The sequence below is a fragment of the Lithobates pipiens genome, unplaced genomic scaffold, assembly GCF_037356315.1.
Source record: "Lithobates pipiens isolate NorthernLeopardFrog02 unplaced genomic scaffold, aLitPip1_a1.2 Scaffold_8, whole genome shotgun sequence".
NCBI lineage: Eukaryota > Metazoa > Chordata > Amphibia > Anura > Ranidae > Lithobates > Lithobates pipiens.
In genome coordinates this window covers 27,281,607-27,425,785 of record NW_027507903.1, presented here as the reverse complement: position 1 = coordinate 27,425,785, position 144,179 = coordinate 27,281,607, and positions in this window count along the sequence as shown.

Sequence of the window (144,179 nt, the reverse complement as noted above, 5' to 3'; positions counted from 1 at the left end):
CCTCCATGCTGGCCTTAACAAAAAAAAAGTGCCAAAATTCTCCACCAACTGTGAGGGGTTAGCTCGGCAGCAGGTGTGTGTGACGCCCTGGATGGGTTCACAACACAAAGTCAGGCACAGCAGACAGCGGTGTAGGTTAAAAAAACAAAAGATCCGGTTTATTTATGCTACATGCAGTGATACATATAACAGCCAAACAAAATAAAACAAGAAAATAAATCCTGGTCAGCTTGACCTCTAACTACACACGTAGACTCCCTGTCTAACAACTGGGTGCAGCCTTGTGCTGTACCAGTCCCTGCCTTTGTTGTAAAGGTTTTGCCACACAGGCGTTAACTCACCGCACAGTACAGGTGACACACTCCCCAGTCTATACAACACAAAACTGGTTCCAGGATGGAGCATCTCCCTATGCATGCTGGGGTTTTTTGTAGAGGTCTTAATGAGCCCACTTACTACAGCTGGGCTCATTAACTCTTCCCCTCTAATTGTAAAAGTCTGCATAAAGCCTGAATCTAGGACACACATATTTCCCATCCTGGATACAACCAGGTGATTTTACCTGCGTGCTGCCACAATATATATATATATATATATATATATATATATATATATATATACACAGTGCAGCCAGTGTACAGTATGCAATACTGTGTATTAAAGTGGTTAAGGGGAACCCTATGGCAGAATTAAAAATAAAAACAGCATGTTTTTTTTTTTTAATTGGCGTGGTGTCCCCCCAAAATCCATACCAGACCCTTATCCGAGCAAGCAGTCTGGCAGGCCAGGAAAGGGGGGGGAGTGTGAGCAAGCAGCCCCCCCTCTCCTAAACAGTTCTGGACCAAAACATGATCAGCTTCAGGCAAGACCACCAAATATGTAGTACATTCTTTCATTGACTGCAACCTCTGAAGCACCTGTCCCTCTAACTGAGGAAAGCATTAATTATTTGAGCTGGGTTATAAGTCATCTTTTTTCTTACTAAATTATATGCATTACCACATTTTGTAACCTGTCATTGCTCTTTGTACTAAATTAAAAAAAGTATATTTTTGAATATTTGTTTTTTTTTAAAAATCCAATAAACTCAATTTTAGTCATACATTTAGGCCAAAATTTATTCAGCCACATATTTTTGTTAAAAAAAAGTCAATAAGCGTATATTTATTGGTTTGCGCAAAAGTTATACCATTTACAAACTAGGGTACATTTTAATTTACTCATCTTATAGTGTATGACTGTATAAAGTGAATGAACTTCGAACCTAGTAAAAAACATATAATGCTAACATTGAGTGTAAAAAAGCTGCTATCCCCACGAAAGTGACTAAGTGCTTTAGATCAAGTGAATTATAAACAAAAGGGAGCGCTCAGTGTAGATATAATAACAATTGGAAAGTATATCTCATAAATATAAATGTTGTATAACAATAACTGAGGTGAATATTAGTGAGATACAATATTCATTCTATAAAGTAAATCCAAACAACTACAGTGATATAGTAAATCAATACTTTGACAAGTGCGATAAGCAAAAGGTGCACAAAACCATGTGCAAATTAATGTTCTTTGTAAAAAACAACAACAACTGGTGGCCATGCAGTGGTTAAATCTGCTCAGCGTTCCTTAATACATAAGCCTCCACAAAATGGATCATCCAAAAGTGCTTGAGTAGATTTACTGCTTACCAAAAGGAATTGACCACTTTAACTAAAAAGTAGGTCAAAATATATATATATATATATATATATATATATATATATATATACTGTATATGTGTGTGAGGAAGGCTGAACTATAGGAATTGTCATATACCAACCTTTATGATAAAGGATTAACAATTAGTATTGTGTCAAACTAGCTACATGCTACTTTCCTTTAGCAGCCCCCATTTTCATCTCTTATCACCAACAAGCGCACTTGGATGATAAACAGTCTAAGCAGCTAATATTGTTGCAAGCTACAGGAGATAAGCTTCTCACAATTTTTTCCAATTCTACCATTCATCATCTACAATTTCTGGAATAACTTTTTCAATGATCATTGATAACATCTGATGTAAGCTACTATTTGGCTACCTACAAGCATCACTATATTCAATTATCAGTGATAACAGGGACTGTTGTCCTATGCTCATTTTGACAATTAAATCACCTGCTGTTTATTATACGATACTGGAATTCTATTACTTTACAGCAGCTGCATTTGATTACACTGTGTCACTTTACGGTTTCATTAGCGATTAGCAGTCATTACATACAGATACCAGTTTTTGAGCCATAATTTATTATTTGTTTTTAGTTGATGATCTTTTGGGAACCCCCTTTGCACTGTATAACCACTGGGACAATTATTATTTAATTGTATGTATGTGTGGTTTTTGTGTCACCAATTCTTTTAGAAGGTATTGATATATATCCACATGGATGTTTTTCCGTACTATTTTTAACCAAATTTTTCCTTTAATTTTGTTTCAACTATGCTGCTTGTTTATATTTTTGCCCAAGATGACTATACCCCTGACGAAGACTGAGGAGGTAATACCTTCCCTACCCCTTTCCCTCCCACCAACCCTCTCTTTCCATCTACCCCCCCCCCCCCCTTAAAGCCTTTCCTTTTTTATACAACCCCTGGCTTTCCTTATTCCCCTACACCCCTGCTTTTCTCTTTATCCTGTCATCTTACATCAATAACTAGGGGGAGAACCTCTAGGATGGAAAAGGACCTGGGGATTCTAGTAGTTGATAGGCTCAGCAATGGCATGCAATGCCAAGCTGCTGCTAACAAAGCAAACAGAATATTGGCATGCATTAAAAAAGGGATTAACTCCAGAGATAAAATGATAATTCTCCCACTCTACAAGACACTGGTCCGGCCGCACCTGGAGTATGCTGTCCAGTTCTGGCCACCAGTCCGCAGGAAGGATGTGCTGGAAATGGAGTGAGTACAAAGAAGGGCAACAAAGCTAATAAAGGGGCTAGAGGACATTAGTTATGAAGAAAGGTTACGAGCATTGAACTTATTCTCTCTGGAGAAGAGACGCTTGATAGGGGATATGATTTCAATTTACAAATACCATACTGGTGACTCCACAACAGTGATAAACCTTTTTTGCAGAAGGGAGTTTAACAAGACAAGTGGCCATTCATTAAAATTAGAAGAAAAGAGGTTTAACCTTAAACTACGTAGCGGGTTATTTACTGTAAGAGTGGCAAGGATGTGGAATTCCCTTCCATGGGCAGTAGTCTCAGCAGGGGGGCATCAATAGTTTCAAAAAATGATTATTATTAGCACCTGAATGTCCGCAACATACAGGGATATACAAATGTAAAACTGACATATAATCACACACATAGGATTGACTTGATTGACTTATGTATTTTTTCAGCCTCACCTACTATGTAACTATGTAACTATATAAATAAGTAGCTCAGAGTGAGCAACCTGTAGAATAGACAAAAATTCCCTCTGGGACCCAGCCCACAAAAAAAAACTGAGCAGTAAACCATATCAACTACCCCACTATGAGGTAGCTTAACAAGAGTAATAGGCTCCATATTCTCACATTCTCTTATGGGTAATACTTTGCTGATGTTGCAAAACCCATACACACTATACCTCTTTTGTGGTCATATTTCTGGATGAATTCACCAAAGCATGTAGTGCAAGGGCCTGCCTGATTACCTTCAAATTGTAAAGTAGGAAGTTTCTGTCACCTATTATCTTGATAGGTAACTTATGAATGGCAAAATGTACTTCAATTTGGACAGTGTTTATCCATATTTTTAGATTGTGACACCTCTTACCTGTCCACTGGGCTGCCAATAGTGTAAGTAAGGAGAAGCTGGTCCAAAGTATCACACATTATTTATGCATTCAACTCTCATGGAAGTGGAGAGAGTTACCTGTACAAAACATCTACCTATTACCTCCCCCCCACCATAACATTTTTCTAATGGGCCACCAGAGGAATCTGATAAGTTGACCTTACACTTTTGTCTTTAAACAGTCATTTCAATTTCATCGTTAGGTTGGCCAAGAATGTTTTTGTCAAATCTGCTTGCAATGTTATGTCCAGAAGTAGCAATTTCTTCTTTCTTTTTTGACTCCACAGTTTCCTTCAAACCCACAGTAAAGGCAGAATGTTGCAGGCCAGTTTCAGCATCAGTGGGATTTTCCCAACTGTGGTGGTGCTATTGATGGCAAACATGTGAGGATTGTCCCACCACCCAACTCGGGCTCATATTATTTTAATTACAAGGGCTTTTGGAGCATAGTGTTGCTAGCTGTTGTTTCTGCAACGTATGAGTTCCATTTTTGGTTGTTGGAAAGAACGGCCGCAACTCGGATGGAGGTGTCATAATGCAGGCAGAGTTCTACCATCGACTCCAGAATGGCACCTTAAATTTTCCACCTGCTCAAGACAATATTGAAGGCATCAATTTTGTATTTTATGGCAGATGAGGCCTTTGTTCTGGGAGAACACGTTATAATGCCCTTTCCTATGAGGAACCTCATCCTAGAGCAGAGAATCTTTAACTACAGGCTCTCTTGTGCTAGAAGGGTGGTTGAAAACACCTATGGCATCCTCTCTAGTCGTTTCAGGCTGTTTTTAACCCTCATCAACCTGGCCCAATATAAAATAAACAATGTTGTTTTGTGCTGTTGCATCCTCCACAATTTTTTACAGAGGAATGCTAACAGCTACCTTTCCTCACTGCCAGCTGATGTGAATCCCGCAGTGTCAGGCCCAGCTGAAGAGGCTGCAGCTCTTCCGTCGATGGACAACATGATGGCTCTCGAACCTGCCCGTGCTGGGCTGCACTCCAAAAATGCCTGAGATATCCATTAAAAATATATGGAATATTTTGTGGTTAGAAGGGCAGTGGCTTGGCATCAAAATGTAGCTGATCCAGAACCATAATTTTATTTTATCATAAACTACTATTTCACGTACCTTATTTTCTACGTGAGGTGACAATCTCTTCTTCAGCTAACTATTATGTTGTGCTGTGGGTCTGCTACACACACACAATGTTTTTGTTCTTAATGTATCTAATACATTAAGTTCCAAAACATAATGCTTTTTAAGCTACTTTAATTTCTTTGAGGACATAAAATTGCCTGAGTTGGGCACATTTTAGAGCACATTGTCACTGTAACTACACCAACTTAACAAATACACTGATATTGAGCATTGAAATAATAAGCCACACATTGTTTAGGAAAAAACATTTTACTCCAAGCACATTCACGTGTGCGTTTTAAGGTTTCATAACAAACATCTTGGTGTATAAACATGTATGTTTGCCATTATTTTGCCTTTTTTGGGGCTAAACAGGCATGTTTGAAAACATAAGATACACATCCCCAACTCAGAAACTTACAAAGTTCAGGTTTGTTAAAGTGAAAGCCATATGAGACATTCATATCCCAAGACTGTGTTGATGTTGCCTTCCTCATATGGGGTTATCTCACCCCTCTAAAGGCCAAAATTTGAAGCCACGTCTACGTAGAGGCATAAATGTTAAATGTCCCTTAGGATCCCCTGCCTAAAATGTGTGTAGGTACTAGGGATGAGCCGAACACACCCCTGTTCGGTTCACACCAGAAAATGCGAACAGGCAAAAAATTTGTTTGAACACGTGAACACCGTTAAAGTCTATGGGACATGAACATGAATAATCAAAAGTGATAATTTTAAAGGCTTATATGCATGGTATTGTCATAAAAAGTGTTTGGGGACCTGGGTCCTGCCCCAAGGGACATGTATCAATGCAAAAAATGGTTTAAAAACTGGCATTTTTTCGGGAGCAGTGATTTTAATAATGCTTAAAGTGAAACAATAAAAGTGTAATATTCCTTTAAATTTCGTACCTGGGGGTTGTCTATAGTATGCCTGTAAATGGGTGCATGTTTCCCGTGTTTAGAACAGTCTGACAGCAAAATTAAATTTCTAAAGGAAAAAAAGTAATTTAAAATTACTTGCGGCTACAATGAATTGTCGGTCCGCAATACACATAAAAGTTCATTGATAAAAACGGCATGGAGATTTCCCCACAGGGGAACCCTGAACCAAAATAAAAAAATGGCGTGGGGTCCCCCCAAAAATCCATACCAGACCTTATCCAAGCACGCAACCTGGCAGGCCGCAGGAAAAGACGGGGGACAAGAGAGCACCCCCCTCCTGAACCGTACCAGGCCTCATGCCCTCAACATTGGGAGGGTGCTCTATTGCAAACCAAGAGCTCACTGATAAGTATTTGTGCACTTGCACTGCTGAAGTGAGTTTGGTCTTCCACAGCATCCACATCACCTAAAAATATAAAGCATGCCATGTATTAGAAATATACCGGCATCGATCTATTACTTGAAGCTGTGGTCTCAGACACTGACCTGTAGTTGACACAGTTTCAAGAATTTCACACAGTACTTCCTGCACATCAGCATCAACATCTTCTTCAAGGTGTCTGGCGAGTTGACTTTCTGGATCTTCAGGAGGTGCTGGGTTACTGGTGTCCACACACAGCTCAGATGTTCCTCTTCTTTTCTCCCCTATGTGAATCCAAAAACAGTATACAGACAGATATGTTAGGCTAGAAATAGTAATATGAAACATTGTTTCAGTGTATTTCAATTGTCTGATTTGGCAGAGATCCAAGCGGAATATATGATTTTCTCCCTTTTCAAAGCAGGAATCTGTTTTGTGAAAGTTTCACAGATGGAGATACCGTTAGTATCCACTGGAGCACCTGCGTGGGACACCATAATAAGGGTGTTATGGTGTCACATACTTGTGCTCCTGCATCCAGCTGTGTAACAGCTGCTGAGTGTCCTCTGAATAAAGTTGATATTTCATTAGTTACAAACACATCTAGACAATCTAATGTTACTTATGTTACATCAAAATAGGCCATAACAAATGCATTTAACGTGCATCTCCCAATAGCAAAGTATTGGTGGTCGATCAAAACAATCTTTCATGTCCCATGAAAGATTCCTTTGTCCACAAAAATAAAACTTGGCATATTAAACTGTAGAACAGTAAAGAAAAGAACATGGACCAGCACGAAATAATAGGAACACAGCACAAATACTTACTTTTTCGCAGCACTTTCCGGATCTTCCTATAGTCATCTTCCTTTCAAGTTAAGGTCTGACCAGCGTTTTCTCAACTGATCCTTGTTTCATTGTACCCCATATTCCCGTGCAGACTTCTCACAGCTTTAGCCTTGATCTTGGCCTTTCTGGCATTTGGGGTTCTGTAAGGTCCATGCTTTCCATCATAGTCTGTCCTCACTAAGATGTCCACCATCTCCACCATTTCTTCAAACAACATATTTGTGGCCTTATAGCTCCTCCTGGATCTGGTAGTGGCTTTCTCCAGGTTTTCATCATTTTTGCTCTCATCACACATCTGCTGTCTTGCCGCCATTTGCTCTCCTACTGCCTCGAAAGAGAAGAGGCAGGGAATACACTAGAAAGAAGGACAGGGGCGGAGTTTCATGCATGTGCAGTGTATATAAAGCCATAACACGTGATTGATGTAACAGCTGTAGGAATGATCTGGGAGGGGAGGATGAATGATCACCATCGTCCAACACACAAAAGGAGCCATAAATTGAAGGTACAATTGTAAATTGGGGCATCGGTGGTTAGTGGCCTATAGTGCTTAGATTGTGGCCTATATTTGGAACAGATTATGAGTTAAGCTTGACATTATGGTTTGTCTTGTGTTCTGTCTTGCAGGCATCAGATAAATAATTGAAATTGGTGGATAAATTCACTGCGCCCGACTTTTTGCCTCAATTTATCGACCAATACCGGGAGCTGCCCTGTTTGTGGAAGGTGAGAAGTAGGGATTACTCTAATAAAATCAAGAGTAAGGCATCGATGGAGAAACTTCTGGAACTGGTGAAGACTCTGTACCCCAGGGCAGACATCAATTTTGTAAAGAGCAAAATTGGGAACCTGACGAGTACGTTTAATAGGGAGCACAAGAAGGTCCAGGAATCACAGAGATCGGCCTGTGTATTTTGTCCGACCAAACCCAACCCAGGCTATAACTCTAAACACTCCCTTCCACATCGGATGAGGCCACAGCTCCTGAGGTTCACCCTGGTCCTTTGACAAAGGATGAAGATGTTGACGAGCCCAACTTGACTCAGGTATAGCATTGTTGAACATATTTGCATCCAAAAATAGAATGATGATAACTAGACGTTATTGTTGAAAAATGTCTGCCTTAACAAAGTGGTTTCCCTATCAATAGACAGTAGTGGACAAAAATTATTGGGACAAGAAGGAAAAATGCTGGGGTCAGAATTATAGTGTTTTCTATTTCTCCACATTCAATTTGCAACAGTCATGAGCTCAAAATTGTGTGTGATTGATGACCAAAAAAAATAGTTAAATACTAATTATGTCCCATTTCCATACACAGGAAAGTGGCAGTTTGGAGGAGCCAGTGACCAGCAGCCAAACGGAGTCCCTGATCCCTCCCCTACACCATCCTGCTAAAAGGGCCAGGAAGAGCAGGAACCTAGACGAGGCCGCAACTGCCTTCCTCAGCCACGCAACAACAGCCATCAGTATGGCCCCAGATGCAGCTGAGGCTTTTGGCTGTCTGACAGCGAATAAGTTAAGAGACATGGATGGGGAGCAAAGGAGGATGTACGAGAAATGAATTCTGCAGCTCCTTAACAGGCAGGCTACAAATTTCCTCAAAAACACATATTTCAGATTTGGATGCCCCACCTCCACCACCTCCACAGCCACCATAGCATGTTTATTTTTGTATGCAGAGAATGCACTTTTTGTTTTAGTTATTTAATTTTGATGTTTAATTTATTTGAGATTATTTTTGGAATAATGCACAAGAAAAAAAATGGCCTCAGGCAATGTGGAAGGCAGTGTTGACAGCGATGGCCTGGGTTTGGTCTGGTCTGTCAAAAACCTCAGGCTGTGGTAATACCACAGCCTGGGGACATACCAGTCATCTGCTGCTGCTCCCGATCTCATGGAGTCCAGGACATTCTTGTGCTCCCTTTAAATGTACTCCTCAGGTTCTAAATTTTGCTCTTCACAGAATTGAGGTCTGTCCTGGGGTACAAAGGCTTCACCAATTCCAACAGTTTCTCCATTTTTGCCTTCCTCTTGATTTTTATAGGACCTTCTTGTGATCCCTATTAAATAAAAAAATAAATAATTAAAAATACTTGGCTATGTGTTTTACTTAAAATGACAGTTTGGGAGTAGGCAGGTACATTTAAAATATACAATGTAAAATCAACAAGGGACACTGACATAGTATATCTATGTCAGTTATATCTTTGATCTGAAAAACTACAGGATAATGGTGTTGTGGTAACTTGACCCCCCCCCCCCCAAAAAAAAAAAATTATTCTTGATATCACTATAAAAAATAGCCTGTTTAAATATGTTTGGCAGAACTCCATCAGTATCACCAGCAAAGCAGCTTCATTATTATCCCATTATAAAGAAGAAGAGAATGTGCACTGCATTTCTAGATTTCATAATTTATGTTAATTCTCCATTACAAACGCTAGTTTTACAAGACCGACCGCTTCTGGCTCGTCCTTGCTTCCGAGCATGCGTGTTTGTACTTTGGAATTTTGTCTGACGGACTGTTCACATGCGCGGAAAATCTAACAACAGACATTTGCCCACGGAAAATTGCAAAGTCTGTCATCCAACATTTGTCTGCGGAAAATCCAACAACAATTGTCTGATGGAGCATACAAACGGTTGGATTTTCCGCCAACAGCCTGTCATCACACAATTCCCATCAGAAAATATGATCGTGTGTACGCAGGTTTAGACTCTGATCCTGTGTACCGTAATGAACTCCAAGAAAAGGATTTTTGTTGGTAAGTCAAAAAAATATATTTTTTTAAGTGCTCCAAGACTTTAGCAATGTCTCTGGCCAAGAATATGTACAATGTGGTTCATTAACTGTAAGCAAACCAGTATTTAAACCTTTTTTTTTTTTAAAAGAGACCCTTTTTAGGGAGGTAAGGATGGAAAATAAGTTGTTTTAAAGAAATACAGTTTACATGATGTACTCCTAGTTGTTCTGGAAAAAGACTCTTGGCAATGCACACTGAGACCTACAAACTTTTTAAAAAAAATTCTGGGCAGGAAAGACAATGTTCTGAAAATGTAACTCTTGTACAGTGTGATCTATGGAATATTGATAGAAAATATACAAATAGGATTAAGAACCTCTTACTGCTTACGAGTGACATGCCCAATGAGACAATTGATTTACTAAAACTGGAGAGTGCAAAATTTGGTGCTCTGCACAGAAACCAATCAGCTTCCATGTTTTTTGTCAAAACTCAATTGAAGAAGCTGAAGTTAGAAGCTGATTGGCTACCTTGCACAGCAGTACCAGATTTTTCAAATCAAACAACAAAATTTGTGTTGCGCTTTGGAGGGGTTTTGCTTTATTCAGGTGACCGAACACAATATATTTTATTCATTTGTACCAGATTTTTGCTCTCTGCAGTTTTAGTAAATCAACAGTCAGTTCCTCTAACTCAGTTTATCATCTACTCTTGACACTTTACCATAATAAAACTTTAAGAAACACATGTATGGCCTTGTTGTAAATGCTTTTAGCCTACGTTCACATTGGGCCTATTTGACCTGCGATTTGACATGTCAAATCGCATGACAAACCAGAGACTATTGCCGGCAACAGCACTGTCCAAATCGGTGTGACGCCGGATTTGCAGAGCCGCACCAATTCCCAAAAGTAGCTCCTGCACTACTTTTCAGGGGAGATTTCAATAGACATCGTGCATGGACCTGCACAGATGGCTCTCAAATTTCCTCGGAAGTCATACTGAAATGTCGAATTTCAAACCCGCATTCAGCATGAACCCAGGCTTAATGATCATGGATCCAGTGTGACTGGCTGTCTGATTTATTTTATAAAGAAAAGTTAAAGCGGGGTTCCACCCTAAAGTGGAACCTCCTCTGATCGGATCCCTCCACCCCTCCGGTGTCACAATTGGCACCTTTCAGGGGGGAGGGGGGTGGAGATACCTGTCAAAGACAGGTATTTACACCCACTTCCGGGCATAGACTCCCATGGGAGTCTACGCCATTTCCTGTCCTGCCGCGCTGTCTGCTGGGACACACACAGGTCTCAGAAACAGCGCAGAGAATTCCTATTGCGCTGCGCGACTCGCGCATGCGCAGTAGGGAACCGGGAAGTGAAGCCGATTTGCTTCACTTCCTGATTCCCTCACCTAGAATGGTGGCGGCAGCAGCCGAGGGCCGAGCGATCGATCGGCCTCGGCTGCCGGCATCAAAAGTCAGCAGCTGTAGTATTTATAGCTGCTGGCTTTTAATATTTTTTTTTTTTGGTGGAATCCCTCTTTAAGAAAAACCACTAGCAAAAAAGAATTGTATCATACTATCCTACTGTGCATGAGTGACTGAATGAAAAATAAATTATTTTAGAGGAAAATATGTGGAATCTACACAAATTGGTTGATTTAAAGCTGAACTCACATTTTGTAACATGTTACACCCTTATTTATTTTCATAACATGTTACTTTGGAGCAGTCCCCCTCCCACCTGTGACAGCAGGCAGGGGGTCCTCTCCCCGCACCTGCTGTCACATTTTAAAAATGGAGCGGCTGTGCAGGGCTCACAGAGTTCTGTGAATGAATGAACGGCAAGTCGCATCTTCCATCGCATGCAGATGGCTTGTAGTTAAAGGAACTAAGGAAACAAAGGAACTAAGAGGGGGCTAATGAGTGTGCTCGTAGTTCATTGATTCTTCCTGCTCTTCAGAAACTGTCTGTCCCTATGGAGGTATGGACAGACAGTTATACTGAGTGTCTGTAGGAACCTGGCATTGCATCTGCAATCCACCGATCACCAGTGCAATCCCTTTTAGGCTGCAGTGTAAAAAAAAAAATAATGTGCATTTATTATGTTTTTTTGTTTTTTTTTTTACAAAAGGTGAAGTTAGAAATTATTATATAGCCCTACAGAACAAATAGACAATGTACAGTTCACATGTGCTTTGCTGCTTAACTGCAGACAGGAAGCAGGAACTTTAATATACAGACATAGAGTTTAACCGTAGATGCAGCTACAAACTTATAAATGCTGCCATCTACTAGCTGATGTAGTTATTGTACAAAATACATGAACAATGTATTCCAACGGGTGAACTTAAACTTTAACCACTTACCGACCAGCCACCTTCATTATATTGTGGCAGGTTGTCTCGTTCCCGCGAATCGCCATCATTGTACGTCAGCTCGGGAACTCTGGCCAGTGGGGGAGCCAATCAGTGGGTGGGGAGGACTCAGGGGATGTCTGCCAGGAAGGAAGATCTCCGTTCTGACAGGGGATATCACAGAGATCATGGCTTTCTCCTTCCTTGATGCAGGAAGCCATATCTGTGTGTTTTCTAGTCACACAGTCCCCCATACAGTTAGTAAACACTCCCAAGGAACACATTTAACCCCTTGATCACCCCTGATGTTAACCCCTTCCCTGCCAGTGTAATTAGTACAATAAGTGCATATTTTAATCACAGATTATTGTAATAATGTCACTGGTTCAAAAAAAGGGTCAAAAATGCCAGTTTGGTTCGGTCTGCTGCAATGTCGCAGTCCCGCAAAAAATCGCAGATCCCTGCCATTACTAATAATAATAAAAAAATAATAAAAATGCCATAAATCTATTTCCTATCTGTAAACGCTATAATGTTTGTGCAAACCAATCAATATATGCCTATTGCAATTTTATTTAATCAAAGTATGTAGAAGAATACACATTATTTAATATCGCAAAAAGTAAAAAATATTGCTTTTTTTTCAAAATTTTCGCTCTTTTTTTGTTTATAGCGCAAAATACCACCAAAAGAAAGCTTTATTTGTGGGGAAAAAAAGGACAGAAATTTTGTTTGGGTACAGTGTAATTGTCAGTTAAATCGACGCAGTGCCGTATCCCAAAAAATGGCCTGGCCATTAGGGGGGTAAATCCTTATGGTCCTTAAAGTGGTTGTATAGTCATTTTTGTAACTTTTACCTACAGGTAAGCCTATAATAAGGCTTACCTGTAGCTAAAAAGAATATCTCCTAAACCTGTACGGTTTAGGAGATATTCCCCTCGCAATGAGTTGTTGACGTCATCAGCACATGCGCACCAGGGATTCTTGGCTGAAAGTCCAGCAGACACCAGACCCTGCCGGGAAGAGAACTCCTGCGTGCTTGCGCGGGAGTGACGGCATCGCGGCTCTGGCCGGAAGACACGCCGAGGGAACATGTGGACCGAGTGAGATGCCGATCCTTTATAGGTGTAAAAAAAAAAGACAGCGAGTTTACTCCCGCTTTAAGTGGTTAAATGCTCCCTTTAATCTAGGTGAGACTAAATCCCCTTTTCTAACCTGGTTTTCCGCTCCCACATGCTCCAGTGTTGGACTGTCCTTGGTAGTCATCATGTCCAATGTAAGTATAAACAGTTAGCTTCCACCCTCCATGGCAGACGCGTACATTATTCTAATCCTTAAGCCCAATAAATATCCCACACAGTGCGCCTTATACAGGTCCATAGCACTTCTCAACACTGATTTCAAAATGTTATCTAAATTAATTACTGTAATGCCGCGTACACACAATCAGATTGTCCGGCGTACTTAGCCTGCCGAAACGCATTTCAGCGGACAATCCGATCGTGTGTGGGCTTCAGCGGACTTTTCCAGCGTGAAGTCCGGCAGACTAAGAAAGTATTTTTGCACTCCAATCTTCCCGTCGTACTTGGGTTTCAGCGGACAATACGTTCATCAGTATGCTAGCACGGCGGACTAAGAATGACGCATGCTCAGAAGCAAGTACGAAAAAGGAATCTATTGGCTACTGGCTATTGAACTTCCTTTTTCTAGTCCCGTCGTACATGCTGCACGTCATCGCACTAGTAAACGCCGGACTTTCTGTGTGTCCGTGTGTGGCCAAGTCCGTTCGGTAGAAAGTCCGCCAGACTATCCGCCGGATTGTTTACCGGACTAAGTACGCCGGACAATTCGCTCATGTGTACGCGGCATTAGACTCAACCCACTTCTGCCCTACATTATGGACACAGACCTGACTGGATTCATGGCCCATGAATCAATGGATATTAACCTTTGCAGACTATTCACCAACTTGCATGCCATACATGACAATGTGGGCACTAGAACGGTTGCCTCCTTCGATATCGAAAAGTCATTTGATTAGATCAAATTACCATTTCTCTGGGAAACTGTGGAGGATGGTATTTCCGTTGGTTTTTATTGCTTGGCTGCAAACTATATACAAATCCCAGAAGGCGGCCATCAGACTGGGGGGTGACATCTCTCATCCACTTTCCCGCTATCCAGGGCTACCAGGCAGGGCTACCCTCTCTCTCCAGCACTGTTTGCAATAGCTATGGAACCAGTGGCGGAGGCACTGCGGGTCTCACCCCACATAAAAGGACTAAAAATAGCGTGGCTGGAAGAGAGGGTAGCTCTGGACGTGGATGAACTCCTACTCTTTCTGAACGACGCAGACTCCTCCCTTAAAGGAGTGCTGCAAGTATTGACTGAATTCTCCAAAATAACAGGATTACAGGTGAATTGGACACATCCCAGTTGCTAGCTATTGGCCGTGAGACAAAAAGACTAGGCCCGTCAGATCTCTAACTGCAATGGGTAGACAAAATGGTGTACTTGGGCGTGCGTGCATCGAGAGATGCATCCAGCTTTATGCCCCTTGACCTATACCTGGTGGTCCAAGGAGTCAAGACCAAACTAAAAGCCTGGGGGAACCTTCCTCTATCCTTATTAGGCCTGCATTAACTTAATTAAAATGAAAATCATACCTAAATTTACCTACCTATTCCATAAATTCCCCACAATGAATACCTTGCTCATTTTTACGAAATTGAACCACATTTTCTCCTCCTTCCTCTGGGCTCCAACCCCCCTAAATTTAAACTGTTCACACTGACGTGTCCGGTGTCACAGGGGGGTTTGGAGGCTGCGGTGGTCCGGTCTGTGGAGGCCCTAACACATTTACCCCTTTGAGTTCCCAAAGCTCCATATGAGTTGACCACCTCCATGCACACAACTCTGAAGGCTTGGAGGGCAGGACTGGGACTTGAGAAGTTCCAACGGAGTGCAGTCTTCCCACACACCCCCTATGGAACAACCCTACCTTACCCCATCTTTAACCACTTGCCGACCAGCGCACGACGATGTACGTCGACAGAATGGCACGGGCAGGCAAATGGGCGTACATGTACGTCCCTTTAAATTTGCCGCCCTGCCATTGGGAGCGTGCAGCCGGCGGCGCGCTCCCGTGCTGGTCGGGACCCGCGTGAGTCCGGTTGCGGGACCCGCGGACTCAATCGCCACGGGCATACCCGCGATCGTCTCACGGAGCGGCCAAATGAAGAAATGCCGTTGTAAACAGCATTTCTCCATTCTGCCTAGCAACTAGTGACGCTGATCTCTGCTCCATGTGATTGGAGCAGAGATCAGTGTTCACTAAATGAAAGCCCAACCCCCCCACAGTTAGTAACACACCCCTAGGAACACTTAACCCCTACACTGCCACCCACTGGTTAACCCCTTCACTGCCAGTGTCATTTACACAGGAATCACTGCATTTATATAGCAGTGATTACTGTATAAATGACAATGGTCCCAAAAATGTGTCAAAAATGTCCGATGGGTCCCCCACAATGTCACAGTCACAATAAAAAATCGCTGATCGCCGCCATTACTAGTAAAAAAAAAATAATAAAAAATTATTAATAAAAATGCTATAAAACTATCCCTATTTTTTAAACGCTATAACTTTTGCGCAAACCAATCAATAATCGCTTATTGTGATTTTTTTTACCAAAAATATGTAGAAGAATACGTATCGGCCTAAACTAAGGGGAAAAAAAAGTTTTTTTATATATTTTTAGGGGATATTTATTATAACAAAAAGTAAAAAATAATGCGTTTTTTTCAAAATTGTCGCTCTATTTTTGTTTATAGCGCAAAAAATAAAAACCGCAGGGGTGATCAAATACCACCAAAAGAAATCTCTATTTGTAGGAAAAAAAGGACGTCAATTTTGTTTGGGAGCCACGTCGCACGACCGCGCAATTGTCAGTTAAAGCGACGCAGTGCCGAATCGCAAAAAGTGGTCTGGTCTTTGACCAGCAAATTGGTCCGGTCTGAAAGTGGTTAATCACTACCAGACCACCTTTTTTGTATTGAAATCTCTTATATGGGTTTATTTGATATCTATTATTGTCCCTTGGGTCTCGACTGAAAGATTTGATTCTTAGATATTTCAATAGAGCAAGAGCCAATACAGCACTAGGTTGTTTGTTTGTTATTTTCTCGTGGACATGCTACAGCTGTATGTCACTAATGAAGGAAGCAGCCCAATTGCCGGCTGCCACTGACTCCTGCATGGGTCTAGTCCTGCTGTGGCAGGTTTACTGTTGATTGTCTGTTTGTATGTCTTATACTCAATAAAAAGATTTTCAAAAAAAGTATAAACAGGTTGAGATCCCATTAAGGGTTGCTCCTCCTACTGATGGAGTGTCTTGTGGGTCTCCCTATATAAGGTAGGTAGAGCTTGGTCTGAAGGTCTTCCTACTGGCCAGGAGTTAGAGAGAGAGAAGCTCTCTAACTCTCCCGTTTGTGCTCTCCCCTTTGGTGGAGGGACTGAGGTCGGTTCCAGTTCTTTGGAATTAAGAGAAAAAATTGACACATTGATGAATGGAGGGAGAAGGACTTAAGAACAAAAGGGAGGAGCAGGAACCTAGAAAAACAGTATTTGTCCGAGGGCCACTACATGATCATAAACACAGCGACATCCCATCCTCTTTAATCTTTAGAGCAAGGGTCATCAACCACTGGGCTGCAGCCCACTACTGGGCCGTAGCTTTTCTATAGCCGGGCTGTGGATGTGGGTGGCCGGCATGAGACACCTGGGAGGGCGGGTGGCATGAAAGAGCCCGGTGGCCGGCATAAGCAAGCCGGGTGAGAGGCTTGAAACAGCTGAGCCGCTGGCATATGAGAGCTGGGTGGATAGAAGAAGCGAGCTGGCAGACAAGCAGAGATGACATCATCTCTCTCTGCCCCCCACATCACCGCTCTTCTGCCCTCACAGCTAGGGTTCTGTCAACCTCAATGTTGGAGGTGTGGAGGGGAGCAGAGAGATGACATCACACCACATCACCGTTTTCCTGGCTTCATTCGAAACCCACCACTGCACAGACGCCTGCCTCTGTGCTAAATGGACCAGTGCTGCCACCAATGCAGTGGTGGCAGACAGTGTGGAAAGTGACATTCTGCATCTAGTGACAGGCAACGTGGCAATTGATGTGGAAAATGACAATCCACATCCTGTGGAAGGCAGAGTGGCAAGTGGCATTCTGCATCTGGTGACAGGCAGCGTGGCAGGTGACGTGGCAAGTGACATTCCACGTATGGTGACAGGCAACGTGGCAAGTGACGTGGCAAGTGACATTCCAGCAACGTGCCAGGTGATATGGAAAGTGACAATCCACAGCTGGTGATAGACAGCATGGCAAGTGACATTCTACATCTGGTGACAGGGAACATGGCAGGTAACATGGCAAGTGACAATCCACAGCTGGTGGCAGGCAAGGTGGCAGGTGACATGGCAAGTGACAATCCACAGCTGGTGGCAGGCAGCGTGGCAAGAGACACGCTCAGAACTCCCGCTGATTCTATATTATAGTGAGTTGAACTATTTAATTTATTACTACAATGTAATAATAGAAATAATGCGCTTCAGTCACCCTGACACCATATCAAGCATGGTGCAGTGATGATTGAAGCGCCAACGCCAGCCATCGCCCATGAAAAATAATTTATCCCCTGTGTGTTACACCCAATGTTACTGTTTCTGAGGCTGCACTCTTCAAGTCAAACCCCTCCCCACATACTCTGTCCCTAAAACAACAATTCAGACATAATGTGGTGTTGATCTGGGCTCCACACATGTATCTTTTGATCATCCATATAGAGCTGGTGCAAGAATTTTACTTTATGGATTCAAATACAGTGTCTTGAAAAAGTATTCATACACCTTGAAATTTTCCACATTTTGTCATCTTACAACCAAAAAAGTAAATGTATTTTATTGGGATTTTATGTAATAGACCAACACAAAGTGGGACATAATTGTGAAGTGGAAGAAAAATGATAAATGGTTTTCCAAATTGTTTACAAATAAATATGTGAAAAAATGTGGCGTGCATTTGTATTCAGCCCCCTTTACTCTGATACCCCAAACTATAATCTAGTGGAACCAATTGCCTTCAGAAGTCACCTAATTAGTAAATAGAATCCACCCATGTGTAATTTAATCTGAGTATAAATACAGCGGTTCTGTAAAGCCCTCAGAGGTTTGTTAGAGAACCTTAGTGTACAAACTGTATCATGAAGGCTAAGGAACACACCAGACAGGAGAGGGATAACATTGTTGAGAAGTTCAAAGCAGGGTTAGGTTATAAAATAAATTCCCAAGCTTTGAACATCTCACGGAGCACTGTTCAATCCATCATCCGAAAATGGAAAGAGTATGGCACAACTGCAAACCTACAAGACATGGCTGTCCACCTAAACTGGCAGGCTGGGCAAGGAGAGCAATAATCAGAGAAGCAGCCAAGAGCCCCATGGTAACTCTGGAGGAGTTGCAGAGATCCACAGCTCAGGAGGGAGAATCTGTCCACAGGACAACTATTAGTCGTGTCCTCCACAAATCTGACCTTTATGGAAGAGTAACAAGAAGAAAACCATTGTTGAAATAAGGTCATAAGAAGTCCTGTTTACAGCTTGTGAAAAGCCATGTGACACAGAAAACATGTGGAATAAGGTGACAGAATTGAACTTTTTGGCCTAAAAGCAAGATGCTACGTGTGGCGGAAAACTAATTGCACCTCATCCTGAACACACCATCCCCACCGTGAAACATGGTGGTGGCAGCATCATGTTGTGGGGATGCTTTTCTTCAGCAGGGACAGGGAAGTTGGTGAGAGGTGATGGGAAAATGGATGGAGCCAAATACAGGGCAATCTTAGAAGAAAACCTGTTAGCCCTTGTACACACGGTCGGACATTCCAACAACCAAATCCGTTGGATTTTGTCAGACGGATTTTGTCCGAAACTGTTGCATACACACAGTCGGACAAAGTTGTCAGAATATCCAATCGTACTTAACGTGATGACGTTATTTCGTTAGGACGGGACTACGTTCAGGCTAGTAGCCAATAGCTTTGGTCTAGGAATTTGATCTGAGCATGCGTGGCACTTTGTCAGATCGGAATTCTCTACACATGATCGGACAAAGTCCGCTCGGATCATGTTGTCGGAAAATGTTATAGCCCAGCTGGAAAACTTGGTCCGTCGGATACTCAAACGGAAACAGTCTGATGGAGCCCACACAGTGTCGGATTATCCGACAACACGGTCCTATTGGACATTATCCATCGGAATGTCCGATCGTGTGTACAAGGGCTTAGAGTCTGCAAAAGACTTGAGACTGGAGCGGAGGTTCACCTTCCAGCAGGACAATAACCCTAAATATACAGCCAGAGCTACAATGGAATGGTTTAGATTAAAGCATATTCATGTTTTAAAATGGCCCAGTCAAAGTCCAGACCTAAATCAAATTGAGAATCTGTGGCAAGACTTGAAAATTTCTGTTCACAGACGCACTCCATCCAATCTGACAGAACTTGAACTATTTTGCAAAGAAGAGTGGGCAAAAATGTCAATGCAAAGCTGGTAGAGACATCCCCAAAAAGGGTGTGAATACTTTTTCAAGGATTTAGGACATGCCAAAACAATAGGACTGGGGCTATTGCACTTGAAGATTCAACATTTATCTTGAGCCCTTCATTCTTGACTTGTACAAGGTAAAGAGAGATCCTTCAAAAAAAAATTTTTTTTACCTCCTTAAGACATCAGCGATGGATTTCTTTGTTTTATATGATTTTAACACATACAATCCAATGAAAGCGCCACGCAAATGTCCAAGAGTACAAGGTCATTTAGAGATAAAATTGATTCATAGCAGAAAAAATCCAACGCATTTCAGGGGACAAATACACTCATCTTCATTAAGGCTTAAAAAATCTGACTGTGCTTAAAGTGATTCTAAAGGTTCTGTTCTTTTAAATCAAACTAACAAATATGTCATACTTAACCTGCTCTGTGTAATGGTTTTGCACAGAGCAGCCCTGATCCTCCTCTTCTCAGGTCCTCCGCCAGAGCTCTTTGCCCATCCCCGCCCACTGAGTGATGACCATAGCAAACTGTTTGCTATTTGCTATGGGAGGACTCATGCAGGCTCTCTCCCGAGCAAACTCTGCCTGTTGTGCATAAGACAAACAGAGTGCAGCTTGGCTCTGCCCCTGCTCCCTCCTCACTGGCTGTAACTGACAGCAGTGGGAGCCAATGGCTCCCACTGCTCTCTAAGCCAATGAGAATTAAAGGAGCCAAGAGAGCCCGGGCTCTCGTGCAGATTGCTGGGTGCAGCCAAAGTGCCCCCTTGGCTCCGCCTCCCCTCGTCATCCAGCCCACCTCTGGTCCTCCTCCAGACCCTGCACCTTCTGCTTCCCAGCTCTGCCCCAGCTTCTTCCCAGCAGCAGCAAAAGGTAAGGGGAGTGCACTGTGATTTAAGGGAAGGTGGGAGACTCTTGAATTCTGATGGTGGGGGGGCTCTTAACATCTGATGTAAGGGGAGGGTGCTTTGGACATCTAGTCTGACATATACAACCAGCAATCATAATGCTGATGCGGCCCACAATGAAACTGAGTTTGACACCCCTGTTCTAGACCAACAGCACCGCTCCAGACCCACTCCTTTACCTTTTCTATAGACTGACAGGGTGCCGGCCCAAGAAAGCCTGTCTTCAATCCTCATTAGAGAAAGAGCGGCAATGAAAGTCGCATTCCAGTCTCTGCTTTTCCTGGTCATCACCCAAAAACCACCACCTCCTTAATCTGTTGGAGTGCGGTTCTCATTCACACATTTTCCCTAATAGACTTGTTGTCTATTGTAGTTAAATACTTCTCTTAAGGCCCATACACACGATTGGACTTTTTGACAACAAACATGCAAATGAACTGTTTTAAGGCAACATCCGACCGTGTGTACGCTCCATCGGACAAACTTTTTCGGTTTTCATCTGACTTTTGTTGGCTGTGCGAACGGACAAACTTTCCGGGAACAAAAGTCCGATGGAACAAAGCCCGATCATGTGTACAGAAAACCATAGGACTTTTGTACAAAGTAAAAACACGCATGCTCAGAACCAGTGCAAAAGATCAGACAACAATGCAGAGGTTGACCAAAGGTGGCGGTAAAGAGCACAAAAACCACATGATTTGGTGAAAGTTGGCTGAAAAAGTCCTGCCATGTGTATGCAATACAAGTTCATGGCCGACGCCCTTTGTACAAAAATCCACGGGAAAGTTTGTACAAAGTCTGATCGTGTGTATGAGGCTTTAGATGTTTTGGATCCTATTAAAATATTTTCCATCGATTTATTTTCCTGACAATCTTGGCAAGATCAGGCATTGCAATAGAGGAGAACAACATATCTTGGGTGTCTTTACATAATTCTAAACTTTCTGAACTTTTTTTTAGGATTTTGCCTTAAATTCACTGGACAAGATCACCACCAGATTTCCCAGGTCCACTCAACTGCGGCAGCTATTACAGAAGCAAATGATGGTGTTGCATAATCCCTATGGATTCAGAGGTTATATCCACAGAGAGTGGTACAAGAATCCAACACTCCTGGAAGTGTTGAATGCTGCATGTTTCAATAATAGTGAAGAAAGGAGACACATGCTCCTCAGTCCTCACACAACCTTTTCTTTTCTGGGAACTTTTTTTGGCAGTGATAGTCTTGCTTTAAAAAATCCAGTATATTGTCCAAGCCACCTTTGCTCTTCCAAAGCAGAAACAGCATAGCAAGTCTTCTGCGTGTGTTTTCATTGCACTTACTTGTACTGTGAAAGTAAAGAAAAAAAAAAGCTGAAGCTGTTGACTAACTCAACATCTTATAATGCAAGCATTCAAAATGATTTACGTATCATGGCCAATGAAAAAAAAACATGTTTGTTCAATCTTTTGAGTAAGCCAGGAACTTAAGCTCCAAACATTTGTTGTCTTGAAATCTACAAACATTTGTTTTCTTTTACTGATATACATTTTTTATTTTTTTTGCTATTTTTAAAAGCCCCAGAGTGGAATCCTCTGTAAGATTTTTTTTTTTACGATTTGGAGTCGAGAAACATGTAAAATGATATGCATGTGTTTTGCTGAAGGGTTTTCCAAAAGGAATGTATTCGGTACTGTATTATGACCTGTATGTTCTGTGCATTGAAGCACTTTCTCTTTGTCAGTAGGGCCTCTGAGACTAATTTAAATGGCTTAATTTCTGAATATTTATGAAGTTGCAAAACATGAACACATACCACTAGAAGGTTTCCAAAGTAATAACGTGCACTGCCTTTCTTTTCAGAAAACACACAGTATGAGCTAACAAGATGTTACTGTATTTAAATATTTTGGATCTTGCATACCCAGGTAAAGCACATTAATATGTGACATTTACAGATGTCATTTCTGGATCAATTCCTACTAAATAATTTCCTCTGACATTAAATGTTTATTGTGCTAAACAATGGTGTCCCTTATCCCAGGTCCTATTGTCAGAATATTTTATGAAGGACTGTGTGACAATACTGTCCGTATGTGGATTTAGATGAGGGGGTCAGATCTTTACACTGGCTTCTGATGAACTCTTCCTTTTCGTTTTCAATTTACAAAGTCTCATTCAAGCCTTTCATTCCGAGGACCTTAATTTATGTGACTACTATTTTCCCATTTTCTACTTTGCCTTTGTACATCTTAAACACAGAAATATATTGACTAAGGAGATGCCATATGAACAAAACTGAGCCAAATGGATGATAGAAAAATCTGTCAGGAATTGGATTGCCTGCTGGTAGTACTGTGGTTCTCAGACCTGTAGGTTGTAGTTCCAGTGTCCAAGAATGGATGCCTCTCAGCAGCCAGCAGTTCTTAGCAATTAGTCATCACCTGATGCTGGCTGCTGGGAAGGTATTTAGTCCCTCCTCTGCTACTCCACCTTGCCTCAGTGCTTTCTCTGTGTGCCACTTGTTCTGTGCTCCTTGTGCCATCTGTTGCTGATTTTTATCCTGATCTTGATCCTTCTCCTGTCTACTTAAACCTGCTACCGTGTATCTTCTCCCTATCCTGACTTGTTCACTGCTTCTTTTATCTGACCCTATGTTCATAACTCTCCCTGGCTCTATTACTGACGACACCTCTTCAGTCTTACCCTGCCTTCTGTATATATTGTATTATAGTCAGGGATTTTTTTCATCAGGAACTAGGCGGAACTCGGTTTCACCACCTCTGGTTCAGGTCTTCTACGCAGAATACGCAGAATACGCAGCACTTATAATAAATGAAGTCCATGAATTAGTGAATCAATAATAACAAAAAATTGTGTCAAACAAAAATCCAACAAAAAAAATCCAGGAAATAGTTCATAAAGTTGTGCAAAATCAAATGTTCAGGAATGTGAGCAAAATCCACCACGTGATCCAACAGCCAGTGTCAGATGGACTCTTACCAGAGTTGCAGGACTCTATTACGGAGTCAAATGCGCTCAGTGCAATATGTCAGCATGGATCCAGGATCACAAATCCTTTCCAGAACATAAAGTGTCAAGTGCTTCAAGTAATTCTCCGTGGATGTAGGGAGATAAACGCTTCACCCTACATGTTTCGTCACAACTGATGTAATCTCGGGCATTCAGTTGTCAAAAAAACATGTAAGGTGGAGCTCTTCTCGGCTCTTCATTGTATAGATTGATAGCAGTGCAGCAATTGGCTCACGCTGCTGTCAATCAAATCCGAATGACGTGGTCGCCGGGGAGGTAAGACCAAGACATACACTGGGCGGCACAGTGGTGTAGTGGGTAGCACTTTCGCCTAGCAGTAAGAAGGGTCACTGGTTCAAATCCCAACCACGACACTACCTGCCTGGAGTTTGCATGTTCTCCCTGTGCCTGCGTGGCTTTCCTCCGGGTACTCCAGTTTCCTCCCACACTCCAAAGACATTCTGGTAGGTTAATTGGATCCTGTCTAAATTGTCCCTAGTATGTATGAATGTGAGTTAGGGACCTTAGATTGTAAGCTCCTTGAGGGTAGGGACTGATGACAATGTATATGTAAAGCGCTGTGTAAATTGATGGCGCTATATAAGTAACTGAAATAAATAAAATTGTCTATGGACACAGAGTGTATGAGACAGGAGTGAGCCTGCAAGGTAACCACCTCAGGAGAGAGCTCCCCGAGGGGGTTAGCTATTGCTGGGAGGAGCCGAGAGAGCCGCCATGGGACCACAGAACAGCAGGATCAGGGCGACTCTATGCAAAATGAGCTGAATGAATCTTTACAACCCTTTTAAGGGGGAAAATCTCTAGGTCCATAAGTGGTTAAATCATATACAATGTGGTTTCAGTTTCCTAAGTGTAGCTGCACAAATTCAGCATCCTTGAGAGTATGCCTTCTCATTCATAGAGCTCTTTTCGTTGATCGAGGCTATAGTGCAGCTTCTATGAATGGATAGCATGTATATTAACCCCTGCAGCACCGAAGGATTACTGCTGTGAGGGTATGGGGTGGGGGGGCAGAGGACAGAAGACTTCAACTAAGACAGCAGCCACCAGCACAAGGGACATTTCTTGAATTAAACAACTGCCTTTTGGACTAAATAAAAAAAAAGAATGAACTAAACTTAGGCTTTAAGAGGTCCATGTGCATTGACCCCATTGTCTTGATTTTTGAGATTATGTTCTGAAGGGTCATATCAGCATTTTTTTTTATGGGAAATAAACAGTCCTCTCGCCAAAGTGCTTTCTAAACAGTTGGTGTATACAACTTTTCAATTAATGTGTTATGTCCGTTAGTGAAAGCCGAGTAAACAAGGCCGCAGTGCTCTTTGACTTAGACATCTGTAAGTAATAGCCACTGAAGAACAATACACGGAAGTCTTGCAAAGTGGTTTTAGCTTCCTTCACACAATGTATCATTTTATTCCCAGAGCTGTTACAAAAGCCAATTGCAATTCACTTATTTGGAGCAGCTATGATATCCACCAAGAAACATATTACATTATGATAGGAAAAAGCACTTTAGAGCAGCCAGAAGAGATCAGGGCTTCAGGAAATGGCTTTTCTCCTTCCCATTATCAAGAAAATGTTATGTAACTGGGAAGAGACAGAGAGAAAGATAGATAGATAGATAGATAGATAGATAGATAGATAGATAGATAGATAGATAGATAGATAGATAGATAGATAGAAGACATTAAATCAAGTATGTTCTATGTCAGACTTGTGCATCTGATAGGAGAACATTTATTGCATAGATAGATAGATAGAAGATAGATAGATAGATAGATAGATAGATAGATAGATAGATAGATAGATAGAAGACATTTAAGCCAAGTATGTTCTATGTCAGACTTGTGCATCTGATAGGAGAACATTTATTGCATAGATAGATAGATAGAACATAGATAGATAGATAGATAGATAGATAGATAGATAGATAGATAGATAGATAGATAGATAGATAGAAGATAGAAGATAGATAGATAGATAGATAGATAGATAGATAGATAGATAGATAGATAGATAGATAGATAGATTTTTTTTTAGCCATAATAATTAATAAACAAACAAAACAGACAACATTCTATACTTTGTTGGTGTGCATATTCAAGACAGTTGATAGAAAACATTTAAGCCAAGTATGTCCTATGTCAGACTTGTGCATCTGATAGGACAGTGATGGCGAACCTTGGCACTCCAGATGTTTTGGAACTACATTTCCCATGATGCTCAACTACAATGCAGAGTGCATGAGCATCATGGGAAATGTAGTTCTAAAACATCTGGGGTGCCAAGGTTCACCATCACTGTGATAGGAGAACGTTTATTGCATATTCAAGACTGTCCAATTTCATAGATATTCTTTAAGTTGTTTTGCTTGAGATGATATTTAACCACTTGACCACTGGGCACTTAAACCCCCTTAATAACCAGACCAATTTTCAGCTTTCGGTGCTCTCACATTTTGAATGACAATTACTCATTCAAGAAACACTGGACCTATATGAAATTTTTATCCTTTTTTTCACACAAATAGAGCTTTCTTTTGGTGCTATTTAATCACCGCTGGGTTTTTTATTTTTTGTGCTATAAAAGAAAAAAGACAGAAAATTCTGTAAAAAAAAGGAATTTTTCTTTGTTTCTGTTATAAAATGTAGCAAATTAGTAATTTTTCTTCAAAATTTATACTACTACATATCTTTGGTAAAAATAAGTAAAATAAGTACAAATTGGTGGATATTTTTTGGTCTTTGTGAAAGTTATAGAGTCCACAAGCTATGGTGCCAATATCTGAAAATTGATCACACCCGAAGGACTGACGGCCTATCTAATTTCTTGAGACCCTAACATGCCAGAAAAGTACAAATACCCCCCAAATGACCCCTTTTTGGAAATAAGACATTCCAATGTATTTAGTAAGAGGCATGGGGAGTTTTTTGAAGTTGTAATTTTTTCCCACAACTCTTTTCAAAATCAAGATTTTTTTTCCTTTTTTTTCACAAAATTGTCATATTATCAGGTTATTTCTCACACACAGCATATGCATACCACAAATTACACCCCGAAACATCATCTGCTATTACTCCCGAGTACAGTGATACCACATGTGTAAGACTTTTACACAGCGTGGCCACATACAGAGGCCCAACATGCAGGGAGCGCCATCAGGCGTTCTGGAGCACCCAGGACAATTCTGACATTTCTCTACTACATGTAAAAATCATCATTTATTTGCTAGAAAATTACATAGAATCCCAAAACATTATATATGTTTTTTTAGCAAAGACCCTAGAGAATACAATGGCGGTTGTTGCAACTTTTTATCTCGCACGGTATTTGCGCAGAAATTTTTTGAACGCATTTTGTTTGGAAAAAAAAATGTTGTGCTTTAAAATAAACAAAACAGTAAATTTAGCTCAATGTTTTTCCATAATGTGAAAGATGAAGTTACGCTGAGTAAATAGATACCTAACATGTCACCCTTTAAAATTGCACACGCTCGTGGAATGTAAACATCCCTTGTAATAGGAATATGGCATGACAGGTCCTCTTTACAGTAAGATATAGGGTCAATAAGACCCCTCATCTCACCTCTAGACTGGGAAGCCTGAAATAAAAAAAATAAAAAAACGTTTCTGGCTCCGATCGTAGCAGTGAGTCAGTAGAAGCACCGGAGGGCAGCAGGAGGGGGGGGATGTCCACTCTCACCTCCCATAAGAAGGATCAAGCAGTAGAACAGCTGATGTGATCATTCTTATGGTGTAGGGAATCGCTGGCTGAAAAAGCTGATATCTGAATGATGCCTGTAGCTGCAGGCATCATTCAGATATCCCCCCACAAACTCAAGGATGTCATATGATGGCCAGCGGGCGGGAAGTGGTTAAAATGCTTTTTTTTTTTCACACAAAGCTATCCATTTATACAATATTTCTAACACATAGCATGTACATACCAAAAATTACACCACAAAATAGATTCTCCTACTCCTCCTGAGTACGGCAATGACATGTGTGTGAGACTTCCACAGCCTGGCCATATACAGAGGCCGAGCATGGTCAAATATGGCTGGGTATGGCCGAGCATGGCCAAATATGGCTGGGTATGGCCGAGCATGGCCAAATATGGCTGGGTATGGCTGAGCATGGCCGAGCATGGCCGGGTATTGCAGGGTATCACCGAGTATGGCTGAGCATGGTCGAGTATGTCTGAGCATGGCCGAGTATGGCTGAGCATGGCCGAGTATGGCTGGGTATTGCAGAGTATGGCTGGGTATTGCAGGGTATGGCTGGGTATTGCAGGGTATCACTGAGTATGGCTGGGTATTGCAGGGTATGGCTGGGTATTGCAGAGTATGGCTGGGTATGGCAGTTTATGGCAGAGTATTGCTGGGTATTGTAGAGTATTGGAAGGGTATTGCAGAGTATTGGCAGTGCATTGCTGGGTATTGCAGAGTATTGGCAGGGTATTGCAGGGTATTGCAGAGTATTGGTAGGGCATTGCAGAGTATTGGCAGTGCATTGCTGGGTATTGCAGAGTATTGGCAGGGTATTGCAGGGTATTGGCAGTGCATTGCTGGGTATTGTAGAGTATTGGCAGGGCATTGCAGAGTATTGGCATGGTATTGCTGGGTATTGCAGAGTATTGCTGGGTATTGCAGAGTATTGGCAGGGCATTGCAGAGTATTGGCAGGGCATTGCTGGGCATTGCAGAGTATTGGCAGGGATTTGCAGGATTAATTGTCGGTGAGCAGCGCTGTGGGCACTACAGATCCTGCCCACAATGTTGCTGACACCGATTTCTCCCCTCCACTGTACTGATCGATACAGAGAGGGGAGGGAGGAACCAGCTTCATAACATGACGCTGGTTTGTTTACAAGTGATTGCTCCATCATTTGACGGAACGATCACGTGGTAAACGGCTGCAATAAGCGGCCGTTTACTGTGATCGGTGATGCAGGACCCAGAAGTCACTCAGGGGGGGCGCTCGAGAGCAGAATTCTGGGAGGACGTCATAGTACGTACTCCCAGAGTTAAGCAACCGCCCTGTAACCGTCATTTGGCTATGGGCCAGTTTTTAAGTGGTTAAAGCGTAGTTATATATTGAAAAGGGAATACCTGGGGCTGCCCCAAACATGCCCCTGGCAAAAAATGGAGAACATGAGAAAAAGAAAAAAGGCGGGACTTTATATGAAGCAAACAGTCAGGGGTCAAGAAATTATATATTTATTATAAAACATGATGAAAAATTCCATACAAATAGGTACATGGGTCACAAAAATTCATCTATATTACATGTATTTATATTATATCAGTCTTACACATTGCATATACAAAGGCTCATAGTTCATCTATATTACATATATCAATATTGTATCATTATTACACATTGCATGTACAGAGGCTCTACGCGTTTCGTGGAGTATTTATATCCACTCTTCAGGAGCAACAATGTGTGTTATCTTAAATTTTCAGATAACATACAATATTGATATATGTATTATAGATGAACTATGAGCCTTTGTATATGCAATGTGTAATACCGATATAATATAAATGCAAAGTGCACAGTCTATTTGCTTTTAGTAACTAAGCCCCAGGGTGTCAACAGCTAAAATAGGTGATTGAACAAATAGCTGTACACTTAACCACTTCCGAACCACCACACGCCGATGTACGTCCTAACTTTGAAGAGAGATAGCTCTGTTAGGGCAGCAGCTAGCTGCCATAACCCCAGTATCCTCTTCTTCGGCCGGCAGTCTGGTTTCCGATAATGGTGGTCTCTGCTGTGGATTCACCGCAAGATCACTTTTATCAGCGGTGGGAAAGGACCCCCCCTCCCGCCGCTCTCCGGTGTCTGCTGTCGCTTCCCAGAGCTATCTGCAGTGGTGGAGGCCAACGGATCCTCTTCTTTGCTGGGTATGGAGACGAGTGAGGGGAAGATGCCCCCCCCCCCCCATCTGTCTCCATACCATTGCAGGGCAGAAACAATGTCAAAATGTCACTTTCGCCATTTTTTTTTGTTAAACAATTTTTTTTTAAATCGCATTTTAGTGTAAATAAAAGATCTGAGGTCTTTTTGACCCCAGATCTCATATTTAAGAGGTCCTGTCATGCTTTTTTTCTATCACGAAGGATGTTTACATTCCTTGTAATAGGAATAAAAGTGACACAATTTTGTTTTTTAAAGAACAGTGTAAAAATAAAAAATAAAAGGTAAAATAAATATGCCGAGCTCACTTGCAGAAGCGAACGCATACATGTGGTTCAAACCACACATATGAGGTATCGTTGCCATCGGTAGAGCGAGAGCAATAATTCTAGTCCTCTGTAACTCAAAACATGCAACATAGAATTTTTTAAACATCGCCTATGGAGATTTTTAAGGGTAAAAGTTTGTCGCCAAGCAGGCGCAATTTTGAAGCGTGACATGTTGGGTATCAATTTACTCGGTGTAATATTATCTTTCACAAAAAAAAAAAAAAATGGGCTACCTTTACTGTTGTCTTATTTTTTAACTCAAAAAAGTGTATTTTTTTCCAAAAAAGTGCATTTGTAGGACCGCTGCGCAAATACAGTATGACAGAAAGTATTGCAACGACCACCATTTTATTCTCTAGGGTGTTAGAAAAAAAATGTTATAATGTTTGGGGGCTTTAAGTAATTTTCTAGCAAATAAAAATGTTTTTAACTTGTAAACAACAAATCTCAATAAGAGGCTTAGTCCTTAAAGTGGTTGTAAACCCTTACAAACCACTTTGACCTACAGGTAAGCCTCGATTAAGGCTTACCTGTAGATCCAAGAAATATCTCCTACACCTACACAGTTTAGGAGATATTTACAAAAAGACAGGCACCGCTGTCTACGGTGCATGCCCCGTAGACAGCAGCGCGCAGGTGTACTGAGCACGCTGCAGATCACGGTGATATGCCGCTCGTGTCAGCTCCCGTGCGCATGCGTGGGAGTGACGTCATCCGGCGAATCACAGCGCCAGAGCAGCGAGACCCGGAAGTCACTCCGGGATACATGGCAGCGGTGAAGATAAAGGAGAAGGACCTCTTCAGGGGCTTCGTTCTCAGGTAAGTTGTTCATAATGAGCTAGTATGCTATGCATACTAGCTCATTATGCCTTTGCCTTGCAGGTTGCATTTAAAGAAAAAAAAAGTGCCTTTACTTCCTCTTTAAATGGTTAAAAAAACAACAGACCAGAACCTGCTAAGCTGTCAGTGTAGATCTCCCCTCTTTCCTGGTCACTGAAAGGACCAAAGTTACAACCAAAGTTACAATATCTTTTAGTATTCTTATATAAATACCTTATAGGCACAGGAAATTAAAACACAGCGGGATTCCTTCTCAGATTTTAAATTAAAAGGAAATTAATTACATTAGTAGCTGATCTTTAGTACTGGGTTCCAGAAAAGACTGCCTGTTCTTCCCCAAATAAGGGTTTCTATTTTGTAGAGATATCGTTTATTTTATTTACTGTGTTATTTATTTTTTTCGGGACTTTGGCAGTGTACACATGCTGCTCAATTCCGGCAAAGCTGCTATTTGTTTGCGGCTTGTGAATGCATGCTTGTGTGATAAAGTTGAGTTCACCAAAGTACCAGGTAATTTTTTTTTTTTATAACAGTAAATACAGATAATTTAGATATACATTTTTTATAACTTTTTTTTCTTTGCAAATCTTTCCCTGCCCTGTTGAAGCAAACACGAGCAGGGACGTTATCGCAATTCCTGTACTTTCGTATTAAAAATTAGAAATCCTAATCAGTAGCAAATGGAGAGAGGAAATTCTATGGCCAGATAGCAGCAAAAAGTTAAACATTGAGTTCTATATTTCTATAGATATTAAAGACACAATGTGGAGAAGATTTTGGCATTTTTGAATAGAGAAGGTAGTAAAGTTTCTCTTTTTTATCCTCCTAGGAGCAGAGCGGCCACTTGCCTGAAAGTGATGCTACTAGATCCTTTCCCTTCTCCTCAATGGTGCATTACAGTCATTTTTTTACTTCTGAGGCATCCTTTTTCTCCCTCTCATCCTCCTAATAACTGCATATCAACCTATCTACAGTATATATCATTTCTATCTGTGTTTACCATTCCCAAAATAGAACTGAAAAGTTATTTAACCACTTACAGACTGGACCATTTTGCTGGTCCACTTTTTGCGATTCAGCACTGCGTCGCTTTAACTGACAATTGCGCGGTCGTGCGACGTGGCTCCCAAACAAAATTGACATCCTTTTTTTCCCACAAATAGAACTTTCTTTTGGTGGTATTTGATCACCCCTGCGGTTTTAATTTTTTGAGCTATAAACAACAATAGAGCGACAATTTTGAAAAAAACACATTATTTTTTTACTTTTTTTTATAATAAATATCCCCCAAAAATATATAAAAAAAACATTTTTTCCCCTCAGTTTAGGCTGATACGTATTCTTCTACATATTTTTGGTAAAAAAAAATCGCAATAAGCGACTATTGATTGGTTTGCGCAAAAGTTATAGCGTTTACAAAATAGGGATATTTTCATGGCATTTTTATTAATCATTTTTTATTATTTTTTTTTTTACTAGTAATGGCAGCGATCAGCGATTTTTATTGTGACTGCGACATTATGGCGGATGCATCAGACATTTTTTACATATTTTTGGGACCATTGTCAGTTATACAGCAATCACTGCTATATAAATGCAGTGATTCCTGTGTAAATGACACTGGCAGTGAAGGGGTTAACCAGTGGGTGGCAGTGTAGGGATTCCTAGGGGTGTGTTACTAACTGGGGGGGGTTAGGCTTTCATTTAGTGAACACTGATCTCTGCTCCAATCACATGGAGCAGAGATCAGCGTCACTAGTTGCTAGGCAGAATGAAGAAATGCTGTTTACAACGGCATTTTTCCATTCGGCCGTCCCGTGAGACGATCGCGGGTATCCCCGTGGCGATCGAGTCCGTGAGACCCACGACCGGACTCACGGGGTCCCGACCGGCACACGAGTGCACCGCCGCCGGCGCGCTCACGATGGCAGGGCGGCATTGAAGATTGGACGTACCTGTACGCCAATATGCCTGCCCGTGCCATTCTGCCGACGTACATCGGCGTGCACTGGGCGGGAACCGGTTAAAGGCTTCAGCAAAGATGCTTAAAGTAGATATGTGCAGAATGATTTTTTTTTTTTTCGTTTCATTATTTCAAATTTTCTCAACTCAGCTGAATTGAACTCAATGCGACCGGATATGGAAAATTTGAATCGATTCAAATTTTAATTAGAATTAGAATTCAGATTTCCTATATTGGAAAAAAAAATCAAATTTTGGAAGATGGTTATAGTCTTTTTATTCTATTTTATTGTTTTTTTTCTATTCTATCCTATTTTATTATTTTATTTTCTATTCTAATCTATTTTTTTCTATTTGAATCAAAATGTATTCTATTCATATTTTGGGAAAGGATTTAATACTATTTCTATTCTATTCTATTGTATTTTTTTTTATTATTCTATTCCATTGTTTTATTTTCTATTCTATTCTTTTCTATTCGAATTTGAATTTTGATCTATTCAAAATTAGATTTTCAGAAGAAAGTTATATTTTTTCTATTTTATTCTCTTCTGTTCTATTGTTTTTTCCTATTCTATTGTATTTTCTGTTTTAGAAAAAAGGGGGGAAACACTGCGCTAGACCAAAGAATACCAAACAACTGTGAGGTATATACACCCAATCTGTGAGTTAACACAGCAAAGCTGCTGACACACAAACAAACAGTAGGAGACTATGCGGTCGAAACATGTAGGGCCAGCATTTTTCTGATCCCTATATTGCATTTCTTTTATGTATCACGTGATTTTTATGCCTTTTCACCATTTGTTTAGTGTTTTAACAATATTTTTCCAATAAACCCTTGCGGTTGATCTACACTACGTGGAGAGCCTCCGTTTTTTTTTTTTTTTTTCTATGTTTGGGCTTTTTTGAGCTGTCCTAAGACCAAGCTTTGAAAGATTGAATCCAGGCTACCTATCCACCTTGAGCTATGAATTTGGAATCAGGACCTCTGATGATAGTGGATGAGGACCTAATACATTTTAGAGGAGGACATCACCCAGCAGGACCCCTATCATCTGTGGCTATTGTACATTACCGTAGGGTAGATGTTTCCAACATTCATGGTAAGAGTACCCATCCTTGTGCCTGTAAGCTATAGCAGCCTGATACAAGATCTACTGTGTTTGTGGATGCTGGAAGATTTGATCCTCTAAAAGTGGACAGATACTAGTGGACATTTACTTTTGGACTTCTAGTCACTGTTGCCATTTTTTCATTTTCAATTTTTCTACACTTTTGTGTACACACACACCTTATTTTCCGTTTTATTCTGTTCTTTTTTTTCTTTTCAATTCTATTCAAATCCCAATGTATTCTATTTGAAAATCAAATTTCAAAAGATGGTTATATTCTATTTTAATTTATTATTTTTTAAATGATATTCTATTCCTTTATTTGTTTTTTGTTTTTTTAACATTAAATTTTTATTGAAGAGGTAAGAAAGAATTTGCACAATACACAAGTCGCAGATACATCTGTACATTTTTTTCCATACAGCTTATCTTCATTCCTTTATTTGTTAATACATTTTATTCTGTTCTTTTACTCTCTATTCTATTTTGTTCCATTTAACTCTATTCTTTTCTAGTCTATTCTTTTATTTTCTATTCTATTCCTTTATTTTCTAGTCTATCCTTTTATTTTCCATTCTTTTATTATGTATTTTGTTCTGTTTTACTCTATTATATATATTTTTTTCTATAGTATTCTTTTCTATTCTATTTTTTTTTTTTCTATTATATTCCTTCATTTTCATTTCTATCTTATTCTCTTCAAAAACTATTCAATTTCTATTAGAAAACTATTCGAATTTGAATTTCAGCTAAAATTTTGTATCATTATTTTGTATTCATTTAAATTAGTTGCTGTTGTAATTCAGAATTTCGGATACATCCAAATAACTAAAGATTTGTCCAAATTTTGATTTGAAACAAAACAAATGGCACATGTCTAGCATAAAGCTTGCAGAAAGCTTGCCAAAAGCTTTTAAAAAAATCTTGCGGAAGGTTTAGTAAAAGCTTACAAAAGTGAACACACTGTTCTGATACAAACTAAAGCTCTTGTGAACAAGATGTTTATGTGGTCAAATGTTAGATTTAACTGTGATGAATCGTACTGTATATACGCATTGCTGCTAAATGTTTAATAATAAAAATTACTTAAAAAATAGCTGCCATAAGAAGTTACCACATTTAATTTAAGGCAGCCGCTACCCCAGCCTCTTGATTCTAATTTATTATCAATATTTTCTAGCTGGTCTAAAACCGCTTTTGATGTAAAGGGACGGTTTTGGTTGCTATGGACAATCTCCAGTTTCCAGGCAGAAAGAACAGTATTTATAATATAAAACTATTTGCAGGGCACTGGGTAAAGCATTAGGGACAAAAGGGATGTGAAATAAATTGATACAGTAATGTAATCTTCTGTAAGATTACAGTGTACTGTATATGTATTGTGTGTTTTACTTTTTGAATTTGGCGCCGTTCTCCGTCCCCGTGCGTCACAACTCTCGCAGGGAACGGAGCTCGGCTCCGTGATAGATCGAGCAGAGGACGAGCCGCACACAGTGCAGGGAGACATCACAGCATCCTGGGGACGAGGTAAGTAACCTCTTCCTGGATCCTGCAATGCAATCCCGAGTGTGGCTCAGGGTTACCGCTTTTGGTACTGAAAATCCACCTCGAGCCACACTTGAGAATACCAGCAGTGTATTTTTTCCCCCAAAAAATTGTGTTTGAAAAACTGCTGTGCAAAAACCTAGTGACATGAAAAACTGCAACAACTGGCATTTTATTCTATAGGGTCTCTGCTAAAAAAAAAAAAAAAAAAAATATGTATAATCTTTGGGGGTTCTAAGTAATTTTCTAGCAAAAAATACTTATTTTTTTCTTGTAAACAACAAATGTCAGAAAAAGTCTGGGTCCTTAAGTGAGCATAATAATACACCCCCACCACAATGTAATATTGCAAGGTGTATATTGTCACCAGCAGAATAGCATGCCGTCGCACCAGCGACTGTGTGTATTACTTTGCTGAGCTGTTTTGCTTCCTTTTCCTTGCATGCAGAAGAGGAGTTCTGGAGGCATACTGAAATAGCATCAGTGACACCACATACACTATATTATCAAAAGTATTGGGACACCTGCCCTTACATGCACATGAACTTTAAGTGCACAAAGCAATGTCAATAAAGACATGGATGAGGGTTTGGGGTGGAAGAACTTGACTGGCCTGCACAGAGTCCTGACCTCAACTCGATAGAACACCTTTGGGATGAATTAGAGCGGAGACTGCTAGCCAGGCCTTTTTGTCTAACATCAGTGCCTGACCTCACAAATGCATTTCTGGAAGAATGGTCAAACATTCCCATAGACACACTCCTAAACCTTGTGGACGGCCTTCCCAGAAGAGTTGAAGCTGTTATAGTTGCAAAGGGTGGGCCAACTCAATATTGAACCCTACGGACTAAGAATGGGATGCCATTAAATTTAATTTGTGTGTAAAGGCATGCGTCCCAATACTTTTGGCAATATAGTGTATTATATATATATATATATATATATATATATATGCATTATATATACATTATATACATGTATATATATTATATAATGTACATACAGTGTTAATCCATCATGAAAAATTCATCATTTACAGGCATATCCCACTTTTAAGTACACAATGGGGTTTATTTACTAAAGCCAAAACTCAGCTTCCAGGTTTTATTACCAAAGCTTAAAGAGGAAGTAAACCCTGATGAGTTTACTTCCTCTTTCATTCCCTGCCAAGGCAAAGCATAATGGACTACTATGCATCGCATAGTAGTCCATTATGTGTCACTTACCTGACACAGGAGCCAGCGAAGTCACCGCTGTCCCCTGTAGTCCGGCGCATCCATCTTCTTGGTGGGTCTCGCAGTTCCGCCGCTGTCATTCGGCGAAGCCGCGATGACTTCACTCTCGCGCATGCGCACGGGAGCCGACACGCGTGGCATCTTCGTCGTTAACGATGCCGCACGTGTCGGCTCCCATGCGCCGTAGACCGCAGTGCCTGTCTTCGGGCAAATGTCTCCTAAACTGTGTAGGTTTAGGAGATATTTCTTGGACCTACAGGTAAGCCTTAATCTAGCCTTACCTGTAGGTCAAAGTGTGTTGTGAGGGTTTACAACTACTTTAATTGAACAAGCTGGGGTTAGAAACTCATTGGTTTCTATGAGAAGTGAGCCTGATTTTGCACTTTCCAGCTTTAGTAAATAAACCCCATTGTGTACTTAAAAGTGGGGTATGCCTGTATGCAGTTGTCATACTAGAACATAGGCAAAAAAAATTTAATGGAATAATAGATTCTATAAAATATTAATATTAGACGTTTTATTGAAAAATATGGCACAATGGCAGAAAAAAAAAGGCTTCAGTTACATAAACAAAATATGACCAACATTATACAAAAATGGCGATGGGCATTCTTATCTTATCTGATCAGCATTGGCATACTGTAGATCGAAAATCAACAATTGTACACTGAGGGAGGACTCATTGCCGTGAGTCAAAACAAATTAAGTTGTGAAAGCGAATAATCAAGTAAAAATTGGCGAAACAGCAATACATTACAGAGAATGTTTACTGTCAAGTCCACCTTTTCAAAAAATGAACAGAAGAAAAAAAAAAAGGAATGGAAAAAAAAAAAAACAGCAAGGAAGAAAAACCAAGGAAATAAGGATCGACCAGCATGATATTTAAAAAGAAAAAAGCAATATCTAGTTGCTCAAAAGAGGCAGTAACCTGAGGGAGATAGAGAATTCCACCCACGGAGTCCAGATGTTCCCAAATTTAGAATGTTTTTCATTAGCTACCGCTATGAGCTTCTCCATTGGCATAATATAGTTCAATTCCGCAACCCAATCCTGTATTGTAGAACATAGACAGCATTAACAGTACGTCAATATTGTGCAGATGGTAGTGGCCACGGCATCCAGACTGTACCCAACCACCCCAAGAGGGGGCCACAAATGAAGGGGGGGGGGGCAAACAACACAATGGAGAACCTGAAATAAATGGGTATGGTGGTTTTTCCACAATTTAATAGTCATATAAAGAAGTATTATAATAATAATTACCATTGAGGAAATTACTGAATATTACAGAGGGAGTGACACAACCTAATCTTTTCATGTTTTCTTTTTTTTTCTTTTGTTAGGTTTATTAATTGTTATAGTTTCTTCTTCAGGATGATTCTGCCTGTAACATCATCACTTCCAGTTTTGCTGCCAATGTAATTTTAGGCTTGTGGAATGCTCCTCCGGTGAAGTATCCTTGCCAAATGCTGCGATAGAGGCAGAAGTGAAGTGATAATTGGTTGTACAATAAGCTGTGTGGTCATTGGGAACACAATCCTTCTCTTTTGGGGGAGGGGAGGGGGAGGGGCATATAGTCTAGTCAGCAAGGGTGCCAGTGATAGTCACAATCACAGTAAATTGAAGAAGAACCAATCCTGCACCTTCACCTTTCAGGCTTTAAAGAGACATGTACAGCCAACAGAGAGTGGGAATCCAGCATAGCATATATGGCTAGTACATAAGAGGTCACAAATCTCAAATCTTTAATGCAATCTTAGTTGTAACATCAACATAGCTTGTGAAACATAGAATTGAGAGAACTGAGAGTGTTTTGCTTTTAGGCCAAAAAGTTAAATTTTGGTCTCATCTGACCAGAGCACCTTCTTCCACATGTTTGCTGCGTCCCCCACATGGCTTCTCGCAAACTGCAAATATAAATTCTTATGGCTTTCTTTCAACAATGACTTTCTTCTTGCCACTCTTCCATAAAGGCCAGATTTGTGGAGAGCACGACTAAGCCCTTGTACACACGGTCGGAGATTCCGTCGGAATGCGTCCTATCGGACCGTTTGGTCGGATATTCCGACTGTGTGTGGTATGCATCGGACTGTTTCCGTCGGAATATCCATGGGACCAAATTTTCCAATTTGCTGGAAATATTTTCCGACAAACTGCTCCGATCGGATATACTCTGATCATGTGTAGAGAATTCTGATCGGACAAAGTGCCACGCATGCTCAGATCACATTCCTACATCAAAGCTATTGGCTACTAGCCTGAACGTAGTCCCATCGTAACGAAATTACGTCATCACTTTCTGAAAGATCGGATTTTCCGACAACTTTGTCCGACCGTGTGTATGCAACAGTTTCGGACAAGATCCGACGGACAAAATCCGACGGATTTGGTTGGCAGAATGTCCGACCGTGTGTATGGGGGCTTAGTTGTAATATCAACATAGCTTGTGAAACTTAAATGTTGGTCTCATCTGACCAGAGCACCTTCTTCCACATGTTTGCTGTGTCCCCCACATGGCTTCTCGCAAACTGCAAATAGAAATTCTTATGGCTTTCTTTCAACAATGACTTTCTTCTTGCCACTCTTCTATAAAGGGCAGATTTGTGGAGAGCACGACTAATAGTTGACCGGTGAACAGATTCTCCCACCTGAGCTGCGGATCCCTGCAGCTCCTCCAGAGTTACCATGGGCCTCTTGACTTCTCTGATTAATGTTCTCCTTGCCCGGCCTGTCAGTTTAGGTGGACGGCCATGTCTTGGTAGGTTTGCAGTTGTTCCATACTCTTTCCCTTTTCGGGTGATAGATTGAACAGTGCTCTGTGAGATGTTCAGAGCTTTGGAATTTTTTTTATAGCCTAACCCTGCTTTAATCTTCTCCACAACTTTATCCCTGACCTGTCTGGTGTGTTATTTGGCCTTCATGATTTGTTAACTAAGGTTCTCTAACAAACCTCTGAGGGCTTCACAGTATAGCTGTATTTATATTGAGATTAGATTTCACACATGTGGACTCTATTTAATAGTAAGATGATTTCTGAAGGCAATTGGCTCCACTAGATTTTAGTTAGGGGTATCAGAGTAGAGGGGGCTGAATAAAAATGCACGCCACACTTTTCACATTTTTATTTGTAAAAAATTGTGAAAAAAATAGCATTTTCCTTTCACTTCACAATTATGTGCCACTTTGCGTTGGTCTATCAAATGAAATCCCAATAAAATATATTTATGTTTTTGGTTGTAACATAGTAAAACAATTCCAAGGGGTGTGAAAACTTTTTCAAGGCACTTATGGAATCCCCCTGAAGGCTGGAAATCACTGCATAGTAGGCACCACAACTATAGTAAATGCCACTAGTTTCTGGGTCCCATGCTGAGTAGCTGCTGCTAACTGAACACAGTCATTTGCCTGCTTAGCACAGGTTCCATTCGTAGAACACTTTTCATTTGCTCAGTGAATGCAAAATGTTCTCTGGTTGGATGAGGTAGAGATTGTGAAGTCACCTCTCCACCTCCATCAATCAAAAAACACTTTGCATTCTTTGAGAAAATGCAAAGAGTTCCCTGTATGGCGCCCCTGCCACGCAAGTGACCCCCTGTGCTCACAATGCAGCAGAGTGGCTGCTCTGAATGGGACTCTGAAGATAGTGGAGACCACTGGGGTAGTCGTGCCAACTACAGTAATTTCCAGTTTCTGCAAGGAACCCACAGGTATGGCACATACACATTTACATTGGTCCAAGGTGGTAAAAATTTAAAAATTGCCATACCTGAAATTCATTTTTGAACTCCCCCTGCTCTCTGATCAAAATCCCCTGTAGATTTAAAGATGTGCCCATATTCTAATAGCAAAGTCCAGACATGTCTGCATTCAGAGTTTGTCTTTCTATGGATGATCATATTGGGGGAGGACAGGCTTGGGGGGGGGGGGTAGATTTATTTATTTATTTTGAGGGACAGCTAGCCCTTTAGGTTACATTTATCACCTACTCTTTGCCTTTTCCCAGCTTGCGTCTTCTGATTGATTTTTCATCTGCTGCAATCCAATGTAAACCTGATGCATTGCCCAAAGGTAACAAATGGTTATAATCACAGATGACATGTCCGAATTGAACGAACTAACAGATGTATGCCATTCAGGTATAGCTAGGAAATGGACTACAGTGTGTAGTAGGGAAGGGACACAACAGGAATGTGCAATCATCATGAGATATGCTCACAGTACTTTGTAAGCACCAAATCCCCATTGTCTTTGGGAGCATCATTTGTAGAGCAGTTCTGAAACAAAAGGGTTCATTTAGGGATTACATTTTCCAAGCAACAATTATTTGCCTCAGTTATTATTTTTTTCCAGATCAACTGTTTAACCACTTCAGCCCCGGACCAATTTGCAGCCAAAGGACTAGGCCCCTTTTTGCGATTCGGTACAGCGTCGCTTTAACTGACAATTGCGCAGTCGTGCGACGTGGTTCCCAAATGAAACTGACTTTCTTTTTTTCCCACAAATAGAGCTTTCTTTTGGTGGTATTTGATCACCTCTGCAGTTTTTATTTTTTGCGCTATAAACAAAAATAGAGCGACAATTTTGAAAAAAATTCAGAGAAAATTGAGTACTGTCCGTGATACTTTTTTTATTTGCACTAACATACAATTTTTCAGGACAAGCTTTCGGGTCTGTCCCCTTCTTCAAGGTCCAAGCAGTACTTTCAATATTTTTTACTTTTTGCTATAATAAATATCCCCCAAAAATTTATAAAAAAACGTTTTTTTTTCCTCAGTTTAGGCCGATACGTATTCTTGTGCATATTTGTGGTAAAAAAAAATCACAATTAGTAATTATTGATTGGTTTGCGCAAAAGTTATAGCGTTTACAAAATAAGGGATAGTTTTATAGCATTTTTATTAATATTTTTTTTTTACTAGTAATGGCGGCGATCAGTGATTTTTATTGTGACTGCAACATTATGGCGGACACATTGGACATTTTTGACACATTTTTGGAACCACTGTAATTTATACAGCAATCACTGCTACTTAAATGCACTGATTCCTGTGTAAAGGACACTGGCAGTGAAGGAGTTAACCACTAGGGGGCAGTGTAGGTGTTATGTATGACGTTATGTGTTTGTAGGGGGGCGTGGCTTGGCTTGTGACGTCACTGATCGTCCTTCCCTATAAAAGGGAACAGACGATCGGTGACAGCCACACAGGGAAGCACGGGGAGAAGTTTGTTTACACAGACCTCTCCTCGTTCTTCAGCTCTGTGACCCAATCGTGGGACACCAGCGGCGATCGGGTCTGCTGGTCCCGCGGCCACGGAGCACAGGACCGGGTCGGGAGAGCTCCGCCAGCGGCTCGCTCCCGACCCACAGCTGTCCACTTAAAAAGCAACGTACAGGTATGTGCTTGTTCCCAGCTGTGCCATCCTCCTGACATACATCGGCGTGAGGCGGTCCTTAAGTGGTTAAGAGAAATCATTATCATACTGTGAGCATTAGGGCTTGTTTACACTTTTGGTGGGGGGGGGGGTAAACCCCACAGTCAAACCGCATTTTTACCACACCTCAACCACTCCTCCCTTTTGTTGCAGAGGCAGTAGATGGGGGGGGGTATACATGTACTAACCACACAATGCTTTGCTTCGTGGCTGCAGTAGTTACAGTGGTGTGAAAAAGTGTTTGCCCCCTTCCTCATTTCCTGTTTCTTTGCATGTTTGTCACACTTAAGTGTTTCGAAACATCAAACCAATTTAAACAATAGTCAAGGACAACACAAGTAAACACAAAATGCAATTTGTAAATGAAGGTGTTTATTATTAAAGGTGAAAAAAAATCCAAACCATCATGGCCCTGTGTGAAAAAGTGATTGCCCCCCTTGTTAAAACATACTATAACTATGGTTGTCCACACCTGAGTTCAATTTCTCTAGCCACACCCAGGCCTGATTATTGCCACACCTGTTCACATCACTTAAATAGGAGCTGCTTGACACAGTAAGGTCCACCAGAAGATCCTTAAAAGCTACACATCATGCCGAGACCCAAAGAAATTCAGGAACAATTGAGAAAGAAAGTAATTGAGATCTATCAGTCTGGAAAGGGTTATAAAGCCATTTCCAAAGCTTTGGGAATCCAGCGAACCACAGTGAGAGCCATTATCCACAAATGGCGAAGACATGGAACAGTGGTGAACCTTCCCAGGAGTGGCCGGCCGCCCAAAATTACCCCAAGAGCGCAGCGACGAATCATCCAAGAGGTCACAAAAGACCCCACAACAACGTCCAAGGAACTGCAGGCCTCACTTGCCTCAGTTAAGGTCAGCGTTCATGCCTCCACCATCAGGAAAAGACTGGGCAAAAATGGCCTGCATGGCAGAGTTCCAAGGAGAAAACCACTGCTGAGCAAAAAGAACATCAAAGCTCGTCTCAATTTCTCCACAACACATCTTGATGATCCCCAAGACTTTTGGGACAACATTTGTGGACCGATGAGACAAAAGTGGAACACTTTGGAAGGTGTGTGTCCAAGTATATCTGGCGTAGAAGGAACACTGCATTTCATAAAAAGAACATTATACCAACAGTAAAATATGGTGGTGGTAGTGTGATGGTCTGGGGCTGTTTTGCTGCTTCAGGACCTGGAAGACTTGCCGTGATAAAAGGAACTATGAATTCTGCTGTCTACCAAGAGATCCTGAAGGAGAATGTCCGACCATCTGTTCGTGTACTCAAGCTGAAACCAACTTGGGTTCTGCAGCAGGACAATGATCCTAAACACACCAGCAAGTCCACAACCGAATGGCTGAAGAAAAACAAAATGAAGACTTTGGAGTGGCCTAGCCAAAGTCCTGACCTGAATCCTATTGAGATGTTGTGGTATGACCTTAAAAAGGCCGTTCATGCTCGAAAACCCTCTAATGTAACTGAATTAGGACAATTCTGCAAAGATGAGTGGGCCAAAATTCCTCCAGGACGCTGTAAAAGCCTCATTGCACGTTATCGCAAACGCTTGGTTGCAGTTGTTGCTGCTAAGGGTGGCCCAACCAGTTATTAGGTTTAGGGGGCAATCACTTTTTCACACAGGGCCATGATGGTTTGGATTTTTTTTCACCTTTATTAATAAACACCTTCATTTACAAATTGCATTTTGTGCTTACTTGTGTTGTCCTTTACTATTGTTTAAATTGGTTTGATGTTCCGAAACACTTAAGTGTGACAAACATGCAAAGGTACAGGAAATGAGGAAGGGGGCAAACACTTTTTCACACCACTGTAACTGTACCCCTGTCATAGGTTAGTGGAGAGGGGATACATTCCTCAGGATACATTATTCTCTTGATATTCTGGCCTTAGTAGTCTGGGGGTTTTCCTTGAGTTCTATGAGTAGCAAGGCTGGGGTTTTTCTTTTTTGTTTTAGGTTTATCTGCTATTGTGTTTAGTTTATGTGTATTATTGTACTACCTTGAGAGTATGTCCAGAGGCTCTGTTTTGTACCTTTACTTTATTTTTCGAAAACAACAAAAAGAGATTTAAAAAAAAAAACACTGAAGAAATTACACTTTGCTACAATATACAGTGCCTTGCAAAAGTATTCACCCCCCTTGGCTTTTTACCTATTTTGTTACATTACAGCCTTTAGTTCAATGTTTTTTTTTTTTTTAATTATATGTGATGGATCAGAACACAATACAACACAACAAGTCTTAGTTGGTGAAGTAAAATTAGAAAAATATATATATAAAACAATTTTTCAGAAATAAAAAACTGATAATTGGCATGTGCGTATGTATTCACCCCCTTTGTTATGAAGCCCATAAAATGCTCTGGTGCAACCAATTACCTTCAGAAGTTACGTTTTGAGTTTGCGAAAAGGTATGTGGGAGACTCTCAAAATGTATGGAGGAAGGTGCTCTGGTCTGATGAAACTAAAATTGAACTTTTTGGCCATCAAAGAAAACGCTATGCCTGGTGCAAACCCAACACATCACATCAACCAAAGAACACCATCCCCACTGTGAAACATGGTGGTGGCAGCATCATGTTGTGGGGATGTTTCTCAGCAGTCGGGACTGGGAAACTGGTCAGAGTTGAGGGAAAGATGGATGATGCTAAATACAGGGGTATTCTTGAGAAAAACCTGTACTACTCTGTGTGTGATTTGAGGCTAGGACGGAGGTTCACCTTCCAGTAGACATGTGCGATTCGTTTCGTACGAATCTCAAATTCGTACGAATTTCCCAAAATTCATACGTTCGGGAGGATTCGAAATACGAATTGCCGTGTGTCCGAATTCTGTACGGAATACGAACTTTTGTTTACAAATTCCGGATTTATTATGACTTGCAAAAGACTTCTGTAATAGAAGTCAATGTAAGACGTTGCCTGAAGACATCAGTGAAGGACTTTCCTCCTCTCTGGGCAGGCTGCCAAGAAAAGACCAAAATGATACAATGTTTCTTTTTCAATGGGCTGAATTCCATGTGTAGAAGTTCTCAGTTTAACCATTTAAAGACTAAATCTTTTCTGACATATGTTGCTTACAAGTAAAAATCAGGGCCGTCTTTAATATAGATTGGACCCTGGGCAAAATTTTTCTTGGGCCCCCCCATGCAATTTCCCTCTCCACCTACTCTGAGACATAAAATAAATAGCAGCTAACCTCACTCCTCTCAGTTAAAGCCTCCTGGGCAGGAAGAATTGCATTGGCTAAAATGTTTTTGTTACCGCACATTCTTTACATGTTCAGAACTCTGCCTTTAACTATTTTGAAACCTGATATAGCTGGATTACAAAGGATTGTTAACAAGTTTATATGGGCGGCCCACAAATCACGTATCAGATCCCCGCTGTTGTGCATCCTGACTAGATATGCTGGGATGGGAGTCCCGGATCTCAAGGCATACTACAAAGCCACTGTTTTAGACCAAACCAGGAAACTATGGGATCCAACCTCTTCTCTGCCATGGACTTCAATTGAAACCGCTGATATGTTGTCTCCTCCATCACACTTACTCGCAGCCACCTGGATGGGTTTACACCCCACACACTCTCTACTACCAACGGTCAAAGCCCTCACAAACAACTGGAAAGCAATCGTACAATCCGCGGGCGGCCTACATATACAAGCTCTATATCGGCTACCACTCGCCTCCATTTCACTCCTGTCCCAGGATTTACCGCTTCATAGCTGGGCCTCAAAAGGCATTAAAACCCTCGGAGACTTATTTCAAAATGGTCATCTTAAGTCCTTCGCTCAACTCTCTAAAGCCTTTAACATTCCTAGTAAAGACTTCTACATCTACCTACGGGTCCGTCATGCTCTTTCCTCTGTACATACGTTGAGCTGCTCTTTGACTAAAGACATAATACAAGCATTTACCTCAACGATCAACAAACTTAGGGGTATTTCATACTTCTATGGTCTTTTGACAAAGCCTAGCCCGGAACGAGCCACTCCGGCGATTGTCTCATGGGAGCGAACTCTACACATACAAGTCTCTCCAGCGACCTGGTACCGGGCAATCCGTTTTCCAGCTGTAGTATCCAGAAATGTGTCACACTGGGAGACTGTGATGAAAATTCTTTACAAGTGCTATTACACTCCGTCTAAATTAGTAAGGATTTTTCCGTCCCAGTCCGGAAAGTGTTGGCGAGAGTGTAATCAAGACGGACATATTTACCATATTTGGTGGGAATGCCCGCCCATAACTACCTTCTGGGCCGGAATTTCCTCCTTCATCCAGAGCATAACAAATGTTACTGGCAAACTGGCACCGCAGACGGCTCTCTTTGGTCTTGATCTTGCATCCTGGCCTTCTAAATTTCACACCATAATCACTCACATACTAATAGCGGCTAGACTCGCTATTTCCCATCGTTGGAAGCAATCTTGCTCGCCCTCTGTCCCAGATGTAATCATAATATTAAACAACCATATGTTGATGGAATTCATGTTTGCGAAAGCACATATGAAATTGGGTACATTCTTTTACAAAGGTTTTTATTGCAAATGAAGTATAACAAAAGTGTACAAAAAAAAAATTACTGGTTACAGTAGACATCAGACAGCATCATTGATATAAAAAATAACAAAACAACAAAAAAAAAGACCCGACATCAAAACGTTGGCTATAGTAAGCTGTGTACATAACGCTCATGAAGAGGAAATGAAAATCCTAAATGATTCTGAAGGACTTAATCATCGACAAAAAATAGTCACTGTGGACAAAGCGTATGAAAACAAAAAGAAACAAAAAAAAAGGAAAAAAGAAGTACACATCGTAAAATAAGATAATTAAGAAGTGCAATATAGCCCGTCGGGTTCGGATATTTCAGTCTACCATAACCATCAGAATTAACTTGGCTCCGTCTCGGCCAAAGTCTTCTAGAGGAAAAAAAAAAAGACTAAGGCAGAAAAGAAGAGGTAAATGAAAGTAGGAAACAGAAAGAGAACAGAAAGAGTAAAAAGAAAAGAACAGAGGAGGGGAGGAGGAGTCCATTCCACTAAAGGGAGCGGGGGGTGCACACGGAGACCCTAGATAGACAAAAGTTGGTTGTTGAATCTGGAAGGTTGGACAGAGGATATCCAGGGCCCCCAGGTTCTGAGAAACTGGTCATGGGTATCGAAAGCCAAGGAGGTAAGTTTTTCATTTATCATGATGTCGCTCATACGGTTTTTAACTGCCTCGAAGCTGAGTGTAGGCGTTTTCCAAGACTTAGCAATGATCAATTTTGTTGCATTAAAAAGGTGTTGGGCTAGTTGACGCTCTGGGCGGAGAAGTTCCGGGATAGGTTTACATAACAGAGCTGCATAAGGGTCTCTTCTCAGGTTGGTATGGAACATATTTCGTAACAGGGCGTATACCCGAACCCACAATCTGCAGGCTCTAGGGCAGGTCCACCAAATGTGGGCCATGGACCCTGGTACCGGGCAGCCCCTAAAACAATTAGGGGAATGTGAAGGAATTAATCTTGCCACCCTCTCAGGTGTGTAGTACCACCTATAAAAGACCTTATATGCATTTTCTAATATGAGAACATTCCTGGAACTTCTCATGAGATTTGTGGTCATAATCTGCCAATCTGCCGGGTCCAACCGCGTCCCTAATTCTTTTTCCCATTGGAGATGATATTTGGTTGTTGGGGGTTTGTTGGTAGAAATAATAGAGGAATATATCAATGATATTGTCCCCGGGGAATGAGGAGTAGCCCTACAGACCTTTTCGAAGGGAGTTAGAGAATACGGGGTTGGCTGAGCCCGAAGGAGCTGTTGTATGAAATGTTTGAATTGTAGGTAACTGTAATGTTCCCGTAGGGGAATGTCGTGAGAAGAGCGAAGCATAGCAATCGTAACTACTCTCATGGGAGTGAGCAAAGAATGGACATCCGTGAATCCATTAGTAGCCCACCAAGAAAACTGACCAGGATTGTCTCTACTAGGGGGGAATAATGGGCAATAGGAGAGGCGTAGCAAAGGCAGGTGAGGGGATATGAGACCAGCCGAATATTTTATCGAGTCCCAGATGCGAAGCAAGTGGGCCATACACGGCCCTGCGCCTTTCGGCCGCTGCGAGGGAGGGAGCCATGGCACTGAGGAAATGGGAATAGGGTGCGCATCCACCAAATCAATAGTGGCCCAGAGGAAATTGGGTACATTCTATGCAACTTGGCAATACTGGATACAAGATTCCAGAGCTCAATTACACTTTTGATCTTAACAGTCTTACTTGAGCCCCTATGCCAATGTTCTCTTACGGGCGGGAGGGGGGGAAACCCATCTGACCCCCATAGGACATGGGACCGAGCCCTCTGCGGTGTGCCTGCTTATAGCATTTAAGTATTTTTCTTCTTCTACCCTCTTTAATGACATACTCACCCGTTTCTCCGCTTATCCTCCACCTTTCCCTACCCTTTTTTAGATGCTCTGAGGGGGAGAGATTTGAGGTAGTCTCTCCCCGCCAGTTATTCCCTTCTCGCTAAGGTATCATGATCTTACGCCTGTCACCTCTTTACCCCACTCTTCTCTCTCCACAATTTTCTGTGTAGAATTACCCTTTTGTCATGTTAAGTTTGTTGGCATTGACATTGTATTATTTACCTTGACTTTTATGTGATCTGAGCTGTACTTGCAGTTTTGTGTTCAATAAAATTTTTGAAACCAAAAATAAATAAATAAATAGCAGCTAGACTTAAAATCAGTTTTCCGTATCAGATCAGGCAGCAATTGAGATTGGTTGCCACAGCTATCATTATTGCTTACTGACTAGTTGCTAGAGGTTACAGCACATCACCTCCTCACAGCAGGGGAGCATGATATACATAGGAATGCTGCCTTTATTTACATATCAATGCTGCCAGCCGCAGCTATTTACTTAGTTTTGTTGCCGCTATTTACATATGAATACTGGTTATTTACATGTAAACACAGGGTCTGCAGGTGAGTCACCTGCGCACAACAATAGGGCAGAGCTGGGCAGCATTAGTACCAGCACTTCACACTGAGATATTAGGACACAGCACAGGAATAAAACTTCAAGGGACAAGGAAATTTAAACTGGGATAGTTGGCAAGTATGAGGCAGCTGTTTTGGGCCCCACAACAATGACAGGGCCCAGGGCAGCTGCCCCTTTTGCCCTGCCTTAAAGACGGCCCTGGTAAAAATCCAGTATTTTCTGCTAGAAAATTACTCAGAAGCCCCAAAAATTATATATATATTTTTTAGCAGAGACCCTAGGGAATAAAATAGCGGTTGTTGCTGATATTTTGCAACATTTAAGAAAAAAAAAATTACACTGTCATTTTACATTTTCTTTGTTTTTTATCACTGTTATTGCTGTCACAAGGAATGTAAACATCCCTTGTGACAGTAATAGGCATGTGAGTGGTACTCTTTATGGAGAGATTGGGGGTCTATAAGACTTCAAAGTATTCAAAACATCAAGATCAGTGTTTTTGAATACTTTATTTTTTTAAAACAGGCACCTTTAGGATGCCAGTAATTCGGGAAGTGATGTCATGATTACTAGATCCGAGACCCGAATGAAGCATCGGCTTTGTTTGGGTCTTCGGCCAGCCGGCGGACGCGTCGGCTGGTTGCTCGGGCCCCCCAGTGGGACGGGAGAGCAGCAGAAATCGGGGGGAACGTCCCCTCCCACTGCTTGTAATAACAGCCGAATGGTTGCTGAGCCGCATCGGTTGTTATTACAATAAAGCCAACTGTTCGCTATAAAGAACATTACCTGGGTGATGCCTGCAGCTGCATGCATCATCCCGGTAAAACCCCTTGAAGCAATATTGGTAATATCGGTCAGTTTTTTGAACGATACTTCTAAAAAAGTGGATATCGGCCGCACCCATAATCGGTCGATCCCTACTCTCTACTGCTATAGATAGTAGATACTGGTCTCCAAGCCTAACCCCTGTCTATGACAGGTAGTTACCCCAAGAAAGGAATTGCCATTTGTTTATTAGGATATTGGAATATTTTACAAACATAGAAAATATATAACTTTTTAAGATTTCAAAGATGTGTTCGCATTTTACCTAATTTTTTATGTTATTTTTTTTTGGGGGGGGGGGGGGTCATTCTTTTTCTCAATGTTTATAGGAAATGAAAACTAAAATGTGTGGTTGGGCCTTATAAGCAATCTGTTTGATTTTCAGCTACTCCATATTTCATGTGCGAACCCCCAGGGACACAAAGTCTTCCAATATGATCCTTTTACAGCCCCTGATTAACAATCTGTAGCCTACACCATCTCTCTTTTCAGATTCCAGAGACTGTAACTGAGACAGAAACAGAATTGGAGATAATTGCAGACACTTCCAGTAAGTTGTTTACTCGTTAGTGTGAAGTAAAGCAGTCTGATGATTAGAAAGTGGGAAATGTAGGGAAAAATTAAGTTTTCTACAAGCTGTATTGCTTCGTGAACATATAGCTGTACTTGAGTATTACATTTTTTATTCATTTTGGATGTAGTCCTAAATCATCACCATCTTAACGTATGACTACTACACAGTAACCTAAATTATTTTAATCCACACAGGATGGAAGTGCCATGGGCTTCTAGACATTTGAAGGTCAAGCCAATCCTTAAAAATTGCACAAGTAATTCAATTTGGGGACTAAGGACTTCTTTCTTACTTCTCATTTTCTTGCATGCACCAAATATGAATTGTAAACATTTTTTTTTTTTCCAAAAAAGGTTCATTGAAAAAGTTATGAGTAGTTTACAGAATGTTGAACAGAAGTAAAGTACAACAGGTACACAATAAGTCATTCAATCGTGACAATTCTATGAGGTGTAAAAACCCCCTATGACGGTACAATACTCTGAAATAACTTGACTAACTTTAGAGCACTAAATGACCCTACAGACTTATAAACACAAAGGTGAAAAATAGTAGGTTAACCCAATATCAAGGATAGTAAATGTTCACATTCTTGTGTATTCTTCCAATGAAAAGACATCAATAGACATGTTACTTGACAGGGGTGCATGCTTTAGGTACATGCCCTAAGAAAGTGGAAAAAAAAGTAATATGCAAATGCCAGGACTTAGGAAAGTAATGATGCGTATTCTGATGAGTTTCGGAAATGATGCCAACAAGCCCAAATTTTCCAGTAGCCTAGTGGGGAATCTTTCGTTTGGTGTATAAGTTCTTCCATCTCAGCCACCTTAGAAATGCGATGGAACCAATCGGAGATGGAGGGGGGGCGCTGGATTTCCATAGGACCGGGATGCACATTCTCGCTGCATTAATGAGGTGTTGTGCCAGGGATCTTTGATATTTCGATCTCGAAATCGAGGTATGGTGGAGAAGTAGTTGTGCTGGCGAAAAATCAATGGGGAGAGTGGTGATCTTACAAATGAGACGGTGGACCTCTGTCCAGAAGGGTTGGATACGGGGACATGACCACCAAATGTGGAGGAGAGTTCCCTCTTCCTGAGAACATCTCCAGCATGTAGAGGGTACTTGGGGGAAAAATGTATGTAACTGAGACGGAGTTTTATACCATTTTGCAGCTAATTTGAATCCATTTTCTTGTACTGACACATTGACAGATCCCTTGTGAATATGAGAGAATATGGTTTCCCACTCCTCTTCTGACCAATGCAAGTCCAGATCTGATTCCCAACTGCCGGAGGATTTAAGAGATCTGGGATTACATTCCGCGAAGAAGATGTGTAGATTTTAGATATGAGGTGTCTTTGTGGTTCCATCGTGTCGCAGAGAGATTCAAAAGGAGTGAGTGATCTAGCAAAGTCTTGTTGATGCTGGTGAGAGGTTAAAAAATGTCTAATTTGGAAGTATACTCATTGAGGGATCGGTCGTCTGGGGTCTGTACACGGTACGTTTGAGCGCGTTAAAAGATTTCCATTGGTGAAAAAGTGTCGGGCGAGTATCTCTGGGTGTGGCCATATGGAACGAAGAAATGAATCAGATTGACCAATTGGGAAGTCTGGATTATGTCTAATGGGTGTTAGTGGGCTGCGGTGAGACGAGATTTGTTGTGTTTGGCATACTGATCGAAACACGTGTAAGGTAGGTGCTACTAACGGGTGCTGTTTACAGATCATGGGAATGTGCTTCTGATCTAACCAGGGTAGATGTCTCGTCGGAATTGATGAAAGTGTGTTCTCCAGATGTACCCAAGCTTTCGTAGAGGTATGTACTTTCCAATCTACAATTCTGGATAAATGGCAAGCCCAATAATATTTCCTTATATCTGGGAAGCCTATTCCGCCTTTTGCCTTAGGTATTGTTAGTCTATCGTGGCTTAGTCTGGGCCTTTTTCCGTTCCATAGGAATTGTGTGCAGATAGATTTGTATGAATTAAAAAAGGCCACTGGAAGCTTAATGGGGATCGTTTGTAATAAGTAAAGCATTCTGGGTAAGATATTCATTTTGACAATCGAGGCTCTGCCAAACCATGAAAAGATTCCCGTGGACCAGTTTTTAAGATCATTTTGAATGTTCTGGAGTAAAGGAAGGTAGTTGTGTGAGTATAGGTTCTTATGAATTGTAAACATTTTATAAATGATTACATTGTGTCTGTGGTTGCTCAATACCCTTATACACTTATCTAATATTACTAGATGTGTGATTTGTATTGTTACGAATCGAAATTTGAACAAACATTTTGTTGTTGGGAGATTCAGATGTATCAGAATCTCTGAATTACATTAGTAGCAAATTTAAATGAATCTTAAATAAATTAAACAAAACAACTAAATGTAATTGTATTCATTTGTTTCATTTGGATCTTTTGTTAATATTTGAAGCATGTGAAATAATGTAATGACATAATGAATGATCTGAATTGATTTGGATCCATTTCATTTTTATGTTGCATTAATATTTTTCATAATTATAAAAAAAAGGCACTACATATGAAATGGAAAAATGTGGTAATAAATACAGTAAGGTATAAAAGTGAAAAAAGATGATGATTCCTACTTATTGTGTTCGGGTTGGATGGGGGTGGATCCATCAGAATCGCCGAATCATAACATTATAATGAATTTTAAATACATTTTTTTCCATTCGTTATGTTTTGTTTTATTATTATTATGTTTTGTTCCATTCATAGAAATATAGAAAAGTGATGGCAGAAAAAGACTGAGTAGTCAGTTGAGTCTGCCCATTATTTTATTTATTTATTTTTTTATTTTTATTTTTTTTCACTAACCTAATTGTCTGACTATAGATTAATGTTTATCCCAAGCATGTTTGAAGCTGTTTACTGTTTACGGTCTCACTACCTCTGTTTGTAGTTTATTCTAATCATCAACTACCCTTTCAGTAAAATAATACTTTTTAAGATTCATTTTGAACTTTCTTGATTTTGGTTTCATATTGAAGACTGCCTTCCTGAACCTTATTCACCCCCTTGATGTATTTAAAGGTTTAATCATGTCTCCCCTTTCCCTTCTTTCCTCCAGACTGTACATGTTCCATTCAGAGATTTAGATGGATCCACCTCCATCCAACCCAGAGTGCATAAATAATTTCCTGATCCCTTTCCTCGAATTATGGCAAGGGTAGATGAGATTAGAATTATGGAAAATATATTCCACATCAGTGGTGGTTGGTGGTCAGTGTCACCCAGCGGCTGTAATGCCGCGTACACACGGGCGGACTGTATGGCCTACTTAGTCCGCCGAAACACATTTCAGCGGACAGTCCGCTCGTGTGTGGGCTTCAGCTGACTTTTTCAGCGTGCAGTCTGGCGTACTAAGTATTTCGGATTTTTGGAAATTCTGTCAGTCGTACTTTGGTTTCAGCGGACAATCCGCTCGTCAGTAGGCTAGTTCGACGGACTAAGAATGGCGCATGCTCAGAAAGGATTTACACGGCGGAAAGGTGCTTTGCTGTGTATTGGACTTCCTATTTCTAGTCCCGTCGTACGTGCTGTACACGTCATCGCGCAAGCTTTCGTCGGACTGTTTGGCTATCCGTGTGTGGTCAAGTCCGTTCAGTGGAAAGTATGACGGACTGTCCGTCGGATTGTATGATGGACTAAGTATGCCATACAATCCGCTCGTGTGTACGCGGCATAACACTTACCAGAGGCTTCCCTCCGGGCAACTGGCATGTCTCCTCCAGTGGCGTTTCTCCTCCCTCATCCTCCCAGTGGCCAGCCTAGCTTCCCTCTGGGTGACAGATGGATGGCCTGCTAGCTTCCCCTGCATCTCCTCTCCTCTCTCCTCCGCTCCTCCTAGGCGTCCAATAGGATCACTTGTACCTTCAGCCAATCGGGAGCCTCTGGCTCTAATCATGTACTTCAAAAAAATACCCCCTCCATTGGAATTCATGCATCCAGCATCCTGCAAGGGGCCAGATGCATGGATAAAAGGGGGTGGCGCTGGGCGGCGCTGGATAGAGGGGACAGCGCCCATGAGCCCTTAATGGATGGGCTGTCCCTGTTCCACATATTTAATAATACCAAGAAAATTTTTGATCTCAAATGGCACCCCTGGTTTCTTTATAAATGAATAAAAAAAAAACGATAAGGCAAAGGCATAATAAGCTAGTATGCAACGCATACTAGCTCATTATGAAATACTTACCTTAGAACGAAGCCCCTGCACCATCTCCCGGTAACTGCCAAGAAGCTGACATTTTGCCTCGGCAATTCTTCCGGTGCTATGAATGGCCGCAATGACATCACTCCCGTGTATGTGCGCAGGAGCCCTCCATCCCGGCAGGTTCTGGCACAATACGTAGAGAACTTCACTGCCCATGTGCCTCGGACATCAGCGGTTGCATGCAAGGTGAATATCTCCTAAACCGCATAGGTTCATTTTACCTACAGGCAACCCTTATTATAGGCTTACTTATAAGTAAAAATGTAAAAAAGAAAAAGGGGTATACAACCGCTTTAATGTTTAAATTACAAATATAAATATTGTTCCATTGCATTTTTGCATTATTTCCCCTTTTCTTCCTCCTTTTCCCCATACAGAATTGTGAGGGGAAAGAAAATAATTAAAGAGAAGAATGCTATGTGAAGCATTTATTTTTGTATTCGGTTTTATATTTTTATTTTTTCATGATTGAGAAGTAGCAAATTTATGTGTACATGTAATTTAGATACCTTGCACAATTGTAAATTGTTATATACAGTATAAATATATACATAGCTATATGTACTATAAATGTTACCTCTCAAGTTGTTATAAAAACCTTTTTTCCAATAAAAAGTTTGTAAACATTAAATAAGCTCCTGAAATAACGAATTAACACAATAAAAGGATTTAAGTCAATCTTCCAAAATATCTTCCAAAATATGAATTGATTGTCAACAAGGAATATACAAAACAAATCCGAATAAACAAAAAAAAAAAATCAGAATATACAAAACAAATTGTGGAAACGAATCAGTCTAACATAACGAATGATGAAACAAAATGATTCATTTAACAAATGATTTTAAAATTAAACAAAACAAATTTTTATCATCGTGTACAGCTCTGATTATTACTTTAAAATACTCATCTTTCCTTGTTTTACCTCTTCTTATATTATTTTGAGAATTGTAAATGTACAAGTGTAATGGTTTTACAGCACCTTATAAAATTATTTTATTTTTTTACATTTTTGTTCTCCTTCTGCTCACATATCCCCCTCATAACACCCAGTTTTCTTATCAGTAAATTTGATGATAATATATTCCTATAATACCATTTGGCTCCAATGCCAATCACATTGTACAAAGAATGGGAATGGAAAAGCAATGTAAAAATACATATTCATTAGCCACTCTAGGAAACGATGCCTGGAATATCAGAGAGATGCTTATCAAGAACATGCTAGATAGGAATGGATCAGCCACTCTTAAATTTTACATTAGAATTTTGTACATTTACTAGAAGGGGTAAAGTGGAGATTTTTTTTTTGATATTGCGATAACTGGTTTCAATCATGAATACACCTGTACACAACTTATATTGATTCATATATCTATGAAAACAGTGGAATTTTTAAAATGGTATTAAACGCAAAACCAAAAATTTATTAAATTGCAACTCACCAATTCTTAGATGTTGTGGCTATATTCGATTTCTTTTTTATTCTTTTTAGTCTTTTTTCCTTTATTTTCACCTGGTGATCCAGCAAGTAAAAAGTAAAGCCTCAGACTTTTGTCTGAAGGGTATTGGCCCAAAACTTGTCTTGCACACAAACGGCACTTAATTGTCGGCCAACAAACACGAACGTAGTGATGTACTACAAGGATTTTCAGCTCTTTAGCGCCACCCTTTGGGCTCCTTCTAGCTAATTTCGTGTTAGTAAAAGTTTGGTGAGTGTTGATTCGCGCTTTTCATTTTGTGCTTTTTCATTTCATTTCTGAACGGCCGTTCATCAACCAGACATGTTGCGGAATTGGAGGAGATAATGTGTTATTTATTATTGGCCTTGGAGTTATTGCTTTGACCCAAGTCCAGTCCAGGACAGGAGAAGGAGGATTTCTTGTACCAAAAATTGGTTGCTTTATTAACCCCCTAGCGGTAATCCCGAGTCTGGCTCGGGTTAGGAATTTACTGATAGAAGCGGTAACCCTAAGCCAGACTCGGGATCGCTTCGCTGGATGCAGGGGAGGACACAGGGAGACTTACTTACCTTGTCCCCTGGATCCAGCGGTGTCCCCCGCGCTGTGTGATCGAGCTGTCCTCCGCTCGATTCACAGTGCCGAATGCCGCCGAGCTCCGTTCCCTGCAACGTTACGGTGCACGGGAGCAGAGAACGGTGGCAAATTCAAAAAAGTAAAAATACACAAAACACACACAGCACTGTAATTTTACAGATTACAGTGCTGTATTAAAAAATACATACCCCCTTTGTCCCTAGTGGTCTGTGCAATGCCCTGCATGCACTTTTATATTATAAATACAGTTTTTTCTGCCTGGAATTTGGAGATTGCCCATAGCAACCAAAAAGTGTGCCTTTTTCAGTGTTTTTGGATTTGATTACATTATTGAATAATTTTTAGTATTCTTTATTATATTATAAACTTTATCATACCCGGGATGTCTGCTAGACTCTGGTTTGAACAGATTTAAGAGAGTTATTCCTAAGAATTACAGGACTACAAAATACAACGCCAAATTCCCATGCAAAATAATTGTACCGCTTTCAGCACCTAAAACCAGACTGAATCATACCACCAGGGAGGTTAATCGTGACCAATTATGTCCCATGCCATTGCTGCGGGAGCTCCAGGAGAATAATCTGGATGATATTCGGAATTATCTCCGGATGACGGACCCCTGCTTTCACCAACTCTTGGCATTGTTGACCCTCTATAAGAAGCAGGACACATGCATGAGGCTTTTATTTTATTTTTTAGTTGAATAATGATTTGCTTTGTTTTATTTTCTATATTTTAGATGCATAGAATGCACTTTTTGGTTAAGTTCTACTGGCAGATAGCATGTCTAATTTTATTTGTTTTCTTTTTTTAATGCACAATAAAAAAATGGTGTAGAATAATACTTGGCTATGTGCTTTACTTCAAATGACAGTATGGAAGTAGGCAGGTACATTTAAAAAATACAATGAAAAATTGGCAAGGGACACCAACATAGTTGTATCTTTGATGTAAAAAACTACAGGATAATGCTGTTGTGGTAACGTGACCAAAAAAAAATAAAAAAATAATAATATTATTCTTGATATAAAGCCTTTTTAAATACGTTTGGCAGAACTCCATCAGTATCACCAGCAAAGCAACTTGATTATTATCCTATTAAAGAAGAAGAGAATGTGTGCTGCATTTCGACATTTAATAATTTGCCGCGTCACGAATGTTAATTCTCCATTAGTTTACAAGACTGGCTGCTTCTGGCTCGTCCTTGCTTCCGAGCATGCGTGTTTGTACTTTGGACTTTTGTCCAACGGACTTGTGTACACACGATTGGAAATTCTGACAACACACTTTTTTCCGCGGAAAAATGTAAAGCCTGCCATGCAACATTTGTCCGTGGAAAATCCGTGAACAATTGTCTGATGGAGCGTAAAAATGGTCAGATCAACAGCCTGTCATCACACAATTCGGAAAATCCAATCGTGTGTACGAGGCTTAAATATGTTATTTTTCAACTTCCTTCCTAGGAAGAATTCTGTTATAAAATGTAACTTTCTAAGTGAACAGTCTTTTTGTTTTTAAATCAACTCCATGAAGTGGGTTCAGACACAGTGGTGGCCAGTACTTAATATATTGGTTGGGTGGCAAATTAACACCAAACCCCCCCACCCCACAGGAGACGGCTGGGAATGAGTTGATCACACCACCTCGGAGATGGACGTGAATGCAGCGATCAACCCCCCGCCACCCCCGGGAGACAAATGGGAATGCAGCGATCGACCCTACCCTGTAGGAGATGGACGGCGACGATCAGGACATTACCTTTGGAGTCAGGGGGAATGAAGAGCCATTGATTTTCCTCCTTTAGTAAAGCAACCCCCGTGACTCACTAAACTGAATTTTGTGCCCCCCCTGTTTCTCATAATCCAAAACTTGCAAGTTAATAAATCAGGCCCTAACATGTTGTACAAGATAAAGACATGTAATAATGTAGAAACCTCACCTGCTCTTTCTTATCAGAAAAATCATAAATATAATCTTTTCTACTTTCTTGCCTTTGAAAAGGAGTTAAGCGATTAGATGTCTTGAAAGGTAAAATCAGAAACAGACATTTACATTTTGGGCCTCAGATGTCACTCACTGTCTCAGTAGTTATGATATTGATATCTATATTGCACTGATTCACAGAAGACAGAATATTTGCATAAGTATTCAGTGAGAAGGAAATTCCAGAAGATGTTGTGTCAGTTTAACAGAAACCTGAAATTAAATGCAGAAGTCCTTCTACAAAATAGCAAAAAATGATTGGAAACATGTCTATGTTAGAAATTCTACAGGTTATGTTTAATTCTATAGTTTATGGTCTTCAGGTTGATAAAATTTATTTATTATTATGGATTACAAACATGTAGTTCGTACTACTACAAGTACCTATCTAAGGCAATTGTGGTATATCCAAGCCCTTACATTCCCTTTTTGTATATTATTATTATAATACAGGATTCATATAGTGCCAACAGTTTGCGTAGCAATTTACAATGAAGAGAGAGGGGGGGGGGGGGGCAGTACAATTACAATACAGTTCAATACAGAAGGGATGGGATGGCCCTGCTCATGGAGCTTACAATCTAAAGGGAGGGGGAGGTGGTACAAAAGGTAATAGCTGCAGGGGATGATCTGATGGAGGTGCAGGTACAGTTCTTAGGTGGAGGTGTGGTTGGCTTCCCTGAATAAGTGAGTTTTCAGGGATTGCATAAAGGTGGACAGGGTAGGAGCTAACCAGACATACTGTGGAAATGGGTTCCAGAGGATAGGAGAGGCTGTGGAGAAGTCCTGGAGGTGAGCATGAGAGGAGGTAACAAAGGAGCTAGAGAGCAGGAGGTCTTGGGAGGAGCGGAGGGGACGATTTGGGTGATATCTGCAGAGGAGGTTGGTGATGTAGCGGGGGGCGATGTTCTAGATGGCCTTGTATTTTATGGTTAGTATTTAGAATATTATACGATGGTGTAGTGGAAACCAGTGAAGGTATTGGCAGAGAGACGCAGCAGTCACGGATTGGGTAGTAAGATTTATAAGTTTATAAGCATAAGTAAGGGGTCCGGGGTACAGGGTCACTCTGCAGTCTGTGAAGCAGTCCGTGTGATGGAGAACTGGCTAGGTTTTTGGGCAACCAATTGGTTTCCCAAAAACGTCACTTCCGGTCCTCAAAGCTTGTGTTCCACACTGACATGCATTTCTGGTTCCAGGTCACGGTTGCCGGATGTCACAGAGAGCTACAGTGTGCTGGTTATCCAAGCCCTCCGGAAATACATAGAGGCTTTACTTCTACTCCATCCCCTTTCGGCTTACCATCTACAACATTGGGGCCTAGCCAGTTCTCCATCACATGGACTGCTTCACGGACCGCAGAGTGACCCCTGTCCCGTGGACCCCTTACTTATGTGCCTGATATCATTTTCCTTTTGTGAGTAGCCATTTGGCTTGTTTTTCTTATTAAATGAATACCTAAATACTACACTGAGTCTGGCGCACCTTGTCCTTGTCTTGTTTTGTCTTCCAGAGTTGTGCTTCTACTCTCAAGGTTGCTGCCGCCATTGTATATTGGAACTGAATATATCTGAACTGATTTTTTTTTTAATAAATATCCCCTTTTCGCCTTTTCCTCTTCCGTCTATATTTATTTTATATCATCGGGGACCTTTCAGACATTTATACAGCTATTACCCAGTTGGTTCTTGCGCCATCTTTCTCTTTTCTCCTAGCAGCATAATAGACTGAAGGGGGGATAGCCTGTGTAAGAGTAGGCCAGTGAGGAGAGAGTTGAAATAGGCGGTAAATAACCAAGAAGTGAACAAGTTGTTTTGTGGTGTTGAAGGGGCCAATTCTGGAAATGTTGCGGAGGTTAAGGCAGCAAGATGTAGCCAGCGATTGGATGTGGGGGCTGAAGGAGAGGTCAGAGTCTAGGATTACACCCAGCACCCTGGCATGTGTGGAGGGACCAATGGTTGTGCCATTGATCTTGAAGGTAAAGTCACGGGGAGGGGATTGGGGAGGAGAAATTATTACAAGTTCTCCCAGCCCGGAGTCCACCCATTTTGAAGCCAGAGTCTTAGGCTCTAATTATGTGCTTCTACAAAAAAAATCAAACCCCATAGAAATCCGTGCATCCAGCACCCTGAGATTAAGGGCTGGGCACATGGAGATTAGGGGGGCGGCACCCCTGCACCCTGTATGAGCAGCCACCACTGGCTATGTGGTCTCCTTGGACTAATTATGAATATCACTGGACTGGGCAATGTAACTGACAGAGCTGTGCAATGATGCTGAGACAAGCAGGTGGCTGCTGGGAGTTGGATCCCATAAACTCACATATTGTAGGATCGGAATGAAGGTGGAGGCACAGTTTGCCATCTTTACCTTGGGTGTTGGATGACCATGTCCTGGCACTGCTGTGAGTGCCAGGACATGGTACTCACAGCAAAGGGGGGCTTTGATCATAGTTTGTTGACTACAAAAATCTGTATTCATTCATTTAAATTGTTCATTTATAAAGCTGATTTGTAAAATATGCAATGTGGCCTTCCTGCTAAAAAGTTTGACGACCCTAACTCTACACTATGCTGTAGATCATAGACGTTACAGCACCCTGTAAACTCTCCTGGATGTTTTGTCTACACATGGTTCCAGTCTAAATCATGTACTGTAGTATATTTTTTACTGTACAGTACATCACTGCAAATTCTGCACTGTGCTGAACAGTACATTCTCCCCATCACTCTCCTATGCACTCTGGGTTGTACATTATATACTCCACACTTCACAACTCTGTATACTATATTTTTCATCCATTACTGTTCTGGCACTTATCAACTCACAGAGCATTGGAAGGGCCACCAGAGAGCAGAAAATAACATGAAACCTGCAAAGTGTGAAAGATAGGATCAAGGATGTGGTGGTCCAAGGCTGATGTTAAAAATCATGGAGCCTCGTACAGCATACCTGAAAGGGAGCCCCCCTCGGAAAATATCAAATGATGTTTTTGCTAAAATGCCATGCTTCATATCCATGGCAGAAATGATACCCTCTTCGATCAAGATTTATTCAACTGAATAGCGCTGCACCGCAAGCACCCCACATGTGGCTGAAATCTTCTAGTGCAGGATTAAAGCAACGGTGAGGAGGCAATATTCTCTGAAGAGCTATTTAATTGCTGACTGCTCTTCAGAGAGAAATGCACGTTTAAACAAGTACTTATTTTTTCATTATTTTTATAAATAAAGACATTTTATACATTTTTTTAAAAAAAATGTATTTAATTTTATGTATTTATTTAGGTTTAACTGCCCTGTTTGAGGGGCTTTGGTGAAATATCAGAGGTCTAAACAGACCCCTGATGTCTCACACAAAGGGACTGAGGATATAAATTCATCAGTCCCTATTTCCTGTTAATTCACAAACGGAAGCATACTATGCTTCAGTGATGAATGGACACAGGAGAGATTGGCTCTGATCATTCACTGTGCTTATTTAGGAAAGGAAGGGGTCAGTAAATATGAGATATTTACCTCCCCCCCACCCACATTCTCCATCCTGATACATTTCCCTTGCATGCTTGCAGCAACCGAAAGGAGAGGAAGGATGCCGGAAGCACTGCGAGGGGGGGGCACACAGGGGGCCTGACAGCAGGTGGAAGGTGGTGCATATCCTAGAACCATTCCCCTTGCAGCACAGCCGGGGGGGGGGAAGAAGTAGAAGTCAGCAGTGCTGCAGGGGGATCCACAAGAGTCACAAGTGTCAGTGCCCCTGAAGGGCCTGGTATGAAACGTGGGGGGACCCACACACAATTTTTTTTTTAAATTGGTTCGGGGGTTCCCCTTAATATTCATACCAGACCCAAAGGGCCTAATGGACTGGGGGGGGATCCTATACCATTTTTTTCAATGACTTTTATCTGTATTGCCGGGATCAGAAAATTCATTATAGCCGCTAGTAGTTTTAAATGACTTTTTTTCCTTTAGAAATTTCATTTTGTGCAGGGACTGTTATAAACACGGGAAACATGCACCACTTTACAGGCATACTAAAGACACCCCCAGGTACGAAATTTAAAGAAATATTTCACTTTTATTGTTTCACTTTAAGCATTATTAAAATCACTGCTCCCGAAAAAGGGCCATTTTTAAAACTTTTTTTGCATTGATACATGTCCCCTGGGGCAGGGCCCGGGTCCCCAAACACTTTTTATGACAATACCATGCATATAAGCCTTTAAAATTAGCGCTTTTGATTTCTCCCATAGACTTTTAAAGGGTGTTCAACTGCTTTTGAATTTGCTGCAAACACCTCAAATTGTTTGCTATTCGGCGAACAGGCGAACACCTGATGTTCGAGTCGAACTTACATTCGACTCCAACATGGGGCTCATCCCTAATTGTAGTAAGTTCTTTCACTGCACAAAGAAAACTCTTACAAAGTTACCTGCTGCATCTGGTGGCTGGGGTGGCAGGTTACAGTGACACGCTACATCTGGTGGCAGGTGTCATTTTGTGCAGGGACTGTTCTAAACACGGGAAAAATGCGCCACTTTACAGGCATACTATAGACACCCCCCTGGTACGAAATTTATCCACTTGCTTACTGGGTACTTAATCCCCCCTCCTGTCCAGACCAATTTTCATCTTTCAGCTCTGATGCACTTTGAATGACAATTGTGCGGTCATACAGCACTGTACCCAAATGAAATTTTTATAATTTTTTACCACAAATAGAGCTTTCTTTTAGTGGTATTTGATCACCTACAGAGGTGATCAAATACCACTAAAAGAAAGCTCTATTTTTTTATATTTTGTTATAAAATTTTGCAAACAGGTAATTTTTCTCCTTAATTAATGTACACTGATGAGACTGCACTGATGGGCACCGATGGGCTGCACTGATGGGCACCAATAGGGCTGCACTGGTGGGCACTGATAAGCGGCCCTGGTGGGCACTGATAGGTGGCACTAAGAGGTGGCACTGATAGGTGGCACTGAAGGGTATTGATAGGTGGCATTGGTGGGCACTGAGAAGTGGCACTAATAGGTGGAACTGATAGCTGGCAGTGATGGGCAATGATGGGTGGCAGTGATGGGCACTGATAGGTTAAACTGAAAGGCAGCACTGCTAGGTGGCACTGATGAGGCACTGATTGGCACCACTGGTGGGCATTGATAGGTGGCACTTGTGGGTATTGAGAGGTGGAACTCATGGGCATTGATAGGTGGCAGTGGTGGGCACTGTAGTCAATGGCAGGTGGCACTTGCAGGCACAGAGGAGGAGGTAGATGTGCCTCCCTCCTCTTCGGGACCGATGTGCCTTGAGCATTGAGCAAAAGCCAGTGCTCGGCTTTTTTTTCTCCTCCCGGAAATTCAGGTCTTTGCTGTGGCCGTCTTTCGACTCTAGCGTGGACCTCAAGTGGTTAAAGGAATATTTCACTTTCATTGACATGATTCACAACAGACACAGTCAATAAAGGTTGAACAAATAACTTTTATTCTTCTTGTTGCAGTCCAGGTGTAATGGTGATAGTGGGAAATATGAGATGCCTCCTCCTTCTGGTTCCTTTTTGAGTAGCTAAGTCCCTTTCCCTTAATGAACCTACAGATGGCCCTCTGAAAAGCACCTTGGTAAATGGATACTAGAAGTCCCAGGCCTCACCTGCCTTTCCTGCCTCCTGTGATCCTCCCAAGGTCAGTTCAGGAAAGTCCAGATAACATCCCGGTCTACTCCATCCTCTTTGCAGCTACTACCCGCTTCTTGTAGATAGAACCATGCTTGGTTCACTTCTCCCAGGGTTTTCTTGTAGGTGAAATTTAGATGTTGAACCATCCAGCACTAAGGTCTCTGAATGCTAAGGCCTTCAGGTTTTGGTTCCTGCTCTCCAGCGCTGGGGCCTCTGAAACTCCAGGCCTTTAAGCTTGCTCCTTAGGGTCATATTTTGGCTGCTTCTCTGGACTCAGTTTCCATTAAAGTTTTATTGAGAAAAAAAGGAGGAAGAAAACAAATTCAAGGGTACAAAACAAGAGAGTGGAGGGGGAACACAGAAGGGAAAAAAGAACAATCTCCATTCTTACATAGAATAAGTATTGAATACAAAGGAAATGCGAGATACAGCTTGTACAGGTTTATACTTCCATGTTCAGTAGCAAGGTTCTAAACAAACATGTTTAGAGAACGAAACAAACAAAACAAAAAAGAAAATTAACTTGTAGTAGCCTTGAGTGTAACAATAATGATATAAACAAACCCTTTTAGCTAGCCCCGCCCTCGACTTGTTGTGCGTAGCTCGTAAACTAAGGGGACACAGGGGGCGGTCAACCGAGCCCAAAAAAATAAAAATAAATTGTGAACTGGGTATCAGTGATAGTTAAAGGAAACAATAGGCCATCCCCCTGGTGGACAGAACGTTACAAAATATCATGGATCGGGGATTTCAGTAAGACCCTTCGGCTCTCTCCCTTATAGGCACAGACTGCTGTGCTGAGGGAGGGCGCAGAAAAAAAAAAAAGGGAGAGGGAGGTGGGATGGGGGAGGGTAAAGGAAAAGGATAGGAAGGCTTGTACTGAGGTGGTGGAGGGTGTTTCCCTGGCTGGAACAAAGGCCCAGCCCTAAATAGCGATCTACTTTCTGGATTCTGGGACTTTCAGGAAGGGGTAGGGGGTGAGAGCTTCACCAACAACCCTAACCCCAACCTGGAGGCCCCGCCCCACCTGCTTGATAAGGTTGGTCTGTAGGTAGGTTTTTAGGGGTTCAGAAAGCTATCAAGTTCTGCTTGGACGGCTTCCCTGTATTGTGCTCTGGACTCAGTTTCATGCCATCCACCCCAGGAAGCATGTGACCTCAGTTTATATATCAGTCCCGCCCCTGCCCATACAAATTAATGATTGGGCCAGGGCCATATAGACTGCCTGCACTCCAGTCCCCAGCCTGCCTTCTTTCCAGAACATTTCTTAGGGAAAGCAAAGGGGGTTTTTCCAGGGCAGAGTACAGGTGGTCACACCCTCCTCTATTCTACTACTCCTCCCAAACCAAATTAAACAACCAGGCCTAAAACAAAAGAATGGTAAGGCACTGGCAGTTTTACCTAACTCATGGGTCTTCAAACTATGGCCCTCCAGTTGTTCAGGAACTACAATTCCCATCATGCCTAGTCATGTCTGTGAATGTCAGAGTTTTACAATGCCTCATGGGATGTGTAGTTTTGCAACAGCTGGAGGGCCGTAGTTTGAGGATCCCTGACCTAACTCTTTCCTATTAGCACCCACCTAAAGGTGGTGGGCGCAACAGATACATGTCCCCTGGGGCAGAACCCAGGTCCCCAAACACTTTTTATGACAATAACTTGATTTTTCATGTTCGTGTCCCATAGACTTTAGTCTGGCTTGGGGTGAAACTTCAGTACCATTAGCGGTAACCCCGAGCCAAACTCAGGATTGCAGGATCCAAGATGAGTATGGTTACCTTATCCCCTGGATCTAGCGATGTCCCCCGCAGTGTGAGCAGCTTGTCCTCTGCTCGATCTATCATGAAGCCGAGCTCTGTTCCCTGCGAGCGTTGCGATGCATGGGGACGGAGAACGGCGCCAAATTCAAAAAGTGAAACATACACATTAGATACAGTATAATGTAATCTTACAGATTACATTACTGTATGTAATTATTTCACATCCCTTTTGTCCTTAGTGGTCTGCCCAGTGTCCTGCATGTAGTTTTATATTATATATATATATATATGTTCTTTCTGCCTGGAAACTGGAGATTGTCCATAGAAACCAAAACTGTCCCTTTACATCAAAAGTGGTTTTAGACCAGCTAGAAAACAGCAATAATAAATTACAATCACTCGTAGAATTGAGCGATAGCGATTTGTGGGGAGATCTGTCATCAAATACTGAAAAGTAATGACAGTAAAGTCCCATACACACTGTCAGATTGTCTGCTGATTTTTCCCATCAGATTTACCAAAACCATATAATATGAGGTCAAACCTTAGGGGTTTCAATGTGTATGCAAACAGGTAGGCCCTTGTACTACATGGTTTTGGTAAACCTGAAGGAAAAAATCAGCAGACAATCTGATAGTGTGTATGGGGCTTTACAATTCTGCAACTGAGCAAATTTCAGTGTTTTTGATTTGATTACATTATTGAATAATTTGTATTATTATTATATTATTATTTGGTATAATTCTTTATAGTTATTTATTATATTTTAATTTATGAGTTTGTTTTTCAAATTTTATCATACCCGGGATGTCTACTACATAATATAACTGGGTACTAACATTTATAGGTAAAGTTGATCCGGGGAAAATCCAATTGCCTCTCGGGGGATCAGGAAGGAATTTTTGGATCATGTTCTGCTGGGGTTTTTTGCCTTCCTCTGGATCAACTGTGGGTATAGAATTGGGTATATGGGCTGGTATGATATTATTATATATATATATATATATATATATATTTTTTTTTTTGTGGTTGAACTGGATGGACTTGTATCTTTTTTCAACCTGACTAACTATGTAACTATGTAACTATGTACTAGACTCTGGTTTGGGCAGATTTAAGTGAGTTATTCCTAAGAATTACAGGCCTACAATATAAAATGCCAAATTTCCATGCAAAATAATTGTAGCGCTTTCAGCACCAAAAATCTGAAATAATCATACCGCCAGGGAGGTTAATGGTGTTCATGCGTTCAAACAAATTTTTTGCCTGTTCGCATGTTCTGCTGCAAACCGAGCTGGGGGGTGTTCAGCTCATCCCTAACTACAATTAAAGCCTCTTACAGCCTCTCCCCAGTGCTATGGCCTCAGCAAGCAATCTGGCATTACAAGTCAGGAGCCAGGAAAACTGGAAAATGCACAGTCGATTACACAGGGTTCTGATGCTATGAGATTGAGGATCTCATGGAGGCTGACCAAATTGCGGAGATGGGGGTAGTGCCATGGGTGGTGATGCAACCAAGCCTGTTCTCGGCTCAGCCACTGCTCAGCTCATTCTGTGACCCTGGGCCTTAAACAGGGCACGGGCCGCCACTGATCCGGGGGCCTGGGGGTCGGGGATCCCTGCTCTATGCCATGGGAGTTGCCATCCTCTTTGGGGTTCTCAGGCAGGTTAGTGGAATTAGTAAATACAAAACAAGGCTGCTAAAATAACTTGTAGCACACTCTACATAGCTAGGTTCTAAGTTAGGATTTTTGGTCAGTGTAGGTAAATTTAGGCAGGGCAGGTAGCCAGGCCTGTTTGCTTTGGTTTGTGTGGGCTGAGAGTGGCTCAGAGTTAGCAGCTGGTGACTCACACGCAGCGTCGCTGAGACCTCCCTCTTTCTTCTAGAGGGTTCTAGAAGGAGAGAAGGAGAGGTGGAGCTGCCTGGGGTGTTCTAAGAAGTCCCGACCAAGCCTCAACCTGGATTGGCAGAACCCTGAAAATTAACTGCAGCATGGTGGCCAAGACCATACAGTGGTTTAACAGGACAGGTTCCACTCAGAACAGGCCTCACCATTGTCAACCATAGAAGTTGATGCACGGGCTATGCATCATATCCAGAGGTCATGTTTGGGAAGTAGACATATGAGTGCTGCCAGCATTGCTGCCGAGGTTGAAGGGGTGGGGGATCAGCCTGTCAGTGCTTAAACCATATGCCACACACTGCATCAAATTTGTTTGCATGGCTGTCACCCCAGAAGGAAGCCTCTTCTAAAGATGATGCACAAGAAAGCTCGCAAACAGTTTGCTGAAGACAAGCAGACTAAGCATGTGGATTACTGGAACCATGTTGTGTGGTGTGATGAGACCAAGATAAACTTATTTGGTTCAGATGGTGTCAAGCATGTGTGGCGACAACCAGGTGAGGAGTACAAAGACAGGTGTGTCTTACCTACAGTCAAGCACGGTGGTGGCAGTGTCATGGTCTGAGGCTGCATGAGTGCTGCCAAAACTGGGGAGCTACAGTTCACTGAGGGAACCATGAAGGCCAACATGTATTGTGACATACTGAAGCCGAGCATGATCCCCTTAAGAGACTGGGCCTCAGGGCAGTATTCCAACATGATCATGACCTCAAACACATCTTCAAGACGACCACTGCCTTGTTAAAGAACCTGAGGGTAAAGGTGATGGACTGGCCAAGCATGTCTCCAGACCTAAACCCTATTGAACATCTGTGGGGCATCCTCAAATGGAAGTTGGAGGAGCGCAAGACCTCTAACATCCACCAGCTCCGTGATTTTTTCATGGAGAAGTGGAAGAGGACAACCTGTGAAACTCTGGTAAACTCCATGCCCAAGAGGGTTAGGGCAGTGCTGGAAAATAATGGTGGCCACACAAAATATCTTTGAGTCCCAATTTGGACATTTTCACTTATTAGTGTACTCACTTTTGTTGGCAGCAGTTTAGACATGAATGGCTGTGTGTTGAGTTATTTTGAGGGGACAGCAAATTTACACTGTTATACAATCTGTACACTCACTACTTTACATTGTAGCAAAGTGTCATTTCTTCAGTGTTGTCACATGAAAAGATAGAATGAAATATCTACAGAAATTTCACTTTTATGAGATACTGTAACAATGAGCACCTCTGCCAATTGGACCACCGACTGGTTATTTTGGCAGACTCCTTTTGTACTTACCAAAAGTGTAAAAGATGTCTGCAAGCATTCTTCAGTGCCCACTGCCCAGAAGTCCCATGTGCTTTTGTAGGATACATTACAAGCAGAGGAATATCACAATTTGTTCTCATAATGTCACTGGAAGAGAATGCTCACCCCCACTGTGAAAATATTGCATGTATCCATTGAGATACACCCGACAGAGGACACTTGTCCAAAAATGATTCTAGGGTGTGAAAAATGTGTTTCTAAATGGTCTGTGTTGGAGAATGAAATAAACATGTTTCTACAAAGGCACATTTGCATTCACCTGCTCTCTTCTTTCAAATTCTAGCAAGTTTTCTGCATTATGAAAGAACGAAGGTAAGCAGGAACATTCCTTATCAAATATAAGCCACCTCTGCCGCCTCAGAAGTACGGTATTACGTTACAAAGAAGGATATGGTGCCCTACTCTGTCTGCCATTTAATCTTTGTTTTGTCTCTTATGGAAATCTCAATGCTGCAGAAACCCGGCCTCCTGATATCCACTTGTGTCATTTTATTGAGTATCTGATACAAATGGACATATGATTTCAGTTTGCACAGCAAACATCCATTATTAAATACCTTGGTGTTAGACAATCGAATGAATGTTCTGCTTTCAGAAAAAAAAGCATAAAAAGCCGCCGTGCCTCTTTAGTGACAATGGGTATTGTATGGGTATTGTATGTGGGCTTTCAGGTTCTGCTCTGATCTTCCGCAACACCTTGGAGGTTTTATTGCTTAACATATTTACTTATTGAATAAATACATTGTCAGATAACATTCATGATGTGTTATAGGGTTTTGGTCATTGTAGCAGAGCTTGGGATGTTTTAAGAGGCAGGAAACTTCAGTCATTAACCTTTTGCTGCCCACCTAATGCATAAGGGGCCAGTTCTGGCACGCCTCTCCTACATGTAAAAATCATAATTTTTTTTGCTAGAAAATTACTCAGAACCTCTAAACATTATATATGTTTTTTTTTTTTTTAACAAAGACGCTAGAGAATAAAATGGCGGTTGTTGCAACTTTTTATGTCACATGGTATTTTGCAATTTTTCAAGCAATTTTTAATTTAACCACTTCAGCCCCAGATGATTTTACCCCCTCCTTACCAGAGCACTTTTTTCGATTCGGCGCTGCGTCGTTTTAACTGACAATTGCGTGGTCATGCAACGTTGCACCCAAACAAAATTGACGTCATTTTTTTATTTTTTTCCCACAAATAGAGCTTTCTTTTGGTGGTATTTGATCACCTCTGCGGTTTTTATTTTTTGCGCTATAAACAAAAGAAGAGCGACAATTTTGAAAAATAACACAATATTTTTTACTTTTTGCTATAATAAATATCCCATTTTTTAAAAAAAAACTAACATTTTTTTTTCCCCTCAGTTTAGGCTGATACATATTTTTCTACATATGTTTGGTATAAAAAAAATCGCAATAAGTGTATATTGATTGGTTTGCGCAAAATTGGTTTGCGCAAAAGTTATAGTCTACAAAATAGGGGATATATTTATGGCATTTTTTTTTTGTACTAGTAATGGCGGCGATCTGCGACATTGTGACGGACATATCGGACACTTTTGACACATTTTTGGGACCATTCACATTTAGCAATTGTGCGTGCCCCCTAGGCGGCCGGGAATGGGAGGACATCATATGGCGCCCTCGCAGGATGGGAGATCCCATCTGCGGGCGTCATATAACTATGGGTGGGTAGGGAAGTGGTTAAAGTGTTTCATGAATTAAAAAAAACAAAAAACACTAAAGTTTTCCCAATTTTTTTGTATAATGTGAAAGATGAGGTTACGCCGAGTAAATAGATACCTAACATGTCACGCTCTAAAATTGTGCACACTCATGGAATGGTGCCAAACTTTGGTACTTAAAAATCTCCATAAGCGACATTTTAACTTTTTTTTACAGGTTACTTGTTTTGAGTAACAGAGCGGTGCTTTGGCTAGAACTGTTTCTCCCGCTCTAACGTTCGCAGCGATGCCTCACATGTGTGGTTTGAAAGTTTTTTACATATGTGGGCACAACATACGTATGCGTTTGCTTCTGCTTGTTTTTTTTTTATTTTATTTTTTATTCTTACACTTTCCCTTAAAAAATAAAAATTTTGATCGCTTTTATTTCTATTACAAGGGATATAAACATCCCTTTGTAATGGGAATAGGGCATGACAGGTCCTCTTTACAGAGACCTCACATCTCTCCTCTAGCCTGGAAAGACTGAAATTAAAAAAAAAAAAAAAACGATCTCAGCCTTTCCAGCCGAATACACGGCAGTGTTTACAACTGCTGGGGCCGGTTGTGACATTATAATGTCACGCTCGGCCTCCAAAGGTCATTTTGACTGCTGGTGACATCTGGTCTGCGGTATTCCCTATGGTGAACTTCGGCCACCGGGTGAGCCGGTAGAAGCACCGAAGGGCGGCAGGAGGGGGGACGTCCCCTCCTGCTGCCTGTAAAAACAATCAAGTAGTCGAACAGCTGATATGATTGTTTTTATGGTGCAGGGAATCGCCTGTGGAAATGAATGATATCTGAATGATGCTTGCAGCTGCACCCAGGGCCGGTGCTACCACTAGGCAAACTAGGCAGCCGCCTAGGGCGCACTGCTGCCTAGGGGTGCCTGGCCGCTGGTTTGCCTCCACATCTGCATGCTCTGCAGGATGCAGCATATAACTAACTCAGTCTGACCGGTAGTGTAATTAGAGGACTGGAGACAGCACTAAAGGAAGCAAAACCAATGCTTCCTGTATAGTGGTGCCTTCTGTCACATGTGCAGGGCAAGGGGGTGGGGCCAAAGGGATGGCAAAATTAGGTTCTCGCCTAGGGTGTTAAAAATCCTTGCACCAGCCCTGGCTGCACCCATCATTCAGATATCCCCACTCAAAGTCCAGGATGTCATATGATATACAGTGGGCAGGAAGTGGTTAAAGTGATACTAAACACACACTGTTTCATTTACATTGTCCCTTCTCTTTCTGTATGTGAATGATGGCATTAATTATTATTATTATTTTTTTTAAAGTACCTTTTTTCCTAATCAATATACAGCTGTCACGTGACTCAGCTCTTCCCCAGCCTGTCTGCAGGGAAACAGTGGCAGGAGAACTTCTATGGGTAAAAGCCTTGTGAGCTGCCACACTAAGCCTAAATTAACCTAAAATAAACACAGGTGATATAACTATAATCAGCTGCCTGCACTCCCCACACTTCCCCAGATGGTGATAATGCAATCTATATAACACACTGTGCAGCGCTGATAAATATAGAAACAATACTATATAAATCCAGTAGACACTATATATAACACAAATGTCTAAAACATAACAACATATAAACACTATAAATAAAGTGCTCGTGCTCTGTGATATTGCACTCAGTCCTCAATGAGGTTACTAAACTAAACAGCAAGAGTCCATATTGTAATGGACGCCATGGCTGGGTCCTGGAAGGACGCTATATTTCCCCTCTGTTTGGGTTGTGCTCTCTTTAAGGGAATACAATTGATTAACCCACCTGTTAAGGCAGTGTCTTTAAAAAGCAAGACAGGAAGTTGTAGATGGGTGTGGAGGAGTGTGAGCAGCTTGCTGCTGGTTGAAGAGTGGTTTGCCCTGTGGGAGACTGTAGTCCGTGTAAGGGACTGGGAAAGGCTGACAACCTTGAGAGTCAGGAAGACTAAGGAAGTCGGTGAGTCCAGGGGGCTGGAAAGAGTTGACAAATCTGTTGGGAGCAAGCAGAGGAACTGTTGACAATTGAGAGCCAGGTGGCTTGGTATGTTCATTTGTGTGCTGAATGAATTTAAACCCCTGCGTGGGATTACTGGATGAACTAATATTTTGTTTTCTTATAATAAACGTGGGCTACCAGGCCCTTAACCATAAAACGCCTGCCTGATGTAGACTAAAACGTGCATCTACCAATTGTGCTTAATCACCCGAACATTACAAGTGGTGGAGAATGCGGGCATGTAGAAGGTGGAATCCGGGTCCTTGCTCCATGGTGAGTCGCATCAGGAACTACTGCTAGCTGTGTGTGGCAGCCAGGCGAACAGCATTGCGTATACGTTTATTTGATGGACTGTGTTGCATGCGGGTTGTGTACCTGTGAAGGAAGAATCAAACCTCAGATTTTTATTTTTTTTTCTCCTTCTTTGCTGAGAACTGTTACAAGCTGCTGTGTGCATGTGATTGCAAGGATGGGACGGTCAAAGCAAAAAAAGGAAGCAATCCTTGCTAAAGCCAGAGAGCGGCTATTGTGGCTAGAGGGTATTTCACCACATGCCCCAGCCACACCAGAGAATTTGTCTGAGTCTGACATCGCTGTGATCTGGGGTAAATTGATCATGTCACCCCGAGTTAAAGGAGAAGTGAAAGAGGATGTTGTTCCTGGCAGCCTGAGCCCAAAGGTGCCACAGCATGACGCAAGGAGGCCTCTGCGCTGCATTAGTTGTAGTGAGTGGGGACATGCTGTTGCCCATTGCCCCTTGTCACAGGAATGTTTGTGGAATAACCAAGCTGGATGGGAGGTTGATGAATTCTGGAGCTCATCTACTAATGATTGTGATCAGCTGTGTCCTCAGAAGTGGTATCCAATGGCAACGAGTGAGAGCCAATCATGGAGGAGATGCCAAGAAGTGAGCTCAGCATGGCCTGAGAAGATGTCTCCACCTTGTAGGACCAGTAAAAAGGGGCCAGTGACATGTGAGACAGCGAATGAATGGTTCAAGCGGAATCGCAAAGAGTCGGGTGCGCTGCAAGGGGCTGAGATCTTGGCCTCTGACTATGTGCAACCCATGCTGCCTACAGAGGAGGTGGGAGACTTCCTTGTAAGATTTGAAAAAGTTGCTGTAAAGAGAAAATGGCCTAGGGACCGGTGGCCAAAACTGCTGCAAACCTTATTGCGGATAGAGTTCCGGTCGGTTTACCATTTGATGGATGGGGACCAGGATGACTATCGCAAGTTTAAAGAGGAAATCCTTCTTAGAGGAGAGTTCCATCGTATCATGGGCCGCCAGCAATGCTCCAGGATGGGAGAAGTGTCGCCGGAAGTCCTAGGAATTGGAAATCCAGAGAAACGTAAGGTTTTCTGTCATGGCCGCTTAGGCAAAGGGGTCAGTCCCGAAAGGAGAGTACATCAGCCTGAATCCTGCATGAGGTATAGCCAACCAGCTTTGGAGTGCAAGTCTGCAGTTACCCCTAGCAACAAGGATCTTGTGTTACCTACAGGGGGCGTCAGTGGGTCCAGAAAGGCTGCAGTGTTGCTCCATGGCCACATGGGGGCGTCAGCCTGTGGAGACACCACACCAGTGAGACAATGCACTCAAGTGAAGGCTATGACACCAGCTGCAGGAACTGGTAAGACTGTTTCAGTTTATGATGCTGAATCCAGTGAAGTGGGAGTATGTCCAGTGGGGACATCCGCAGTACAAATGGACATAGACTTTCTGCATTGTGCTACCCAGAGCAGTGGGGAGGCGCAGCGTAAAGCCCAACTAGACGCAGGGCTAAAGACTGAAAAGGACATGGGGACTCTGCATATGCCTGCTATGATCCAGCAGATGGCTGGAAAAATTGAGCTAGGGGTGACCAAAACAGTGCTGGTACCATGTTCCCTAGTGACAGCTGCTGCAGGGTTGCCCAGGGAAACTTCCAAGGAGCTTGCAGTGTTGGAGCAGAGAGTTTCCCAGGTCAGCTATGGAACTGCCCAAATAGGCAAAAGTGCCCCTTTACAGAGAGCAGGTGCTGTGAAGAGTCGCTCAGAGGTTATGGTGGCTCATAAACAAACCACAAAAACAGCAGTTGTGTCTACATGTAATGAGAATGCTAATGATCGTACTAACAAAAGTGATACTATTGCTAAACGTGATGAGTGTAATGACATTGAAACATGTATTTCTTGTAATGTCATATCTGAGAGTGAGGTTGGTAATGTGTTCACTACCAGTGATGAGAGTAGGAGATCTCCCATGATAGGCAGAGGCACAGGATTGTCCATGGAAGTCTCATGGGGTCTCCATGTGTTGGAGTCAGAGGCTGCCCAGGATGGCTCTGGTGCTATGCTGGTGAAACAAGGGGGGACTAATTCACACAGTGAGAGCGTGTGGGCGCAGCCCCACAACCCTACATGTAGCCCAGTGGGCAAGGGGTTAATTCAGCCTGCAAAAGTTGAGTGTACAAAGCTGAATGTGTCTGTAATGCCACCAGGAAAAGGTGTTCAAAATGGTGTGCTGCACCAAGCTTTAGGTGATGAAGCATCACCCCAATGCAACGTTGATAAAAGTGTGGTGTTACAAAATGATGTATATAGAAATGACGAATGTGCAGTTAAAGCTAATGAATCCCAGGTTTCTGTGCGGCTTTCTACAGCAGGTGATGCAACGCTGTGGAACACCCATGGTGGAACCACAATGGACTGGGACAGCTGGGCCAAACAATTGTTAGCCATGCTGGATAAGGCTAGCTTAAGTAACCAGGGTGTGGACACAACTGCTATGCCAGACAGGGGGATCGCAGAGCCGCTGGTGGTTGAGGGCGTCCTGGTCCCTGCAAAGGTTGCTGCCCTCCCCTCTGAAGAAACAGTTCAGGGCACTGGCATCGCAGATGTGTTGTCCACAGCCCCACAGCTAAATGATATTGAGTATCAAAGTGATAGTGTGACTTATAATGACCTGCAGAGGCTCACCAACACTGGTGCAGAAGGGATAAGTGTGAGACATGTGTCTGACAGCTCTCCAGGGGAGCAACAGGCCGTGATGAGTACCTCCAAGGAAGATGAGGTCTCTTCAAATGTCTCACCTTCTCAACCTGCAGTCGCTGAGCCCCTCCATGTCTTGGACAGGGTAGAAGACCCTAGAAAGTTCTGGTGTTTAGACATGGGATGTTTAGAGATGACAGAAACTTTACTAGAAATGCTAGAGTTGGTAAAGATGAACTTACTGTATACTTGGGTATCTCCGCCGCAGTTGGACCAGGTGGTGCTGCGTAGCACCAATGGGTGGAGCCAGGTGGTACAGGCAGTGCTGGGAAACCATGACAAACAGTGGAATTGGTGGGACCAATGGTTAACCATTTGGCACAGGATCTCCAGATTCTCTGTGAGCGTACTTCTAGTTATTGATTGGTATGGAAGGCACGCGAGAGAACTGCTTGAGATATCAGAGGTCTCTCCGTCTGATGCGGTGACTAGAAAAATCTCTGCTGGTGTGGTCCGAGGTGCGGCGGAGCAGTTGTCAGTAGAGGGCGCAGATACTGCCTTACCCGCTAGGCCTCATGAGAAGGAACGGCCCAGAATGGACTCAGCAGTAGCAGAGATGCTTTCTGTCACTGGCCCAGGGGTACAAGTTAAGGTGCCCGGAGATACTATGGGAGAAAGTGTTAATGTTGGTTGCCATAACAATGTAATGTGTACACCTGAAAAAAATGGTTTATGCTTAGGTCAGGGTAGTTTGTTAGAACAGGTACCCATGGAGTGTTGGACAACGGGTGAGGTGGAGCTGTGCTATGGTTCCGTCGGATGTAGTCCCTCCTCGGGTCTTCTTCTAACAAACACTGATTTGGAAAGCACTGATGATATGGAAAGCTGTGATCTGTTAAGAGTTCGTTCTGCAAACAATGATTTGGTTGCCATGGGTAACAAGAGAAACTGTTTTGAACCTGAAATACAGATGGTGAAAATGGGTATTTGTAAGTTGAAAGGAGGGCTCAAGGAAGGCAGAGTTCCCCCAAGAAAAGTGAATAAGCCCAGGGACCCCAAAAGAAGAGGAAGGCTGAGTATAGGACAATATAGGAACCTGTTAAGATCCAGGGGGGAATGTTCCTGGAAGCGCACCCGGAAAAAAGGTTGGGCCTACGTGGCTGACAGCCAGCACAGAGGTGTCCCAACCATCATGATGGGTGCTGGTGTTCCTCCCTCCGGATCGAAACACAGGGGGGGGATATGTAATGGACGCCATGGCTGGGTCCTGGAAGGACGCTATATTTCCCCTCTGTTTGGGTTGTGCTCTCTTTAAGGGAATACAATTGATTAACCCACCTGTTAAGGCAGTGTCTTTAAAAAGCAAGACAGGAAGTTGTAGATGGGTGTGGAGGAGTGTGAGCAGCTTGCTGCTGGTTGAAGAGTGGTTTGCCCTGTGGGAGACTGTAGTCCGTGTAAGGGACTGGGAAAGGCTGACAACCTTGAGAGTCAGGAAGACTAAGGAAGTCGGTGAGTCCAGGGGGCTGGAAAGAGTTGACAAATCTGTTGGGAGCAAGCAGAGGAACTGTTGACAATTGAGAGCCAGGTGGCTTGGTATGTTCATTTGTGTGCTGAATGAATTTAAACCCCTGCGTGGGATTACTGGATGAACTAATATTTTGTTTTCTTATAATAAACGTGGACTACCAGGCCCTTAACCATAAAACGCCTGCCTGATGTAGACTAAAACGTGCATCTACCAATTGTGCTTAATCACCCGAACATTACAATATATATATGAAAATTAAGTGCTCGTGCTCCGTGACTTTTAATTAATCCTTGATGAGTGTTTAAACTAAACAGCAAAAGTCCAGACTAACATCAACTATGTGATAATTGTGTCTTCATGCATTGTGCAAACACAACCCCTACCGGGTGTGCCCTCACCTTAGGGAATTAAAAAATAAGCCTGTAATTGATAGCAATAGCCTGCAGAGATCCCCCTTTGCTTCCTTTAACCTATGCAGGTTTATGGGACACTTGTATGGAACATAGGCCACCTGCTACTTCCGATAATAACCCAGCTCAAAGGTCACTATTTTGTCCTGGTATGTTCAGAGACTCTCCTCATATACATCATATGCGGGAAATGACAGAGGCATGCAATAGCGTGATAACGTATAAAACATTTTAATTGCAAACAGAACTCCATATATATATATATATATATATATATATATATATATATATATATATATATATATATATATATATATATATATATATATATACAACTCACATTTCAAATAAATAAAAAATGCTATAGTGATGAGGGGGTATAGAGTCACCTGTTGTCTGGTTCTGCATCCCCAGTTTGCACGACGTTCACCCTGTCCTATGCCAGCTCTGCAACACTTCCTGGCAGGGCCGGTGCTACCACTAGGCAAACTAGGCAGCTGCCTAGGGCGTACTGCTGCCTAGGGCACCTGGTCACTGGTGTTCCTACTCTCTTCTCTCTGCAGCAAGCAACTAAGTCTCAGCATCAGCAGGCAGCTGCCGCTCCATTTGCACATAGTGTCAGAGGAGCAGCGGAGGACTGTGTCTGGGCACTGGTGAGGCTGCATTTGATGGACACTGGTGAGGTTGCACGTGATGTGCACTGGTGAGGCTGCATTCATGGGCGCTGGTAGGCTGCATTTGATGGGCGCTGGTAGGTTGCATTGATGGGCGCTGGTGAGGCTGCATTCGATAGGCGCTGGTGAGGCTGCATTTGATGAGCGCTGGTGGGTTGCATTTGATGGGTGCTTCATTAAAAAGGCTGGGTATACTTGGACAGGGCAAAGGGGGCAGAGTCAGAGGTGGAGCCAAAGGGGGGGGGGGTTGAAAAATAAGGTTTCGCCTAGGGTGTCAAAAATCCTTGCACCAGCCCTACTTCCTGGTACCTCTCTCGTCAGCCAATCAAGCTCCTCCTACTGGTTTCGTCACAGTCCTGTGACTTCCTCTGGGAATACTGATTGGCTAATGTTTTTTCCATACTCCTCTGTTGCTGGTCACATGTTCAAAAACAAAAAACAGCCTTTGGAATACAGAGTAAAAAAAAATATTAACCATTTGTTGACCACCCTATAGCAGTTTTACTGCCACAGGGTGGCAGCTGTGCACAGTATTGTGTATACTGTATATATACGTGATCCTGCATGGGGCGCGCATGCGCCACTTATGCTGTGATTGTTCACATCTCCAATCCAAAATGCCTGAAGCGAGAAGCCCCAAAATGTCTGAAGCTCAAACAAGTCCTGGGACTTTTTTTTAGGCAGATTTGGGCGTTTTTCTGCTTTTTACATTGGTGACCTTTAGACCTGTACAAAATCACGGCAAAACGCCAGTAAAAAAATTGGCAAAAAATTGCAGTAAAATCGCATGAATGGAATGTTTATTTATTTATTTATTTTTATATGAGTAATGGCAGTTACATAGTTACAAAGTTACATAGTTAGTCAGGTTGAAAAAAGACACAAGTCCACCCAGTTCAACCTTAAAAACAAATAAATAAAATAAAAAATAATCATACAATCCAAATACCCAATTTTATGCCCACAAGTGATCCAGAGGAAGGCGAAAAAAAAAACCCCCAGCAGAGCATGCTCCAAATTGCTACAGCAGGGGAAAAAATTCCTTCCTAATCCCCCAAGAGGCAATCGGATTTTCCCTGGATCAACTTTACCTATGTTAGTACCCAGTTATATTATGTACATTCAGGAAAGTATCCAGGCCTTTCTTAAAGCAATCTACTGAGCTGGCCAGAACCACCTCTGGCGGGAGTCTATTCCACATTTTCACAGCTCTAACTGTGAAGAAACCTTTCCGTACTTGAAGATTAAATCTCTTTTCCTCTAAAAGGGACAAAACATAAAAAACGCCTCGCATGGTGAAATACAACCAATGATGGTTTATTGAAAAATTCTGATAAACAGGACTGAAAAAATATTTAAAATCACGTGATACATAAAAACAAAAATAATTGCAATGTGGGGAGCAAACAACTGCTGGCCCTACGCGTTTCGACCTCTAAGTCATCAACAGGGGCAGGATGTTTTGGCGTTTTCTTTATGTTTTTTGGTGAACCTTCACGAGACTTCTGGCACCAGGTTCTACAGCAATTCATGGAACGGAAATTCCATTTATCTTCTCCATCTGGATATCGTAAGGAATCCCAAGAGGAAAATACCATCTGGCCGGTGTATTGGGGTGAGTGGCTGGAGCCCCCCATAAGCTCGTTAGACACACTACTATAAGGTGGATGTGTCCAACCCATCTGGTAAGAGTATCTACCTTCTCTAACTTGCTTAAAATCCATGTTCAAGAGGTTCTGAAGTATGAGATTGTCGTAAGTTATTTAGCCTTGAATGCCATCTGATGACTCTAACAAAGCTCCAGATGCACCAGAGTGATTAATTTTGGGACTGTTTCCAAATATTTTGTGGACTTCTTTATCACTACTATTTGTCTGTTTGCTAGAAATATATATTTTCACTTATCGAGATAGGTGCCTTCAAGCGCTGCACTGATTTATTTATGTTAATTTGAACTTGGTTTGTTTATGTGCTAGCAGCTGGGCTGTGTTTTTTACAGGAATTTTGCAGTTTCACTACTTTTGTATTTTGAATTAGCGCAGTGTTTTTCCTTTTTCCACAGCCTGTGGTTGACAGCCTCAGCTCTGTTACTGGGTGCTGTGTGAAGGGGAGCGGGGTGTCCTTTCCGTCCATTCAGTCCTAGAGTTTTTCTCACTGAGCTCTGAAAAGTGAAATTGCAGCTCTCTGCCCCCTGATTTCTGACAACTCAGACAAGCTTTATAATTTCTGGACTTTGAAAAAACAAAAATGACACCAGAAATATGTGCCTTTAAGACGTATGGGCGCAAGTGACATTTTGACGTCGCTTCCACCCTGCTATGGTATAGAGACAGGTGGGGGCCATCTTAGACTTGTCTCCATGCCCAGCCACAGATAGGACCCGATCGCCTCCGCAGCTGCCGATGGCTCCGGTAAGCGGCGGAGGGCACTGATAACGGTGATCTTGTGGTGAATCTGCCGCAGAGACCACCATTATTGTTTACTGAACCACTGCCTGAAGAGATGGATACCTCTGTTGTGGCAGCAGCTGCTGCCATTACCGAGATATCCTTCTTCAAAAAAGGGACGTACATCATCGTGCGGTGATCGGTAAGTGGTTAACCACTTCTCCTTAGGTGGACGTCATATGATGTCCTGGAGTTTAAGTGGCTAAATCTGAATGGTGCCCCCCCCCCCCTCCCGCCTCCCTCCGGTGTTTCTACCTGCTTGCCCGTGTAATCAGTGAGTCAGAGAATGAATTGGCTGGTGGCGGCCATTTACCATAGAAAATTTCACGGACCTAATGGTCCCCGGCAGTCTCTATGACCTTCGGAGGTCTGGGGGGCTGGAAGTAGCGAGGCAGGTGGCCCTTTCATGAGTGGCCACCACATCCTCTGGAGATCCCTCTTCCCCCTCTCCCTAAATAAAGCCTCAGAGGTGTTTAGGGATAAGGAGATGGTGGATTATAGACTTTTATATAATTGTGCAGAGGTTCAAAACGATTAGATAAAGGAAGGGGTGGTGGTGCCAAATATCCACTGTTGGTTTGTGGATACTGGCTATAATAATTATTACTGCCCCGCTCTGTGCAACCGCCCTGCCTCCCCTTCCACTATTGGGATTTTGTGGGGTACCCTGTCCAGGTGGTTTATTATTGGCTGTAATAAACAAAAAAGAAAAAGTGTCCCCAAGGTGGGGCTTTTTACCAGCATGTATTACCTGTGGAAGCTAATAGATTTAAATGTAAAGAGATACTGACATGTTGCAAAAAGGCTAGTAATATAAATATTTTATTGATAAAAAAGGAGGATTACAGTGGTCAGGGATTGAGCTCCACTATGTGAATAAAAATGCATAGTGTTACATGTATAAGCAAAAGTGCACATATACATACAATTATAATGCTTGGAACATAGTATCAATACAATAAAAGATATATGCGTATAGATAATATAAACCCTTTACGCGTTTTGACCCTCTCAGGGGTCTTCTTCAGAAGGTTATTATCTATTATAGAAAGGGGGAAAAAAACAAGCATAAGTATATATCCATACATGATACACTGTGTTGTGCTGAAGATGGTCTGCTGTAAGCAGAATATACATCAAACTTTGTAAGATTGCACAGTTAGCGATCAAGTAATGTATATTGTAACAATAAATACCTATATTAATCACAAAGGGAATCCTCTTTAAAAGACCGGACAGGACTCCGTCACTTCTCCCATAACCTTCATGGATGTGCCGACCTTGTACAGATGGAAAATAATGACTAGCTCTACCACAAAGGGAGAGCAAGAAAAATGGATCCAAGGGGTAAATGGCTTACAAGGGATCACATCCCTATTACTACCTCCAGAATACGATAATGGAGGAGGGTATGGGTATGGATGAACAGGATTGGGAGACGGGCAACCTACAGAGAAAGGAAGAGTATGAGATATATATATATATGTATATATATATATATATATATATATATATATATAAAGAATAGCCCTATTTAGGAGCTATCACTTCTGTATAGAAAGATAGAAGATACCCACATGCAGTGTCAGTAATATACACATGTCAGGGGTATATACGTATGTCACAGTGAATCCTACTATTTCAAAGTAGGGTGCTGCACTCAGTTAGAGTATAAACAAGTACATGCCCAGAAAGAAAACCAACACCAAACAGGAACACCATATATAGAAAGAGTAAAAAAGAAAAAGAGAAAAGAAAGAAAGGGTGAACGCAAACTAGTGCAAAACAATCGTGCAAAGTAGACAAGACCCAAACGTGACTAAGATGGGGAAGTGAAGGAAAATTAGAAATAAAAGTGCAAAGATGTTGCAAAGTCCAATATAACCCAGCGTGACCACGGTGATGCTGGGATTGGGCAATATATGTGTACCTGTAACCGATTTCCAATGGGTCCACATTGAATAGCAGAACCAAAGGGAAAACACTATGGTAGTTAGTGGTAACGTGATTAAAGGTGATGGCCTTTACACTAAAGCCCCTCACATTCGTATGTTTTCATAGAGCGAAAGAGGTCTTATGTCTGCAAATAAACAAGAGATAGTTTTATGCTCTTGCTAGCAGGACTATATATGGTGCAAATAAAGAAAGTAAGAAGACATTGAATAAAGAGACCCAGGAACTTACCCCGATACGTAAAAACAACGCAAGTGTTATCCTGTGGTTGAAGGAATAGTTTACCAGTGTGGGAGGGTGGGGTATAAATAGCCCAAGTTGAGTTGATTTGTCAATCATAATCTCCACCTGTTGTACCATAGCCCTTATTGGTCGCCTTGACAGCCGACTGGATGTGGTCCCCTCGGCGTTCCGGAAGTGACCTTCCCAATATGGCGGGAAGGTACACGGTAGCGTCGCACCAGCGTGACGTTGGCGCGTCACGTCGCACGCGTAAGGCGCGCGTGCGTAGTGAGGCCCCTAGTCCGATACCGTTCGGAATGCCGCCGACCAGGTATGTCGTCCCGGGAAGACGGGCGGCGCCCACCCGTTCGTGTCCCGGGAAGGCGGGCGGCGCTCACCCGTTCGTACCCCGGGACCTAATGGGGAGAGGCATGCGCGCACCAATGCCGCTCCCCTCTTCTGGTCGTGAAGCCATACCCCAATAGTCCATCCAATAAACATAAGCAAGGACGAGAGGTCGCCTCGAATGGCACCATCCAGTGGAGGGAATGGGGAAGTGCATCCTGACTTACCGTCGTACAACATGTAAAATACTATAATATAAAGAATATTTTAAATACATTTTAATAACAACATGTCAGAAATAAAAGATGACAATAAATAGATGTAAGTAAAGACATTTCATAATGAGCATATGATTTACAGGTAAACTGGGCATACAAGAAGAAAAATCTACTGGTTGGTATGTAGGGATATGGCAAATTGGTGGTCACGGGGCACAGGTTTGTATATTACGTTAGCATATCACGCATATGCATGTACGTCCCATCAGGCACAAAAATGGACAGATACAGATGAAATGCACCCATTCCAATAAGTAATGGGATACCTAGATGTGTTACATGCGTACATGTTCCAATCATCACCCTAGAAGCTATTCAGTAGGGTGCTGCACTCAATTAGGGTGCTGCACTCAATTAGAGTATAAACAAGTACATGCCCATATGCATGTACATCCCATCAGGCGCAAAAATGGACAGATACAGATGAAATGCACCCATTCCAATAAGTAATGGGATACCTAGATGTATTACATGCATAATGTTCCAATCATCACCCTAAAAGCTATTTATATTATCAACAGACAACAATCAACAATACCCAAAAGAGGGATTGTGCCAAATACAAATAAACCAAGTAGAACTCAAGTCCCAGACCTCTTATGTTACCGAATGGGGAAGGGTGTTTAACCACCCGGGTTTAAAGAACTAGACAAAATGGACGGTAACACCCCAGAAACAGGGTCAGAGGGCGCTGATCACCCCTGGTATGTTACAAACAAAAAAGAAAAAGTGTCCCCAAGGTGGGGCTTTTTACCAGCATGTATTACCTGTGGAAGCTAATAGATTTAAATGTAAAGAGATACTGACATGTTGCAAAAAGGCTAGTAATATAAATATTTTATTGATAAAAAAGGAGGATTACAGTGGTCAGGGATTGAGCTCCACTATGTGAATAAAAATGCATAGTGTTACATGTATAAGCAAAAGTACACATATACATACAATTATAATGCTTGGAACATAGTATCAATACAATAAAAGATATATGCGTATAGATAATATAAACCCTTTACGCGTTTCGACCCTCTCAGGGGTCTTCTTCAGAAGGTTATTATCTATTATAGAAAGGGGGAAAAAAACAAGCATAAGTATATATCCATACATATATCCATTATTGGCTGTAATATACCCTCTCGGGAGAGGTCCCATAAGTTTATTCCCCCTTTGGGTCGAGCATTACTTGTAGATGCTCCTCCCAATGGCTGTGCCTGTGTATCCATACACGCCAGGTCTGGATTGGAATTCTGCCATGTATAAATGGTATGGTTTTTAAAATCCCCCTATATTCCTATGACATGTTTTACATCTCTTTTTCTGTATATTACGATTAACTTTTTCTATTCTTTTAGTGATTTCTTTATTAAACTATATTACCTGAGATGTATTTTTGATGGGATCTAACTGTGTCTGGAACTCAATTATCTTATCCTCTAATAATTTCATTTTTTACTCTATAATACCAGCTCTTGAAGTTTCAACCGTACCCCATTAAAAAATTCTAGCCATTTGGATTGAAACTCTGGATCATCTAGCCCATCCCGAGGGCTAACCTCCCATCTTAGGCTACGCATACTGATTTTCTCTTTGCGCTAAAGCTCAAAAGTGCATAAATCCCACCAAGTTTTCACTTGTTTTTCCAGCACCTTACCTAAGGCTAGCAATGCGCTAGTAGCATCCATATTTGCCTTTATGTCCACTTCTGTGGAAAATAAAGACTTCAAATTGAATTGGAGATTATTCAAAAAGTGAAAAGTATGCATAGGTGTCAGAATATTCAAACAAAATTACAATCTTAAAGTAAACAGGGTCACTTTTCTGGCACTTAGGTGTAAGGATGAAATGTCCCGGAATTAGAAATCAATTAGCAGTTGCTATATTAGTAAAAAAACATCATAAACCATGAGCCATAAAGTCCAATCAAATAGTCCCTCTGGCAAAGCAGCGTTTCTTAAAGCGGGGTTCCACCCTAAAGTGTAACTTCCGCTGATCGGAACCCTCCCCCCCTCCGGTGTAACAATTGGCACCTTTCAGGGGGGAGGGGGGTGCAGATACCTGTCAAAGACAGGTATTTACACCCACTTCCGGGCATAGACTCCCATGGGAGTCAACGCCATTTCCTGTCCTGCCGCGCTGTCTGCTGGGACACACACGGGTCTCAGAGACAGCGTGGACAATTCCTATTGCGCTACACGACTCGCGCGCGTGCAGTAGGGAACCGGGAAGTGAAGCCGATTCTCTTCACTTCCTGATTCCCTCACCTAGAATGGTGGCGGCAGCAGCCGAGAGCCGAGCGATCGATCGGCCTCGGCTGCCGGCATCGCTGGACCCCGTGACAGGTGAGTGTCCATTTATTAAAAGTCAGCAGCTGTAGTATTTGTAGCTGCTGGCTTTTAATATTTTTTTCCGCAGTACAGTCCCTCTTTAATGTATGACATACAAAGATGGTTGGTAATATATTAATTGCTTCCAATAAAAATGTATCCAAATAGTGCTTAATCAACAGTTTGTGTAGGAAATCGTCAGATGTATGGAGATTCCACCTTCACAACACCACGTGATTCCACTCCCTTAGGAGTTGCACTCACCAGATTTTTATTACATAAACGATTTTGGATATGTTGTGCCCATACAATCAATGCCGAAGAGTCACCCAGCAGGATATCCCAAATGGATTAATAAACGTTGGTTTATACACTCGGGTCCTGTGATTCACTCATGCTCTATGGCCATAATTATTCCAGTAGGCTCAGACATAAAGATGGAAACAATCTTCCGAGTGAATCCATTAAAACTTTATTCTATAAAAGAACTTACAAACAAAGTATAAAAAATAGCATTCAATGTAAACACATTGCACTGTATACTGTATCTCGATATTCTCTCACCACTCGTGAAGATATAAGCGATCGCGGTGATTCCCAGAAGGAGATCGGAACAGTTGACAGATTCAGTAAGCCGTGTAGTCATGCCTACACGCGTTTCGTCATTCCGGCTTTATCAATAGGCATGGCCGCACGGCATGGACTTGCAGCTTTATAGCCTCTTTATATTGCACCTTAACCCCTTCGGAACTTGGAGCCAGGTACTTAGCGGTTCTCACCACAGACGATCAGAGCTGCAAAATGGAACCCAGCAGTTTCTCTCCATCTGCAGCTTCAATCTGATTTGACAGAGTATGGGGCAGACGGCGTCTAAGATAACGGCAAATATGCATGTCTCTATGCAATTATATGCATGATAAACTGGTGGTAAATTAATTACACGTGGTAAATTGTAAAGAAAATATCTATAAACTGGTCACATACAAAATGCTAAATTAAAAAGTCCAATGTGACAATGCCCAACACCAAAAATAGGGAAAGTGCTTCTAGACACACGTGTCTTCTAGTGGCTTCACCATGGGTGCTAATGGGTTAGATGGTAACTCACCAGAGGTGTTTAACCTCTTTTTACAGAAGGCCATATGTGCTTTTTGGAAACACAAAATGGTTCCTGGATATGCACCCTGCCACTCCAATGATCCTTCGGGATGGGGCTGGGAAATAGGGAAAAACTTGAGTCGCTCCATTCAGAAGACAATTCAGCCACCAGAAAAAACTGGGGACTCTATTAGCCAGATGTATTGTCCTGCAGATCTTCAGTGGTGAATGTCGTCCAGACTGGAGACAGCTGTCGCAGGATGAAACAAATGGAGCTGACATGGTCTGTAGTGCAGAGCATCTGATACATTTATTTATGAGTGGAGGACAGAGACAGTCCCAAGGCTGCAGACAATAATGTTGGACAGAGACATTCACGTTTGATATGCTTAATTCTGTGTGCACACGATCGGACATTCTGATAACAAAACCGATTTTTTTTCCTGACGGATGTTGGCTCAAACTTGTCTTGCATACACGCGGTCACACAAATGTTGTCGGAAATTCCAAACGTCAAGAACGCGGTGACGTACAAGACGTACAACGAGCCGAGAAAAATTAAGTTTAATAGCCAGTGCTGCTCTTCTGCTTGATTCCTGAATGCGTGGATGCGTGAAATTTTGTGCGTCGGAATTGTGTACACACACTCGGAAGTTTTGTTGTTAGAAAATTTGAGAACCAGCTCTCAAACATTTGTTGTTGGAAATTCTGACCGTGTGTACGTGGCATAATACCTTGTGAGCACCATCACCTTTATTCATTATTTTCTAATTAGCAGTGATTTTATCACTTATTCAAAAAGGAAGCTACACATATTTGTTTTTTCACATTTAGGGTGCCATCACCTGATATAATGCTAGTTTTAATAACTTTGTATCATTTTAATGTTTTTTGTATTATGTGACACATAATATTTGTATTTTATGTTTAATCCAGTACTTGAAATGCCTGCAAAGTTCCAATCTAAAATTGCTATTATGTTGTATGTGCCCAACTCCAGAATTACATTTTCTATGTATCAAAAATGATACATTTGTAAAAGAAATATCCCTAAAAATGCTTATTTTATTTTCCAATACCACCTCTATGCCGACGACACCCAGATCTATCTCTCCACTCCTCAACTCACACCCTCGATCTCCTCACAGATCTCAAACTTACTGAATGACATATCGGTATGGATGTCACACCACTTCCTAAAACTCAATCTTTCTAAAACTGAGCTTGTTATATTTCCTCCATCATGGTCCCCCCACCCCACCACACCCCCCGTGACTTCACCATTAATATCAACAACACAACCATTGGTCCCTCCACATGCCAGGGTCCTGGGTGTAAACCTTGACTCTGACCTCTCCTTCAGCCCCCATATCCAATCACTGGCTAAATCTTGCCGCCTTCACCTCCACAACATCTCCAGAATTCGACCCTTCCTGACTAATGACATCACAAAGCGACTTATTCACTCCTTGATTATTTCCCACCTTGACTACTGCAACTCTCTCCTTAATGGCCTACCCTTAAGCAGTCTATCCCCCTTCAGTCTATTATGAATTCTGCTGCTAGACTAATACACCTCACTAACCAATCTGTGACTGCTGCCCCTCTCTGCCAATCCCTTCACTGGCTACCCCTACCCCACTGTGTAAAATTCAAAATGCTAACCATAACATACAAAGCCATCCACAACATCACCCCCATCTACATCACCAACCTCATCTGCAGATATCACCCAAATCGTCCCCTCCGCTCCTCCCAGGACCTCCTGCTCTCTAGCTCCCTTGTTACCTCCTCCCATGTTTGCCTTCAAGACTTCTCCAGAGCCTCTCCCATCTTCAGGAACTCCCTGCCCAGTATATCCGATCAGCCCCTACCCTGTACACCTTTAGGAGATCCCTGAAAACTCATTTATTCAGGGAAGCCTATCCCACACCCACCTAAGGCCTCTTTCACACTGGGGTGGTGCGGGTATTGGCGGTAAAGCGCTGCTACTTTTAGCGGCGCTTTACCGTCATTTTAGTGGCGGTATGCGGCTGCTAGCAGGGCAGTTTTAACCCCCGCTAGCGGCCAAAAAAGGGTTGAAACTGCCCACAAAGCGCCGGTGCAGCTGCGCTTTGCCAGCAGTATAGCCACGCTGCCCCATTGATTTCAATGGGTAGGAGCGGTTTAGGAGCGGTAAATACACCGCTCCTTCACAGCTCCAAATATGTGGCTAGCAGGACTTTTTTCACCGTCCTGCTAGAGCATCGCTCCAATGTGAAAGCCCTCCGGCTTTCACACTGGAGTGAAAGGGGCCGTTTTTTTCAGGCGCTACACAGGCGATATTTTTAGTGCTGTAGCATCTGAAAACCGCCCCAGTGTGAAAGGGGCCTAAGTCCTTGTACACACGCTCGGAGAATCCGTCGGAATGTGTCCTATCGGACTGTTTTGTCGGATAATCCGACTGTGTGTGGTCTGCATCGGACTGTTTCCGTTGGAATATCCGTCGGACCAAATTTTCCAACTTGCTGGAAATATTTTCCGACAAACTGGTCTGATCGGACATACTCCGATCATGTGTAGAGAATTCCGTTCGGACAAAGTGCCACGCATGCTCAGATCAAATTCCTACATCAAAGCTATTGGCTACTAGCCTGAAGTAGTCACATCGTAACGAAATTACGTCATCACGTTCTGAAAGATCAGATTTTCCGACAACTTTGTCCGACCGTGTGTATGCAACAGTTTCGGACACAATCCGTCAGACAAAATCCAATAGATTTGGTTGTTGAAATTTCCAACCGTGTGTACAAGGGCTAACTGTCCCTAAGCCATCAAATCATTCTCTGCAGCTATTACCTTTTGTACCACTGCCCCCTCCCTTTAGAACGTAAGTTCTACGAGCAGGGCCCTCCCATACCTTTTGTATTAAACTGTACTATAATTGTGTTGTCCCCCCTATACATTGTAAAGCACTGCGTAAACTGTTGGCGCTATATAAATTGTGTATAATAATAATAATAATAATAAGTTAGCAAAATGGCACAAAATGGCATTTTCAAGGCAATTCATTAGCTTCCATATTGTATTCGGAAAGAAAAATGCCCATGAGAAAAGACAATATTGAATTCTTCCCATGTTTGTGATGATCTCACATGTCCTGACCCTCCTCACAGCTGTAGGTCACATTGCATGCAACCTAGAAACCATGCAAACAAGCTATAGCCTGGTGAGGTGTAACAGCTGTGAAATTCTTGCGCCTATAAGAAACAAAAATCTCTACTCACATTTTTCTTCTTCTTTAAAATGAACCGAGAAAGCTTTCTCCATTAAGAATGATGAATTTAAAACATTCTTTTCATATACTGGTAGAATAATGTTAATTTTCTTGTTCGATAAAACAATTACGGTACATGACTGGCTAGGCCAATGTGTTCCATCAATAATTCTGTTTACTAAACTGTTATTGACCTGTATCTTAGGACACATGCAGCTTTGTCATATTAATATCCTTGTCTGCACCGTGCAATATTTTTCCAAGAATGATGAGTTCAGTCCTTCCTTATTCTCAAATCAATATAGTTATAATAACGCTAACAATATACTTGCTGTATCAGAAGCAAAATACATCTTAAAATGTTGGAGATGCATTCACACTGATGAAGCCATAAAAGCAAAGCATTGATTAACCGCTTCAGGTTTACCCCCCTTTAATGACCAGGCCATTTTTTCTGCGATGCGGCACTGCGTTACTTTAACTGACAATTGCGCGGTCATGCGATGCTGTACCTAAATAAAACTTGTGCCTTTTTTCCCCACAAATAGAACTTTCCTTTGGTGGTATTTGATCACCTCTACGGTTTCTATTTTATGCGATATAAACAAAAAAAGGCAGTCAATTTTATAAAAAAAAATATATATATATATTTTTTAGTTTCTGCTATAAAACACATCCAATAAAATAAAAAAAAAATGAATTTTTTCATCACTTTATGCCAATATGTATTCTGCTAAATTTTTTGGGTAAAAAAAAAAAATCCCAATAAGCTTATATTGATTGGTTTGTGCAAAAGTTATAGCTTCTTCAAACGACGGAATATATTTATGGATTTATTTATTTTTTACTAGTAATGATAGCAATCAGCAACTAATAGCAAGAGTGCGATATTGCGGTGGATAAATCGAACACCTAACTGACACTTTTGACACTCTTTTGGGACCAATGACACTAATACAGTGATCAGTGCTAAAAAAATGTATTGTGATTGTACTAATGACACTGGCTGGAAAGGGGTTAAATTCAGGGGCAATCAAAAAGTTAACTGTGTTCCTAGGGAGTGCTTGGTTACTGTGTAGGAGATGCATTTACTGTGGGAAGACAGAGATCAATGTTTCTGCTTAGCAGAAACACAAGATCACTACCCTCCCTTGTCACAGAACAGCGACCTGCCTTGTTTATATAGGCAGATCACCGTTCTGCCTGCGCTTGCGTCCAATCACAGAGGGAGCCGGTCACGGCGGCACACGTACACGCCCCAGACCCATATAGGCAGATCACTGTTTTGCCTGCGCTTGCGTCCAATCACAGAGGGAGCCGGTCACCGGCGGCGCGCGTGCACGCCCCAGACCTGGAAGTGCAGAATCATCAAGATCGTCAAGAGGTTAACAAAAGGAGTAGAGCAAATTGACTTTGAAAAATAGATTTTTCAGTTATCTTAGGCAATGAAGTGCAGCTAAGTGAAAATTTACTCTGTAAAGAATACCCAATCATGTGCAAGGAAAATAATATTAATAATAATAATTTAAAATATTGATTTTTGTTCACACATGATTGAAAGATTAAAGTCAGGACAGCTTCACCTCATTCACTGAGCTAAGTGAAAATTCACTTGGCAAAAAGAAGAGTCACTAGTTTAGGAGGCGAAAATCCAGCAAGGGAAATCCTTGCTAGGCTACTAGGTAAGTTTTATTTTTGGTTCTTCTGTAGTGAGTGCAGTGGTTGTTAATTATGTTGGTCTGGTTAGGATTCCTGAGCTGAGCTTTTGTTTACTTATCCCTGCCTCTGAAAGAAGTTTCCAGAGCATAAAACTGGGAGATCCCAGTACTGCAAGGGGGGGGGGGGGCTGTTGCCCCTGGGAGACAACCGGAAAGGCAAGAAGCTGCAGCCCAGGCCTCAGAAGCTCTTGGGCTGTGATCCTAGGGACGATTGCCTAAGAATTACACTTGCTAGAGGGCACTGCACTTAAAGTGGTTGTAAAGTTGTGAAGTACGAAAAAGTTTTTTTATCTTAATGCATTGTATGCATTAAGATAAAAAACCTTCTGTGTGCAGCAGCCGCCCCAGCACCCCATAATACTTACCTGAGACACATCTCTTTCCAGCGATGTCCACAAGTGCCTTGGCTGTTCAGGACTCTCCCCCTGATTGGCTGAGACACAGCAGTGGCATCCTTGGCACCCACTGCTGTCAAACTCAGTTAGCCAATCAGGAGAGAGAGGGGGTAGGGCTGAACCGGGGCTCCATGTCAGAATGGACAGGGGGAACTTTGACTCGGATCGGATGCCCACATAGCAAGCTGCTTGCTTTGGGGGTACTCGACAGGAGGGAGGGGCCAGACGAGCCAAAGAGGGACCAGAGAAGAGGAGGATCTGGGTTGCCCTGTGCAAAACCACTACACAGAGCAGGTAAGTATAACATGTTTGTTATTTTTAGAGAAAAAAAAAGACTTTACAATCACTTTAATTAGTGGGTCTGGTGAATGTTCTCATTATCTCCCTTGCTAAGGATCTACTTGTGGATGCTGGGTGGTAAAGCTGCTTTGGAAGATTAGAGAGATAATTGTGTCCTCCTTTTGTTACTAATCATTTTGGAGTATCCTTTTGCCCTCAATCCATCTCTCGTTAAAGTTCTTCATCAAATGTTGGGGCGTGGCCTAGGTGGTCATGTGAGCGGACGTCTTTCTGAGCAGCTCCGTCTTCTCCCGCTACAATCCTGCTCCATCCTGGGTTAATCCCGCGCTAATCGCCGACCGAAGACACCGACAGCACCGGAGGACCCCCCCCGCTTCCCTGGCAGGTGATATCGGCGGATGGGCAAACGCAGAAGGCAGCCGCCGGCGCGAATGTCTGCGCACACACGCTCGGGCCAAGATGGCTGCCGGACCACCACCGCGGAGCTCTGTGATTCTCCGGCCTCCACGCCGGATCTCTTTGGGGAATCCTCTCCACCGTCCTCCCCGGGACATCCGGACCCCCCGATCCTGGAGTCACAGATCTCGGAGGGAGAGGAGGCGGAGGGGAGCGGCCGGGACCCGACGCTTGCCAATGTGCTGCACACCATTAAGGTAAACCATGTGGCTCTAATGGGGACTGTGGCTGAAATAAGAAGTGACTTTACATTGCTGACACAGGATGTTCAGAAAATACGCGGAAGGGTGGATGAGACTGAGAAACGTATTAGTGACTTGGAGGATGCAGTTGACCCTATCTGGCCTAAACTTAATACGGCGGGGGGTAAAATTGCCTCCCTGGAAAACAAGATGGACGACCTCGAGAACCGCCTCAGACGTAACAACCTGAGGCTGGTGGGTCTTCCTGAGTGGGTAGAGGGGTCTGACCCAGTGGCCTTTCTGGAAAGTTGGCTTGAGCAGGAATTTGGCCATGACACCCTGTCCCCCTGCTTTGTGATAGAACGGGCTCACAGAGTCCCAGGCAGACCTCTCCCCACGGGCAATCCGCCACGTACCATGGTAATTAGGTTGCTGAACTACAGAGACAGAGATGCTATACTGCGGGCGGCCAGACTGAAAGGCAGCTTGAAGATCAATAATGCTGCTGTGTCACTGTATCCAGATTATTCTGTGGCGGTTCACAACCAACGGGCGCAATTCCAGTCTGTTAAACGCAAGCTGAGCGAACACGCAGTGAAGTATTCTATGATATTCCCGGCTACCCTACGTATTGTCTATCAGGAGAAGGTTCTTTTCTTCCAGTCACCCAAGAACGTCCTTGCATGGTGGGAATCCCTACCCCAACCCCCTCAAGATCCTGCCTGAAGGATAATTGGCCTGGATGGTTATCATTCTATTTTCTTCTTTGCCCCCCCCCTTTTTTTTTTTTTTCTTTTTGCAACTGCCTCGGTCAGGGAGGCGGGTCTCTGCTGCTCTTATTGAAACATGTTGGGACTAACAAGATTTATTTTTTTATGTTGCGGGACTCTTTTTCTCCTCCATTTTTTGGATGAGTACCTGGGAGCTGCTCCAGGCAGAACGATTTTGAGCCACATTGTGGTGAAGTTATCTAGTTGTGGATAATTGCATGGCTATCAGGCCATGCGCCCCACGCATGGCCCCAGTTTTGGGTACAAGCCCGCTCCATTTCCTTGGGAGCAGGGCAGGGTTGTTGCTGCTACTTGGCAGCCCTTTATTTGTTGTCTGTTGTATGGGTGAGGAGTGTGTGGCGTGTGGATGGATGGGAGTATGTATGTGTCACCTGTCCCCCTGGAGGTACTGTGACTCTGGCTGTCTGGTGAGGGACTGTTTTGGGGTTCCTGGGCGGGCTACACCCGCTTGTTCACGTTCTTTTACACTATTCCCAGCCCGTACATGGCTGAGGTAAACATATGATCCTGGAATGTTCGGGGGCTAAATTCTAAATTTAAACGTGCATTGGTGTTTGAGCAGATTAAACGACTGCACCCGCATATTCTTTGTCTGCAGGAGACTCATCTGGTGGGCTCAAAAATCCTTGCGTTAAAAAAGTGTTGGGTGGCTCACAACTTTCATTCCACTTACTCCAACTATGCTCGTGGGGTGGCCATCTTAATACGCAAAGGGCTACAGTTTGAGTGCCATCAGGTGGTCTCGGACCCCGGGGGTCAATTTTTAGTGTTGCATGCCACGGTGCTAAGAACTCCTGTCATTCTGGTCACAATTTATGTTCCTCCGCCAGCCACGGCCACGGTATTCTCCGATTTGAGTACTAAGTTATCACTGTTACCTGTTTGCCCTACGTTTATTGTGGGTGATTTCAACTCAGTGCTACAGCCTGATCTGGATCGGTTGAAACCCCATGGAAGCGAATCAAGAATGTTTAGTAAATGGTGTGAGGCCTATGGATATGTTGATATTTGGCGTTGGAAATTCCCGGGGGTAAAGGTATTCTCATGTCAATCCAAAACGTATGGCTCTTTGTCCAGACTAGACTATGCACTGGCCACCGGGAGTTTCCTGCCGGTCCTCAGGGCGATTAAATATATCTCTCAAACAGTTTCGGATCACTCACTACTGCAGGTTACCCTTTCCCTGGGGCACTGTCCTTCATTTAAGGTGTGGAAACTTAGTCCCTTGTGGGTGTCCACACCGGGGATACAAGAGGCCATTCCCTCAGATATGTCAGACTACTGGTCCACGAACACTGGCACCACGGCAGCGGGACCTACCTGGGATGCCTTTAAGGCGGTATTGCGCGGATCGTACATATCCCGTATTAAGCATCATAGACGAGCGGGGAGGGCCCAACAACTGGATCTCGAACGTTCCCTTGAGGAGGCTAAACGTAGACATATACTCAACCCAACTGAGACTACTCGAGGTGACCTGACGAATGCCCACAAGCTGTTACAGTTACATCTTGTGGACACGACTAAAATGCAACAACTACACCTGACAGCAAAACTACACGAACACGGGGGTAAGAATGGGAGGCTATTAGCCTTCCTCGCTCATACGGATTATCTGGATAGTTCCATCTCTGCCATACAACTGCCCAATGGTTCTACTACTGAAGACCCGGGGGCGATAAATCAGGAATTTACCTCATACTACAGCAAACTTTATGACGATCCAGTGCCCCCATCGGAGGCTACATTTCAGGGTTTTTTCTCGTCGTTGGTGTTTCCTGGACTGGAGGAGGCCCAGCGAGACCTCCTTGAGCAGGAGATTACTCTTGAGGAGGTGGAGGCAGCGATAGGTTCCCTACCGCCTTCGAAGGCCCCCGGCCTTGACGGTATCCCTTCGGCGTGGTACCAGACCTATACTGAATTGGTAGCCCCTAAGCTACTCCTTACGTACAGAGCGTCTTTGAACATGGGATCTCTTCCTGACTCCATGAATGAAGCCCTGATCGTGGTCTTGCCCAAGCCGGGCAAGAACAAATTGCTATGTGAGTCCTACCGTCCTATCTCCCTCCTAAACCATGACGCAAAAATTTTGGCCAAGATATTGGCTCTTCGTTTGCAAAAGGTTATACTCTCATTAATCTCGCCAGATCAGGCTGGGTTTATGCCTGGACGTAGCACTTTTGACAATATACGCAGATTATATCTACATATCCATAGAGCATGTAGGGATAAACAAAGTAGTTTGGTGTTGTCCTTAGATGTGTTAAAGGCATTTGATACGGTGCGTTGGTCATTTTTGTGGGAGACAATGGCTAACATGGGCTTTGGCCCACTATTTACAAAATGGGTCCGCCTGCTATACGCTAAGCCGAGTGCGAGGGTGAGAACTAATAGAGATGTCTCATCACCATTTCGGCTGTTTAGGGGGACTAGACAAGGGTGTCCCCTGTCCCCGCTCCTGTTCGCCATCGCCATAGAGCCTCTGGCCCTGGCGGTGCGGCAGGCTTCGGGGATAGGGGGCATCCGAGTAGGATTACTGGAGGAAAAGATATCTTTGTATGCAGATGATGCCTTGATTTATTTGGATGGTAAGGAAGGCTCCTTTCATGGTCTCATGCGGGTGGTTGAGGAATTTGGAGATGTGTCTGGTCTGAGGGTAGGTTGGGACAAGTCGATAGCTTTCCCCATCGGCCCGCGCTGCTCCTATGATTACTTGACCGCGTCTAAACTTCAGACGTCCCAGTCATTTAAATATCTGGGCATTCAGATACATAACGAGCTCCCCAAATATGAAGCCTTGAATATTACCCCAATCACAAAACAGATGGTTGACAGACTTCAAGCGTGGGCAACTCTCCCTCTCAACTTAATAGGTCGTATTAACATCTTTAAGATGATATTCCTCCCAAAATTTCTATACTGTTTTCGAGCTGCCCCGGTCTATCTCCCAAAAAAGGTATTTATGAAAATAGAATCCAGTGTGTCCTCCTTTATCTGGCAAAACTCCCATCCGCGATTTGCCAAGACATCTTTGCAATCCTCTAAATCGAAAGGAGGCCTGGCCCACCCGAACCTAGGCAAGTATTTCCTTGCCTCCCAACTGACATATATATATGATTGGTTGCATTCCAACCCCCAGCCCCCCTCCGCCATTCTCATGTCAATCCTTCATGCCCCGTTTGACTCGGTTAATGACGTACTGCACAGGGCCCTACATTCTAAATGCTCTAGATTTTCCCCTATGGAGGTGGGTCTACTGGCCTGGAGAGAGGGAGAGAAACTTCTTTCTATTTCTACCCCGGGCAGGTCACCACAAACACCGATATGGGACAATCCCAGTGTACCTGAACTACAGGGGCACCCAGACTCCCAATGGTGGGCTAGGCTGCATGTTCTGCGCCTGTCCCACATCATCAAGGGAAATGAGTTTGAATCCTTTGAAAACTTACGGGGTACCTTCTCAATAGATAATACATTTTTCTATAAGTATCTACTTCTTAGACATGCCATTCGGGCGCAGTTTGGTTCCTTGTACATAGAGCTTCAGGAGTCCCCTATGGAGGACCTAATGTCTTACCCGGATCTTACTAAACAGGTTACAACTTTTTATGATCACCTCTCCAGGGCAGGAGCAGACCCATTTTGCAATTCCTTTGTGAAGTGGAAGCGTTTGATACCTGCCCTGGTAGAGGAGGGGTGGGAGGAAACTACTGAAACCTGCTTCCAGGATATTATCAGCACTTCCGACCAATATGTTCAGTTTAAGTTTATTCATCAGCTGCACTACACACCAGCTAGACTGGCAAGGATGGGTTTGAGAACTGAGGCATTGTGTCCTAGATGTACTCACGATAATGCTGATCTATTTCATATGTTTTGGAGTTGTCCTGGACTAAATGTGTATTGGACGGACCTGTTCACATTCTTTGATGATCATCTTGCTCTCCCGGTGCCTCAAACCCCTGAGGTGGGGCTGCTGGGTATATTGAATGACTTTGTCCACAGGGCGTCAGAACGGACTCTTCTGCGTACCATTTTATTTTATGCACGTAAAGTGATCTTATTGCACTGGAAAGACAATGTTCCTCCCAAAATTCAATCACTGTATGGTATTATTAATGGTGAACTCCCTAAATTTAAAATAGTGTATAAACACAGAGCTTGCTTGAAAAAGTTTCATAAGGTGTGGCAACCATGGTTGGATGTCTCTGGTTCATTTTGGGGGACGGTCCTATCCTCGCAGGACCCCCTGGGGGGGCTGCAGGGGTAGGGCCGGAGGTTTGGGCTTTGTGGATGGTGGTCCCGGGTATGGGGGGGGGAACAAAACGGGGTGGTAATTTGCTACTGTATGACCTTATATGGCAGCTATTTATGTTGAAATTATACTGCATAGGGGGACGGTGACAGGTGTGAGTGTGATGGGTGTGTGTGCGCGAATGTTGGCATGTCTGTTGTTGTGTCTTTGTTTTGTTGGGGTTTCTCTGTGTTTTTGCATATAATGGTAGCAGTTTGGTTTACTCCAACGAGGCGTCTTTATTGATGCCTCTGTATTCACCTCTGGAGGGAGACTCCTTGACTTGTGTACTGTTTGCCTTATATGCTGTATGTATGTTCAAAAATTATTTTAAAATAAACACCTTTTAAAAAAAAAAAGTTCTTCATCAATAGATACTAAGAAAACATCCTCTAGACCAGCCTTTCTCAACCTTTTCAACCCAGAGGAACCCTTGAAATAGTTCTCCAGTCTCAGGGAACCCCTGCTAAAAATTAGAAATCTACAACTCATGATACATTAGTGTGATGGTCAGTGGGAAGAATGGTCCTTACACTTGTGGTCATTGGGAAGAATTACCTCCTTACAGATAGCTAAAAAGATCAAGGTTGTCAGTGGGAACTTATCTGAGAGGCAGAAATTGCCCAATGCTGAAGGAACCCCTACAACCTCTGGAGGAAGCCTGGTTGAGAATCACTGCTCTAGACTTATCCTGAATTGTTGGTGTGCATTAGACTGTGCGTGTGGGACTTGCAGTCTCTGTACTACATTGGCGAACCTGTCTATTTTCAGTGGCCCCTCCAGAAGTAAGTTACATTTGCAAAGTGAAATTTCACTGCATTCGCCAAGTCTAAATTCCCTTGCGAGGTGAATATTTGTTTTGCAAAGTTAGCATGCTTAACATGCTCCTTTTATTAAATTAAGGTCAGTATCTTTATTGATTATGTTCTGGGACTAAAAATAAATAAATACTGTAAACATTTCAATTTATCATATAGCGAGTATAAATAATATGTCACATGATTATTTCATGTTTACAGTATATTAAAAGGCAGAAGGTTGAGTTGTAGACTTTTTGCACATCTTAACTGCGTTGATGACAAATATCCTATTAATTACAGGGTTCAATGACTGAAGCTTAAATTCAAATACAAATAAGGGTAACATTGAGTTTTATTATTTCTAAGCTCTAGACATAGGGGTGAGTTTCCAGACCCAAAAATCTACATTTATTCAAAAGCACACAACTGATGAGCACAAAGCACATCCCTCATCTGTGTAGTTCCCAGGATTAAAATTAAAAGTCTACACATAGCATGTATCTTTCTGTATCACCTCAGCCCTCTTCACTGCCCCTCCCATTCATGTATATCCCAGAGGAAGACCACCTGTGAAGAGGATAGAAAATTTCTCCAATGTTTAGGCTGCATACACGTTCCTCCAACCAGGTAAGAAACCATAGATTGCATGTAATAGGATGTAACATTGCCGTAGAGTCTCATCCCTCGTAATAGGCGCATCAGATATTTAGTAAATGTATGCAAAGTAAATGTAGGTTATATAATTTTGTGTGGAGTTTTTTTTTTTTCCTTATTGGGATTGGGATTTTTCCCTGTTTCACGATTAGGGATGAGCTTCGTGTTCGAGTCGAACGTACGTTCGACTCGAACATTGGCTGTTCGGCCGTTCGGCGAATTCCGAACGTTTTGGCCGTTCGCGTCAAAATTCGAGTGACGCGCGCGCGGACCACAATGCACTGCGTTGGCGCAGTGCATTGCTGCCCGATGATTGGCCAAGCATGCACTGTGACCCCGCATGCTTGGCCAATCGCAGCGCCGGCAGCGAGGAGAGCCATGATTGGCCACAGGCATCCTGCCTGTGGCCAATCATAGCTCAGGCTGTGTAGTGCACGCCCCACACTATATAAGGCCGCCTTTAAGGCGGCCTCCTGTAGTGTGTTACTTTGCATCTGAAGCAGTGGGTGTTCTGTGTACCTTCAACACAGTACACACCAATCGTTTTTGGCTGATTTCCTATCTTGCTGCTGTGTAGTGGTTGTTGTCTGTGCCCTGACTGCAGTATACACCACTATATTCACCTCACCTATATAGCTAGTGATCTAGCTTTAACCACTTAACAACTGCCCATTGCCGATTAACGGCTTCAGGGCGGTTGTTTAACTCAGAGAGGCCGTTAATTAACGGCCTCCCAGAATTCTGCTCTCGCGTGCCCCGAGGTGTGCGCACTCGAGAGCATCCGTGACCGCCGGGTCCATAGGACCCGGCGCATCACGGTAAACGGCCGCTCATAGCGGCCGTTTACCACGTGATTGCTCCGTCAAATGACGGAGTGATCACTTGGAAACAAACCGGCGTCATGTTATGACGCCTGTTCCTCCCTCCCCTTTCTGTACCGATCGGTACAGCGGAGGGGAAAGAGATCGGTGTCAGCAGCGATGTGGGCTGCATCTGCAGTGCCCACATCGCTGCTCACCGAATTTAACCCCTCAATTCCCTGCCAATACTCTGCAATACCAGTGCATACTCTGCAGTACCCTGCCATTACTCTGCAGTACCCCGCCATTACTCTGCAGTACCCCGCCATTACTCTGCAGTACCCCGCCATTACTCTGCAGTGCAGTACCCCGCCATTATTCTGCAGTGCAGTACCCTGCCATTACTCTGCAGTGCAGTACCCTGCCATTACTCTGCAGTACCCCGCCATTACTCTGCAGTACCCCGCCATTACTCTGCAGTGCAGTACCCCGCCATTACTCTGCAGTGCAGTACCCTGCCATTACTCTGCAGTACCCCCCATTACTCTGCAGTAACCCCCATTACTCTGCAGTACCCCCCAATACTCTGCAGTACCCGCCATTACTCTGCAGTACCCCCAATACTCTGCAGTACCCTGCTATTACTCTGTAGTACCCCGCCAATACCCCGCCAATACTCTGTAATACCCTGCCATAAATTGCCATACCCAGCCATACTCAGAGATACCCAGCCATACTCGGTGATACCCTGAAATACCCAGCCATAGACGCCCCCCACCCCTCACCGCCCTCCGGTGCTTCTACCAACTCGCCAGTACGATCAAAGCCAGAATGTTTTTTTTATTTTTTATTTCAGGCTTCCCAGCCTAGAGGTGAGATGTGGGGTCATATTGACCCCCCAGATTTCACTGTAAAGAGGACCTGTCACCCCATATTCCTATTACAAGGGATGTTTACATTTCTTGTAATAGGAATAAAAGTGATCAAAAATATATTTTTGGGAAAAAAAATGTCAAACTAAAATAAATAAAGTAAAATGAACAATAAAAAAATAAAATAAAAATTAAAGCGCCCATGTCCCCATGTGCTCGCATGTGCCACACATGTGAGGTATCGCCGAGAATGTTAGAGCGAGAGCAATAATTCTAGTCCTAGACCTCCTCTGCAACTCAAAACATGTAACCAGTAAAAAAATATTTAAAGCGTCGCCTATGGGGATTTTTTAAGTAGCGACGTTTGGCGCCATTCCACGGGCATGTGCAATTTTGAAGAGTGACATGTTTGATATCTATTTACTCAGCATAACTTCATCTTTCACTTTATGCAAACATTGGGCTAACAAGTGGTTAATAATAGAGCTTGCAGTCAGTAGTGTTAGGAGATAGTGCGTGCTGTCTGCGTGCTCTGTACCCAGTACATACCGCTATAATATAGGGCAGGCCCCTACTTTCAAACATCCAACTTACAAACATCTCCTACTTGCAAACGCAAGGAGACAGCAGCAAGTGAGATGAAAAAAGATGGACGACAAAACAAATTATACAGGGGTGATAACCCTTCCCTATGTTTTCCAAAAAGCTTAAAGATAGTTTTTTTGACTGGAGCTACACTTTAAAAATGTACCGGTTGAAAATGACAAACAGATTCAACTTAACACAACAAACCTACACAGTCCCTGTCTTGTTTGCACCGCCTGTATACTGCTGTTCTGAGTATATAGGGCCTGGGGGCCACACGCATTTCCTTTTTTTAATATGGGTACGGGGTTCCCCTTAATATGCGTACAAGACCCAAATAGGCTGGTAATGGGCAGGGAGGGCTACCCATGCCATGTTTCTCAATGATTTTCAACCATATTGCAGGAACCAGATATAACATTAAAACCGCAAGCAGTTTTAAATGGTGTTATTTCCGTTTAATGTAATTTTGTGCAGGGACTGTTCTAAACACGGGAAACACGTGGCACTTCACAGGCATACTACAGACACCCCGCAGGCACCATATTTAAAGGAATATTTCACTTTTTTTTTTCACTTTAATCGTCATTAAAATCAGTGCTCCCGCCAAAACGGTAGTTTTTAAAACTTTTTTTTGCAGTGACCCATGTCCCCTGAGGCAGGAGGCAGGTCGCCAAACCCTTTTTAGGACACTATCTTGCATATTAGCCGTTAAAATGAGCACTTTCCAATTCGAACGTTCGAGTCCCATAGACTTCAATGGGGTTCTAACGTTCGTACCGAACGCGGGGGTCGTTCGCAAGTTCTGGTGCGAACCGAACCGGGGGGTGTTCGGCTCATCCCTATTCACGATCCTCTATATGAAGCATTTATAGATAAACACATACACACAAAATAACACATTTATACTAGATACATGTTAGCACGTAAGCTAGGAAGGGAATGTAGATCCTTTATTTGAGAAAGAGGACCCCTCACGTATGCTCACTCTTACTTTAAAAAAAAAAAAATTCTTTCCTCTTAACCACCCCCTATATGATGTACACATAGATAAACACATACACATAAGATAATATACTCATAATAGATGCACAATGGCACTTCAATTTGGGAAGGAATGTAGACCCTTCATCTGGAAGAGAGGATCTTTTCAGTTTGCTCACTTTAAACCTTTCCCTCCCTTTTTTTTTCTCAATTCTTTCTTCATGCCTTTTGCATGGTTATACTGCCTGCCTGGTCTCTTCCTGGTCTTTTGCCTTTAGAAATCCCCCTGAGGAAGACACGTGACCCTGTGTTGACACATGTAGGGGAGGGACACGGATGGTGACGACACCAGGAACTTAGCGTGGAGCTGGGTACTGACGAGGGTGTCTGCGGGGCTTGCATGGAGTGAGAGAGGCATTTCCTACCACAGAGCTTTTAAGCTTCGCATAGTATGGTGCGTTAGAAGCACGAGTGGAATGTGAGTAATCTATGATTTGTTTCATGCATTAAACTTGATTTTAAATGATATTGGATATTGGATTTTACATATATATATATATATATATATATATATATATATATATATATATATATATATATGTATATATATTTATATATATTTATTTATATATATATTGTGGATTCTATGAACCATCTGTGAGGAGACAATGGAGAGGAGGTGTTGAACACGCCATGCTGTAGCCCTGGAGAGACTAAAAAGCTGTTTCTGACCCTACTTAGTCGTAGTGGTCGCATTACTTCAGGTGAGAATACTCCTGGAGGGGGGGGAGCACCTGCGGTTATTTATTTGTCTTTACCAACTGTGAGCATGAAAGGAGTGGGTGAAATTAAAGGAACAAGTATGTGAAACCCTATTTATGTGGAAAAATAAGTTTCTTCTAGATTTGCATGGGCACATATTTCACTTTATCTGGATTTTATAATTCTTTATACACTTATCTATTTGGTTATGGTGACACAAGTTAATAATTCAAAAGAAAGGGGAATTTGAAAAAAAGGGACTGGAGGGCAACCAACCCCCGGGACTTTTTTGACGGCACTAGATATACTCAAACCATATATAAAATCATTGAAATTTTTATTATTTCGTGTACAAAAGACATTTTTCAGACAAAATAGATAATTTCATCCATTTAACATACAAAGTACAAAGTACAGATATATAAAGATTGGCATGTGGGCCTATAAGTCTCGCTACTTTTGAACCAATTCGTTGGACTGGAGCGAATCCACCACTAGACTGATTGAATCAGATGTGTCAACCCATGTTGGAGGACACCTCTCATGCCCTTTTTTTTTTTTTTTTTTGGGTTGTTTATGTGTATAGAAATGTTATATATTTGTATTAAAATAAATTTTCTTGTATAATTTCAGTTTTTTTGTTGATTGCTGTATGCTGCAATTGTCCTGAGGAAGCTCTGAAGAGCGAAACATGTAGGAAAGAAACAATGCAGTCTTAATCATATATGAATGTGGTAACAGATGGAGTCTTATAGGCCCACGTGCCAATCTTTATATATCTGTACTTTGTACTTTGTATGTTAAATGGATGAAATTATCTATTTTGTCTGAAAAATGTCTTTTGTACACGAAATAATAAAAATTTCAATGATTTTATATATGGTTTGAGTATATCTAGTGCCGTCAAAAAAGTCCCGGGGGTTGGTTGCCCTCCAGTCCCTTTTTTTCAAATTCCCCTTTCTTTTGAATAATCTTTAATTGGGATGTGGCACTTTCTTAATATGTAGAATAATATGACCATTAGCCTTTGTCTATATATATCTTTTGTCACAAGTTAATAATGTTCGATTCGACTGTGTGTAGGATTTTTTTTATTATTCTTCATTTTCTTTCTTTGTTTACAATATCATTGCACATTGCATTTAATAATTGTGGTCATTTTCATAACTTAGCACTGCACAGTTTACTTTATTAATATCTTTGCTGCACAACTATGGGATTGTGATTAGTGTTAGCTACTTTTCTATATGGTTTTCTTTTAGTTTTCAAATTTTTAGTAGTAGTGCACAGGTTTGTTTGTTTCTTATATGGTTTGCCTTTAGTTACACGTTAAAAAACCCCAATAGGTATTTTATTACCTTCTTTCCAAGAATTGGTCATGGTCTTTACCAAACATCTTAAGAGGTTGGAGTAAAGCTAATGCCGCGTACACACAATCAAACAATCTGGCGGAAAAAAGTCTGGCACACTATACAGTGGATAGTCCGGTGGACCTAGTCTGAAGGAAAAGTCCCGTGTGTGGGCAGGTCCGCCCGTTCGGACAATCCAGCGGTTTGTCCGCCAGACTAAGCCCTTGTACACACGATCGGAGATTCCGACAACCAAATCCGTTGGATTTTGTCCGTAGGATTTTGCCTGAAACTGTTGCATACACACGGTCGGATGAAGTTGTCGGAAAATCCGATCGTTCAGAACGTGATGACGTTATTTCGTTACGACGGGACTACGTTCAGGCTAGTAGCCAATAGCTTTGATGTAGGAATTTGATCTGAGCATGTGTGGCCCTTTGTCCGATCGGAATTCTCTACACATGATTGGAGCATTTTGTCTGAAAATATTTCCGGCAAGTTGGAAAATTTGGTCCGACGGATATTCCGACGGAAACAGTCCGATGCATACCACACACAGTCGGAATATCCGACAAAACGCTCCGATCGGACACATTCCGTCGGAATCTCCAATCGTGTGTACAAGGGCTTAGTCCGTGTGCATCAGGCTACCTAAATCAATGCAAGGATTTTCTCTATTATAAAAATGCTCTTGTTAATCTATGTAGCTGGCTAACTTTCCCCCCCTATTCAGTTGTTCATAAAGTGGTAATGGAACAATTTCCGTAGGCTTGATTGTTGGGGAGTTTCACTGAAAGGCTTTATTAAAGAAAACATGAACACTGTTACATTTAGCATTTTCCACCTTTCGTCCATCTCTCTTCACCATTATTTCTCAAGCCCAGTGAACATGAAATAAGCAGGATTAATAATGTATGTTTCCTTTTAAATGTGTTTAAAACGATCCACTTAGCTTTTTCTGGTCATTGGCGTGATGCAGCTGTCATTTTCCCTCTGCTTCAATTTCACCCTGTGGGGGAGCACTTTAAAATATACATTTCACACCTCTTTACATGACGGAAAAGGGGAGCCGAACATTGCAGCTCTGCCCTTCTGTTTGCAGAGGATAGTTTTCGCTCGAACACTTGGCCTGATGTGGACTGAACGTTTCTTAGGTCACACTTATTCCTTCTTAAGTCTTTAATTAATATTCATACTGTGTAACTTACATTTTCTATTAATACACTGGCAAGTAACAGGGGAGCCTTTCATGAGAATGTTTTCATATAATCATGGCGTGGAAGGAAATCTTTTGCCGAATAACACATGTACACCAAGTTTTATGAAAATCTGCAGTCCTGGCTTATTTCAGTTTAAAAAACACGTTCACCAATAACAGACCCGGAGCCACCTCTACGCATCCTATGGGTTAAATATTATATTATATTATATTATATTATATTATATTATATTATATGGTTTTAATATATATATATAAGAATATATAATTACAGTGGTGTGAAAAAGTGTTTGCCCCCTTCCTCATTTCCTGTTCCTTTGCATGTTTGTCACACTTAAGTGTTTCGGAACATCAAACCAATTTAAACAATAGTCAAGGACAACACAAGTAAACACAAAATGCAATTTGTAAATGAAGGTGTTTATTATTAAAGGTGAAAAAAAATCCAAACCATCATGGCCCTGTGTGAAAAAGTGATTGCCCCCTAAACCTAATAACTGGTTGGGCCACCCTTAGCAGTAACAACTGCAACCAAGCGTTTGCGATAACGTGCAATGAGGCTTTTACAGCGTCCTGGAGGAATTTTGGCCCACTCATCTTTGCAGAATTGTCCTAATTCAGTTACATTAGAGGGTTTTCGAGCATGAACAGCCTTTTTAAGGTCATACCACAACATCTCAATAGGATTCAGGTCAGGACTTTGGCTAGGCCACTCCAAAGTCTTCATTTTGTTTTTCTTCAGCCATTCGGTGGTGGACTTGCTGGTGTGTTTAGGATCATTGTCCTGCTGCAGAACCCAAGTTCGTTTCAGCTTGAGTACACGAACAGATGGTCGGACATTCTCCTTCAGGATCTCTTGGTAGACAGCAGAATTCATAGTTCCTTTTATCACGGCAAGTCTTCCAGGTCCTGAAGCAGCAAAACAGCCCCAGACCATCACACTACCACCACCATATTTTACTGTTGGTATAATGTTCTTTTTATGAAATGCAGTGTTCCTTCTACGCCAGATATACTTGGACACACGCCTTCCAAAGAGTTCCACTTTTGTCTCATCGGTCCACAGAATGTTGTCCCAAAAGTCTTGGGGATCATCAAGATGTGTTGTGGAGAAATTGAGACGAGCTTTGATGTTCTTTTTGCTCAGCAGTGGTTTTCTCCTTGGAACTCTGCCATGCAGGCCATTTTTGCCCAGTCTTTTCCTGATGGTGGAGGCATGAACGCTGACCTTAACTGAGGCAAGTGAGGCCTGCAGTTCCTTGGACGTTGTTGTGGGGTCTTTTGTGACCTCTTGGATGAGTCGTCGCTGCGCTCTTGGGGTAATTTTGGGCGGCCGGCCACTCCTGGGAAGGTTCACCACTGTTCCATGTCTTCGCCATTTGTGGATAATGGCTCTCACTGTGGTTCGCTGGATTCCCAAAGCTTTGGAAATGGCTTTATAACCCTTTCCAGACTGATAGATCTCAATTACTTTCTTTCTCAATTGTTCCTGAATTTCTTTGGGTCTCGGCATGATGTGTAGCTTTTAAGGATCTTCTGGTGGACCTTACTGTATCAAGCAGCTCCTATTTAAGTGATGCCTTGATTGTGAACAGGTGTGGCAATAATCAGGCCTGGGTGTGGCTAGAGAAATTGAACTCAGGAGTGGACAACCACAGTTATAGTATGTTTTAACAAGGGGGGCAATCACTTTTTCACACAGGGCCATGATGGTTTGGATTTTTTTTCACCTTTAATAATAAACGCCTTCATTTACAAATTGCATTTTGTGTTTACTTGTGTTGTCCTTGACTATTGTTTAAATTGGTTTGATGTTCCGAAACACTTAAGTGTGACAAACATGCAAAGGAACAGGAAATGAGGAAGGGGGCAAACACTTTTTCACACCACTGTATATATAATAATATATATGATATTATATATTTATTTTATGGTTTTAATATGTTTCTAAATAAATACAGTTTTATTAACCTTGCTATTTTCTTCTTTATTGATCTCTCTTCTCTCCATAGACAGTATGAGTAGAGTATGTAATATACAGTAAGTGGATGTGTCACTGTGATGTTGGGAGTGATCGCTTCTTCTAAAGAAAATAAACTTTAGTTAATTTTTTTGTAAATTACTCATGCTGACTAATTATTACCAGGATGGATTCATCTTTTCTGTAATCACTTAAGCCCTATTGAATTCTCTAAGCCAGATGTAAATCTTTTCATTTAAAGGAGACTATTAGTTATACAAGTAAAAAATGTACTGTTGTAATGATTTTAGCTAGGTTAAAAAGTGGTTTGCTTGAAAGAATTATTCAATACTACAATAGAACAGTTACTATAGGTCTAAATTATTTCCAGAGTGTTACATTATACCTGTAGTAATAGTTTATTCATAGGCTTGTGCATAGGGTGTGCCGGATGTGCCTTGGCACACCCTAATCATCCCATGCACATAAGTATTATCTCTCTGTGTGCCGGCAGGAAAATGGGAAAGATCACCCGCCTCTTATCAGCTCTGCTATGAGAGAAGAGTTTATGCTCTTCTCTTTCACCTTACATTGGGTGATTGTTATTATTCAGGATTTATATAGCACCAGCAATTTACGCAGCGCTTTACAATATAAAAAGGAGACAATACAGTTGCAATAAAATAAAATACAAGAGGATTAAGAGGGCCCTGCTCAGAAGAGCTTACAATCTAATAGGGTGGGGCAGGTGGTACAAAAGGTTGTAAGGTGATTAATGTGCTGGGGTCATATATATGTAGACCAGTGTTTCTCAACTCCAGGCGCCCCAACATGTCATGTTTTCAGGCTTCCCATTATTCTGCACAGGTTATTTGATCAGTTTCACTGCCTTAGTAATTAACACAGCTGTTTCATCTGAGGAAAATCCTGAAAACATGACCTGCTGGGGCACCTTGAGGACTGGAGTTGAGAAACACTGATGTAGATATACACTCACAAATGTGTGTTTATGCTTTAGGCTGCGCATACCTATGGGTTTATTAACCAGGCCTTTTTCTGACATTTGTTCCTTACAATTAAAAATCTGTATTTTTTGATAGAAAATTATTTAGAACCCCAAACATTATATATATCTTTCAAACTAAATTTTTGGGGAAAAAAATGTGCACTAATGAGTTAAAAAAAAAACACAATAGTTTCCCAATTTTTTTACATAATGTGAAAGATGATCTTACACCGAGTAAATAGATACCTAATATATAATGCTTTAAGACTGCGCACACTCGTGGAAATGGCGGCAAACTACGGTACTTAAAAATCTCCATAGGCGGCGCTTTAAAACTTTTAACAGGTTACCTGTTTAGAGTTACAGAGGAGGTCCTGTGTTAGAATTATTGCTCTTGCTCTAACAATTATGGAGAAACCTCACATGTGTGGTTTGAACAATGTTTACATATGCAGGTGCAACTTAAGTATGCGGATGGGGTGCTTTAAATTTTTTTAATTTTTATTTTACGCTGTCCCTTTTTTTGATCACTTTTATTCTTATTACAAGGAATATAAACATCCCTTCTAAAAGAAATAAGCATGACAGGTCCTTTTTATTAAGAGATATGGGGTCAAAAAGACACCAGATCTCTCATTTACCCTTAAAAGCAAAAGAAACCAACATTTTTGACACTTTGATTTTAAGAAAAAAAATCATGACTTTAAGCCCAAGAACTGGAAGCAACATCAGAAGTCGCTCTGGTCCTACAAGGGCATGGAGCCAAATGGGGGGCTATCTTTCCCTCACCCGACTTCCTGCCTAGCCATTGGTCGCATCAGATCGGTTCACTGACAGCTCTGGTAAGCTTGTAAAAGACCGGGAAGCAGCGGGAGGTGAGGGGCACCTCTTCCACCGCCTATAAAAGTGATCGCTAGGATCACTGCTTTTAAACCGCTTCAGCCCTGGAAGATTTGGCTGCTGAATGACCAGGCCATTTTTTGAAATTGTCACTGCACCCAAATAAAATTGACGTCCTTTTTTTTCCACAAATAGAGCTTTCTTTTGGTGGTATTGGATCACCTCTGCGTTGTTTTTTTGTGCGCTATAAACAAAAAAAGAGAGACAATTTGGAAAAAAAACACAATATTTTGTAATTTTTGCTATAATAAATATCTCCATTTTTTTTAAAAAGCTAATTTTTTCTCAGTTTAGGCCGATATGTATTCTAATACATATTTTTTGTAATACAAATCACAATAAGCGTATATTGATTGGTTTGTGCAAAATTTATAGCGTCTACAAAATAGAGGATAGATTTATACCATTTTTATTATTATTTTTTTGACTAGTAATGGCGGCTATCTGCGATTTTTATCGGGACTGCGACATTATGTGGACACATCGGACACTTTTGACACATTTTTGGGACCATTGACACCTATACAGCGATCAGTGCTATAAAAATGTACTGATTACTGTATAAATGTCACTGGCAGGGAAGAGGTTAACACTAGGGGGCAATCAAGGGGTTAAGTGTGTCCTAGGGAGTGATTCAAACTGTGGGGGGGGGGGGGGAGAGGCTACAACTCACATGACAGTGATCATTGCTCCCGATGGCAGGGAGCAGTGATCTCTGTCATGTCATATCAAGGGGTTAACTGTGTTCCCTGTCTGTGTTGTAACTGAAGCGGGGATGGGACTGTCTAGGGGAGATGACAGATCACTTTTTGTACTTTGTATAAACACACAATCTGTCTCTTCTCCCCTCAGAGAACCAGGATCTGTGTGTTTACAAACACACAGATCCCGGTTCTCAGTGTGTCACGAGCGATCGCGGGAGCCCGACGGTCATCGCTTCCGCCGGGCACTCGCATTGGCTCTGGGGGCGAGCAGCGGGCACACGCCTCTGGCAGTGTGCACTCCCCTAGTGGCCACAGGGCGAAGCAATGTTACATAACGTTGTTTCGCCCAGCCGTGCCATTCTGCCGCAATACAACTGCAGCGAATGGTCGGTAAGTGGTTAAGGTAAAAATCATGACGTATATTCCCAGTTAGGTGGTCGGCAATTGGTTCAATTAAATGGTTTTATTCTGTTTCTAAATAAATACAAGAACTAAAAGTTTGGTTGATTTACTAAAACTAAGTGGAATATGTGGTGCAGCTCTGCATAGAAACCAATCAGCTTCTAACTCCAGCTTGTTCATATAAGCTTTGCCAAAAAAAAACCTGGAAGCTGATTGGTTTCTATGCAGAGCTGCACCACATTTTGCACTCTCCAATTTTAGTAAATCAACTCCACAGTTCTATATAGCTTGTTATTTCCTTTTTTATTGATCACTCATCTCTCTATATACAGTATACATAGAGCAGGTAATATACAGTGAGTAGATGAGTCACTGTGGTGTTGGAGGTCATAATTTCTTCTAAAGAAAATATATTTTGATTACCGTATTTATTGGCATAAAACACACACCCCAAGTTTAGGATGCATTAAGGTGAAAAAACACAGATGTTTACAACCACTTTAAGATAAAATGTTTACAACCCCCAACCTGTGGGACCATTCACAAAGCACATTGCCGATCGCGCATGCACAGTAGGCAGCCAGCTATGAAGCCACAGGGAATCACAGCTGGCTACCCACAGTAAACATGCTGGTGCTAGAGACCCAAAGACCAGCGCGGAATAGGTTTGGGTGGGCACAGCACTGGACCCCTGGGCAGGTGAGTGTCCTTCCTTATATTAAAAGTTGTAAAGACTTTTAATTTTTTTTTTCAAACAGGATGAGAAACCACTTTAAAGTGGGGTGCCCCCTAAAAATAAAATTTAAAAGTCAGCAGCTACAAATCCTGCAGCTGCTGACTTTTAATAATCGGACACTTACCTGTCCCAGGGTCCAGCAATGCAGGGGAAAGAAGCCCCCCCTCGTTCCCCGCTCCGCTCGCGGCGCCGGCATTCTTATTGTGGGCACCCACTGCGAATGCGCGAGCGGCGCCGCGCATCGTGATGCGCCGAACAGTCATCTGGGACACGTGACAGGTCCCAGATGACTGTGCGGCGCCGAGGGGAAGTGATGTCACCAGCCCGGGGCAATGAAGGAGGCAGACTACGAGGGACCCCCTAGCAACAGGCATTTAGAGATGAGTAATATATATATTTTTTATGTTTTTTTATGAATTTTAAGCAATTTTTTATTTTTTTTTGGTGGCAGCACCACTTTAAGTTCTGCTTTAACCTGTATTGAATTCTCTTGGCCATGTGCAAATCTTTTCACCTAGAGGAAACTATTGGTTATACAAGTAAAAAGGTTGCCTCTGTTGGAATAATTGTGGGCTGGTTTAAAAAAGTGTCTTGCTTTAAAGAAATATTAATTATTACTGTTGAATAGTTCCTATAGATCTAAATTATTTCTATAGCGTTACATTATCCCTTTAGTAATTTCTGTAACCATAATGATGAGGGTAAAAAAGCATCCAAGTATAAGCATTTCAAGGATGAAACATGTAATGTGTTATGATTAATACGTTAACTCTTGGATGTATTACATTTCCATATATCCTCCTGCTTAAAGCATTCCACTTTTTGCTTTCTGATGCTTTTCTAAAGCCTCGTACACACGATCAGATTTTCCGCAGACAAAATCTCGGACTTTTGTCCAAAGGCGTGTGCCTGGATTTTGTCTTGCATACAAACAGCAAGGAATATGTTGGCCAACAAACACAAACGTAGTGACGTACTACACATTTTTTCGGCTCTTTAGCGCCACCCTTTAGGCTCATTCTGCTAATTTTGTGTTAGTAGAAGTTAGGTGAGTGTTTATTTATGCTTTTCATTTTGCTCTTTTCAGTTAGCGCTTTTCATTTTGTGCTTTTTTTGTTTGTTTCTGAACAGCCGTTCGCCAACGAGACATGTTGAAGAATCGGTGGAGAAAACTTGTTATTTATTATTGGCCTTGGAATTATTGCTTTGACCCAAGTCCAGTCCAGGAATAGGAGGAGGAGGATTTCTTGGACCATAAATTGGTTTCTTTATTAATCGTGACCAATTATGTGATATGCCTTTTCTGCGGGAGCTCCAGGAGAATAATCAAGATGATTTTCGGAATTATTTCTGAATGATGGACCCCTGCTTTCTCCAACTCTTGGCATTGTTGACCCCCAATATTAAGAAACAGGACACATGCATGAGGCTTTTATTTTATTTTTTGGTTATTGAGTTCAATATTAATTCAAATGAAAACCGCAGCTATGAAAAGGTTGAATACAGCATTTGAAAAACCATTAACATGCTTGTATGAGATTTTAGTGATTCTATTTAGATCTACTTTAAAGGGACACTAAAGGTTCCCTTTTATTTCTTTAAACATAACAAACATGTTATACTTACCTCCTCTGGGCAGTTGGTTTTGCACAGAGTGGCCTCGATCCTCCTCTTCTGGGGTGCCTCCACAGCACTCCTGGCTCCTCCCCACATCGAGTGACCCATCGGTGAAGTGCTCTCCTTTGGGGGAAACCCGTGCGGGTGCACTCCTGTGTCCTGCTGCTGCGTCCACAGACACAGACAATAGGACTCGTCACCGACCCCACTCCCCCCACCGCGCCCGTGTCAATGGTTTTGATTGATAGCAGCGGGAGCCAATGGCTGGGCTGCTACCAATCTATCCAATCAAGAGCCAAGACACCGGCCAGAGAAGGTGTGCATGTCTCCGGCATGGGAAAGAACAGGCTCAGGTGAGTAAAACGGGGGATGGGGGCTGGTGCACTACAATAGTTTTTTTTCATCTCAATGCATAGAATGCATTAAGTTGAAAAAAAAAAAAACATGCATTACTCAGTTAATTTTCTGATGTTGAGTTTGTTTTCTAGCAGTTATTGATTGATCACTATGAACAGAAAGGACACTTTTCCCTTTAAGCCCTTGCCGACTGCTGCACGCCGATATATGTTGGCACAATGGCAGCGGTGAGCAAATGGGCGTACCTGTATGTCCTCTTTAATTGGTGGGGTTAGCAGGTGCCTGCTGCGTACAGCGTGACCGTGCCCACGGAACCGGTGGACTCGATCTCTTCTGGTCTCCCGGCGATCATGTCACGGAGCCGCAGAACGGGGAAGTGCCTATGTAAACAAGGCATTCCCCCGTTCTGCCTAGTGACATGACAGAGATCACTGCTCCCTGGCATCGGGAGCAATGATCACTGTCATGTGAGTTGTAGCCCATCCCCCCACAGTTAGAATCACTCCCTAGGACAGACTTAACCCCATGATCGCCCCCTAATGTTTAACCCCTTCCCTGCCAGCGTAATTTACACAGTAATCAGTGTATTTTTATAGCACTGATCACTGTATAAATGACAATGGTCCCAAAATAGTGTCAAAAGTGTCCGATGTGTCTGCCATAATGTCTCAGTCACGATAAAAATCGCTGATCGCCATTACTAATAAAAATAATAATAATAAAAATGCCATAAAACAATCCCCTATTTTGTAGACACTATAACTTTTGCGCAAAATAATCAATATACGCTTGTTGTGATTTATTTTTTACCAAAAATATGTAGAAGAATACATATCGGACTAAAATGAGGAAAAAAATTGTTATTTTTATATATTTTTGGGGAATATTTATTATAGCAAAAAGTAAAAAATATTGCTTTTTTTTCGTTTATAGCGCAAAAAATAAAAAAACGTATAGGTAATCAAATACCACCAAAAGAGAGCTCTATTTTTGGGAAAAAAAAAATTTGTTTGGGTGCAACGTCACACGACCGCGCAATTGTCAGTTAAAGTGACGCAGTGCCGAATTGCAAAAAGTGCTCTGGTTGGGAAGGGGGTAAAATCTTCCCGGGGCTGAAGCGGTTAATGATATACATGGGACCTAACATGCATCCCCATATCTTAGCTACTTTAGAAAACAACTTTGTTACATTGACAAAAAATAATAATTCTATCGTCCAAGATTTATTGCAACAAGATAATGAAAAATATAGCAGAAGAAAGACACAGGAAAACAAAAAAAAACCATCTCAATAAATGTTAGTGTAGAAAGATTTGCACACAATACAAGTCAAGCCAAATAAATTTATAAGCTTGCTTTATTAAAAAAAAAAAAAAAAAAAAAAACAACAGCAGAAAATGATAAGACCCACAGAAGCATTTTCAATTTCTACAGAAAAACAAGCAATGAATTATTAATTCATAGTTATAAGGTTGGCAAATACATTCCATTCATTTCTTGTTTCTGCATTTGCATAGTGATAAATGACTCTTGGGCTCTTTTATGGGCTGAGCAAATATGTTGATTTATTTAATCATGTCATCTGCAGTATGGTGCCGGCCAAAAAATCAAGAAGATGTGGTGTGCTTGTTACTCAGACGGGACATAAGGGGAACGTAAATTAAAGGAGATAGCCGTGTGCTATCAGCAAGGGTGATTTTAATCTTGTCCAGCTAGATTCCACGGGGCACATACAAATGAATTACTAAGAAATAAATGTTGCCTGTAATAAGTGTACTGAAACGCTGAAGAGCATGCAGCACATGTGCAATAAAGAGTCTCAGACACCCATTTTACTAAAAAGTCCTATTACAATAAACCAGCTATTCCCAGCTACCAGCTTTGCGTTATGTAAGCTTTAAAAATACTTATTTCTGCAATACTGATGTCTTTTATTCTTTCTTTCTACTGTAGAGTTTAAAGTGGTTGTAAACCCTTACAACACACTTTGACCTACAGGTAAGCCTAGATTAAGGCTTACCTGTAGGTCCAAGAAATATCTCCTAAATCTACACGGTTTAGGAGATATTTGCCGAAAGACAGGCACCGCTGTCTACGGCGCATGCGCTGTAGACAGCGGCGCGCAGGCGCACTGAGCACGGCACCCGTCAACGGCGATATGCCGCGCGTGGCGGCTCCCGTGCACATGCGCGGGAGTGACATCATTGTGGCTTCGCCGAGTGACAGCGGCGGAGCAGCGAGACCTACCGAGAAGATGGATGCGCCAGACTACAGGGGACAGCGGTGACATCGCTGGCTCCTGTGTCAGGTAAGTGACACATAATGGACTACTATGCGATGCATAGTAGTCCATTATGCTTTACCTTTGCAGGGAATGAAAGAGGAAGTAAACTCATCAGGGTTTACTTCCTCTTTAAAGCTGAAAGTCAAAGGCGTCAAAACTTGCAGCGCCCCTTTATACCTGGGTGCTGTTGGTCATAAATTTTGGCATACAGTGGGGAGAACAAGTAATTGATACACTGCCGATTTTGCAGGTTTTCCTACTTACAAAGCATGTAGAGGTCTGTAATTTTTATCATAGGTACTCTTCAACCAGGAGAGACCGAATCGAAAACAAAAATCCAGAAAATCACATTGTATGATTTTTAATTAATTAATTTGCATTTTATTGCATGACATAAGTATTTGATAAATCAGAAAAGCAGAACTTAACATTTGGTACAGAAACCTTTGTTTGCAATTACAGAGATCATACATTTCCTGACCAGGTTTGCACACACTGCAGCAGGGATTTTGGCCCACTCCTCCATACAGGCCTTCTCCAGATCCTTCAGGTTTTGGGGCTGTCGCTGGGCAATACGGACTTTCAGCTCCCGCCAAAGATTTTCTATTTGGTTCAGGTCTGGAGACTGGCTAGGCCACTCCAGGACCTTGAGATTCTTCTTACTGAGCCACTCCTTAGTTGACCTGGCTGTGTGTTTTGAGCAGTTGTTATGCTGGAAGACCCAGCCGTGACCCATCTTCAATGCTCTTACTGAGGCAAGGAGGTTGTTTGGCCAAGATCTCGCTATACATGGCCCCATCCATCCTCCCCTCAATACGGTGCAGTCATCCTGTCTCCTTTGTTAGAAAAGCAGCCCCAAAGAATGATGTTTCCACCTCCATGCTTCACAGTCAGGATGGGGTTCTTGGGGTTGTACTCATCCTTCTTCTTCCTCCAAACACGAAAAGTGAAGTTTAGACCAAAAATCTCTATTTTTATCTCATCAGACCACATGTCCTTCTCTCATTCCTCCTCTAGATCATCCAGATGGTCATTGGCAAACTTAGGATGGGCCTTGACATGCCCTGGCTTGAGCAGGGGGACCTTGCGTGCGCTGCAGGATTTTAATTCATGAAGTCATAGTGTGTTACTAATATAGTTACATAGTTACATAGTAGGTGAGATTGAAAAAAGACACAAGTCCGTCAAGTCCAACCTGTGTGTGTGATTACATGTCATCATTACATTGTATATCCCTGTATGTTGCGGTCGTTCAGGTGCTTATCTAATAGTTTCTTGAAACTATCAATGCCCCCCTCTGAGACCACCGCCTGTGGAAGGGAATTCCACATCCTTGCTGCTCTTACAGTAAAGAACCCTCTACGTAGTTTAAGGTTAAACCTCTTTTCTTCTAATTTTAATGCGTGGCCATGAGTCTTGTTAAACTCCCTTCTGCAGGGTCACCATCCCTATTGTGGGGTCACCAGTATGGTATTTGTATATTGAAATCATATCCCCTCTCAAGCGTCTCTTCTCCAGAGAGAATAAGTTTGGCCCTCGCAACCTTTCCTCATAATTAATATCCTCCAGACCCTTTGTTAGCTTTGTTGCCCTTCTTTGTACTCGCTCTATTTCCAGTACATCCTTCCTGAGGACTGGCGCCCAGAACTGGACAACATACTCCAGGTGCGGCCAGAGCAGAGTTTTGTAGAGCGGGAGAATTATAATTTTATCTCTTGAGTTGATCCCCTTTTTAATGCATGCCAATATTCTGTTTGCTTTGTTAGCAGCAGGTTGACATTGCATGCCATTGCTGAGCCTATCATCTACTAGGATCCCCAGGTCCTTTTCCATCCTAGATTCCCCCAGAGCTTCTCCCACCCGTGTATAGATTGCATTCATATTTTTGCCACCCAAAAGCATTATTTTACATTTTTCTACATTGAACCTCATTTGCCATGTAGTTGCCCATCCCATTAATTTGTTCAGATCTCTTTGAAAGGTTTCCACATCCTGCAGAGAAGTTATTGCCCTGGTTAGCTTAGTATTGTCCGCAAACACAGTGACTGAACTGTTTACCCCATCCTCCAGGTCATTTTTTTTATGGTTTTGTTTGCAACTGTGGTCCCAGCTCTCCTTAGGTCATTGACCAGATCCTGCCATGTAGTTCTGGGCTGATCCCTCACCTTCCTCATGATCATTGATGGCCCACAAGGTGAGATCTTGCATAGAGCCCCAGACCGAGGGCGATTGACCGTCATCTTGAACTTCTTCCATTTTTGAATTATTGCGCCAACATTTTTTGCCTTCTTGCCAAGCTGCTTGCCTATTGTCCTGTAGCCCACCCCAGCCTTGTACAGGTCTACAATTTTATCTCTGATGTCCTTACACAGCTCTCTGGTCTTGGCCATTGTGGAGAGGTTGGAGTCTGTTTGATTGAGTGTGTGGACAGGTGTCTTTTATACAGGTAATGAGATCAAACAGGTGCAGTTAATATAGGTAATGAGTGGAGAACAGGAGGGCTTCTTAAAGAAAAAATAACAGGTCTGTGAATTCTTACTGGTTGGTAGGTGATCAAATACTTATATTATGCAATAAAATGAAAATTAATTATTTAAAAATCATACAATGTGATTTTCTGGATTTTTGTTTTATATTCCGTCTCTCACCGTTGAAGAGCACCTATGATAAAAATTACAGACCTCTACATGCTTTGCAAGTAGGAAAACCTGCAGTGTATGAAATACTTGTTCTCTCCACTGTATATGATACTGCTGATGCTCTCTAATAGAGTTGAGTGAATGGTTCCAGCCAAGCAAATGTTCGGTCCGAACATCGTCTGTTCGCCCGTTCAGTGAACACTCGAATTTGCAGGGTATTCAGCAGGAGTTCGTCCTGCCGAATGCCCTGCAATTCACTGCATGCTGCACAGTTCATTCTGAGCCCTGATTGGGAAAAGCTTTGCCCAATCAGGGTGCAGTGAATAGCTGGTTGTTAAAGAGCAGCCTGGGAAGCCAGCCGCAGCATACTTAACAACCAATGAGTCATCAGCTATCAATGGGCTTCCCTTCTGACAGCTGAATAAAAAAAAAACATTGCCAGCAATTAAAAATGTGAAAAAGAAAATGGCGTGGGGTCTCCCCAAAATCCATATCAGACCCTTATCCAAGTATGCAGTCAAGCAGGCCAGGAAAAGGGGGGGCGAGTGAGCCCCCCCGAACAATATCAGGCCACGTGCCCTCAACATGGGGGGGTGGATGTGCCCCAAATTGCTTTGTCTCCATGTTGATGGGGACAAGGGCTTCAAAAACAAAAGAGATAATCCTTGGAGCCTTGATTAATTACCCCTATATGGGGGGGGGGGGGGTACTCACCTTCAAACTATGAGGAGGGTGATTTTCTGCAAAACAGCTATCGAAAAAGCAAAAAACACAAAAAAGGTACGATACACACACCCTATTGAGTTAACTTCTCCAAAATGTATTAGAAAAACCATATAAAAATAACAGCATCATGCCCACGAAACCTTCCCAACCCCCCACCTTCTCCAAAATGTATTAGAAAAACCATATAAAAATACCAGCATCATGCCCACAAAACCTTCCTAACCCCCCACCTCCCATAAATCCACTCCCCCTTACCCAACTGAGCAACACTCCAAAACCTTCCTAACAAACCAAAACACCTCCCAACCCCTACTCTACCTATTGCACAATACCCCAATGGGGAGCTGGTGGAAATCCGCCCTACTGGGTCCCCCCTCCCTGTAAACACCTGCACTTCACAGTGATCCACAAACTTAAATAACCCCCGAGGAGCCAGCACCTCACCTTGAAACCTCAATGGGCGAATGAAGTGCTGAATTCCTCAGAGACAAAATCAGATTAATGCAGACTGAATGCAAATAAACCTTCAGTGCCCAGGGACACAGAGATGGTGGACAGTCCAGGGCCAATGAACCTGCTGAAAAAATGTGTTACACAGTCCTCAGCATGGTAGTAGACATGATGATAAATAAATGTTTCCAAAAATGTGTTGGTAATATGATATCAAGTACCAACAAGCTGCTATGCCAGCATGTGGGCAGCTGGCGTGAGTATCACATTGTATGATGAATAAATTGCTGCTGAGCTACAAATACAGTCAGGTGCAGCTGAAATGAGGGTTGCAAAGACAGTCCATAAATCTCATCTAGGTAATAGAGTTAAAGACTTACCAGGCATATGAGGTCCAGCCTGCAGCATAGGCAGGGGCGGACTGACCATTGGGCCACTCGGGCACTGCCCGGGGGCCCCATACCACTAGGGGGCCCCATCAGGGTTGCCAGCCTCAGTAAAACCAGGTACAGTATGTAAAAATGTGTGTTTTTTTTATTTTTTTACATCTGTCTCTGAAATGTCCCTTACTGACATCCTTTTGGTCTAAAAATCCTAAGATGATAGCTGCCCCACCTCTCCAGTACCTTCTCAGCCATTAGAAACATGTCTGTGTATACTGTGTGTACATGTATGTGTATACTGTGTGTGTGTGTATTTGTGTCTACTGTGTGGCCCCATAATCTCCTATTGCCCGGGGGCCCCATGAGTTGTCAGTCCGCCCCTGAGCATAGGGATGATCCCATGGAGTTGGTTAATCAATCCCAAATTGCAACTGCAGCCGATAAGACCTATGCATATACATCTGGGGTCTATATGATGTAGGTTACTCACGGTCCTGCAGCAAATCAGTCCTATTATCCAGCAGCTGTTGTACGTGATGTCAGTCTCGGCTTAATCCTTGAGCAGTACATGCTCTGAAAACTCAATCCTTTGTTAAAAAAAAAAAACAGTGTCGCTGATGTACTTTCAGTCAAACTACTCTGAGGATAAATCAGGGGTGTGGCTTACTGGCACTGTGTGTGTCTATGGAAGCACCCAGCCTGACTCAGGAGGATCTCTCATAAATTTCCCCTTAGCACGTGGCTTGCTGGGGGCACCCGGAACAAAGTGGAGCAGAAAGCACCAATGAGGGACTCCAGAAGAGTAAGGGACAGCTCTGTGCAATATGAGGTGTGGGAATTATATTCTCAGCGTGGCACTATGGTAGTGAGTCAAACAGCCATTAACTTTTGAGCATGTTCTTCCTGACATTGTCTAACTTGCACTCGCCTGAGTCGCAGACCAGTTGACTTGCTTGAAAGTTGGCAAAAGTGCGAGTGAAACTTTAGGTCTCTTACAAAAGGCTGGTTGGTGAACATTCCATGAATAAATCAAGTGCTTTTGAATGGCACAGGTGGTTTAAGGCGGGGCGGGAAGATGCCCACGATTATGCAAGAAGTGGGCAGCCAAAAACACAAAGGATGGTTGCAAATGTGGACAGAGTGCGAACCCTCATACGCTCATGCTGGTGTTTTTTTGTTTGTTTTTTTATCACAAGGAGAATAGTTTACTACGGTATGAGTTCATAGAATATGGTACAAAGGTCAACCAACATTGTTACTGGGAAATTCTGAAAAGGTTACGCAAATCTGTTTGAAGGAAAAGAACTCTGGCCTGACAAGTGGATTTTACACCTTGACAATACTCCAGCGCAAACTTTTTTTTTTGTCTATTCTGGGAATTACATTGTCACCCAGTATATTATACAGTCCAAGTAAGTATAACATCTGTAGCACTGACCCCCGAAGGAGCTGCTGAGATTTGATTGGGCCTGTACTCTGCTCTTTCCACCCCCAATGGTTTGGCTCAACCCACTTGGCACAGCTGTGTAACAGTGTTGGTGTGAAACCCAATAATAAAAGACAATTGAATAGTCACAGATTATATGCACTTTATCTGTGTTGTCACCTGGGTTTACACTGCTACACCTGTCTGGAGAATGAACAACCCTCACCATAGATTGTGTTAAACCAAAATATAAGTTTACTGGAACAGATTTGAACATTAAACATAAGAACTGCAATGACATACAATTCTGACACAATAACAAAGCAAATAGTTGTGAATGACTATCACATGAGAGCAACCTGGATTTCTCCTGCAAGCGTGTCTCCAAGTGGCACTAATAAGATCTGATAGAGTCTCTTGTCTTCTTTTCTTCAGCTAGCCATTTATACTGCATTATTTATAAACCGCAGGATTTCCAACCAGTAAAGTAGTGTAGAATAATCTAAAACAGTAACTTTGATCGTATAATATATTTGTAGACTCCTTCACTGGGAATGCACTTCCAGCGTCAGTCACTTGGTAATGAAATCAGGATTTGAGGTCTATGTGAGCGTAATTCAACTTGAAAGAACTGCTCCGTGGGACTACAGGTCCCAGCAATGCTGTAAGTCTAGTCTAACTGTGTGAAGTGCGATATTTAACTTCTGAACAACAGCCCTCTCACCACACCAGGCCTGGATGGATGGATGCCTCCGCTCAGTTGGTCTCCGTCCTGCTGCCCGTCAGCTCTGCAAATGCTGCACCACTCCGCAAGACGACTGGGATCTCCTTCTGGCTCCGTCAGATGCTCTGGTTCTTCCGGTCGGATCACACCGCTTCTGCACTTCCGGGTAGGAGGTGTGCACGCAGGTGATGCCGCTTCTGCTGCGATTAGTCACAGCAGAAGCCAGTCAGTCAATAAATAATTGATTTTCCCCTAAGGCCGCGTACACACGGGCGGATTGTCTGGCCAACTAAGTTCGTCAGGCAATCCGACAGACAGTCCGTTCAAAATTTGCATGAACGGACTTGACCACACACGATGAGCAGACAGTCCGCTGAAAGCGTGCGCAATGACGTCTACAGCACGTACGACGGGACTAGAAAAACGACGTCCTATACACTGCAATGCAACCTTCGGCCGTGTAAATCCTTTCTGAGCATGCGCCATACTTAGTCCGTCCAACTTGCCTACACACGAGCGGACTGTCCGCTGAAACCAAGTTTGGACGGACAAAACCAAGTTTGAACGGACTGTCTTACGGAAATTCCGTAAGACTTTGTTCGTCAGATTGTCCGCTGAAAAAGTCCGCTGAAGCCCACACACGAGCGGATTGTCCGCTGAAACACGGTTCAGTGGACTAAGTTGGACAGACAATCCGCCCGTGTGTACGCGGCCTAAGGGAAAAAAAAATAAAATAATTTGAATTCCCTTTCTTTTTTCTTTTTTTTCCCCTTTTTCCCTTTCTTTAAATTACCCAATGACTGAATCCATAAATAAATAAACAAACAGTGTTATGTGAATAAATTAAACAAATGTCCACAGCGTATGAACACACAATTATATTAATTAATGGTGGCAATGGTTATAAGTCCATATGTTCTGCAGGGTCAAAGCAAAAAACTTCAAAGAATTCCTTCCCAAATGGTGGAAAATAAGCAAACTTTAACTGAACGGCAACAGTTTTTCTTTGCTCTATTTCTTCTAATACAGCCTCCACATGACCAAATGGCCGCTTACCAGATCCAAAGATCAAATGGGCATATATCAGAATGAACCCTCCACACCGAGCGATATCCCACTCTCTTCCTCAGCAAGGACAATCTGCTCTCCAATCAAAGGTGATCACTCTCCTGCTTCACGCTCAGCTGTTTTCCGTCCACACGACTCGCCTTGCTTCACTGGCTGTGAGTGCGCCAAAAAACTTCCTTCGTCCACCATATAGGGCAAAAAAAAACTTATATAGTGCAATAGGTTTTAAAACATCAAAGCTTCTTTATTAAAAAGCCCACACATGGCCAACAACCAAAGGGGATGTAAAAAACACAGCAACACTGCAGCATACAAAAATGTTTTTTTTTTCTTAAAAAAGGTAAAACAAAGCGGTGTATCGATATAAACTTCTATATGTTCAGCTGCTCCTGCAGACTGTACCGTATGTCTGGTCCTTGGCTCCACCCGACACGTTTCTCTTTACAAAGCATCTACTGGGGAAGGAGACCTGGACCAGACATCACCACTCACGCTATTTATATCTAATAATGGCAGGGGAGACACCGGAAGACATGTTTCCACTTATAATAATGGAAAGATCAAAGGAATTTTGACAGTGCTTATTGTGAAGAAAGAAACATAAAAGAAGAAATAATTGTAATACAAAATTATACAAATTTTTTATTAAGCTCAGGATTAAAATATCATATAAATGTAGAAACAGCAACAGTACAATACAGTGCGATACAGTGGTGGTCTAGATAATCAAAAATACTGGATGAAAATATCTCATTGCACATTATCCCGACATGGTTCGCAGAAATGCTTCTTCAGGGGATGTGCGAATATTCAAACAGTAAAATCTCTCCAATCAATGCCAGTTGGAGACACCACCAATCAATATGATAGGACAACGGCCACAACACGGACCTGAATTTCCGGGAGGCCATCCTATGACGTCCTCCCCTTTGCACGTGCGCTGTGATCACCGAGTCACTGAGACTTGGGTGATCACAGATCTGAGTAAGGGGGCCAGGCCCCTTACCACGTGAACAGCTGTCAGCCAATGACAGCTGATCACATGATGTAAACAAAAGCTTGGTAATCTGATTACCGGCTTATCTGCAAGGGACATCGTTCCCAAAGAGGAAGAGGCAATTATGCCCACCAGTACCCCCTGCCAGTGCCACCTGCCATTGCCACGTGCCAGTGCCCACAGTGGCCACCAGTGCCACCTATCAATGCCCACAAGTGCCACCTATCAATGCCCACCAATGGTGCCACTCAGTGCCAACAAGCAGTTTTGCCTATTAGTGTAACCGATCAGTTCCCATTATTGCCACCCATCACTGCCATCTATCAGTGCCCATCACTGCCACCTATCGGTGCCCATCAGTGCCACCTCATCAGCGTACATCAATGAAGGAGAAAAATTGCCTGTTTGCAAAATTTTATAGCAAAATATATAAAAAAACTTTTTTATTTTTTTTTATTCAGTCTTTTTATTTATTTTTTAACAAAAAATAAAAACAGCAGTGGTGATCAAATACCACCAAAAGAAAGCTCTATTTGTGGGGAAAAAATGATAAAAATTTAATTTGAGTACAGTGTAGCTTGACCGTGCAATTGTCATTCAAAATGCATCAGCGCTGAAAGCTGAAAGCTGGTCTGGAGAGGATGGGGGTTTAAGTGCCCAGTAAGCAAGTGGTTAAAGTAATGCACGTATCCCAAAAAATGGCCTGGTCATGAAGGGGGGAAGAAATCTTCCGGGGGTCAAGTGGGTAGGGGAATGGTTAAAACCCAATCAATTTTTTTCCATGCTCTGTGTCCCATTGGGGAGATTTTCATTGACTTCTTGTCCTGGAGAAGCAGTGGGGTCAATTTACTAAAGGCAAATAGGCTGTTAACTTGGCAAGGAAATTACGTTCAGAGCTTAGTGAATGTGATGCAAAAGAAAATCCAATCGTGCAAAAATAAAATAAAAACTGTACTTTTGCTTGCGCATGATTGGATGATGGAAGTCAGCAAAGCTTCAGCACATTCACTAAGCTCTGGAGAGTACTCCCTTTGCGAATTGCAACTTGGCTTGCAAAGAAAACAGTCTATTTAATATATCAAACCCAATATGTCTGTGTAGTGAGGGGAAATTATTACTAAATAGTTATCACTTGAACAGTTTTTCCCAGTGGACGATTTCCCTTCACCCTCTGATGACAATACCATTTTGGATTTTCTATCAGTAGTGGTGATATTGGTGATAGAGGTCACCAGGGCAAGCACAAAGGTGAATCACGCAGGGACACAGGCAGCAATAAAAATGTGATGGAAGTTGTTATTTTTCCTTACTCTATATAAAGTAAGGAAAAAGCTTTGGTATTGGACTTGAATTCGGACATGCTGACACTTGATAAAATAACTGAAGACATTCTACAACGCTAGAGAAAAAGCGGTCCTGGTTTATACGTGGTTGTGTACAATGTTCTCAATTATTCTTTGAAAAAGATTTTTCTTGGATATATTTTATGTTTTTTTTTTTTTTCTACAACAAAGGAAAGATACGCTAGATTAGTAATTCTAATTTGTTCAGGAAACATAAAGTAGAACATGGGCAAAACAAGCTGTTTCCAACCAGTTTCAAAGGGATTTCAAATGACTGCTAAAATAAACAGACATAATTACCCAAACAAATAATAAACTTGTGTTTGCTGAAAGAACTAAACACACTTCAGGACACATACTTCCCAAATTGTATTTGCAATTACATGTAAACCTATCAAGTGCCAGAATCTTTCCATCAGAAAAAAAAAAAACCTTAATAATATGTTCTTGATTGCTGGTTTTATCTACCATTACAAAATCTGTTTGACAGAACAAGTTATAAATTATGTTTTCATATTTCCTGAAATACCATAGGGTGGTCATACTCTTCCAATTAGTCTGTATATTTCTAACCATGGATTAGGATTCAGATGTTGGCATTGTAGAATAACACATGTTCTACGGTCTTTTATGGCAACACGCAGAAACATATACAGTACGCTATATTACCAAAAGTATGGGGGTGCCCGCCTTTATGTACATGAACTTTAATGGCGTCTGATGCCGCGTACACAAGACTGGACTTTGACAGCAAAGGTCCAACGGAACGAATCTGTCGGACAATTCAATCGCGTGGGAGCTCCATCGGACCTTTGCTGTCCAAAAATCTGATAGAAATGTTTCTGCCGGAACTCTGCCGGACCCAGTTCCTATGGAGAAATCCACTCGTCTGTATGCTAGTCCAACGGGGGAGGAGACATATCACTGTTCCTATTTAGTAGGAACACACAATCTGTCTCTACTCCCCTGACAGAACTGGGATTTGTGTGTTTAAACACACCTATCCCTGTTCTGGCTCTGTCAGGAGCGATCACGGGTGCCCGGTGGACATCACGCCTGGCGGCCACGCACGTCGGCTCTGGGGACATGCTGCGGGCGCGCTCTGATATATCAATTTAAAGAGCCGACATACAATGGCGGCCGTTTGCGCAGCTGTGCCAACCTGCCACAGTACAACTGCAACGGCTGGTCCGCAAGTAGTTAAAGGCATTTCCTAAGCATATAATTGCAAAAAAAGATTCATAATGTGCTAGTTTGTGATTCATACTAGCACATTATGATATTACCTTGCAGGGGGAACCTTTTTTAGAAGCTTTACTACCCCTTTAATGCTCAGGTTTACATACATAAGAATTATAGATGCTTTACTAAGCACTACACTATATTAGCATTCTGCATTTCATGTTTGGTAAATGTTTTTTAAAGTAGGCAATGACAATCATTGCATTCCATCCATCTATTAAAATATAATAATGCAGAAATATATGCAGTGTAAAATATTAGCAATGTAGTTAACTCTCCCAAAGGCACATTATATCCATCACTTTGTATACAGGACAACTAAGCCCCTATATATTATTGTATGCTCTAATCAACAGGGAATCACATAAATACATTTAGCAATCTATGTTCTGGAGTGAAACCTTATACACAGGCATTAATCGTTTAGTAATTCCTTCTTCTTTTCCCTGTTTACATGTAAAGAATGTGCACTGTGGGGTTTTCTAAGGATGGTGTCTAACGACAATTTTAAACACGTTTGCATCTACATATTACTGTTTGTTTCATCAAAAATATTCTGCCCAAAACTAGGTGTTTGATTTGGGTTAAACAGCCTCATTTTTATTTATTTTTTACTCTTATGCCAGTGCAATGCACTTTTACCCCTTTCCTGCCCAGACCAATTTTCAGCTTTCATTTTCATGTCACACTTTCAGTGACAATTGCGTTGTCATGCAACGCTTTACCCAAATGAAATTCTTATCGTTTTAGAGCTTTCTTTCGGTGGTATACAAACGCCACTGTTTTTTTTTATTTTTTGCTAAAGAAAAGTCTGAAAATGTTGTAAAAAAGTAATTTTTCTTCTTCACTATGTGCGCTGATGAGGCTACACTGATGGGCACTGATGAGGCGGAACTGAAGGGTAACTGATGAGGTGTCTCTAATACGCAGCACTGAGGGGCACTGAGGGGCACTGATATGCAGCGCTGATAGGCGGCACTGATGGGCACTAATAGGCAGCATTTATTGGAACTGATGTGTGACACTGATGGGCAGGCACTGATGGGCACTGAAAGGCAGCACTGATTGACATCACTCATAGTCACTCATAGTCACTGATTGGCATTACTGATTGGCAATACTGCTGAGCCCTGACTGGTATTACTGATGGGCACTGTTGAAGCTGCACTGATAATCAGACACTAATAATCAGTCCCCTGATTATCTGTGCAGGTCTCCCCTGTGAGGAATCGCTGCTGATCGGCTCTCCTCACCTCACACGCTGTCAGTGTGAGGAGAGGAAAGCCGATAACTGGCATTTTCATGTTTACATGTGATTAGCTGTGATTGGACACAGCTGATCACATGGGTAAAGAGTAGACTTGTGCACAACAGAAAATTTTGTTTAGTTTCGGTTTGTTGTCATTCGTAAAATACATAATTTCGTTCTGTTATATTTGTTATGTTACGTTAATACGTTTTCGGATAATTCGTTATTATTCGTAGAGTGTCGAATTCATTCATTCGTATTCATTGAAATTCTCTATTTATGTACAGTATGTATAGACATTCGTGACAGTGATTCGTAATTTGGAAAGTTGTTTGTTTTTTTAATCTTTTAACACACACAATGACAACGTCTCTTCTCCTCTGCTCAAATACAATACATCAGCCTTCTAACTCAGTTCTCAGGAATGCACTTTGCCAGTAATCCATCCTCCGGCACAAAATTAATTAGTTGATTCAACTATAAGATTTACTTTGAGCTGACCTTTTGTTTCATTAGATCTTTAAAGAATTACCAAATCATGTCGAATTCATTTGAATTAATTCGTTATATTTCTTTCGTATTCGTTGTTATTCGTTATTTTTTTATTCGGACATTCGGATGCATCCGAATGTACAAAGGTGAAAAATTCGGCTGAATTTCGATTCGTTACGAAACGAATTGCACAAGCCTAGTAAAGAGCCACGTCATCGGCTCTTTACCGAGATCAGGGATGTGCCGTTTCACTGAGCTGCACACCCCCTCTGGCGTGCAGACGTGGAGAGAGTGGGCAATGTCATATGCCTTCACCCCAGAACAATTAAACCACCTTGCAGCCTTCCCTATACGGTTGACAACAGATGGTTAAAGAGATCCTGTCACATTATGCTACATAGAAAACTTAGCCCACCTTTTAAAAGAAGATGATGCATACTTACCTGCCTAATGGCTTGTGTTTTAAAACTCCACCATGTTGCTGATCTTCTCTGACCAATAGTCCCGGGTAGCAATAAGGTTCAGGTTCACCACTGGGTGAGGTTCACAGAGAATTATGACCTGCCAGGGTCGGCTGCCTCTCCTGCACACTCCCGCACACTGAAGCCACCGCAATTCGCTCTGGACCAGACCAGAGCAAATGCAAAACAGGTAAGTATAGTAATTTCTTCTTTTACAAGGCTAGAAAGATTATTGATGTTTAGAATGTGGTTGAGAGTAGGTTTAGAGTTTTGGCTGTTCTACTTTAAATTATTGGCAATTCATTTTAGTTTAGTAATGTGCAGTGAGGCAGTACAATTTGTTGCTTTTTTTCAGGGGAAACAATATACTCTAAATCAGTTTTTTAATAAATGTTGACTGTAGTCCCTCCTGTTGCAGTTTGTACATTATAGTTAATTTTTCATTTTTATTTTTTTAACCAATTTATTATGCTTTTGTGATCAAAAGCTGCATGAGAAAAACATATTATAAAATGAGGCTTTCTAGAAATGTAATTAAATTCATGCAGTTTGTACCATATTCCTTGGGTACTCCATAGCTAAATGGGGATATAATTTAGCTAATCAGGTCTAAAATAATATGTAGAGTCATTGTGTATGCTGTGCATGTCATCTTACTTCTATTGGAAACAGAAAATTAATTTGGCATTTTTTTGTATTACACTACAGATAAATCGGGATGTGGTTTAGCCAACATGTTCTACAAGAGACTGTAAAAATACTACATAAACTGCGTGTGGCATATTACTGCTTTTGGAGTATCTCTGAGGAATCTGAGAATATCTGAGATATAGAAATATATAGAAATACCGGCGCTGCCGATATCACAGGACATCTCGGCGGCACCATTTTTAAAAATAAGACCTAACACTGAGGGGACAACGATGCACAGGCTGCATGACAAGGCTGCAATGAGGACAGGCTGCAATAAGGACAGGCTGCAATGAGGACAGGCTACATGACAAGGCTGCAATGAAGACAGGCTGCATGACAAGGCCGCAATGAGGACAGGCTGCAAATGACACTGACAAGGCTTCAGATGGACACGACATGATAAGGCTGCATTGATGGGCATTTAAATGTTTTTTTTCCTTAAATTTCCCTCCTAAAAGTCTTTTTCCTTAAAATTCCCTCCTAAACTTGGGGTGCATGTTATACGCCGGCGCATGTTATACGCCAATAATTACAGTACTTCTATTGTACTTTTAAAAAAAGTAATTAAAATAGATTTTTTTGCCTCAATTACAAATTTGAAAGCGGTTTTGATAAAAAAAAGGCCAAACAGAAACTGAAATAATACATATGCAAGGTGCACAATATTCCTTCTTTTTATATAGTTTGAGAAATACACTTTATTGTGTATATTTGTCCTGAACAGTTGCATGCTTATATCAAGCAGTAGGGCAGCCTACTACAACAGCTACAGATGCTGTCAATTTAGTTTAGCTTTTTTTTTGTGTCATATATACGCTGCATAAATCTGCATACTGCATTTTCAAATTCTTACTACTCCAAATGATTCAATGCTGATTGTCCAATATTTCTGATTTGCATCTCTGACATAACTCACTATAATTTTATTTTTGATGAAAAATGTGCCTGTTTTATCCATCTTCAAATGTGACCTACTACAAGGGCTTATATGATGTGCAGTGTGTCTCTGTAATATTTCTGCCTCTTACCTCTGACATAATCAACCTTTTTTCCTTGATCAAAAACGCCTCATCTATTTGCCTTCAAATGTGACCTATTAAAAAGGTTTACATGATGTGCAAAGTGTCTCTGTATTATTTCTGTTTTATGTGTCTGACAAAGTTCACTGTAATTCTTATTTCTGCATAAAAAATGCCTTGTATCACATCTTCAAATGCAGCCTACCAATAATATTTCTCCCTCATGTGTCTGACATATTATGCTGTAATATTCACTTTGTTTTCTTGTTTCTCCCTCTTACATTGCTGCCAAATCAAACTGCTTACATACTTTTCTGCCATGATAATTTATGTTGAAATATTGTCTCAGGAATATGGCTTTGTATTTGTTATTCCTTCATAACAATATTATCAAATTTGTACCCAATACAGTGTGGAACTAAAGGAAGATCACTTGCTATGCTACGAAACATGTTTAGCCACTTGTTTGAAAATTGTTACAAAGTTGAGGATTTTAGCTTTATTTTATTTCAAAGTGTAAATCTTCTGATAGATTTTAGGTCTGGCCTGTCTACTGCCTACTGCTAGATTAAAGGGTAAAAAAGTAGCAAATAAAAAATAATATAGAGTATACAATTGCAATACAAGTCATATTGTAATTGAATGTTATTAAAATGGCCATTCCTTTTCAATCTGCAGCCCTGTAATTTTCTGTAAAATGCAATAAAATATGGCTACCTGGAGGTGTTCTGTACACAGATGGTGTACAGAACGCCCCCCAGATATGTCATTTCTTGATTGCGTGATTGACTTGCTGATCCTCCCAGAAGTCTGCACTAAGAGAACTACCATCTAAAGGGATGCAGACCCTACAATTTTCCTCATTAGAGCCCTACAGGTGCAGAAGCTGATTGATAATTATAAAATCACTCCTGTTAGATTCGCTCATGGACACAGACAAACAATCAGCTATTTCTTAAGAATAACAGAAGGTGGGAATCTGAAACAAAGTATGTTAAAGTCCTTGCAATGTACATAGGTCATAGATAGATAAAGGGGTATATTTTTTCTCAACAAAAGTGGAGTTACTCTTTAAAACAACATATATTGCAGCAAAAATTAACTAAAAAGAGAAATCTGATCAAGGTTCAAATATTAGATAGGGGTACGGATGCTTTATGCAAGCCTGAATGAATGAAGAATGAAAGATACAAATTATGCAATGCCAAAATAGGGTGTTGTTGATGCTGTCCCTAGAATGACACTGTTCTTAAACCCTCCAAGAAGCTTACAGGCATCTCTTTCCCATGTCACCCTCAAATTACATAAAATGTAGGGCCCACCGCCCCATCCCAAATGATATGTATTACTTTATATGCTAGTTCCTTGACTATTAGCCTTTAAAATGGACAGAACTGATTTTCAAGATTTGCAATTTTCAAAGAATTTTACAATGAGTTTGTTGAATGCTTCCATGAATCAAACCTTAGTAGATTTTCTCATCATTACTCCCAAGTGTATCGAATATCTGCTCCCTGGTAATGTGCTGTGGTTTTTCCTGTGGGCTCCAATATCACTTTTTTGGGTGACATGGAAAGGCGATTATCGTAAAACATTACTATTTGTTTTTCTTGTTTTTTTTTTTTTTAAGATAACAGACTCAATTTACCAAGCTAACTCACAAGAATAAGAATCTATATTTTAACCAGATGAACAGGGCAGGACTTAGGATGGTGTGGGCCCCTGGGCTTGAGTCACTTTCGGCCCTACCTTCTATACATTACCGTATTTATTGGTGTATAACACGTGCCAGCATATAACACGCACCCCAAGTTTAGGAGGGAAGTTTAACCCCCCCGGCGGTATTCCCAAGTCTGGCTCGGGGTGAAAATTCAGTACCATTAGCGGTAACCTCCTTACCTTATCCCCTGGATCCAGCAATATCCCCCCGCTGTACGAGCGGCTCGTCCTCCGCTCAATATATCACGGAGACAAGCTCTGTTCCCTGCGAGCGTTGCGACGCATGGGGACAGAGAATGGCGCCAAATTCAAAAAGTGAAACACACACAATACATACAGTATAATGTAATCTTACAGATTACATTGCTGTATGTAATTATTTCACATCCCTTTTGTCCCTAGTGGTCTGCCCAGTGCCCTGCATGCAGTTTTTTATATTATAAAAACTATTCTTTCTGCCTGGAAACTGGAGATTGTCCATAGCATCCAAAACTGTCCCTTTACATCAAAAGTGTTTTTTAGACCAGCTAGAAATAAATTAGAATCACTCGCATAATTTAGCGATAGTGATTTGTGAGGAAATTTGTCATAAAATATTGAAAAGTAATGACAGTGACAATTCTGCAACTGAGCAAATTTCAGTGTTTTTGATTTGATTACATTATTGAATAATTTTTATTATTATTATATTATTATTTGATATCATTCTTTATAGTTATTTATTATTATTTCATTTATGGTTTTGTTTTTCTAATTTTATCATACCCAGGATGTCTACTAGACTCTGGTTTGGACAGATTTAAGTGAGTTATTCTTAAGAATTACAGGCCTACAATATAAAACGCCAAATTTCCATGCAAAATAATTGTACTGCTTTCAGCACCAAAAATCTGAAATAATCATACCGCCAGGAAGGTTAAGAAAAAAACTTACATTTAAATGCCCATCAATGCAGCCTTATCAGTGTCCATCTGCAGCCTTGTCTGGTGTCATTGCAGCCTTGTCAGTGTCATTTGCAGCCTTGTCAGTGTAGCCTTGTCATTTGTAGCCTTGCCCCAGTGTCATTTGAAACCTTGTCATTGCAGTCTTGAAGTTTAAAAATGGCGCCCCTGAGATACAGATTCCTCTGTATTTTGGCGGCTCTTGGGTCCTCTCGATGGCTTTCAGGTCCTCACACAGTCCCGAGCGGAGCCAAGAGTAGCTGAGTGTACTCGGCTCGGCTCACAGTCACGCCCAATCCCTGTGTTATGTCCATCATAGGGCGGGACTGGGCGTCACTGTGAGCGGAGCCGAGTACATTCGGCTATGTATCTTGGCAGGGCGGGGCCCATGGGCGTAAACACAGTCAAGCCCAATGGTAAGTCCAGCCCTGCAGATGAATGAGATTTTTAACTCTCATTGGACTCAGAAACTCTCTCTTTTGTGAAACCAAGACTTCTTTATCTTGTTGTGTTAACTTTGTTATTTAAGCTTATTGCAGCAGGGTTCAAAGTTGCAGACTGCAAACACTTTTATTGGTCTTTAAATTTACTGATTTACATATGATGCCCCTTTGGGTCTTAGGTCCTGGATGTGCACCCCACGTTAAGATTCCTGCCCTCTGTCATTAGCTTATCAAGTAATAGTATCTTAGTGGACTATAGCCACTTGCCCTCCGGAATATTTACCCCCATTCCTAACCAGACCATTTTTTGCATACAACACTGCGTTATTTTAACTGACAATTGTGTGGGCATGCAACGTATTAACCAAATAAAATTGATGTCCCTTCTGTCCCTATTTGTCCCCACAAACAGAGCTTTTCAGGAAGAACCACAGAGTATTGCCAGGAAGCAGATATTTGACACAACTGGGAGTAATGTTGAGCTCATCTACCAAGGTTTGATTCATGGCATTCGATAAACTCATTATAAAAATTGCAAATCTTAAAAATCAGTTAAGGAACTAGCAAAAAAAAAAAAAAAAGTAATAAATATCGTTTGGAAAGGGGTGGTGGACCCTCCATTTTATGTGTTTTGAAGATAACATGGGTATTTGATCACCTCTGCGGTTTTTATTTTTTGCTCTCTGAAAAGAAAGCCAATTTTGAAAAAAAACAAAACACTATTTTTTACTTTCTGCTATAAAACATATCCAATAAAAAATGTAAAAAAAAATCGAATTTCTTTCTCAATTTAGGCCAATATGTATTCTGCTACATATTTTTGGTTAAAAAATTCCCATAAAGTGTATATTGATGGGTTTACGAAAAAGTTATAGCGTCTACAATATTTATTATATATTTCTGGAATTTGTATTTATATTTTATTTTTTACTAGTAATGGCAGTGATCGGCGACTTATAGTGAGACTGTGACATATCGACACCTGACACTTTTTTGGGAATGAGTGACACTAATACAGTGATCAGTGCTAAAAATATACACTGCCACCTTACTAATGACCCTAGCTGGGAAGGGGTCAACATCAGGGATGATCAAAGGGTTAAAAGTGTGCCTGATCATTGTTTTACTACTGTGGGTTTGGTGCTTTTACTAATGCAGGGTCTCCAAACTATGGCCCTCCAGTTGTTAAGGAACTACAATTCCCATCATGCCTGGTCATGTCTATGAATGTCAGAGTTTTACAATGTCTCATGGAAGGTGTAGTTCTTCAACAGCTGGAGAGCCATAGTTTGGAGATCCCTGTACTAATGGAAGTCATGGATCTATGTTGATTGTTGTTCTGCTTGTGTAACAAAACTGTAACAAAACTGTAACCCACTGATCAGCTCCCACTGTGCACAAGCACAGCGGAAGTGAGCCTCTGGCAGAATGCATGCGCTACCGATACCTGAAAATGCAGGATCACATATATATATATACTGTGACAGAACCTATCCCCCACACTCCGTTTGAGTGCTTCCGTTAGTATACCGCTTCCAGAGTCCTGAAACACAAGTCCAATGGATTTGGCTATAGGAACCCCCAAGAACTAGACAACACCAGTCTTGGAGTACATCAGGAATAGTCTTTTATTTGAGATCTCCCACAAATATATACAGCAGGACAGACTAACACCTAACCTAATTAGCATCAGCTAATTATCTAATCATTGACCCAGACTAGTTGACTGAGAGATAAGACTTTTCAGGGTAAGACTTTACGTCTCCTAGCTCACTGACTGACTATTCAATATACATTACCATAAACATCAACACAGGCTTAATTAGCACAAACAACAATGTGTGGAATAGTCTTTTTGGAAAAGATGCAACAAGTTTTGCATGCCTGGATTCCTCTGCCATTCCTCCTTGCAGATCCTCTCCAGTTCCTTTAGGTTGGATGGTAAACGTTGGTGGACAGCCATTTTTAGGTCTCTCCAAAGATGCTCAATTGAGTTTAAGTTAGGGCTCTGCCTGGACCATTCAAGAACAGTCACAGAGTTGTTGTGAAGCCACTACTTCAGTATTTTAGCTGTGTGCTTAGGGTCATTGTCTTGTTGGAAGGTAAACCTTTGGCCCAGTCTGAGGTCCTGAGCACTCTGGAGAAGGTTTTCATCCAGGATATCCCTGTACTTGGCCACATTCATCTTTCCCTTGATTGCAACCAGCCGACCTGTCCCTGCAGCTGGAAAACACCCCCACGGCATGATGCTGCCACCACCATGCTTCCCTGTTACATAGTTACATAGTTAGTAAGGTTGAATAACGACACCAGTCCATCCAGTTCAACCTTAGTGAGTGTCCACAATTGTCCCTATCCCTGTACATTGCACACTTACATCAGTCCCTATCCTCAAGGAGCCCACAAGCAGGGCCAATTTTTGGACAGAAGCCAATTAACCTACCTGCATGTCTTTGGAGTGTGGGAGGAAACCCACGCAGGCACAGGGAGAACATGCAAACTCCAGGCAGGCAGTGTCGTGGTTGGGATTCGAACCAGCTACCCTTTTTACTGCTAGGTGAGAGTGCTAACCACTACATCACTGTGCCGCCCATGTTGGGACTGTATTGGACAGGTGATGAGCAGTGCTTGGTTTTATCCACACATACCGCTTAGAATTAAGGCCAAAAAGTTCTATCTTGGTCTCCTCATACCAGAGAATCTTATTTCTCACCATCTTGGAGTCCTTCAGGAGTTTTTTTTTTTTTTTAGCAAACTCCATGCAGGCTTTCATGTGTCTTTCATTGAGGAGAGGCTTCTGTCGGGCCACTCTGCCATAAAGCCCCGACTGGTGGAGGGCTGCAGTGATGGTTGACTTTCTACAACTTTCTCCCATCTCCTCACTGCATCTCTGGAGCTCAGCCACAGTGATCTTTGGGTTCTTCTTTACCTCTCTCACCAAGGCTTTTCTCCCTGATAGCTCAGTTTGGCCGGACGGCCAGCATTAGGAAGGGTTCTGGTCCTCCCAAACATCTTCCATTTAAGGATTATGGAGGCCAGATCTGTGCCTTGCCACAATTCTGTCTCTGAGATCTTAAGGCAGTTCCTTTGACCTCATGATTCTCATTTGCTCTGACATGCACTGTGAGCTGTAAGGTCTTATGTAGACAGGTATGTGGCTTTCCTAATCAAGTCCAATCAGTATAATCAAACACAGCTAAACTCAAATGAAGGTGCAGAACCATCACAAGGATGATCAGAAGAAATGGACAGCACCTGAGTTAAATATATGAGTGTCACAGAAAAGGGTCTGAATACTTGGGACCATGTGATATTTCAGTTTTTCTTTTTTAATAAATCTGCAAAAAATTCAACAATTCTGTGTTTTTCTGTCAATATGGGGTGCTGTGTGTACATTAATGAGGAAAAAAATTAACTGAAATTATTTTAGCAAATGGCTGCAATATAACAAAGAGTGAAAAATTTAAGGGGGTCTTAAAACTTTCCGCCCCCACTATAAGTTGTTCAGATATCAACATAGCCATATCATAGAAGATAAAGCCATGAACCCAAACTGGAACTGCTGACTTTCCCTTACTTTCAACCACTATGTCAAATATTATTGGACCCATCAAAACCCAACCTAACCAATTATTTTAAACTATGAATGTTTTCAATTATTTTCCGAATCTAGGTTACAGTCTGGGAGGTCTAATCACTAAATATATGTTTAGCCGTAAGAATCTGTGTTCTGCTGAGTCAGACACACGAATGCATTATACATTAATGGTATCATAGAAGTGAAAAAGATAACAGTAAAATATTGTATTAAGATGAGAAGCAATTCCAATCAGGAAGCCAGTATGGATTCATCTTTTCCTAGCTGGACATGTTGAAAGAAAGTGTAAGCATGGTAATAACTGACACTGCAGAAACAAATGTTCTCATTATGGGAAATGAAATTCTAATGTTGGCTCTAGTTGGTTTTCAGTGGCTAAACTCCAAAACCCATTTTACGCTCAACATTATTATTTTCATCTGAAACTCAATTTCCCATTTAAAACGTTGAACCTAGAGAATGAAAATATTATCTAAGTGAATAGATGTAATTTACTTTGCAGATATGGAAGTTGTTGAGATGTACTTGTTAATTAAAGTCAATAGATAGTGTCTATTGCTGAAATGCAGGAAATGTTAATGTGTTTGATATTCAAATAGAAATAGCTTATTATGTATTCCTTTCTCTCTACTATTTCATGGATGCAACTCTAAGTTTATACATTTAAATGTCATTGTAAATATTACAAGAAAAATCTAAATGGTGATTGCAGTTTAATACTAACACAGTTTAAAACAAATTTAAGTAATCTTTTCAATGTTCTTGATATGAAACTTGCTTATTTATTTGGCAAGCACATGCAACATATGTTGGTATGCTACAATTTTATATATCATAATAACCCATAAAAGTCAGGCGTTAAACCACAACAGGACATATTTTATAAGAATAGTTATTAGTGGCCCAGCGGCTCTATAAGAAAAACACCAGTAGTGGTGCAAAACAAGTCTTTATCCAAAATTCCAAATAAACAAGTGCTTGGTAATACTTATCCAATGAGTAATATCACTTAATGTACAGGTTCCAATTATATACCACTGTGCCACAATGTTTATTACTCTATAAAACTGTTTATTGGAGAATGGGGCAAACAGTCATTAAACAATTCCAAATGGTTAAAAACACACAACAGCCACAAGTGTGCATGATGATCTCAACTATCAACCCGTCCCCCCATGCCAAGGTCCTAGGTGTGATCCTGGACTCTGAACTGTCCTTTCCGCCACACATCCAATCGCTGTCCAATTCTTGCCGCCTCAACCTCCGCAACATCTCCAAGATATGCCCCTTCCTAATCAATGACACCACAAAGCTTCTAATCCACTCCCTGGTCATCTCTTTCCACGACTACCGCAACTCCCTCCTTCTTGGCTTACCTTTACATAGCCAATCCCCCCTTCAATGTATAATGAACGCTGCTGCCAGGCTCATCCAATTTACAAACGCTCGGCGTCTGCTACCCCTCTATGCCAATTCCTCCATTGGCTGCCACTCAACCAACAAATTAAATTCAAAGTACTATCAATAACTTACAAAGCCATCCACAACTCTAACCCCAGGCACATCACTAACCTGGTCTCAAAATACCAACCAAATCATTCTCTTCCCTCCTCCCAAGACCTCCTGCTCTCTAGCTCCCATGTCACCTCATCACATGCTCGCCTCCAGGACATCTCCAGAGCCTCTCCTATCTTCTGGAATGCTCTAACCCAGTCTCCCTGACTATCTCCTACTTTGTCCTCTTTTAGACGATACCTGAAAACTCATCTCTTCAGAGAAGCCTATCTGGTCCCCACCTAACAACTGTACATTTATTTTCTCCATCAGCACAGCCCCCACAGTTATTACCTCTTGTATCTCTTGACCCTCCCTCTTAAGTTGTAAGCTCTAAGGAGCAGGGCCTTCTGATTACTACTGTATTAAAGTGTATTGTATTTGTACTGTCTACCCTAAAGTTGTAAAGAGCTGCGTAAACTGTCAGCGCTATATAAATCCTGTATAATAATAATAATAATAAAGATGTGCCAAGGCTGTTCACATAAAGTCCATTGTGTAAAATGACATCCAAAAAGAATGGTTTGCTTAGTCATGAAATGAAAATGGTGGAGCGCCAGTACTGCGGTGGAGAGAAGAAAGCCAAAACTAGTAACTTCAAAATAGGATCGCAATGGTGTGGGGGCTCAGGTACTAGCCAGTGTTGTGAAAGGAATGCCACTGTAAGTGGAAGCTATGACCATCATTCACCTGGTCTCCCAAGACAGCACATCGAATATGATGTCATCAGCCCAGAAGAAGAACCAAATGACTTGACAAAGGGCCACGCCCCAGATGCGTTGTCATGAAGACAGTATAGCCTACTTCCGACCCCAGATTGGCTTACTCTCTCGCCCCACTGGGTTTTGGGCCAGCAGCTCCTCTTCCAGGTTGAGGACGTCACATTTGGCACGCTGTCTCCAAGGACCGTGGCTAACCCAACCGATCTAGATATGAAAATACATGTGAAATAAAAGAATGTCAAGAGCCTATTTCTATCATAAAGCATTCTCAGTGTGCTTCTAGTTTTCCCAAACAGGAGTAGTAGAAGTTTCACAGCAAGCTCAAAAGCCATTGATTGCTCTGAATGGTCAATTGTTGTTCAATGTAAGCCTTAGTGCCATGTGCTGTATATCTTATATAGTAATAACGCTGAATCATCACTTTCTCACTTGCAGACTCTGCCTCCAGTCTTGAACTTAGCTGATCAGGGTTTGATCTACCAGTGAAATTTGACCTTAAAGAGTAACTCCACCTAAGAAAAAAGCATTCCCCTTTTGGTTGATAAATGTGCATTGCAGTGAATGTTATCAACTTTGTTGCAGATTCCTACCTTTTGTTATTCTGAAGAAACTGATGTTTCTTTCCATGTCCCTGTGCAAAGTGAATCTAATGGGAGTGATTATATAAATATCAATCATCTGATGCACTTGCAGGGCTCTAATAAGGAAAGTGGTGGGGTCTGCATCCCTTTAGATGTGATTTCTTATTGGGAGTATCTCATCAAAAATGACATTTTTGTTGCAGGGGATGCCTGAAATCTGACTTGTAGCTAAGTGCAGACTTTTGGGAAAATCAAGAAGCCAAACACACAAGCAGGAAATTACATATCTACAGAGCCATTCTGTGCACCATCCGTGTACAGAACGCCTCCAGGTTGCCATATTGCATTTTACAAAATATTACAGTGCTGCAGATTGAAAATGAAAGGTAATTTTGAAAAAACATTCAGTTTCAATATGAGTTGTGTAGCAATTTTGTATGCTTTATTCATTTTTTTATTTGCTTTTTTCCCATGAAAGTGGAACTACCCTTTAAGAACACACATTGGTCTTTCCCATGTATCCTGCCACTAGTGCACATGTTTCCATGCCAGCAGTGAGATGACTCCTCCAGTACACAGAGATTGTTAGACAGTTTTCACCTTAGCATTGTATTTGCACCCTTTGTGTGATTAGCATCTAGGCAAGCATGCCCAACCCATGGCTCTCCAGCTGTTGCGAAACTACAAGTCCCATGAGGCATTGCAAGGCTGAGAGTTGGAAGCATGACTGCCAAAGGCAGAGGCATGATGGGACTGGTAGTTCTGCAACAGTCGGAGGGGCACAGGTTGAGCACACATGATCTTGCATATGAGCATTAGCTCTTTCAGTGACCAGTATTAAGATTATGTTCATTAACTTTCCAGTGACCATTCTTTAGATTTGACCTTCAGAGACCAATCTTTGGTATATTAGCATCAACCCTACTGTGATCAGGTACAATGATGTGCATTAATTCTCAACTACAAACACTTTATCTACAAGAAGCACATAAACAAGTTCAGTGCTCGGTATGTCAGCTGTAAACAATGAGTCCAATAAATTACTATAGGCAGTGCTGGGACAAGGTCATCTAGAGCCCAGTGCAAACATGCCAAACTGCACCCCCCCTCACCCCCAAGATGTATGAGCATAATATGAGCCAGCAAAAATCCCCCCACAAAAACACTGAGCACTAATCTGTACGCTTACCCCCATGCATAAGTTTGCCCTCCTCTCAGTAGAAATACAACTGTTGAAATCCCCCCCTCACGTGCACAAATCTTTGCCCACCCCATGTCCCACATACCCTCAGCTCAAGCGCACCTCTCCAAAAAAATGTAACCCCTCTTAGCATAAATCCTCTATCCCTTAAATGTCCCCTTCTAGTACACATTTCTTCTCCCTGCTCCAAATCCCCCCCCCCCCCCCAGCAGAAATTCCCCTCCGCCCCGCTCCTAGAACAAATCTATTTTTACCTCTCCCCCTCCCAGAAAAAATCCCACCTATTCCCCTTCCTAGAACAAATACACCCCTATTTCCCCTTCCCAGCACAAATTCCCCCCCTATCACACCTCCCAGGACAAATTCCCTCCTAGCCCAAATCCCCTTTCCCAAAACAAATCCCTCTAAACCAGCACCCCCCCTCAAAATTTCCCCTCCTAGAACCATACTCACCCCCTGCCACCACCCCCCAATTCCTTTTTCCAACACAAATCCCCTCCTCCCAATTCTCTTTGTGGCGTCCCCCCTTCCCCCACCTCACATGACACCATAGGACCCAATGCAATGGCCCCTCTGCCCACCCCTTGTCTGGGCCCTGCTTATAGCAACTGGCTAGGTGGACACCAGTATCTCACAGCTCCTCTAGTAGATCTAGGATTGATCCATTCATATGCATGTAAAAGAGCAAAGCGGCGAGGGTGCAGGATCAGCGAATAGCATAATTTATTGAATAAGACATGGCCCACTTACATAAAAAATGTCTGCGAACAGCCTGAAGAGCAGACAAGGTCACCATAACCCACTAAAAAGGATCACAGATGGGCTGGTGGAATGGTAAGCCTCCATGAAGTGGAGCTGGACCCACCAAGTAGGAACAAAGACTGTGGCATCTATGGCTGTCTTTCATGCACCTCAGAACAGGTGACACAGCATCAATGAAGTGGGTGGACCTCTACACTTTTAAGGGGCCCCCTTAAGCCTAACAAAGGGGGCGGGGTGTCTCAAATGCATAGTGGTTTTTCCACTCCATTGACACTGTGTTTCCTGTTTGAAGGTGCATGAAGGATGGCCGTAGATGCCGCTAGATTTTTCTTTCTTTTTGGCGGGTTCAGCTCCACTGCATGGAGGCTTACCATTCCCCCAGTCCATCTGTCATTCTTTTCAGTGGATCATGGTGACCCTGGTCTGCTCTTCAGGCTGTTCACAGGCATTTACAGTATATGTAAGTGTTCTATGTTTCCTATTCAATAAATTATACTAAATAATCAGTTATTGGTGTTAGACAAGAATTCATTTGTTAAAGTAGAACTATAGGCAACTTATTTATTTTTTCATTTTGGATAAAGGAATTGTCAAAAACTGTCTCTTATGGTTTTTACTTTTTGACACTTTTTTTGGTGAATGGGTAGGGCTACAATGTACCCGATACTCATTCACATATGGAGGTGGGATCTGGGGGCCCCCTTGTTAAGGGGGGCTTCCAGGTTCCGATAAGCCCCCATTCGCAGACCCTGACAACCACCGGCCAGGGTTGTCAAGAAGAGGCCCTTGTCCTCATCAACATGGGAACACCCCATAGCAGCCTTCCCATGCTGAGGGCAAGCGGGCTTGTATGATTCAGGAGGGGGGGCGCTTGCTAGTCCCCTCCCTTTCCTGGCTTGCCAGGC